The sequence below is a fragment of the Monodon monoceros genome, unplaced genomic scaffold, assembly GCF_005190385.1.
Source record: "Monodon monoceros isolate NGI ecotype Baffin Bay Population unplaced genomic scaffold, NGI_Narwhal_1 Super_Scaffold_12, whole genome shotgun sequence".
NCBI lineage: Eukaryota > Metazoa > Chordata > Mammalia > Artiodactyla > Monodontidae > Monodon > Monodon monoceros.
The window spans coordinates 101,428,684-101,542,952 of record NW_021703768.1 but is presented as its reverse complement, the minus strand read 5'-3'; the positions used below and the strand labels follow the sequence as shown (position 1 = coordinate 101,542,952).

The 114,269-nt window shown below is 37.1% G+C and overlaps 1 protein-coding gene across 1 annotated transcript; it reads right to left on the bottom strand.

Annotated features, from left to right (window-relative positions):
* Window positions 1–18,610: 18,610 nt before the first annotated feature.
* On the bottom strand, window positions 18,611–72,395 carry SNX2 (sorting nexin 2). Its single transcript, XM_029217615.1, has 15 exons — window positions 72,239–72,395; window positions 50,407–50,524; window positions 45,536–45,699; window positions 44,104–44,170; window positions 43,730–43,773; window positions 41,887–42,028; window positions 37,642–37,720; window positions 31,676–31,751; window positions 30,645–30,758; window positions 30,295–30,388; window positions 28,767–28,972; window positions 22,289–22,432; window positions 21,002–21,082; window positions 20,811–20,882; window positions 18,611–19,096 (listed from the first exon to the last, which is right to left on the bottom strand). The coding sequence occupies exons 1-15, from the start codon at window positions 72,344–72,346 to the stop codon at window positions 19,046–19,048; spliced, it is 1,560 nt and encodes a 519-aa protein (XP_029073448.1). The 5' UTR covers window positions 72,347–72,395; the 3' UTR covers window positions 18,611–19,045.
* Window positions 72,396–114,269: the final 41,874 nt, after the last annotated feature.

Below are 114,269 nucleotides of genomic sequence, written 5' to 3'. Positions count from 1 at the left end.
AAATAAATAAATAAATAAATAAATAAATAAATAAATAAATAAATAAAAATAAAAAAGTAAAGATAGTTTAAGAGACATCTTAGAAAATATCAAGAATACTAACATTCACATTATAGGCATCCCAGAAAGAGAAGCGAGAGAGAAAAGGGCAGAAATTTATTTAAAGAAATAATAGCTGAAGAATTCTCTAACCTGGGAAAGGAAACAGACATCCAAGTCCAAGAAACACAGAGTCTAAAACAAGATGAACCCTAACAGAACAACACAAACACACATTGTAATTAAAATGGCAAGATTAAAGATAAAGACAGAATCTTAGAAGCAGCAAGGGAAAAGCAACTAATTATATACAAGGGAACTCCCATAAGACTGTCACCTGACTTTTCAGCAGAAACTCTCCAGGCCAGAAGGGAATGGCATGATGTATTTGAAGTGGTGAGAGGAAAAAACCTACAACAAAGAATACTCTACCCAGCAAGGCTAACATTCAGATTTGAAAAAGAGATAAAGAGTTTTACAGGCAGGCAAAAGCTAAAAGAGTTCAGCACCACCAAACCAGCTTTACAGGAAATGATAAAGGGACTTCTCTAAGCAGAAAAGAAACACAACACGAAATATGAAAATTACAAAAGGAAAATCTCATTGGCAAAGGCAAACATAATAGTACAGTAAAGGTAAGATTATAAAGCTAGTAGGAAGTTTAAGACAAAAGTAGTAAATATCCATAATAAGTAATTAAGGAATACACAACACAAAAAGATGACAAAAACATTATTTGTGGTGGGGAGGGTAAAGACATAGGGTTGGTAGAATGTGTTGGAACTTAAGAGATCATCAACTTAAAATAATTATATATATGCTTATATATAAACCTCCTGGTAGCCACAAACCAAAAATGTATAATAGATAACACACACAAAAAGAGAAAGAAATCAAAACAAAACATGAAACACAGTCATCAAATCACAAAGGAAGAGAGCCAAAGAAGAAGAAAGGAACAAAAAACTACAAAAAGCAACCATAAAACAATTAACAAAATTGTAATAAGTAAATAGCTATCAATAATTATTTTAAATGTAAATGGACTAAATGCTCCAATGAAAAGACGTAGAGTGGCTGAATGGATATAAAAACAAGATCCATATATATGCTGCCTACAAGAGACTCATTTCAGATATAAAGACACATACAGACTGAAGGTGAGGGGATGGAAAAAAGCATTCCATGCAAATGAAAACCAAAAAAAAACTGGGGTAGCAATACTTAATCAGACAAAATAGACTTTAAAACAAAGACTGCAACAAGAAAAAAAAAGGGGAGAGACCTTGAAGATGGCAGAGGAGTAAGACATGGAGATCACCTTCCTCCCCACAAATACATCAGAAATACATCTACATGTGGAACAACTCCTACAGAACACCTACTGAACGCTGGCAGAAGACCTCAGACTTCCCAAAAGGCAAGAAACTCCCCACGTAGGGCAAAAAAAAAGAAAAAACAGAGACAAAAGATTAGAGATGAGACCCACGCTTATGGGAGGGAGCTGTGAAGAGGAAAAGTTTCCATACACTAGGAAGCGCCTTCACTGGTGGAGACAGGGGTGGTGGCGCGGAAGCTTCGGAGCCATGGAGGAAAGCGCAGCAACAGGGGTACAGAGGGCAAAGGGGAGGGATTCCCGCACAGAGGATCAGTGCTAACCAGCAGTCACCAGCCGGAGAGGCCTGTCTGCTCACCCACTGGAGTGGGTGGGGGCTGGGAGCTGAGGCTCCGGCTTGGAGGTCAGATCCCAGGGAGAGGACTGGGGTTGGCTGCGTGAACACAGCCTGAAGGGGGCTAGAGCACCACAGCTAGCCGGGAGGGAGTCCGGGAAAAAGTCTGGACCTGCCTAAGAGGCAAGAGACCATTGTTTCTGGGTGCACGAGAAGAGGGGATTCAGAGCACTGCCTAAACAAGTTCCAGAGATGGGCGTGAGCCACGGCTACCAGCACGGACATCAGAGATGGGCATGAGACACTAAGGCTGCTGCTGGAGCCATCAAGCACCCTCTGTGCAAGCACAAGTCACTATCCACACCTCCCCTCCCGAGAGCCTGTGCATCCTGCCACAGCCAGGGTCCCGTGATCCAGGGACAACTTCCCCGGGAGAATACACGGCACGCCTCAGGCTGTTGCAACGTCATGCTGGCCTCTGCCGCCGCAGGCTCGCCCCGCACACTGTACCCCTCCCTCCCCACGGCCTGAGTAGGCCAGAGACCCCTAATCACCTGCTACTTTAACCCTATCCCGTCTGAGTGAAGAACAGACACCCTCAGGTGACCTACATTCAGAGGCAGGGCCAAATCCAAAGCTGAAACCCAGGAGCTATGTGAACAAAAAAGAGAAAGCCATGTGGCTGACAGGGTGTTGGGGCTCCAGCCAGGTGTCAGGCCTGTGCCTCTGAGATGGGAGAGCCGAGTGCAGCATATTGGTCCACCAGAGAACCCCCAGCTCCAGGTAATATCAAACAGCGAAAGCTCTCCTAGAGATCGCCATCTCAATGCTAAGACCCAGCTCCATGCAATGACCAGCAAGCTACAGTGCTGGACACCCTATGCCAAACAATGAGCAAGACGGGAACACAACCCCACCCATTAGCAGAGGGGCTGCCCCAAATCATAATAAGTCCACAGACACCCCAAAACACACCACCGGATGCAGTTCTGCCCACCAGAAAGACAAGATCCAGCCTCATCCAACAGAACACAGGCACCAGTCCCCTCCACTAGGAAGCCTACACAACCCACTGAACCAACCTTAGCCACTGGGGGCAGACGCCAAAAACAATGGGAACTAAGAACCTGCAGCCTGTGAAAGAGACCCCAAACACAGTAAGTTAAGCAAAATGAGAAGACAGAGAAACACACAGCAGATGAATAAGGTAAAAACCCACCAGACCAAACAAATGAAGAGGAAATAGGCAGTCTACCTGAAAAAGAATTCAGAGTAATGACAGTAAAGATGATCCAAAATCTTGGAAATAGAATGGAGAAAATACAAGAAATGTTTAACAAGGATGTAGAAGAACTAAAGAGCACACAAACAATGATGAACATAGAATAAATGAAATTTTAAAATCTCTAGAAGGAATCAATAGCAGAATAACTGAGGCAGAAGAACAGATAGGTGACCTGGAAGATAAAATTGTGGAAATAACTATCACAGAGCAGAATAAAGAAAAAAGAATGAAAAGAAATGAGGACAGTCTCAGAGACCTCTGGGACAACATTAAATGCGCCAACATTTGAATTATAGGGGTCCCAGAAGAAGAAGAGAAAAAGAAAGGGACTGAGAAAATATTTGAAGAGATTATAGTTGAAAACTTCTCTAATATGGGAAAGGAAACAGTCAAGTCCAGGAAGCAGAGAGAGTCCCATGCAGGATAAATCAAAGGAGAAACACACCAAGACACATGTTAATTAAACTATCAAAAATTAAATACAAAGAAAAAATATTAAAAGCAGCAAGGGAAAAACAACAAATAACATACAAGGGAATCCCCAAAAGGTTAACAGCCGATCTTCCAGCAGAAACTCTGCAGGTCAGAAGGGAGTGGCATGACATATTTAAAGTGATGAAAGGGAAAAACCTACAACCAAGATTACTCTACCCGGCAAGGATCTCATTCAGATTTGACGGAGAAATTAAAACCTTTACAGACAAACTAAAGCTAAGAGAATTCAGCACCACCAAACCAGCTTTACAACAAATGCTAAAGGAACTTCTCAAGGCAGGAAAAACAGGGAAGGAAATGACCTACAATAACAAACCCAAAACAATTAAGAAAACAGTAATAGGAACATACATATCGATAACTACCTTAAATGTAAATGGATTAAATGCTCCAACCAAAAGACGTAGATTGGCTGAATGGATACAAAAACAAGACCCGTATATATGTTGTCTACAAGAGACCCACTTCAGACATAGGGACACATACAGACTGAAAGTGAAGGAATGGAAAAAGATATTCCATGCAAATGTAAACCAAAAGAAAGCTGGAGTAGCAATTCTCATATCAGACAAAATAGACTATTAAATAAAGCCTATTACAAGAGACAAAGAAGGACACTACATAATTATCAAGGGGTCAATCCAAGAAGCTATAACAACTGTAAATATATGTGCACCCAACATAGGAGCACCTCAATACATAAGGCAAATGCTAACAGCCATAAAAGGGGAAACTGACAGTAACACAATCATAGTAGGGGACTTTAACACCCCACTTTCACCAATGGACATATCAACCAATATGAAAATAAAAAAGGAAACATAAGAATTAAATGATACATTAAACAAGATGGACTTAATTGATATTTATAGGATATTCCATCCATAAACAACAGAATACACTTTCTTCTCAACTGCACATGGAACATTCTCCAGGATAGATCATATCTTGGTTCACAAATCAAGCCTTGGTAAATTTAAGAAAATTGAAATTATATCAAGTAGCTTTTACAACCACAACACTATGAGACTAGATATCAATTACTGTAAAAACTACAAACACATGAAGGCTAAACAATACACTACTAAATAACCAAGAGATCACTGAGGAAATCAAAGAGGAAATCGAAAAATACCTAGAAACAATTACAAAGAAAACACGAAGACCCAAAACCTATGGAATGCAGCAAAATCAGTTCTAAAAGGGAAGTTTATAGCAATACAATACTACCAGAAGAAACAAGAAATATCTCAAATAAACAACCTAACCTTACACCTAAAGCCATTAGAGAAAGAAGAACAGAAAATACCCAAAGTTAGCAGAAGGAAAGAAATCATAAAGGTCAGATCAGAAATAAATGAAAAAGAAATGAAGGAAACAATAGCAAAGATCAATAAAACTAAAAGCTGGTTATTTGAGAAGATAAACAAAATTGATAAACCATTAGCCAGACTCATCAAGAAAAAAAGGGAGAAAACTCAAATCAATAGAATTAGAAATGAAAAAGGAGAAGTAAAAACTGACACTGCAGAAATACAAAAGATCTTGAGAGATTACTACAAGCAACTGTATGCCAATAAAATGGACAACCTAGAAGAAATGGACAAATTCTTAGAAAAGCACAACCTTCTGAGACTGAACCAGGAAGAAATAGAAAATATAAACAGACCAATCAGAAGCACTGAAAATGAGACTGTGATTAAAAATCTTCCAAAAACAAAAGCCCAGGACCAGATGGCTTCACAGGCAAATTCTTTCAGACATTTAGAGAAGAGCTAACACCTATCCTTCTCAAAATCTTCCAAAATATAGCAGAGGGAGGAATACTCTCAAACTCATACTATGAGGCCACCATCACCCTGATACCACAACCAAAGATGTCACAAAAAAGGAAACTACAGGCCAATATCACTGATGACCATAGATGCAAAAATCCTCAACAAAATACTAGCAAACAGAATCCAACAGCACATTAAAAGGATCATACACCATGATCACGTGGGGTGTCTCCCAGGAATGCAAGGATTCTTCAATATATGCAAATCAATCAATGTGATACACCATATTAACAAACTGAAGGAGAAAAACCATATGATCATCTCAATAGATGCAGAAAAAGCTTTTGACAAAATTCAACACCCATTTATGATAAAAACCCTCCAGAAAGTAGGCATAGAGGGAACTTACCTCAACATAATAAAGGACATATATGACAAACCCACAACCAACATCGTTCTCAATGGTGAAAAACAAACCATTTCTTTAAAATCAGGAACAAGGTAAGGTTGTCCACTCTCACCACTATTATTCCACATAGTTTTGGAAGTTTTAGCCACAGCAATCAGAGCAGAAAAAGAAATAAAAGGAATCCAAATCGGAAAAGAAGAATTAAAGCTGTCACTGTTTGCAGATGACATGATACCATACATAGAGAGAATCTTAAAGACGCTACCAGAAAACTACTAGAGCTAATCAATGAATCTGGTAAAGTAGCAGGATACAAAATTAATGCACAGAAATGTCTTGCATTCCTATACACTAATGATGAAAAACCTGAAAAAGAAATTAAGGAAACACTCCTATTTACCATTGCAACAAAAAGAATAAAATACCTACCTAAGGAGACAAAAGACCTGTATCCAGAAAACTATAAAACACTGATGAAAGTAATTAAAGATGATACAAACAGATGGAGAGATATCCCATGTTCTTGGATTGGAAGAATCAACATTGTGAAAATGAGTACACTACCCACAGCAATCTACAGATTCAGTACAATCCCTATCAAACTATCAATGGCATTTTTCACAGAACTAGAACAAAAAATTTTACAATTTGTATGGAAACACAAATGACCCTGAATAGCCAAAGCATTTATGGAAACACAAATGACCCTGAATAGCCAAAGCAATCTTGAGAAAGAAAACGGAGCTGGAGGAATCAGGCTCCTGGACCTCAGACTCTACTACAAAGCTACAGTAATCAAGACAGTATGGTACTGGCACTAAAACAGAAATATAGATCAATGGAACAGGATAGAAAGCTGATATAAACCCATGTACCTATGGTCACCTTATCTTTGATAAAGGAGGCAAGAATATAGAATGGAGAACAGACAGCCTCTTCAATAAGTGGTGTTGGGAAAACTGGACAGCTACATGTAAAAGAATGAAATTAGAACACTCTCTAACACCATACACAAAAATAAAATCAAAATAAAGACCTAAATGTAAGATGAGACACTATAAAAGTCTCAGAGGAAAACAGGCAGAACTCTCTATGACATACATCACCGCAAGATCCTTTTTGACCCACCTCCTAGAGAAATGGAAATAAAAACAAACAAATGGGCCCCAATGAAACTTAAAAGCTTTTGCACAGCAAAGGAAACCATAAACAAGATGAAAAGACAACCCTCAGAATGGGAGAAAACATTTGCAAATGAAGCAACTGACAAAAGATTAATCTCCAAAATATACAAGCAGCTCATGCAGCTCAATATCAAAAAAACAAACACCCCAATCCAAAACTGGGCAGACGACCTAAATAGACATTTCTCCAGAGAAGATATACAGATTGCCAACAAACACATGAAAGGATGCTCACCATCACTAATCATTAGAGAAATGCAAATCAAAACTACAATGAGGTATCACCTCACATGGGTCAGAATGGCCATCATCAAAATATCTACAAACAATAAATGCTGGAGAGGGTGTGGAGAAAAGGGAACCCTCTTGCACTGTTGGTGGGAATGTAAATTGATACAGCCACTGTGGAGAACAGTATGGAGGTTCCTTAAAAAACTACAAATAGCACTACCATATGACCCAGCAATCCCACTACTGGGCATATACCCTGAAAAAACCATAATTCAAAAAGAGTCATGTACCAAAATGTTCATTGCAGCTCTATTTACAATAGCCCAGAGATGGAAACAACCTAAGTGTCCATCATCGGATGAATGGATAAAGAAGATGTGGCACATATATACAATGGAATATTACTGAGCCATAAAAAGAAACGAAATTGAGCTATTTGTAATGAGGTGGATAGACCTAGAGTCTGTCATACAGAGTGAAGTAAGTCAGAAAGAGAAAGACAAATACCGTATGCTAACACACATATATGGAATTTAAGAAAAAAAAATGTCATGAAGAACCTAGGGGTAAGACAGGAATAAAGACACAGACCTACTAGAGAATGGACTTGAGGATATGGGGAGGGGGAAGGGTAAGCTGTGACAAAGCAAGAGAGAGGCATGGACATATATACAGTACCAAACGTAAGGTATATAGCTAGTGGGAAGCAGCCGTATAGCACAGGGAGATCAGCTCGGTGCTTTGTGACTGCCTGGAGGGGTGGGATAGGGAGGGTGGGAGGGAGGGAGACGCAAGAGGGAAGAGATATGGAAACATATGTATATGTATAACTGATTCACTTTGTTATAAAGCAGAAACTAACACACCACTGTAAAGCAATTATATTCCAATAAAGATGTAAAAAAAAAAAAAAGAGAATGAAATCTTGTCAAGTGAGACAACATGGATGGACCTCGAGGGCATTATGAAATAAGTCAGACAGAGAAAGACAAATACCATATAATCTCACTTATATGTGGAATCTAAAGCAAACAAACAAACAAAAACCAAGCTCACAGATACAGAAGACAGATTAGCGGTTGCTGGACATGGGGGCAAAATGGGTTAGGAAAGTCAAAAGGTACAAACTTCCAGTTACAAAATAAATGTTATGCAGACGTATAATTGTTAACAATATAGTTAATAATACTGTATTGCAAATGTGAAAGTTGCTTAGAGAATAGATCTTAAAAGTTCTCATTGGAAGAAAAAAAAGTTTTGTAACTATATATGGTGACTGATGGTGATAATCATTTCACAATATATACAAATGTAGAATCATTATATTGTAGATGTGAAACTAATACAATCTTATATGTCAATTATACCTCAATAAAAAAAATTTTTTTAAAAATGAAAAATAGAACTGCCATATGACCCAGCAATCCCACATCTGGATATATATCTGAATAAAAATTTTAAAAAACCCATTAATTTGAAAAGATACATGCATTCCTATGTTCATTGTAGCATTATTACAATAGTCAAGATATGGAAGCAACCTAAGTGTCCATCAATAGATTAATGAATAAAGATGTCATATATGTATATATATGTGTGTGTATATATGTATACATATACATATACATACATACGATGCAATAATACTCAGCCATAAAAAGGAATGAAATCTTGACATTTGTGACAACATGTATGACCCTGGTGGGCATTATGCTAAGTGAAAATAAAGTAAGACAGAGAAAGACACTGTATGATATCACTTATATGTGGAATCTAAAAAAGAAAACAAATGAACAAATATAACAATACAATAAAAGACTCACAGGTACAGAGAACAAACTCATGGTTACCAGAGGGGATGGGGATGCGGAGATGAAAAAAAAAAGGTAACTATGTGAGGTAATAAATGCTAATTAGTTTGATTGTGGTGATCATTTCACAATGTATATTTATATGAAACCATCACATTCACCTTTAATGTATATAATTTTTGTCAATTAGACCTCAATAAAGCTGGACATTTTTTTTTAGTTTGACAGAGCTTCCAATCAGCTTTCAGTTCCCACTGCTAATCTTGAGAAGATATCCAAGGAGTAACAAATAGCTGAGCAAAGCATCTAACATGGGAGAGAAATAAAAATAGAAAAATAATTTTGAGAAAACAGAAACAAGGAGTAAAAAACTTTAAAAAAGTAAACTATCACTAATATCCTCAGAGAGATACAGGAAGACATTGCATCTATGAAACAAGAACAGAAAGCTACTTAATAATAGGATCAGAAAATAAGAGTACACTCAGAGAGTAGAACAAAGTTCAGAGAGTAGAACAAAATAACAGATGCAAAATAAGAAAGAACAATAACATCATCAGTCGAGGACATCCAATATTCAAATAATGAGTCTTCCAGAATGAGAAGAGAGAATATAGAAGGGAGGAAATCATGAGTGAAATAACTCAAGAAAACGTCCAGAGCTGAATATCGTGTTTGCAGACTGAAAGCACCCACACACGATGAAAACAGATATATACTATAGCAAATCCGTATGAGATTTAGAACACTGGAGATAAAAGAGATCCTATATTCTGGAAAGGGGTGGTGGTGAGGGGATAATTCATATACAAATATCAGAAAACAGAATGGCTTTGGAATTCTCAACAGCAACACTGGAAGGTACAAGACAATGGAGCAATGTCTTCAAAATTCTAGAGAAAATGATTTCAAACATATAATGAGTTAATTTTCCTTAATCCTTGATAATTTAAGTCTTGAGTATAGTTTCTATGCATCATTTTCAGGAACCTACTCTGTATATCTACCAAAATGAAAGAATAAATCAAGAAGGAGGAAACTGTGGGGTATGCAGAACAAGAAATACAACCCTGGGGAGAAGCAAAGGGAATCTTCAGGACTGTCTGTGCAACAGGCATAAAAAGGTAACCAGTCCAGACCGGAGCAAACTGACTCAAGAGGCAGACATTCTGAGGGCTACTTTCACAATGCTTTCTGCCATATCTTCTTTTCAACCTAAGAAACTACTGGAGAATATACTATTCCAACACAAGAGAATAAACCAAGAAGGAGGAAGGCATGAAACCCAGGATATAGGGAATGGATCCCAGGAGAAATGTAAGGTCAATTCCACAGCTGAGAGCAAGGCAAATCCAGAGACACAACAGACCCAGAGCACCAGTTCAGAGAAAGCAGAAGTCCTCAGTAGAGAGAGTCCTAAGGAAAGCAATTGGAATTGTTAAATTACCTGATCTGAGTGATCTTGTGGGAAATGTACTAAGAGACTGTAGGAAGACATGGAAAAAATTAGCAAGATTAAAAAAAAAAAAAAGCACCAACCAAATGAAAAAAATCAAGGCATGTTCTACCTCAGGGAAAAAAAATAGGAAAGTCATTGAAAAAAAGGAATCTCTGGGAAACTGTTACAACCAAGAGGAGCAGAAGGAGACATGACAACTAAATGTAACGTGGTCTTTTGGATGGAATCCTGGAAGAGAAAAAGGACATTAGGCAAAAACAAAGGAAATCTGAATTAACTATGGACTCTAGCTAATAATAATGTAACCGTATTGGTTCATTAATTATATAACAAATGTACTATACTAATATGTTAATAATAAGGGAAACCAGGTATGGAGTGTATGGTAACTCTGTATGTACTACCTTCACAATTTTTCTGTAAATTTAATATTGTTCTAAAAATAAAGTTTATTTTTCAAAAAGGAAGAAAATCACGATTAAATATACTATCACTCTCAGCAGTGAACAATATTTGTAAAGGCATAAAAATGCAAATATTGATTACTGATTTAACCAAAAATTTTGACTGCATTGGAAGTGGGAGATGAGTGTATGAAGCAGACAGATGGCAGACTAAGAGAAATAAACTCTCACTTCCCATAAAAAAGATAAGTGGATGATGTCTAAAATTGGTGATTCAAATGATAGCAGGATATGTATTTTACTTAGAAATGTGAAGTATTTAAATGGCAGAAGAAACAGCTAAGAGTAGAAAGAGGTTATCTTTGAGGAAAAGGACTGGAGAAATTGCAGTTTGTGGGGCACAGAAACACTGTATTTTGTTAATTAGCCTTTCCAATGCCAGTTTAGTTTTCAGACTATGTCCATGTAGTGATTTGATGAGATAAACATTAATCTAAAAATCAGAAGATTAAAGTCGAGTTTTATCTGCTGATATGCAAAAAGCTTTCAATGCTTTAGCAAATCAAAAAGTAAATTAAAGGAATCCACAGAAATTAGCTTCGTCGCACTACAAAAGAGCTCTACGCAGTTGTCATATTGATATTCTTTTAAAAAAGTGGCAATACACTAAATATTAATGTCATTTCTGAAACTTAGGTTTCCTCCTTTGACCATTTTCTTCATTCTTATTTCCTCATTACCAGAAAAACGATTCTTTCACCTCACCACATCTACATTCCCCAATTTGTGCCTGTCACCTCATTTGCCTTCATCTCTTTTTAGTCATTTAAATTATTTCAAAATCCCTTCCCCCTTGACTTTTCTCACACACAACAACAATCCCTAATCTTGAATGAATCCAACCATCTGTTTTAAGTCCTGCTTTTTCATGGCTGAAAAAAATTGATACTTTCTTTGGTTGGCTTCATTTTATTTATTTTAAAATATTTATTTATTTGGCTGTGCTGGGTCTTAGTTGTGGCACACGGGATTTTCATTGCCGCATGTGGGATCTTTTTTAGTTGTGGCATGTGGGATCTAGTTCCCTGATCAGGGATCGAACCCGGTCCCCTGCATTGGGAGTGTGGTGTCTTAACCACTGGACCACCACAGAAGTCCCTTGGTTGGCTTCATTCTATTATTTAAAATATTTATTTAATTTTGGAGGCACCAAGTCTTAGTTACAGCACATGGGATCTTTAGTTGTGGCATGCAGACTTCTTAGTTGTGGCATGCAGACTTCTTAGTTGTGGTATGTGGACTCTTAGTTGCAGCATGCGGGATCTAGTTCCCCAACCAGGGATCCAACCTGGACCCCCTGCATTGGGGGCGCAGAGTCTTACCCCCTGGACCACCAGGGAAGTCCCTTGGCTTCATTTTAAATTCCTGATTTCCACACTTATTTGAAAGTCAGTACTCATCCATAGCCCTCTTAGCCTTCTCGATTTGTTTTCTAACATCTACCATTTTTCTTTGTGTTTTCTAAACATCTACCATTTTTCTTTGGCCCCCAATCTCTTCTCTGGCTTTTTTGCTGATATCATTCCCTGATGATGGCTTAATTTCCTATTTCACTAAGAAAATAAAAGCATTCAGGCATTGTTTCCAAATATATCTTTCTTTCCCTTCCTTTTTGTTCGGAGGAAGAAACATCCATACTTTTTTCCTGAGGCTCCTTCCAGCTACTTGACTTCTTCACTTCCATTCTTCCCTTAGATGTTAGTTGTATGTGGAATTTTGTCCTCAGTAGGCTGATCACATTCTATTTGTTCTCTGAGAAGGCATTCATTAACAATCATGGTTTTAAGGGATCGAGCAAGTTCACATTTCTAAGTTGATGGTGCAATACCTAGCCCTGCCTAGGTTTTCATACATTTTCATCTTGAATGTCCAAAGGTACATCAAAAACAACATGGGGGGAGGCTGGGATTAGCAGATGCAAACTATTACGTACGGAATTGATAAACAACAAGGTCCTACTGTATAGCACAAGGAACTATATTCAATATCCTGGGATAAACCATAATGGAAAAGAATACAAAAGACTATATATAACTGAATCACTTTGCTGTACAGCAGAAACACAACATTGTAAATCAACTATACTTCAGTTAAAACTACAACATGCCTGTATAACTTTCTGCAAATCTGCACCTCCTATATTATCTCAGTTAATCAAAGCAGCAGTATCCTAAGTCACCAAAGCCAGAAATCGGGGCATTATCCTAGACAACTTTCTTGTTCTTTCCTGATACCCAATCCATTGCTTCAGTGCCTGACACAGTTGAGACTGAACAAATATCTCCTGAATGAGTGAATGAAGGAATGAGTGACGCTTGTCCATTCTTATTTCCATCTCCCTAAAGTATCTTTTCCTACTTCCACTGCAGTGTCAGGCCCTCACCATCAGTTGGCTGTATGACTGCTGTTCCCTCAATTGCTGTCATGATCTTTTTATTCTCCATGTTTTTTCTTCATTGATTACTACTTCCCCTAGTCTGCAGCATATTCAAGGTTCTTATATGTGTTTGTGTGTGGAAACAAACTTCTTTCCCTAAGCAATTGCTACATTTCTATCTCACCCTTCTTTCCTTTGTCCCCAAGCTTCTTTAAAGGTCTCTAGGTTTCTGACAAGGCTCATTTAACTAGAGTATCTTTGTATTGGGGGGTAGTTCTAAACTTTTGCTGGCTGAATAAAAACGGATTTTGACTGCAAGCATTCTTCCCCTCCACCTCCGATCCTCAGCCTCAGGGCTCTAAGAGCAGGTCTCAGGTGCAGACTGTTCTTAGAAGGAACCCTTCTGGTAAGCCCAACTAGACCCCAGTCAGATATACACCCATTGCTTTGAAGAAGCCATAAAGACTGGTAAAATAATCAAAATGCAGGTACTTTGTTCAGACTAAGTATTCAGTAAACACTTACTGGATGCATAATAGCTAATATTTATTAAGCACATGCTATTGCTGAGATATTCACATCAATTAGCTTAATCCCCTGAAGGAGCACCTGAACAGTACTATTATTACTTTCCATTTTACAAATAAGGAAACTAAGTTTTAGAGAAAAATAACTTGCTCAAAGTCAATGATGTAGATTCTTGAGCCAGGGTTCAAACTGTCAGGCAGATGCATAACTATTTTTAATCACCCCATTATGCTCTCTTGGCTGTACCATACTAGGTTTTACAAGAAGTAACAAGGGCAGAGTCATTCCTCAAGAAGCATACAGACTCCTCAAAGCCGAAAGACAGCTATAATGCAAGGTAGACATTGGTAAGCCCAATCGGAAAGGTGCAAAGTACTAGAGTCCAGCTGAGAAACCCAGAGGTTCCTTGCTTCCTTCTAGTTAGGAGACTAAAAAGGATATATGGAAGATGTGGACTTTAAAGACTGGATAGGATTTAACCAATTGCTGGTAAAGGGGAAAAAGATAACTCAGACAAGGTAACATCAACAGCATTGAGCCAGAAAAGGACAGAGCATGCTCACAAGACAGGGGCATCATCTGATTAGAGCCAAGGGTGGGTGAAGGCAAGGGGGTAGGATCAAGACAGGAAAAGTGGTTTGAAACCAGATTCTGGATAATTTGGACTTTATCACGATCACAAGATCTTGTGGAGAGAAAAAGTAGAAATGAAAAGGGAATAGATTTCAGAAACATAATCAACTCAAGTTGGTCTTGGCAAAAAAATGACACCTAAGCAATGTAACTGAAAACGTAAGCATTTTGCTTTGTCCCAGTTACAAGAGGCTGAGAAACATTTTTAACTGAAATTTAGAAACTAAGGTTGGTTAAAAAGCCTCCTGTCATGCATGCACATGCACGTTTATGTACATACATAAATCCACACACACTTATACACACATATAGTGAGAAGAGTTGAAATAAAGATCTAGGAAATAAATACAGGTTAAAATCAAGATAACTTGAGACTTGACTATGGAAGCAATAAGGTAGCAATTTATTGTTCAGTTTTGTTAAACTTTGTCTGATTTTAGTTTATTAAACAGTTACATATATATAAATTTAAAATAGAACTTTTTTTTTCTCAAAGTAGTCCCTTAAGGCAGTTTATCCCATTAACTGGTCTTAAAAAAAGTTTTCTGTTTATTAACATGGGGGCAGCTTCACCTTAATTGTCCTTAATTACAAAGTTTCCATTTGACCCAGTTAATTAAGAAAAAATACTTTAGAATATTCAGTTTTTTGAGAATTAAAAAAAGACTATGTGACAAGAGAAAGGAAGATGAGGATTTTTAATTTCTTCATGTGCATTAAAAGATTAGAGCAAGCCATAACTTTCCTGTTTTGTATAATCTTCTATTCTTAGCCACTTCTGAAGTAACAGTTTGAAGAAATAAATTCTCTGTATACCAAAGGACTTCCTAGAATTCTATGTTAATGATTAGAAGAGGAATCTCAAAAAGTTTATCATACATTTTCAAGGAAGAATGTTCACAGACGATTAACAGATTTAAGAGGAAAAATCAGATCATAATGACTTAAGCTCTGAATTTGCTTATCTGTAAAATAAGGAAGTTGTACTATAGTCTCTGTGTTTCCATCAGGCAATAAAGTGCTACCACTTGTTCACAGTAGATACTGAGTGATCACTGCTTGCAGAGCACTGTGCTATAAAGTCTTGCACCTGAATTGTACTTGCTTTTTTTTTTTTGTACTTGCTTCTGAGAGCAACACCTACTAGTCCCTTTTATTCAGTTTTGAGTTCTTCACAGGATTTGGGATGGTAAATAACAAACAGCTGTTGGATTCACTCACCATTTCCAGTTCCACGTATTGTCTACATCTGCACTGTCCAAAATTATAGCCAGTAGCCACATGTGACAACTGATCACTTAAAATGTGGCTAGTCCGAACACATATATGATGAAAGTGTAAAATACACACTGGATATTGAAGACTTAGTACAAAAAAGACTGTAGAATATCACAGTGATTTTTAATATATTGGATTACATGTTAAAATATTTTGGAGCTACTGGGTTAAAAATTAAAATTAATTTTACCTGTTTCTTTTACTCTTTAAAATCTGGCTATAGAAAAATTTTATATTATGTATGTGGCTCACGTTATATTTCTATTGGTCTAAACTCTAAGGACCACATCCACAGATCGCCATGACATCTCTTCATGGCCTTGATTACAAAGGCAGAGTAAGCAACAATTTTAATACTACTCTTTTAATTCCCCTCTTCTTGCTGTGTCTGGCCAACCATTTACCTTCATTATTACTTGAAACTATATCCTTCACTATGAGGATTAGAAATGAAACTTATTTGATTCCGGATTTTGGATAAGTGATGGTGATTCTATTCTTTTTTTCAATACTTTGAAAGAGACTCCATCACAAAGAGAGATAGTGTAACATATACATTTCCTGCTAGTGGATATGGAAATGCAACCAAAGATCTCAAGCTAGTGACTGCACTTCCTTTTTCGCATGTTATCTTCTCGCCTACCAGCGACCTTCGACCTTCCTTCCTTTAAAACAGGATGACTTTTGCTCATCCTATGTAGTTCTGACTCTTGTTAATCCCATGACTGTCCATGCAGGGAGCCATAACAAGAAAGTGAAGTAGACATTTAGCTTTATAACTAGTCACATCCTTTAGGGAAAAAAAAAAGAGTCTTTATAATTCCCTTAGACATCAAGAAATATTTTTTAAAGGGATATAATCATCTTCCTTCTTTACTCATCTGATTTCCTTCCTTTAAAGAAACCTGATTTATTAAGAGGCTTATTTATTTTATATTTAAAAACCACTTATGAAACAATTTGTACAAGGAATTTGTAAAACTTTGCTATATCTGAATAATAAAAAGGCTTAAAGAATAGCAACAATGAAACCAGGGTATTTTGACACTAGTATAAATATATATATGTATAAAACAAGATGGATAGTTGAACATACCTCATCAAAAAATACAATAAAAAAACTTACTTTACATTTTAGAAATCATATTTTTGCACACATTTATTTTGCTTTAGCCTTGTTTTACTTTATTAATAGAAGGTGGTTTTGATTAGGATTTGATCCTCTAATAGAATATTTATACTGAAGTTTGATATTTTAAACAACATATTTTAAAGTAGAAAGGCACTTCAGGAATCAGTTTTGTATTCTCGTTTTATACATGTGGCGCACAGCTACTGAGTGATAAGGGACCGAAAACAAGTGTGCTGACTCCAAGTTCAGCTTGTCCCACTGTACCACGCTGCCTTAGTCCTTCTTTAACTTTTATCCGGTTAAAGAAAACACAATTAAAATTCAGACCTTTATAACTAGAAGATTATGTTATCAGCACTATTAATGCTCTTGTTGTTCTATTGATTTAGAATGAAAGTATTCTAGTAAGACGAATAAGAGATGTGAAGGTTGATGGGTGGAGATAGGTGTAGTGTTGAAGAAAGTAAATCCTGTTAAAATGTACATAGGTATCAGAAGTTCATAGAATTTACTTGAAATTTCCAACAGCCTCTTTATCTTTTAGTAAAGGTTGTTAAGGGGAATGAAATCTGGAATGGATTCAGGTCTGTTACTCTCTTCAGCTTGATCAAGTCTGAAAATATTTATTATTTTATTTGGAGGTACTGACTGTTATTACACATGTACCACAGCAGAATGGACGATTTGGGCTTGAATAACTAAATTATCCTATGTGTAAACGTAACCTATGTACCTAATACTAGCTCATCTTCCCAGTAAGATAGGATCTGATACATATTAATAGGAATTACTCATTTCTTAAACATATCTAAGTTACCTCCAACAGAAGCAACAACAGAAGACTGTACTATTTCTGCTTCAATTTCTCCTTCTTCTCAAGACAGCAAACATCATTTTGCATCACCCAGGATTTTTTTTTTCCTGTTCAATTCATCAAGTCTTTATTATTCCCTATTATGTATCAAGCATTCTTCTGGGTACCAGGATCATAAATATGAATAACACCTACAGTAGGCCTAAAATTTCAACTAAAATAAGTGGAAGCAAACATATCCTGAGGATACTCTGATATATTAATTGTATCCAGTGCACTGCTAGAAAGGACTCAGTTACACATACAACATCCTACTCTTCTGGAAGGGAGATACAGTTGTTAAGCCTGAGAAGAGGGGCATCTTTAAGAATACTTTTTAAAAAACGGAAATAACTCTGATCCCAGTTACAACTAAACTTTCATCAACATTAAGGGTTATATAATTGCCATCTAAACAGGATACAGAAATAGGTGAGATGGCTGCCAAAGACAAATTTCATTTTACTTCAAATTTCCTTTGCACTATCCTTGATTATTCATCAAATCACAGGGTATTTTAGCATGGCACTATTCTTTGTCAATGATGACCACAGATGATCTACTTTTAGTTTAAAACGAAAAACAAAGGAAAGGCAAGGAATAAATTAAATATATGCAAAGTCTTGGACTTTGAAGATAATAGAAAATGAGCAAAATCCACAGGACCTGTAACAGAAACATCTACTTTTTCCTAATTCTTAAGTTGGGCACTTATAATAGGAATGGATAAAAACAAACAAACACAATTATTTACTCCCTTACTCAAGACAAGAGCACTCCCCAAAGTTGAACCAAGAGATAAAAAAACTTAATTAACCTTCATTGAGTCATTTAATAATGAAAGAGTTCAGTTTTTTGTGAATTAAAAAAATTAGTGATCATAGCATCACCTATATACATCTAAAAGAAAAAGTTTCTTCCTATTAAAATGCTTTCAAAAGATCCCTAATATGTTTACATACCCAAATAATCTGTTACTAATACTTCACAAGGAATATCATTTTATTACTGTAATCACAAAATCATCATTTCCGTACAGGAATGTATAAGTGAACATTAATCAATGCACTGATAATTCACTTCATAAAGAGGGCGAACACACTACAGAACATATTGTAAAGAAAAAAATATTGTAAAATTTTCTGGCCTTGCAGTGCACTTTTTAGTGCAAGTATTTAAGACACAATAGTGTTCAATTCAGCAAAGTATTGCAGAACGTCATGCCACAGTCCACTTAATTCAAAGAGGGTCAGGACATGCAGCTTGTAATAAAATGTCAGAATATATATTTATAAAAAACCACATGTAATTCATAAAATATATAGTGGTTTATTTAGATGGTTTTAGATGATTTCACTATGGAATTCTGCATAACTGGAACAAGCATCCAAGATCTTCTTAACAGGAATAACCTTCTTGCTAGGCAATGGCTTTGGCCTCAGGTAGAAATGCCTCCCAGTATTTTATCAGCTGTGGATGATAACAAAAAATCAAAGACATTCTCATAATCTTTTTGTCGTTTATATAATATATCCTGTGAAGCATTTAAAAAAAACTATACAAATAGCTAACAATGATTAACATTTACTAAAGTCTGGTTCTTAAAGGGATCATCTAAATTCCCTTATATTAAGTCTGTCAATATAATTCATATATAAATTATTTTAAAATATTAATTACTCCTGGGTAATTTTAGTTTTTGATGTAAGAAAAAAAATTTTTTAATACCGAAAAACTTAAGATTTCTTTATGAATTGTATATATAGAAACAGTTTGTTAGTATAAGTTAAATAAGATTACCTTAAATAATAAAACTGCAATGAGCTTTTCCAATATAAAGTGATAACATCTCCTAATTCAGAGGATATTCACATTTTATGTTATTGCTAGCCAAAAACAATGAGAAAAGGAGGAAGAAAAGAAAATATCCAAGCAAATATAAAAGAGACTGGAAGGAATTAGCAGCCAGTCTTTCCTGGATAGTCCAGAGTCCAGAGAACAGAATAGAACAGAATAGACTGACATTAAGTTTAAGTTTAAAACAATTCCTTTAAAAACAAGCTTATGTAACCTATTTTTTTTTTTTTTACAGATAGTTGCTTTATTTATTCATTAAAAAAAATTTTTTTATATTTATTTTTGGATGAGTTGGGTCTTTGCTCTGTGCGTGGGCCATCTCCAGTTGCAGCGAGTGGGGCCACTCTGTTGCGGTGCGTGGGCCTCTCATTGCCGTGGTTTCTCTTGTTGCGGAGCACGGGCTCTAGGTGCACAGGGTTCAGCAGCTGTGGCTCGCGGGCCCCAGAGTGCAGGTTCAGCAGCTGTGCTGCACAGGCCCAGTTGCTCCCGCAGCATGTGGGATCTTCCCGGACCAGGGCTCGAACCCATGCCCCCTGCACTGGCAGGCGGATTCTTAACCACTGCATCACCAGGGAAGCCTGATTTCTTTTTATATTTAAAGAATCTGACCTTATGAACTAAGTATTTAAAATAAAAAACAAATATAATTTGAAGATATAATATTATCACCTAATTTAAAAATTTAATCTATTGATATTATATAGTTTAAAAAGAATTGGAGGAAGAAATCCTTCTATTCAAGATAATAAATAATTTGATCTATTACTCAAATTTATATTAAAATACACAGGAACAAACCTCTGATATTATCTTGTTACAGACTTTTCTTTAATATAACATTAAAATCCATGGTTTTCTCTATTTAAGGAGACAAATGCCACTTGCGGTATACAATCAACACCAAACCCACACAAACTAAAGGAAAAATCAAGACAACATTTTTTAAAAAACCTTTAAAATTTAGTTTTTAGTTTAAGTTCTAGCTGGTATGGAAGAGAAGAACTTACTACAAGAATGTACTCAAACAGCTATGATCAATAGGGAAGTAAAACTGGGAAGACTGAAAAAGGGAAAAGTAGTCCAGAGTGTTTCTCATATTCTAAAACTGGGAAAAGTATATCTTTCCTAGAAGTTAGCAGTAGGGGTAAAAAGGACCCGAGAATTTCCAATTACTTTTACTACCATTCTTCCTTTGCTGTCTTTGGTTTTCTCTACTCCATTTATTACTTCTCAAGTAAAGCTCATTTCATTGATTATCATCTTTAAAATAAAAAAGCATATCAAAAACAAATTCTAGAAGTTTTTAAGTTATAAAAAATTACCTTACCTGTTGTTGTGTTTGTACTAATGATTCTAAGTACTTGATAATAACAGTTTTAAAATCTTTCACTCGTTGTTTCTGTTAAAGTACAATACATGGGGAAAAAAAGGTCCATTAGTACAAAACCAAACTTGATTTTACCATGATATTGTGGCAAAATGTGACCAAGTTGTTAAGTGTGAAATTAGTATACTTGCCTCAAATCTTCCCACTTCTTTTCGAATTGTTTTAGAGATCTGTTCAAAATCTCTTTCTCCTTGTTGCACTTTTGCCTCCCACTGACAAAAACAAAAAAAAAGGTACAAATTTTTCAATCTTGTCTGAGAAAAATTTATAGAACTAGCTGTCATGACCACTCATTTGATTTATAATGCAGTGCCTAAAAATCCTGAAAGCTCAATACTGGCAAAGCCCAGTTTGGCATCATTCAAACTTGTATGTAACTTTCCAGTAGTGGAAATGCACATCAGCTTAATTTCCATTAATATTTTACTGTCAGACTTACGATTAGGATATTCTAGTGCTTAATGAACTACAGTCTCCACACCTTAATACAGATGAAAAGATTTTGAGTATAAAATTCACCATCAAATAATTTAGCAGTGCTAGAGTGTAATTTTCTCATTTCTTTATATACCTTTAAATTATTTCAAAATATATCAATAATACTGGCTAATCTCAAGAATACATGTTCATCACAATTTATATGCCCATGGAAATAATTAATTAGAAAAATTATATGACAAACATTTAAAAAACATTTTTGTAATGGTGAAATATACAGATTAAAAAAAAATTGTGCAATTATGGTCTACTGAACACCTATCGGTAAACATTAAATTCACTACAGAAACAATGAACGTTGTGATTAGTGACCAATGGAACAGCTAAAATAAAATAAATGAAGACTTAAGCAATGAAATGATATTTTCCCACTATGTAACCAAAACACTGGTACATACTCTTCAAAGAGCAGGTACATTTACTTTAAGTAATATAAAGGTTGTCCTACCTCTTCAATTTCCTTATTGAAGCATGGCAAAAAAAGTGTATAAATTATAATAAACTTATACAAATTTACTAAAATACCATATATAATACATATATATGGGGGATAATGTCGCCTGGACAGCTACATGTGGGACAAGTCTATCTCTAAAACCAATTTTAGACACAAAATAAGTAATTATCTGAAATCAAATTAACCATCTCAAAAGAAATGTGTGATCATTAATTCAAAGTTAATTTAAATCTTTTCCTTGTATGTTTCTTTGTCCATTCCATAATTATGTGAAAGTAACAAAGGGATCTGGAGATTTTAATGATGATCAAAATGTTAAAGTAATTATAAAACAGTTCATAAGTTATGAAAAATAGCTAAGTGTTGAATGGTTCAGAAAAAAATTTATGAAAGATTATGCATATATGAATGAGTCATGGAAACTTTGGGTAAAGAGATAAATAAAGCATTTTGTATTAATCACCTCTCTTATTTCATTTTTAGCTTGCTGTATTTTATCTGGTTTGTTAGCAACCATCATTTTTGCTTCAGTTTCACGTTTTTTGAGCAAAGTAATTTGAGCGTCTTCCCATTTCTGCCAGCACTTCATTCGATGGTCAAATACACCCTATAAGTGAATGACATAATATTACTACTGGGAATTAACACTGAAATACTTTCAAAATACTAGAAGTGCTATAGTACTAAAAACAATAAAACCAAGTACTTATATACTACTCTAATATAATGAGATATTGAAAATAAACACGCCAATATCAAAGAAAACAGAGGTCCATATTCATTTGCTTAAAAACAAAAACCTGGTAATTGGATGAAATATAAGAGCTCAGAATAAAAAACCAAAAAACAAAACTACATGTAAAATCCATTTCACTAGCCTTTAGGGTTTTTTTCTTTTTCTTAGTTCCCATACCAGGGGCATCAAGGCATCAAACCCATGCCCCCTGCACTGAGAGTGCAGAGTCTTAACCAATGGACCACCAGGGAAGTCCCATCTTTAGGGTTTAAAATGTGGCTTATACTAAGATTTCTAATAGAGTTTTATGCTTTGAAGAAAGATTTAATAGGAAAATGCTGGTGTCATATTTACAACTGAAAGTTTTCCTACTAAAATATCAAAAGCAGATTTAAGTGTTGGAAATATGCCAAAAAATTAAAAATAGGAAATGTGAAAAGCCATAAGATAACAGAAAGTAAAGTAAAGATGTGGTGGAAGAGATTACCAATAGCAAATAAAAGAAAAGGCAAAACAATGTAAAGATATAACAAAATGCCGGGGGAGGAGGGAGAGATAGTCCTATACAAGGTAAAAAGCGCAAATGGATATATGTATCTAGTATGCAGAATTAAATGAACAGACAAAAAGACCGTAACAGAACAATTCAACCAACTCCATGACTTCTTTCAAGGGGTTTGGTAGAGCAAGAGCAAGTGAATGGAGGAAAGAAATGAAATATGAATGTAAGACAGTAATTAGAAATTTCATTTAAAAAAAACTGATGGACAGACTGGAATACAACAATAATCCCTTTTCTAGCTTGATGTTGGGGATATATTCACTTTTTTTAGTATTTATTAATTGAACAAATGAAGCAAGCATTAATAACATGGGTGAAACAGAGTTATTTTCATTTATTCCAAATAGAGAGCTTTTGGATCAAGAAACAGTAAATTAATACATGCTGTTATAGGAACCTGATGAAGAAGAAAGCACGTAGATAGTGTATTTTCAAGACGTAGGCTTTGGAACAAATCATATTTGGATTCAAATACTAGTTTTGCTTTGTCACTGTATGATCTTGGGAAAATTCATTTAATTTCTATAACCCACAGTTCTTCCAAATATACAAGAGTGAAATGAGATCTAGATTTATGGACTAGGAATAAAATGAAAAGTATATAGCACGCATGGTGACTTAACCTAGTGGATGTTTAATGATTAGTAAGTACTATTATGGATTACTTCTAGATAACATACACATATAAACGTAGTTGATTAACTCTTAGATTTCTACCAGAAGTGCAAATAATAATAACTTAATAGAAAAAAACCATAATTGGACTGTATTTACAGCATACAGCATATTTTGAAAATGTGGGCAAGAATATTAAAAACTCCAAATCCAGAGTTCTTAAAGACCGTACACATTTTAATTAGCCAGGACGAGACATCCCAGGCAAACTGGTAAGTTAAACGCACTCTATAGGCATTTAAATGCATTTTACTAGATTTGTCATCTCATATAATTTCTCTTCTCTCAGTAGTCTTACTGTTCTCTGTTTGCTTTTTTTATGTTTAAAAGACTACATTCTCCTTAAAACATTTCTCATTATGAATTGATTTTGCTTCAGCCAAATTAATTTGGGCCAAAATCACAAAAGTAATACATCTAACACAAGTACATTCAAAAAGTCACTATCATTTACAACAAATAAACAATCCCTGTGCCTCACCCCCTACACATACACAAATTTTAAAAGTAATTTAAGACTTTAGGCCTAGTTTTCCTTTAAAGGAACACGGCCATATCAGCTCTTCATTTATAAATTCCTCTGTTCAATAACAATTTGATTATTTAGAATATGTACCAATACAGTGCAACAGCGAACCAAAATGCCCTTTAATTTCAATATTTGCTTAAGTTCCTAGTGTATATCAACTGGCCTTTTCAGTGATACACCAACTTAAACTAATTTGGTCTCTGCCCAGTTTCTTATCTCATAATATTCCAAAAATCACGTGTTCACTGTGGTACAGACATAGGAGCTATGGTAAAGGCAAAGCTACTAAAGTCAGGTTATTTTAGATAAAAAAATTAATCTTAACTCCATAAGAATTAACTTTTTCTTCATTTGGTTTCTTACCCTTGTAACACCAGAATATAAAAGAAAAAAAGAATCAGAACCATACCTGATCTTCTAAAAATGCTATCTTTTTTTCTTTCCCATTGGGGTGTAGCTGTTTTACAATGTTGTGCTAGTTTCTACTGTACAGCGAAGTGGAGCTCCCTGAGCTATACAGCAGGTTCTCATTATTTATCTATTTTATACATATTACTGTATATATGTCAATCCCCAAATATCAAATCATAACTTAATGTATGCCTCTGCATGTCAAGATACTAATCCACTCTGGTACAACCAGCTTCTTCTACAAGAGGGATACATTTACACTGATGATTCACTTTAGACATCCCCCACCCCCTGCCAACTTATGGTACGCAATTGTATGCAAGCTCATCTAGGTTAGACAAGGTTGCAGTTGTGGAGTTTTCCTGGCCAATAAGGAAATTTGAGGCTGCAATTTTAATTAATACCATATTCTAATTCAGTGAATCTGAAAGTATGCTGCCTAGATTCCTGGAGTCCTGAAAGGATGCTGATTACTTACAGCCAAACGATGAATATGTTAAACTCCTTGGGGAATCCATCTACTGGTTTTTTAAAAAATTATTTTATGTATTTTATAGATCTGCATTCCCTGTAAGAATTCCTTATGAAGATTCTAGTGCTAAAAACATTCAAAGCTATTACCCTCAATCCCTGACCCTACTCTAGTGGCTCACAGAAGGCCAATACATGAAAATGCATCTAACGAGTTTACCACTTAATACACGTGAGCTAACTAACTGTATTATCCAAAATATAGAGTCCCAGATGTCAGAGCCTATACAAAAGAGGGAAACAGGAGTTCCCTGGCTACAAGGCCAGGCCTGGGCAGTATTCTGAGTGGATGAACTTCATCACTTTCTTTAAGGCCCCAATTTCTCATGTTCTCAGTACCCCTACTTTGGCCCTAAATTCTAATTCCCAAAGTACTCCTAGTTTCAAAATTACCATCATTTTAAAAAGTACTCTCAATACGGATAAAAGAAAGAGCTAAGTATTAAATAGTATTAAACAGGTATTAGAAATCAGTAAGACAAAAAATAAAACTGGGCATAAACATAAACAATTCGTAGAAGTACAAATGGCTTATCATTTGTACACATGCTTAAATTCACAATAACTAAAGAAATTAAAACTTACACACACACACTGGGTGGGAGAAGAAGCAACACATATATTGGTGTGAGAGTATAAAGAGATATAACCTCTTCAGACAGTAATATGGCAATGTTCATTGAAATTTAAACTTCATATACCCTTTGGCCAAGTAATTCTACTTCTAGGAATTTTATGCCCAAAGAATTATTATCAAAATACTTAATATTTAATATTGGACTCATCAAATAATTCAAGGTCCACCTATATACTAAATGATGGAATATGATACAACCATTTAAAAGAATGCAACACATATTTACGTAAGTTGATAAAGAGACCTTTTTAAAATAGAGTGGGTAAAAAAAAGCAGGCAAAGAATCATGATATAATATGTGCCTTTTTGAAGAAGGAAGGAAGAGATGAAGGGAGGGAGAAGGGGGCTGAGAAAAAGAAACAGAAAGAAAGAAGGAAAGAAAAACAAAGAGAAAATTAGCTTCATAAATGTGCACAGCTAATTCTGTAAAGACATCTAACAGAATTTCACCAAGGGAAGAGAAACTAGAGGTTTTAGTAAAAAGAAATTTTCCCTTTTAGGGCTGTTAGAATTATTCTGTGCATGAATTACTCTTTCAAATACAAATGAATTAGTTTAAAATAAAAAACAAACAAAAAATAAAGACCACAAAAAATGCCTTGTCATCTTACTCCATAATTTCTCAACTCCTTTATGAAGTTGACCTGGGCTAGGTTTCAGTAGACAATCAATCTGAAAGAGCTTAATTCATCTTAAGGTATAACTTGGCCATAGCTCTTTAACTCTTCCTTTAGTCAATGAATTACTAATTCAGTATTTCCCAAAGTGTGTTGCATATATGTAAAAATATATTAAGTGGAAAAGAATTCCTGTTCATATGAATTTGGAAGCCTCTGGATTAAATAAAGTTAAATGTCTTTTTTTACTGCTAGACAGTCCTGAGCTTTTTAAATGCACTCTGAATCTGCAAGATAGGGATACTGCATACATTATCTCCAAAACTCAGCTGACTGTGGCACATCTTTCGGTGTTAGTGTTATGTAGAAAACATTCCGGGAAACACTGATATAACTGTAATTTCATGGAATGTAAAAAAAACAGTAAGAAGGCAGAGGCAGTATGAGAAAAGCTGTTTTTGAGGGATGAGCATCCAACACACAGGGAGGCCAACCCTGTCAGGGAGTCTTGTCCCAGGTTAGCTCTTCTCAGCAGGTACTACTTCTCACAGACAGTGCCTAGTGTCCCTTTCTGAACCCACAGGTTTTTTGCAGGTGTTATACTTTTTAATAATAGCTCTCATGCTAGTGGGAGCTCTGGTATGAGGTGAGAGCAGGTGAGAAACAGGAACCATTATCTGTAAACTGAATTTCTGTATATCACAAGTTGCCTATATAAAATGAATTGATAACTATCTATATTAATATATTTAAATAGGTGAAAAGAAAAATTAACCGCCAGGAATATAAAGAGTAACATCTAACAACATAAATGTCCATCAACGGAGGAACAGATAAAGAAGATGTGGAATATTACTCAGCCATAAAATAATGCTATTTGCAGCAACATGGATGGACCTAGAGATTGTCATTCTGAGTGAAGTAAGCCAGACACAGAAAGACAAATATCATATGATATTGCTTATACGTGGAATCTAAAAAAAAAAAGGGTACAAATGAACTTATTTACAAAACAGCAGTAGAGTCATGGATGTAGCAAACAAACTTACGGTTACCAGGGGATAAGGGAGTGGAGGGATAATCTGGGAGATTGGGACTGACATATACACACTACTATATATAAAATAGATAAGTAGTAAGACCTGCTGTATAGTACAGGGAACTCTACTCAATACTCTGTAATGGCCTATATGGGAAAAGAATCTAAAAAAGAGAAGAGTGGATATAAGTATATGTATAACAGATTCACTTTGCTGTTCACCTGAAACTAACACAACACTGTAAATCAACTACACTCCAATAAAAACTGAAAGAGTAACACCTAAGAATAAATACAAACAAAACTGGTAATGCAGACAAACCTAAACCTAAGAAAGTACCACTCTGAAATGCTAAGAACCCTCTAGTAATAACTGTCATCGTTAGCCTGAGAACAGAATCGTCTATAATATGCAATGCATCAATGTTCTGATTATAAATACTAACTTAACTTTCTAGATGTTTGAATCCAATGTAAGCTTCCAGTTCCCCCCGACTCCATGAGAACTAATGTTCCTAACAGTAATTCAAAGACACCGTAAAAGTATATTCCAAAACATGTAACATAAGTCAGTTCAGTTTCATTATCTGAATATTGGAGTTATCTATAAAATACTAATTTTCATTAGTTAATGGAATTACTTTCTTAACTCTTCAGAAACTTAAGATTGTTCATCCTTAAACATTACCACTAGGTAACACAATTTTTTATCTAATCTAGTCCCATCTTGTCTATAATTAGATGGTGACATATACACAGAATGTTTGCTTATAGTCCAAATTCATGCCAAAGCCACCGTTAAACATATTCATGCAATAATCAGTTCTGGTTTTTTCCTGCTTCTTATTATAACTTTACTAATGATAACAGATCCACTGGGTAGTTTCAGCTTATGCTAGAAGGAGTAAACAAATGCTATCAGTTGGTTGCAAACTTCTATATATAAATATATAAGTAAGTGTGTAATGGTTTTATTTTATTTGGCATCCTTAGATCTCTTAAAAACATCAATTCTGTCTATTGTACTGTCTAAGTCATAGGGGAAGAGAATATTAAGCTATGAATAATCATCTTGAAGCCATTTTATACTTACTAGTATGTAATTTACACACTTAAATGCATGCCTAATAGGATACCATATTCTTGTTATAAGCAAAACACTGAAGTATGGAGAATTCAAGGAAGATTACAAAATAAGGCTTACTTTCACTGCAGCAATAAGACGAATGTAGTCACTAAGTAGTTCTGAAAACATATAAAAGTCAGCAAAAGCTTGTTCTTGATGTAACTGGTCTATCTTCTCCTCAACCTCTGCAAGCTGAGACAAAGCTCTAGACAGTGCAGTATGATCTTCAGAATTACCTAACATGGCAGCACTTTTAGCAAAGGCAGCTGTGTTGGCTGAAAGTTCTGAAATAAAAAAGTATGCACTTTTAGTGTTCACTAGTGAAATTTTTTAATATTGATTTTTTTACTGTCGTTCTAAGTTTTATCTATTCACAAACTGCTCAAATATTTTAAAATAATTAACATGCAACAATCAGTCATTAAAATGCCTTGGGCAGATAAATGTTAACTGCTCAGAGCTCTACTGAAAATTTAAAAGAACCACTGCCTATATTCCCAGGGGATGAACTATGTTTAATAATATAATAATCTCCCTTCCCTTTCTCCCCTAAAGTGCTCACTGTTTCTCTGTCTAGTCCTAAAAAAGACAAAAAATATATTTTTCATATGGAAAGCACTGGGAACACTCACAATTGATTCATACTACATTATTTGGCCTTTAAACATTTATAGAAAATAATGTCTATAATTTTTGATAAGAATATTTAGCTCACAGGAGGAAAGCAAAGTAAAATTGTACATGCAATTCACATAAATCTTATTCTTTTCTTCTTTGTGTGCAACAACAATGCGTAGTGAAATATTAAGAATTTTTGAAAAGATTTTTCAATGTGATTATTTCAGATACATCAAATAAAGAAAAACAGATGTCAAGGACTAACTATTATATTGCTTGGATTGCTCTGTTACTCTGCATTATGTAAAGTTCTCTTAAAGAACCATAAAATGTTTCCTAAGAGAAAGAATACAAATAGCAAAAACTGTTATAAGTTACTTTCAATAATAAATGTACCAGTAGATTTTCTGTAATTATTTTTTGCAATGTATTGCTGGGAATGGCACATACTAAATTACTGATTGTTTTAGAAAGATGATTGTAAAAGCCATGTATTCTTCAAAAATAAAACCAAAAACCTCACCATGGAATCAAAAAATTACAACTAAAATTTTCTATGAATTTTTAACACCCCCTCCAGGTTTTTAAATATGGTATTTGAAGAAAATACTCCAGAGTTCTCTATGGAATATAGGTACAAAACTAACATTTTAAAGAAAAATTTCATCATTCATTTTTGAATTTCATTCCGTAATTATATAAGAGTTACTAATAAGACATCTTCATTCATTCATTAAACATGTTTAACAAAGAGTTAATCAGTTTTAATCCAAAATTCAAAATATACCTTTTACAAGTTCAAGATTTTTCTCCTTCTAAACTAGAAATTACATAAAATGGAACAGAAAACATTAAATAACAAAGTTGAAACAGAAAACATCCTCTTTAAAATATTCATAACTTTAAAATGTTCATTTTTAATAAAATTTAAATAAAATATCTGAATTAACTTACAGCGTTAAACATATAAATAACAAGACAAACAAACCTTTTCTATGACAGACCAAGGCTTCAACACTGGCATGAAGTTTCCTAAGTTGCTGATCCAGATTTTCAAATTGCTGCTGCTTTTCTTCAAACCACTAAGAAAAAAATGAAAAATGGAGCTAATTTAGCCAGAACAAACCACTGTAAATTAGGTTACCAATAAATAGCAAGCTACATTCCTTGTTTTAAAGCAACAAATTAACCATGTATAACCATGGTGGTCAACTGATGTGCTGAGAACTAAACTCAATAAGCAAATTAATATCCTATTTTCTACTTGTACAGCTTTAAAATGCAATTGTTGGGCTCATTAATTCATCTCATTATTCAAGTCAAAAAATCAGCTCTTACGGCATCCGATTCATTCATCTTGATTGTCATTTTGTTGACAGCGTCGGCAGCCTTGTTCACCATCCTCAATATTCCTGCTCCACTCAGAGCCTGTGTATTAACTGCTCTAGGCAGCTGGAATTGAATGACAAATAAGGGCAAACAAACCGGTTAAAAGCCTGGAGGTTTAACTGGCCACAGAAGGGACTGCCCCCACACACAGCCCCGAAAAAGAAAAAAAAGAAAAAAAGGAGGTTGTATTTTCTTCACTCTCATATATTTCAATAGTGAGATGTAATTTCTCAAATACACTACTTCTCAAAGGAAAACTTAAAAAATAGACTTTCCATTTGTTTTTCTTCTGCACGTTTACATTTAGATGGAACAACACTCTGTCAAAATATATTAAGAAATTGCCAAGCACTTTAACACTGGCCACCTGTTTGCTAGCAGAAATAAACTGTTTATAAGGAAAAAAGAAGAAAGTCTTGAGAAAAATCTCCTTATGTTTAGTTAGAACTGTGTGATTTTGAATTTTTTAACAATTCTGGGGTTCAAGTAAATTTAAAAACAAATCTCAAACGGTAACAATTAGAGGATAAAATGTGCCAAATATAAAGAGCAGCATGGTTATAATTAAAGCTCTTTCAAATCATAAATTTGCACTTCAAAACCTTAATAAGACGATTAGAATGTAGACACACAAACACACATTATTCAACTATCTCTAAAATGAGGTCTGAATAAACTTATTTCAACACAATGCCTAAGCAACAACTTAGGGAATTCAGAATTAGACTATTTATAAGCCATTCTTTTAAATCTGGTTTTAATTTTTCAAGAAAGGGAATGATCATCCTACAACTATCGACGCAAAGAAGATATTTTGTTAGTAATTAAAGCTAATTAAAGCATTAAGCAAAAAAAAAATCTTTGCTTTATTCCATCTATTAATGCAACTGTTTACTGAACACCTATTCTTATACAAATTATTACACTGATAATCATAAATGAAAACATTTACATACAAAAATTTAAAGTAGAAATAATACCTCTGAACTTTCCAAGAACTGCCTTAAATCAGGATCCTGTAGTAAAGTCGGATGCTTTACTGTTCTTTGAAGATACCTAGATTTAAGAATAAAATGCTCCTTTATTTATCAGTACCATCTTATTTTAAATCTTATTTCAACAAAATAAAAATTAAAAAATAAAAAAAAAGATGTCCTGTTTGCCTCCTGTCATATCAGTTTGCCTTCACTCTAATTATGTAGAATCTTATAGCAATTTAATGATTAAAAAGCTTTTCGTTCATCTTTTGAAAATTCATAATTATGTAAAAAGAGACATGGTGGGGGTGGGGGTAGGAATGGGGAGAGGTTAAATAACTTACCAAACTTCTCACTGCGAAGTATTAGAGTTATAAAAGGGTATATAGGTAAATTTATCAAATAATGCTATCTTTCATTGGGTCATTATATTTCCAGTTACTACTATACATATTCTAGTAATATATATATTACTATATAGTCCAGTTAAACTTTTTTTTTTAAATTGTCATCATTACCAAAATGGAGAACAGCCTACCAATTTCTTTTTCCTTGGCAGCAGATTTTAATTATCAAGTAAGTTTTGGTCCTTATTTGACAAGGACTAAATTTTCTTCAATATTGTTATTTTTAAGGTTCTGCTATTTTTGATAAATGTCTTCCTTATATGACACCACATAAAATAAAAAGTAAAGAGAAACATCATTATTAAATCACTATTAGCCTAACTTTAGTAATTTTCCTTTACTAGAAAAGGTATAGCCCTGACATTCATAATAAATTACCAATCTTTCTTAAAAAAATGGTTCACTATTTGATGATCATTGATTACTTAACTAATCCCATTTTTTAAAAATTGCTCCTTCCCCAGATTAGTAACATGCAATAATATTTCAATTATAATATTTTGCCTAACAGTTAATATACCTTTATTTCTGCAGCATAAATGTAGTCAGTGATGACTTCCATCTCTTTACAAGATTATAAAGTATGCCTAAAATAGTTTCTAAAAAAAGTGATAATCTTTTCTAAAGTCAAACACTATATATAATGGTTCAAATGACTAATCGCTGCTTAAATGTTAACTTCTGTTTTTGTATATTTAAATAAAATACACACCATATTAAACTTCACTTTAAGTCAACAGCCCACACAAGAAGTCATTATAACAGAAACAGAGCATTTAATAGATATGTACAATGCAATCTACACTGTGGTTTTAAAAAGTATTTGAGGCTTACTTTATAAAGGTGTAAAAGAGATGCAGTAGGAACACTAATCCTGTAAGTTTAAGAAATGTTGGTATTTTCCCACTGGAATTTTACTTACAATTTTAACACTGAAGTTCTCCAGTGCTACTCTAGGTGAGTTATTTAGTTACTTAGACTGTGCACTGCTTAAAGCAGTCTGTGTAAGTTGTTCATCTGAGTGCACACAACAGCTGATAAATAGCAAGCACTCAGATGTTTGTAAAATGAACAAGCAGGAAGACAAAACATCTAGTACCCAAACCTTTAAGAAATATTCTAATATTTCTACCTAAATGGAAATACCTAATACTATTTATATTCTAAAATAGCTTTTTAAAGTGAGTTCTGCAGAATACTAGTCTCATACAATATTCCATGAAAACGACTCGTTCTACAATCAAGAAAGTTTGAAATATATTACATCCATATTCCTTTCTTTAAGACCTATAATGAACAGCAGCATATTAAATGCTGTGAGAAGTACTGCAGGAAAAAAACCTGGTTTAACTTTGCTACATCCTACATTTATAAACCTCAACTGACAACAGATTTCCTTTTTTCACCCTACCGCATACTAGCAATCTGAGGAATCCATTTTGGAAAATGATATTCTAGAAAAAGAGATGGTAAAACTTTTCTTCTTAAGGGTTACATGAAAATAAAGAGCAATTAACCATTAAAAAAAGGTATTTGTAAATAGTCATCAATTCAGAATTAAGGTCAGAGAGGGTTGTAGATATATAAAGGAAGGATACAGAACAAAAAGGAAAAGAATGTGAGAAAAGTACATGAAAAGAGGTATGGAGAGAAGCAGAGACACTGAGGAAGACAGAAGTGGAAGATGCAATGGAACTGATGAAAAATAAGTATCAGATTCAACAAGAGGTGGTCAGTAGTTGTTCTTGAGAATTGTGCTAAGGAAAAGTTATGGTACATTTAGAATCACTTAGGGCTTTCAAATTCCTACTTACTTACCAAAACAAAATAAAGCAGGTTATACAAAATGCTTGAGAGGAACAGAGTTAAAGCTATTTCTCTCGCTTAAGACTCAGACATGTGTGCTAAGAATGAGAGAATAGACAGGTAGAAAGAGCCTGGGTCTTTGATGACATTCATTTGTTCATTCAACATTTATTGAGCATTTACTACACATCAGTTACCGTTCTGAGTACTCAGAATGTACCAGTGAACAAAAGAGAACAGGATTCCTTCTCTAGCAGAGTTTTAATTTATTTATTTTTTAAGTGATTTATTTACTATTTATTTAATTTATTTTTGGCTGCATCGGGTCTTAGTTGCGGCACGCAGGTTCTTTGTTGAGGCATGCAGGATCCCTCCTTGCGGTGTGTGGGCTTCTCTCTAGTTGTGGTGCGCAGGCTGCAGGGCACGTGGGCTCGGTAGTTGTGGCTTGTGGGTTCCAGAGCGTGTGGGCTCTGTAGTTTGTGGCATGTGGGCTCTCTCTAGTTGAGGCGCATGAGCTCAGTAGTTGTGGCATGTGGGCTTAGTTGCCCTGTGGCGTGTGGGACCTCAGTTCCCTGACCAGGGATTGAACCCACAGCCCCTGCATTATAAGGTGGATTCTTTACCACTGGACCACCAGGGAAGTCCCTGGAGCTTTAATTTTAGTTAACAGAAGATGGACAATAAATCATAAACATAAAAATTATGTAGTATGTGATAAGGTGGCAAATGCTGTGGAAAAATGAAAGGACAAGTGGAGAAAGGACAAGTAAATGGGATCAAGGGTGTAAGGTGTGGTTGATGGCGATGTAAACAGAATAGGTCAGAATGAAACCAATAATCAAAATAGGCTTCACTGGCAAGGTGACATCTGAATGTTTGAATCTGAAAGAGGTAAGGGAATTCAGTACACAGATACCTGGGAACAAAAGCTTTCTAGGCAGTGAGGACAGGGTAGGGGGTAGAACCCTAAGGTGGGAAGATGCCTGGGATCTTTGCGGAGCAGCAAAAAGTTGAGTGCAGCCTAGAGCAAAGTGATCGAGGAGGATAGCAGTGCAAGTCATGTAAGAATTTATAGGTCATTATAAGGACTCTGGCTTTTATTGACTGAAACTGGGTGGGTGGACGAATACGAGTGGGAAGATGATCTGACTCATGTTTTAAAAGGATGACCCTGGCTGCTATATTAGAAAAAAGAGTAGAGGTACAAGGATGGAAACAAGGAGACCAATGAGGAGTCTACCGCAGTTAATTCAGACATTTGGACTAGTAGTGGATGGGTGAAAAAATGGCTGTCCAGATATCAGAAGGAAGCAATAGGATTTCCTGATGGATTTGATAATACTAAACATCTGCCTACCTCCAAACTTCCTGATCTGAACGAATGGATCAATCAACCGACACTAACTGTTTAGGCTTTGCCAGTTGGGTTTTCAGGTGCTTGTTATGATACACTTACACTTTAGAGAAAAGGAACAATGAATTTAAGTTAAATAACTTGTTCAAGGCCTCACAGATAGTGTGTAATGGAGTGCAGGCTTCAACAGAGAAAGGATTCTAAAACCCTACACACTGTATAATGCTACTTTACATTTTTTAGTTTATATTTACAGAAGTGTATCCTTACTATAAAATAAATTCAATATGCTTGTAGGTAAGATATGAAGCACTCTTAAGAAAATCAAGTGAGCGATCTTCGGGATACTTAGAAGTAATTTCTGCTTACTTTACTGAGTGTGGCACAGGGAAATTACTTGGGTTCTTAACCACTCCCTTTCTCTTCCCATATTTCAATACCAGATGTTTATCCTTTTGTTCAAGATAGTTATCTGGATTCTCTAAGTTGTACAAACAAATAAATATGTAAATGAATACCAGAGTGTAAACAAAGAAATACTTCCTTGACCCGCCAGATCCAACTAGGTTATATATCCACAAACATGCCTATTCTAATGTTTAAACTTTAAGAAATGCCACAGAAAAATCACTTGAGAAAAATCATTCCAGCTCCTTTGCTTCTGTATCTTTACACCTGTATTTTCTTTAGTTATCTTTTCTAATGCAAAATGAACTCACAGTACACTGTTTCCTTTTTTTTCCCCCCCCACTACTGCAAATTCCACTAAGGTAGTATTTAACAAGTAACATTTATCAGTAAGAAACTATCTTCACATATGCACTAGGTCAAGCTTCAATATTTCCTTAAAACTCTCCTCAGTGTTACACAGTGAATGAAGATATGGTTTAAGTACTATGCAATGCATTCAAGTTAAAAGAAAGGTGAATGTAGAATCAAATTATATGCCCTTGGTACAATAAATCTTCATTAACTTCCTTATCAAGAATGCCATCCAAAATATTTCAAATTTACTCACAGAAAAATAGGACTGGAAAGGCTTCTCAAAAGGTCATGGTTATACTTTCAGGAAGGACTAAGCAAAATCAAGGCAGCACATTATCTACCTTTACTCTTAAAAACACTCATTCTATGACCTCTTTCACAAGAGAATCAATTTTAATGCCTAAATTAAACTTCTTTCAATGCAATTTAAATCCCCTTCCTGAGTAACTGCTGAGTCTCATAGACATAATCTCATCTTTTAAGTGTTTAAGATTTTAAGCTGCACACTAGCTTTTCTTATTGCAAATTGTTCAAACCTGACTTTACTGTGGTATTTTCTTTTTTCTTTTTTTTTTTTTTTTTGCGGTATGCGGGCCTCTCACTGTTGTGGCCTCTCCCGTTGCGGAGCACAGGCTCCGGACGCGCAGGCTCAGCGGCCATGGCTCACGGGCCCAGCCACTCCGCGGCTTGTGGGATCTTCCCGGACCGGGGCACGAACCCATGTGCCCTGCATCGGCAGGCGGACTCTCAACCACTGCGCCACCAGGGAAGCCCACTGTGGTATTTTCTTAAAATTGAAACAATTTATTACTAAAACCCAGAAATTCACTGCCTCAAAAAGAGTTTTACAAAATAATTTGTACCCTATAGATATATATACTATTTCCTAAAATCTGTCCTATCTATGCCAACCACTAATTTTAAGCCAAGAGAGAAAATAAGACAGAGAACAAATAAGCACATTCAATTAAAATAACAAACAAAAACTATGAAATTAGAAAATGTATTAAGTGCAGGTAATTACCAACTTATGTACTACAAATTGGGCTTTAAGATAGTTTTGAACTTGTTTTCTCACATTTTCAGCATAGCAAGGAAGAAATGTTAAGATTCTGGGAGTGGGATTCCTCCCATCCATTTCCCGTTTAGTCGGCCACAATGAACACAAGTCTTCAAAGCCATAGGAAATGTGTCAGGTCAAGAAGTCTAAAGCAAGGCACAGCATATATATCTATCAGCCTTTAACTATACAGTCAACTCGAGCAATGACTAATACTTCTGTACACTCAAGTCAAAATCAATTATAAAGAATTGAAGGAGGGAGCACAAACCTTATTTTTCATTGTATTTAATAACATTTCAGTATCACCAAGTAATAATTCAAAGGAAATAATTCAGATGAAAATAGGTATTACTTTGTTAGACTATAATGAGAATAAAAATGGAACAAGTATACAGTACTGTGTTTCTGAATGAATCAATTTTCTTAATAAAAGCTTACAGCACTTAATAAGAGTAATCAAGTGGTACTTTGAGAATTTTAATACTTAAAATATACTTGTGCCATTTAATGGAATTAGACTTATACTACTGAAGTAAAAACATTACAGTAATAAAACACAGCTGATTAGAATTACCTTTCAAGAGCTGCTCTTCGTTTTTCTACAAATTCTGTGGATGATGAATCTTCTTTACCCACTTTGACCTTGGTCATGCCTTTGAAAAAATTGAAAGACTCATGATTTTCTATTACTGAGAAACATTCTTTTATAATCATTTCTGCATAATTTAAAATATATTTTAAATTTGAACTTGACAAAAAAGCTAAAATTATAACTAGTATCATAGTTTTGAGAAATTAACATCTGTACTTGGCAAGCACTTACAAGGTAAGTTTTAAAAGAGTACAGCTAAAGCAGAGGTTGAGCTGTGTCTAGTTTTCTAACCTATAACTATTTGGACTCTTTATCTGACATACATTAAACTCTTGATAAGTTAAAATGTGTTTGCATTTCAATATGCATAATGGAGTTCAAATTAGTAAATTTAAGCACATTTGATATTTTCATCTCATATGAGCAATAATTAACGTTCTTTACTTTGGGGACTAGAAAAATAAAAATACGTGTAATCCATTAATATGCTAAGTATTTCCTCTGTTGCAGATTCTAAGAACATGTTTATTTATCATAGCTGGTTTTATAACAGTTTGAAATAATGAGCTCTTTCATAGAGACATTTAGAACTCTTCAAATTTAGAGAATAAAAATCATGCTAATCATTTCTGTATTAGCAATTTCAATTTGAACACTACTATCAGATTGCAGATTTTTCTTCTTTCCCTGTTTTTACTCTCAAAATTCGATTCTGTAGAAATGAAGTAATGACATATGTACAACATGGATGAACCTTAAAAATATTATGCTACGTTGACAGAAGCTTGTCACGAAGGACCATGTATTATATGATTCCCTGTTTTTTGAAATGTCCAGAATTGGAAAATCTATAGAGAAAGAAAGTAAATTAGTGATTGCCTAGGACTGGGGGTTGATGAGGAAATTAGAGGATGATGGCTAAGGGGTAATAGAAATATTCTAAAATTGACTGTGGTGAGGTATGCACAAGTCTGAATATATGAAAAGCTAATAATGAATTATACAATTTAAATGGATGAATTGTATGGCATGTGAATTATATCTCAATAAAGCCATTTAAAAATAGGTCATGTAAAACCATGTAATTCTTATTCAGGTTGGTATACGCGGGCCTCTCACTGTTGTGGCCTCTTCCGTTGCAGAGCACAGGCTCCAGACGCACAGGCTCAGCGGCCATGGCTCACGGGCCCAGCCGCTCCGCGGCATGTGGGATCTTCCCAGACCGGGGCACGAACCCATGTCCCCTGCATCGGCAGGCGGACTCTCAACCACTGCGCCACCAGGGAAGCCCCACCTATGAATGTTTTAACATAATTCCTCTGAAATACAATAGTTTGAAAAGGAAAACTCATTCAAACACTTAAAATTACCTACTAGGTGTGGGATGTTATTTCACATATTCTGTTTTTGTGGAAAAAAGCCTTACCACTATATAATTTTTTGCTTTTTTAAATTCTGTGATCTGCTCATGCTACTTCCTAGAGGTAAGTAACCATTATTCGCCACTGCGGTAAATAAAAACTAACTGTAAGCAGTTACTCCTTAATACTTTTCAATTTCTTTGTTGCTCTTTTTTAAAACCTTCACAAAAATAGTGCTTTTTAGTCAACTAAGGTTCTATAAAAGCAGTAACAGTTATATGCTAATGAAAAGACCCCTCTTCCTTCAATGGCAGTTACAGCTTCCCAGGAAAGAGAAGTTACTATTCTTATTACACCACTGTGTTTGTTACTTGAAAACCACTGGGTATATAATTAAAAGGGCCTCTCATACTTAAAATTTTTCTTAGACAATATATTCATTTTTATTTTTAAAAATTGATGGACAATATGAAATTTTTTTTAATGACTGCTTCTCTACTTGATTTTCTGCCAGGAACTTCACAGAACAACTTGTTACCCGCCTTCAAAAACTGAAGTTCAGACTTTATGCACACGTTTAGAGGAAACTGTTTAACTTGGCTTCATCTTTTATTTAACTACAATTATTTTTCCTGCTAATTTCTTTATTTATATCTTTTTTTTAAACTGCATTTTATGTGGTTGCCTCAAATTCTTTCAATCTCCTTTTAATTCAATAATTTGTGGAAGGTTGAAGATTATTAGGGCAAAATATTAGTTTGAAACACAACAAATTTGGGCATAAAAATTTAGTTAAAAAAATTTTTTTTTTCTGGCTCAATGTTTAAGGACTAAACTAGTGCATCTAGCCATCAAAATGAAAAAAACTATTTTTTGTTTTTTTCTCTTTTGATATATAAAAATAAATAGCTGTACAACTTAAAGAAAAAAGGATATTAATAACAAATAATTTATGATAAATGAAACTCAAGCTCACTACATAGATAATGGGAGGCCAAAAGATACCACTGCAACAGTTTAGAGGACAGAGAAATAACATTATTAACTAGACTAGCAGTTCTCAGAGTATGGGTAGCATATTCGTAAGGTTTCTGAGACCCTTTGGGCTGATGGGGGATGTATACAAAAATCGACCTTCATAATACTAAGCTGCTATTTGTGTCCTTTTTCCTCCCATTCTTTCATGAGAGCTCAGTGGAGTTTTCCAAAAGTTATATGATGTGTTGTATCACAACAGGTAGAGTGTAGAAACAGATACGAAAATACAGCTATTTTCTATTAAACCACAATTTAAAGAGATTTTGCAAAAATGTAAAAAACAAAAAAGCAAAAGCAAGCCACTCTTAATAAATTTTTTTGTCTTATAAAAATTATTTTTCACAAAAATTTTTTAATTTGTTAACAGGTAATGAGTTTATTATTATTATTTATTTATTTATTTATTTATTTGCAGTACACGGGCCTCTCACTGTTATGGCCTCTCCCGTTGCAGAGCACAGGCTCCGGACACACAGGCTCAGTGGCCGTGGCTCACGGGCCCAGCCGCTCCGTGGCATGTGGGATCTTCCCGGACCGGGGCACGAACCCGTGTCCCCTGCATCAGCAGGCGGACTCTCAACCACTGTGCCACAAGGGAAGCCCCGAGTTTATTATTTTTAAGTGCATTAATAAATACAATTTTAAAATTCTCATATAATAGGGACTTCCCTGGTGGTGCAGTGGTTAAGAATCCACCTGCCAATGCAGGGGACACGGGTTCAAGCCCTGGTCTGGGAAGATCTCACATGCCGCGGAGCAACTAAGCCTGTGCGCCACAACTACTGAGGCTGCGCTCTAGAGCCCACAAGCCACAACTACTGAGCCCACATGTCACAACTACTGAAGCCCAAGTGCCTAGAGCCTGTGCTCTACAACTAGAAGCCACCGCAACGAGAAGCCAACGCACTGCAATTAAGAGTAACCCCTGCTCGCTGCAACTAGAGAAAGCCCACGCACAGCAACAGAGACCCAAAGCTGTCAGAAATAAATAAATAAAATAAATTTATAAAAAAAAAATTAAAAAAGAGAAAGAATATAATAAATACATTTAAATATATCAGGTTTCAAAAATCATAAAAGATATGGATAAAACTGCTTTTCAAATCAAATGTTTAAAAAAGTAAAAACAATAACTTAAAGATAAGTAAAATTCATTTTGAATACTTTTCAGAATAATAATCATGTATATAAAAAAACAGAGATAAATAAAAACCTATGATTGAAAAGCTTGGAAAATATACTACAAAATTTTAAGACATGACAGATGTTTTTTAATGGTGGGAAAATGGAGGTTCTCCTCCTCTTTTGTAATATTCTGCATATTCTTAACTAAGTAAGCCTTTATTACCTGTAAAAGTAGAAATGTTTTTAAATGTTAAATTGAAGTATGTAATAAACTAAGATGAGTTTAAATAGCTCCTGTGTGAGCAAGGCTAGATCAAATCTTTCTATACAATGTATATATAGCTAAGCACAAGACACCTCCAAACCCTTAGAAAGATGTTAATATACTAATAATATTGAATATTCTCTAAGTGTTACTCAATAATAAGATACTCTAATGACTCTAAAAGGGTTTTTAGTTGCTTTCACCTTGTGAAATATTTAACATCATATTATACAAATCGAATCCTCAAGTTTTAGAAAATAAAACTTAGCTATACACTCTTCAGTTGATGAATGACTATCAAAAACAGAATACTTAAATTCAGTATTTCTAGATATTGAGATGTCATGATAGTGAATGATCATGGAATATACACATCTATACAGTTAAAACTGAACTAGTAAGAGTAACAACAATAAATTTTTAAAAATTCATACTTACCTACTATACTTTTTTCTGGAGCTGGTGGCACAATATAACCGACATGTAAATACTTGCTTGCTAACTTGCTATGCAAACCGAGAAAGTCACTAAATCTTCTTTTAACTGAAAATTCACTCTTACTGAACATGGAAAGAGAAGTCTACAAGTGAAGAAGAGGTATTTCAAATTTTGAATACTAAACAATTTTTTAGAAGTTAATGTAATACATAATTGTGAACATGCATATATACATATCACACACACTGATCTACTCTGAAAAAAATGCAGAGTAGCTAACTAATGGGATGTAAAGATTTCTAACAACTGAAAAACACCCAAATCATAGAATTTTTTTTTTTTTTTACAGAAACTTAAGAGGACAGAAAATGTTTGCTTTATTCTACCCTTAACTCATCTCATTGACTCTACCTGTATTTATGCTAATGATTCTTAAATCTTTACCTCTGGCCCAGATCTCCTCTGAGCTTCAGTCCAATAACATAGCCCAAGGGAAACCTCCACTTAAATCTCACTGCCACCTCAATTTCACCATATTTTTCCCTGCTCCAACATAAGTTCCATGAGTGAAGGGCATTCTTTGTGTTGTTTACTACTATACTGTAGTCCTTGGAAAAGAGCCTGACCCCAAGGTATTTAATAAATAAGTATCTGTTCAATGAATTAACAAATCTGACTCCATACTGTGTTCCTCCCCTTGTGTTGCCTCTTCTCCAGGATCACTCCAACAACCACAAAGTTCCTCTAGACAAAAACTCAGGGGCTTCCCTGGTGGCACAGTGGTTGGGAGTCCGCCTGCCGATGCAGGGGACACGGGTTCATGCCCCGGTCCAGGAAGATCCCACATGCCGCGGAGCGGCTGGGCCCGTGAGCCATGGCTGCTGAGCCTGCGCGTCCGGAGCCTGTGCTCCGCAATGGGAGAGGCCACAACAGTGAGAGGCCCGCGTACCGCGGGAAAAAAAAAACAAAAAAAACCTCAGGCATGGGAGGGAGGCTCAAGAGGGAGGGAATATGGGGATATATGTATACTTACAGCTGATTCACTTTGTTGTACAACAGAAACTAACACAACATTGTAAAGCAATTATACTCCAATAAAGATTAAAAAAAAAACACACACACTTAGGCATCCCCCCCCCTTCCTCACTCCTTACATCCAAGCCGTACTGATTCTACCTCCTATACATCACAAGAAGCCATTTATTTCACTCATCCCTAGAACTAATTCCTTAGTATTAAGAATCGCTTCTCACAGCTAGGACTGTTTCAGATCCTCTCTCTTTAAGATTTGAAGGCCTACAATCCCTTTAAGGATTGCAACCGCCTCTTAACTCGAAATCCTGACCTTTACTTTGATCCTCCCAATCCATACTAAGTCAGAGAGAGCTTTCTAGAACAAAGATCAATTGTACCACATTCTTGTTTGAACCTCTTTAATGGCCCTCCATTATATATACTAAGGATGAAGGCTGAATTCCTAATGTGGCTGTTCATAATATAGGAAGGCTTACTGCCAAACAATTTAATCTGGCATCACTTCCTGCAGATCCTAGAAAGAACAATGCTTTCTTGATTTCTGGCTTTTACACAAGCAAATCCCTTTGTCCCTCTCCCACCCAAACCACTTCTCCTACCTTTGCCTAGATTAGATCCCTTCCCACATACTCTCCCGGAATACTTTACCTACCAAACCACTCAGAACTCGTTGTAGCTATTTATATGCAACTTTTACTGGATGATAACCTTTGTAAAGACAGTGATCACTTACACCTTAATCACTGTAGTATCCTCATACTACACATGGTGAGGGCTCAATATTTTTTTAAAGGAGCAAAAGACTTACCTTTGTTGTTACTCTATAAGCCATGTAAGCATTCATGCCATCACCTACAAGAAAAGTCAAACTATTAAAAATCATAAGCTTAACCACATGCACACACACAAGGTAACTATATGAGGTACATTAACTTGATTGTAGTAATCATTTTATAACATATATTAAGTCATCACACTGTACATCCTAAATACACACAATTTTTATTTGTCAATTAGACCTCAATAAAGCTGGGAAAAAACAAAACAAGCAGCCACGAGTTTAAAAATAAAAGCACCATTTTAATATTGTAACAATGCATTTAGTTAAGAAAAATAGCACATTAACAACCAAGCTAATTATCAAAAAGAAGCAAGTACAAAATATAATAAATATTAACTTACCAACTTTCTCTGGATCTGATACACCAATTTCTATATCAAAAACATCTCCATTTGCTTCTTCTTCAATCTAGAAAAATTTTTTTTGTTATTAAAGATTCCAGTTTATATTACTGTCATAATACTAATAACTATAATTTTTACCATCTATCTTTTATTAGGGTCACTGTCACATCAATTTGAAAAGTCACTCAGCACTCCATTTATGAAAAACAATAAAAGCTTTCACATTTCCTGACTATGTAAAAGATACACACACACAAAGACAACAGGAAAAGCATCACTGGGAGAAGGAACAGAAAATCTTGTTTTCCTCCAACTCCTCAGATACAGAGAAAACATTGTAGTCTTCTGTAGGAATATTGTGGAATGTTTTTGTTCTATATACTCAATCTTCAGATTCAGATTATGAAAATAATTAATTCCTTGATTTTTTTAATATTAGTATTTTTCAAGGTTGTATCTCTCCTCTTTAAAAACCAGGAGGTAGCCATTACTTTTGCCAGTAGAATCCTACATACTTGCAGGAATTATAAGCAACTTGAGCACCATGATTTCACCAATTACCTAGTAAACACATGTTCTTCTTGAAGCCAATGAAAGCACTATAAAGCTCACTGAAAAAAGAAGTAGGAAAAATGATAAACCTACGGGACTACAGAGAAGCACTTTTTATCCATTGTAAATAAGCAATCCTTATTAACAGCAGTTCTGAGGGAAAGTTTTGTTACTTTCAAGAAGAAAACACAGAAACTTAAATCTTGCAAATTTTAAAAGCAATATTAATAGTCTAAAGCTACCAAAAATAAAGGGATGTTTTTCTAATGATAATTTTTTTCAAAGTTGCCCTCCTGTACAGATTTTTTAAAAGTAAGGCTTATTTGAACTGTAACACACATAAAGTATATAAATCCTAGGTAAAGAGCCCAATGATTTTTACAAAGTAAACACATCTTCGTAACCAGAATGTAGATTAAGAAAAAACACCATCATTACACCTTAGAAGGTCCTCATGCTTCCTCTCCACTCACAACACATCTCTTACTCTGCCGACATAACCATTAACATTTATTATACTTTTATCAAATAAAATTACTCAAGATACCACTTTATTGTGATTAAGTTTTCAAAGCACTTTCAGACATTACCTTATTTGACCAAGAGAGGAACACTGAGAGGCACACATTACCATCATGAGATCACAAATGACAAACTGCTTGACTTGAGAAGGAAAGTGATGTGCCCAAGTTACTGGATGAAAAAGGGGTGGGATAAAATTAGAAGCCAAATCACCTGACCTCTTTAGTTCAGTGTTCTTTTCCAAACATTTCTAAAAGGCTTTGATTACAAATGACTAACAGTAAAGAAATGTTGGGTGGGGGACAAAAAATGTATTATTTACATATTAACTTAGAATATAAACATTTTTCCATACCTCCTCCCTGGATCTGTCAAAGATCACAGGAGCAGACATACTCTTTGATTCAATTCTGGGAGCAATGAGTGTCGTGGGGGTCACAGGTGTGACTGCAGGAGAAGGTTCTGAGGAGAGTATAGGTTCCCTTTCTGGACTGTCCAGAGAAACTTCTTCTGTAGCTTCTAGATAAAAATTAAACAAGTTAGTTGAGGACACTGGTAACAAACTCCCAATAGTCTACAGAGCAGTCAATAAATTATGAAAAATATTTTTATATGATCCACAATATCAAAATATTATTTTAAAATAACTGTTATAAATAATTTATGAATCCTTCCTTAATTGTTTATCAAAACTTTAAAACCAACAGTGACTTTGTTGATTTTAGGAAGAATCCCAGTAAGTCAGCATAACTGTCTATACTAGTGGTAGGGATAAAGCCAGTAGGAAAGCAATGACGTGGATAATCCCACATTCATTTGTGTTTGGATCTGTAATATATCTAATACTTGTGGTAACTTACCTTCCAAAATCTTGTATTCAGGCTAACATTACTATTCTTTTATACATATGAACACAAATTTCATGGCAGAAAACTGCCCAGAACTATCCCAACTGGGATTAAAACTTCGTTATGGAAAGTCCACAATGTTAGCAATCTAAAGCAATTAACCACTAAAGATTACTGGATATTAGCTGAATACACAAATACGACGCAAAACAAACAGGTGCTTAGGTTTTCATTTAAAGTGTTCGTTCATTTGAAAAATCTAAAATTAAATATATTTAAAAACAAATCAAATCGATAAACCGAATGTCTACAAGCTATGTAACATGTGCTAAATGCAATGGAGAACCATAAAGAAATGTAAAATATCACACCTGCCCTCAGGGAGTTTATAATCTAGTTGGGAAAACAAGACATAAGCATGTGGAATGTTAAATAATAATAAAAGAAAAATAACAGCCAAGAGAAAAAGAAAATTACAAGACATTTAATTGCTGTATGAACTAAAGAATAAACGCTATAATTTGAGTTAAGTGGGACAGAATAATTTAGGCTGGGGAAAATGAGGAATATTTTATGAAACTGAATTGAGAAGATCTGAATGAGTTTAGAGAAAAAATGAGGGAAGCATTCCACGAAAATGAAATACAGTTGACCCTTGAACAGCACGGGAGTTAGGGCTGCCGACCCTCCACACAGTCAAAAATCTGAGTATAACGTATAGTTGGGCCCTCCATATATGTGGCTCCTCTGTATTCGAGGTTCCACATCCTTGGATTCAATCAACCTCAGATCAAGTTGTACTGTAGTATCTGCTAATTTAAAAAAATGCACATTAGTGGACCCGAGCAGTTCAAACTCATACTGTTCAGGAGTCAACCATAACAGCATAAGCTAAAAGCAAAGCCAGAAAAGTGAAAATTACAACCAGTGGCCAAAATGATAATCTGTTGGTTTATAGAATGCTACCAGGAAAAGGCAGGCAGGAGTATAAAGGAAACAGGATCAGATCAGCCGTTTCTAACCTGAGTTTCCTACATTCCTTGAGGTTTGGGAAGGTAGTAATGATAGTGAGTCATTTTAATACCTCAAAAAGTATATCACTAGTAACATGTTATTTACCTGAAGTGGTATCTTACCTCTTGGATTAGGAGGTACAAACTACTATGCATAAAATAAATAAGCTACAAGGGTATATTGTACAGCACAAGGAATACAGCCAATATTTTATAACTATAAATGGAGTATAAACTTTAAAAAGTGTGAATCACTATGCTGTAACCTGAAACTTACACAATATTGTACATCAACCATACCTCAATTAAAAAAATAAGTAAAAATTTTTTAAAAAAGAAAATAAAATGGATAGAAATTTAGGTTCAGCAGACCAATGTACAATTTAAATTCTTCCCATGAAAAATTATTATTTTAGTAAAAGTGATCTAACATACTACAAATTAACAAAAATTAATTAAAACCAGACCTAAAGATTCCATAAAATGCCCCATATGTAAGTACAAAGATTAGCATTTCCTTGGAAGAGATACTTTGCAGATAAATATAAACTGATTATGTCAATGTCAGCTAAGTAATATTTCACTCATACCACAGACACCAGAGAATTTTTTAAACAAAGGAATACTCATTAAACTTAGATTTGGTATCATTTGCTGAAAAGTGTAAGTGAAATAAGCTAAATACCCTGGCAGAAACAATTCTAAAAGTCTAGGACAATTTCAATATTGGCAATTTGCTCACCCTCCCTTATTCTTCTAGGACAGTTTCCTAGTATGTTAGTGCAGGATGTAAGTAATGGTGGAAAAGGGCTCTGTAGTCACCCATATTTGGTGAACACTCTGTAAGTAAGCTAGTAACAGTAACAAAAGTCACACTTGAACTTTTTCTAATACCACTTCTGACATAATAGTATTTGAAATGCTACCCAAAATACATGAGCATACATACCAATTACAATCTAATCTTCTTATGGTTTTAAAACCAAATGGCTAAATCACTAGAGCAATACCTATAGCTTCTCCTCTGATACATGTCTTAGAACACCTAATGATGTCATTATGAAATGCAGCTGAGTTTAAGATAAAAGATAAAGCATAAAAAAGTGTCTGTAGGTAACAAAAGAAACAAATAACTATTTTTACTGCTTAGTCCATGTCTCTCCTTAAAAACAAAGACAAACAAAACAAACACTGACATTGACCATATTTGTATCATTATATTTAGTATAGGCTGCACTAGGTAGACTAAAACACAAAGATTTTTCTAATCAAGCTTAGTGGGCAAATATCACTGTATAATCCACATGTGGCAAACTGTTTGATCAGCTGGGCACACTGTAAACAAGAAAACCCTCTTTCCTTACACAAACACACACACACAGTTCTGTTTTTAGAGTTTCAGCACACTCATTAACAGAATTCTGAGACTTAAAGGTGAAAGATCCTTTAATAAAATGGATAATCTAAGTGTTCTATGTATGACCCTCTACTATTAGAGGAATAGGCACAATTTTAGATTAGCACCTACTTAGCAGAGAAAGAACTTGTGTCATCTTTCAGATTAAAACATAAATGCCATGAAAAAACTTTTAAGGACTGCCTGGAAAAAAGTCCATGAAAGGAAAGAAAAAGGAATATTACAACTTTGGTTAACTGTCATTATACTCTAAGTTGTAAGGCAGCTACAAAAAAAGGGGGGTGGGGGTAGGAAAATGATTGGAATTTGGTATCACATTTTTAACTTTCTGATGTGAATTCATAAAATACATGAATTTATCTGCAGTGAAAACTTTTCATATATCAAGCAGGAAATTATATGGACCTCTGTGATGGAGGATTGTATCTTTAAACATATTTGTAGGGGACTTCCCTGGTGGTGCAGTGCTTAAGAATCTGCCTGCCAGGACTTCCCTGGTGGCACAGTGTTTAAAAATCCGCCTGCCAAATCAGGGCACACGGGTTCGATCCCTGGTCCAGGAAGATCCCACATGCTGCGGAGCAACTAAGCCTGCTCACCACAACTACTGAGCCTGTGTGCTGCAACTACTGAAGCCCGTGCACTCTAGGGCCCGTGTGCCGCAACTACTGAAGCCCGTGCGCCTAGAGCCCATGCTCCACGAGAAGAGAAGCCACAGCACCACAACAAGGAGTAGCCCCCGCTCGCCACAACTAGAGAAAGCCCTCGTGCGGCAATGAAGGCCCAACGCAGCCAAAAAAAAAAAAAAAAAAAAAATACAGGATGGTTTGAATATTCAACCACTATAAAACCTGAGGATGTATTGTTAAGTTTTAACTCATGAAAGCCAGTTTACGTAAATTAAGCTCTTAAATACACAAAGATTTACTATTTTAATTATTTGTGTCACTAATTCTAAGGAAGATTTTGCTTTTTAATATCCAAACATTAATTTGTACCTAAATTTTAATCTTAAAACAGATAACTGTTTTAAAGAGTCCAATTTTTTAAAAAGTAGAATGGACTACACCAAATCCTGCCCCCACATCAAAAATAAATTCCTGAAATATCAATTTACTCACCTAAAATTCAATCAAAATGGAACATGTCGTAAATACTGAAGCATTTTATTAAAACAGATTTCAAATATATGTAGACTATAAATTAAGTGATTGGTTTAAATTATTTTTTTATTTAAAAAATTTTTATTTTATTTTTGGCTGCATTGGGTCTTCATTGCTGCACACAGGCTTTCTCTAGTTGTGGAGAGCGGGGGCTACTCTCTCTTGTGGTGCACGGGCTTCTCATTGCAGTGGCTTCTCTTTTTGGAGAGCATGGGCTCTAGGCATGCAGGTTTCAGTAGTTGTGGCTTGCGGGCTCTACAGCGCAGGCTCAGTAGTTGTGGTGCACGGGCTTAGATGCTCCACAGCATATGGGATCCTCCCGGACCAGGGATCGAACCCATGTCCCCTGCATTGGAAGGCGGATTCTTAACCGCTGCGCTACCAGGGAAGTCCCTAAATTAAGTGATTTTTAAGTCCAGAGTTTAATTTTGCTTTGTGACAACCTGTAAGTAATAAGAAAATATAATCACTTGCTATTTCTCAAAGTATGAATGCCACAACCATTAGTTTGAGTCCAAGTACTGATCAAAATAATCATATTATCAGTGTGACTTATTTTCACATGCTTAAAGCCAGAAAGGATCACATTTGTGCTTCTTTCAACAGTCTTTATTTTTCACAAAGCAAATTAACTGAAATTTCCTATCCTCCTCAGTTGGTAACAAGAAGAGCTACCATTAATACTTTACAGAAAATGTCAGTTCTGCTTTAGAGAATATTTTCTAACAGAATATATGCTATAATTGACAATTATTTTTTTAAAAAATAAAGGTACTTATAATTACCTGCAAAAAGGTCTTCTCTGTCATCATCCAGCACAACTTCTGCAGGTTTTGGACCATTGGAGTTCGTACTAATATCTTCTGTAATAAGACTAGCTGGATCTGGAGATGATGGACTTGACTGTTAAAAAAACAATAATTGACAATGGATTGCCATGTTTGTCTGTTATATCTCTATACACTACGGAAATAGAATATTCTCTTGATAAGAAAAGAAGACGAACAGCTATTTATAGTTCCTCCTTTGAGGGCAAGAATGAATCAAAAACATACTTTTATTCACTTTCTCTTTTCTTAACAATCTTAAGAAGTCACTTAAGATTTAAAAATAAAATCTTCTCTAGTCACCCAGTTAGATACACTAATTTGCCATGTTGACTTATAATTAACAAAAACAAATTTTAATGATTTACATAGTATATAGTATTATGACATAATAATAAATATCATATCTTGAAAACATGTTGCATGAGCAAGAAGTTCCAACTACTACTTTACTGTAAGAGGAAGCTTTAACAGTAGTTGAATTGAGACTACAATTATTCTAAAATTTCTATAGTTTCAAACTAAAAATATGCCCTCTCCCAAATATTTACATTTCAACTAAGCTAAGGGACTATTTTTGTACTTTTTAAAGTACAAAGGTCAGCAAAATGGAATGAAGATTGTAAAGCTTTTAGTTTTATCACAGTTTTCTTATAGTAATAGTTAAAACCAATATTATTTTTTTTTAAAAAAATAACAAAAAGGAAGTTGAATACGTCAAAAGTGCACAGCTAGATATTTTTACAAACCCAACATCCCTGTGTAGTCAGCACCCAGATCAAGAAAGAGAACATTATCGTCAACTCTAGAAGCTCCACTCATGCTCCCTCCCATTCTTTACCCTCTCTCCACCCAGGCTTCTACCAACATGGATTTGTTTTTCCTGTTTTCACTCTTCATGGAACTGGAATCATACAAAATATATTGCTGTGTATTTGGTTTTTTATCTTAATGTTATACATACGAGATTCTTCTATATTATTGTATGTAATAATAGGACACTCATTTTCGTTTCTGTAAATATTTCACTGTGTAAATACATCACAATTGATCCATTCTACTGTTGATAGGCATTTGGGTTTTCAAATTTCATTATCAGTTTTATACCACTACTAATAGCACTGTATAAACTTTCTAGTACATATATCTTTTAGCAAACAGTGAACAAATGTCTGTTTGGTATGTACCTAGGAGTGAAATACCTGGATCATAGGGTAGGTGAATGTTCTTTAGAAGATATCACTAAACATTCTTCTAAAGTGGTTATTTAATTTATACTCCCACCAGTAATATATGAAAATTTCAGTTGCTCCATACCCTTGTTAACACTTTACTATATTCCATCTTTTTCGTTTTAGCTATTATGGAGGGTGTAGAGTGTATCTTTTGTGGTTTGAATTTGCATTTCCCAGATGAATAATGATGCTGAGCAATTTTTCATATGATTAACGGACATTTGGATATCTTCTTTTGGGAAGGGTCTCTTCAAATATTTTCCCTATTTTTTTCTATTGTTCCTATTGATTTGTAATTCTTTACATGTTCTAGATACAAGTTCTTTGTGAGATATGTATCACAAATATTTTTCTCCCAGTCCGTACTTAATGCCTTTCCACTTACTTAATGGTAGGTATTGATGAATAGAAGTTCATAATTTTAGTAAGGGTAAATTATCAACTTTAAGATTAGTAAATTTTTTGTAGGATGAATAATTTTTCTTTTTTAAACACTGTCCAGGGAACACTGAGACATGTCTCTTCTTCTTCTTTTTTTTTAATATTTACTTATTTATTTGGTTGCACCAGGTCTTAGTTGCAGCATGCCTGTGGGATCTAGTTCCCTGACCAGGGATCAAATCTGGGGCCCCTGCACTGGGAGTGTGGAGTCTTATCCAATGCGCCGCCAGGGGAGTCCCCAAGGATGAATAATCTTTTAAGGCCACTCCTAATTCATAAGATTTTCTGATCAGCTTTTTGAGTAAACTATCCTCTACAGCATGAGGACATTTCTTAAGAGCTTTCAAAAACAGTTTAAATTCCTTATGGGAAAATTTTAAAAAGCGTTTTTTTTTCTCTCAGGAGCTCATGCTTATAGACCAAACTCTCACAAAGGTATGCCTCTATTTACCTTAGCATTTTTTCTTGAAGAAATTTGGAAATAAATAAGCTTTTATTATAAGCTTCGTCTAGAAGATGTTCCTGACAACCTCAATCTCATCTCTAGCTGAGTCTGGTTAGGTGAGTGATATATATGCTTCCACAGCATATCTATTTCTTTTGCCATAATTTCTCTTACCACACTATATTATAATTAGTATCTGTTTATAGACTACAAATTCTATAAGGAAAGAAGAACGTCTTATTTTGCTTATTACTTTTTATCAGGTTCCTGGCCGCAAACACTCAATGACTATCTGTTAACTGAATTCTAAGAAAATAATTACAAATATGTGTAAGAATTGGCCACAAGCCTGTCAACCAGATTGTCTACAATACTGAAAGGTTTGAAATACCCTAAAGCACAGCTACATAAAAATGTAGCAGAGTGGCTCCAACACCCATTCATGATAAAAGCTCTCAGTAAACAAGGAATACAGGGGAACCTCCTCAATTTGAGAAATAGCTACAAAAAACCTAGAGCTAACATCACACTTAATGAGAAACTCAGAGCTATCTCACTAAGATCAGGAACAAGGCAAGGATCCCCCCGTCACTACTGCTTTTCAACATCATATTGCAAGTCCAAGCTAATGCAGTAAGACAAAACAAGGAAATAAAAGGTATATAGATTGGGAAGAAATAAAACTGTGTTCACAGATGACATGATCCTCTAAGTAGAAAATCCAGAAGAACTGACAAAAAAGGCTCCCAGAACTAATAAGCAATTATAGCAAAGCTGTAGGATACAGGTTAACATACAAAAGTTAATCACTTCTATATACCAGCAACAAACAAACAGAATTTGAAATTAAAAAAAAAAAAATTTACATCAGCACCCAAAACAACTAAATACTTAGGAATAAATCTAACAAAATATGTATCAATACAATATCCATATGAGAAAAACTAAAAACCTCTAATGAACAAAATTAAAGAACTAAATAAATGAAGAGATATTCTATATTCATGAATAGGAAGATTCAATATTGTCAAGATGTCAGTTCTTCCTGACTTGATCCACAGATTCGATGCAATACCAATCAAAATCCTGGCAAGTTATTTTGTGACTATCGATAAAATGATGCTAAAGTTTACACGTTGAATCAAAAAACCCAGAAGAGACATTACTGAAGGAGAAGAACAAAATGGGAGGACTGAAGCTACCTGACTTCAAGACTTACCATAGGCTACAATAATCAACACAGTGTGGTACTGGTGAAAGAACAGATTAATGGGACAGAATAGAGAGCCCAGATATAGATCCACATAATATGGCCAGTTGATTTTTTGACAAATGAGCAAAGGCAATGGAGAAAAATTAGTCTCTTCAACAAATAGTGTTGGAACAACTGGAAATCTACATATGAAAAAAGAATCTAGACACAGACCTTACACCCTTCACAAAAATCAACTCAGAATGGATCACAGACCTAAACGTAAAGCACAAAAGTATAAAGTTTCTAGAAGATAACATAGGAGAAAATCCAGATGACCTTGGGTTTCATAATGAGTTTTTAGATACAACAGAGGCACAATCCATGAAAGAAAGACTTGATAAGACAGACTCCACTAAAATTAAAATGAAAACTTCTGCTCTGCAAAAGATAGTGTCAAGAAAATGGAAAAACAAGCTGCAGACTGGGAGAAAATATCTGCAAAACACACAGCTGATAAAGCACTGTGATCCAAAATATACAAAGAACTCTTAAAATTAAACAATTAGAAAATGAACAACTTGGTTTAAAAACAGGACAAAAACCTTCAAGATACTTCACCAAAGATAAACGCATGGCAAATAAGCATATGAAAACATGCCCCACATCATATATCATTAGAGAAATGCAAATTAAAACAACAGTGAGACACCGTTATACCTCATAGTGGTACATTCTATATACCTATTAAAGTAGTCAAAATTTGGAACACTGACAACACCAAATGCTGATGATGTGGGGCAACAGGAACTCTCGTTCACTGCTGGTGGGAATGCAAAGTGGTACAGCCACTATGGAAGACAATTTGGCAGTACTTTTATAAGATGAGCATACTCTTATCATACGTTCCAGCAACCGTGAACTTTAGTACTCATCCAGAGGAGCTGAAAACTTATGCCCATACAAAAACATGCACATAATGTTTACAACAGCTTTATTCATAATTGCAAAAACTTGGAAGCAATGAAGATGTTCTTCAGTAGGTGAATGGGTAAATAAACTACAGTACATCCAGACAATGGAATATTATTCAAACTAAAAGGAAATGAGCTTTCTAGCCATGAAAAAATACAGAAGAAACTTAAATATTACTAAGTGAAAGAAGCCAGTCTGAAAAAGCCACATATTGTATAATTACAACTATATGACACTGTGGAAAAGGCAAAACTATGGAGATAGTAAAAAGATCAGTGGGTTGGGGGAAGGAAGGGATGAACAGGCAGAGCAGAGAGCATTTTTAGGACAGTGAAACTACTCTGTATGATATTGTAACAGTGAACACATATCATTATACATTCGTCCAAACCCAGAGAATGTACAATACTAAGTGAACCTTAATGTAAACTATGGATCTTGGGTGATTATGATGTGTCAAAGTGGTTTCACCAATTGTAGCAAAAGTACCACTATGGTGGAGGATGTTGATAATGAAGGAAAATGCATGTGTAGGGGCATTATATGGGAAATCTCTATACCTTCCATTCAATTTTGCTGTGAACTTAAAACTGCTCTAAAAAGTAGTCTATTTTTCAAACAATGTAGTAGCAGAGTGGCATTTACTGACACAGAAAGATGCTTTTAATACGCCATTATATAAGAGAAATAGTTACACATGTGACCCGGTTTCATGACACTACTCATTAAAAATAAATGTTTTCAGCAGTTGGCCCTCTGTTTCTGGGGTTCCAACAGATTCAACCAACTGAAGATTGAAAATATTAAAAAAGTAAATTCCAGAAAGTTCCAAAAAGCAAAACTGGAATTTGCCACACACCAGCAACCACTTACACAGCATTTACCTTGTACTTACAACTATTTACAAACATTTACATTGACATAGGCATTATAAATAATCTAGAAATGATTTTAAATATATGGGAGAGATTGTATATAGATTATATGCAAATACTATGGCATTTTATATAAGAGACATCCATAAAAGGGATTTTTGGTATCTGTGGGATGTCCTGGAACCAATCCCCTGTGAATACTGAGGGAGAACTGTACTTGTTTTGAATAAGATACAGGCATTAAGGACCTACATATAATATACCTGTACCCTCAACTTCATTTTGAACAAAGATTTTATTTTTGAATACCAAAATTTCCTGGAGATCAAAGCTCTGGATTGTAGTTCTGCCTGCACACTGACTTGTCTATGGTTACATAAATTTCCTTGAGTACCATTTTTTTTGTCTATTTAATGAGAAGTATATCAGAATTGCTATAACAGTCTCTTTTTTTTACCTACACATTTTACTATTTCACAATTTCTAAATCTAAAATCACCTAATTCGATTTCTTTTTGCATTTCTTAACCTTGCTTGATAATAACTTTGAAAAAACAAAACACCAAAATTTGTAAAAACTAAACGCAACTTTAAAAATAGTCAGTCTCAACTCACTGCTATAATTTAATGCCTGTGTAATGAACCTGTGACCAAATCTCAAGAGAAAAGACAATCAACAGATCCCAACCCCAAAACAGCTCAGATGTTCGAAGTATTAATCAAACAAACTTTTAAAAGCTTTTCTAACTATGCTCCATGAGATAAAGGTAAATACATATGAAGTGAATGAAAAGAAAGATGTTCACAGCAAAGAAATAGAAACTACCAAAAAAAAAAAAAAGGAAAATTTCAGAACTGAAAAAAATTATCTAAAGTAAAAAGTTCAGTCTCCCTGGTGGCGCAGTGGTTGAGAGTCCGCCTGCCGATGCAGGGGACGTGGGTTTGTGCCCCAGTCTGGGAGGATCCCACATGCCGTGGAGTGGCTGGGCCCGTGAGCCATGGCCGCTGAGCCTGTGTGTCCGGAGCCTGTGCTCCGCAATGGGAGGGGCCACAGCGGTGAGAGGTCCGCGTACCACACACACACACACACACAAAAAAAAAGTTCGCATAATGGGTTCAATAAAAGACTGAAGATGACAGAAAAAAGTGTCAGTGAACTTGAAAATAAATCCATATAAAGTATCCAATCTGAATAACAGTGAAACAAAAGTTGAATAAAATGAACAAGGGGGACTTCCCTGGTGGTCCAGTGGTTAAGAATCCGCCTTCCAATGCAGGGACACAGGTTCGATCCCTGGTTGGGGAACTAAGACCCCACATGCTGCAGGGCAACTAAGCCCACGTGCTCTAGAGCCTGCGTGCCAAAAGTAGAGAGCCCTTGTGCCGCAACTACTGAGCCCGCGCACCACAACAAAATATCCTGCATGCCGCAATTAAGACCCAATGCAGCCAAATAAATAAAAAAGTAAATATTAAGAAAAAAATGAACAAGGCCTCAGGAGTCTGTAAGATAATATCAAAAAGTCTAACACTCATGTCACCAAAGTTCCTGGACAGATGAAAAATTTTTGCACAAATATTTACAGAAGAAATGGTTGAAAATTCCTGAAGTTGAAGGATATAAATTTATAGGAGCAAACCTCAAAGAGGATAAAACCAGAGAAAACTATGTTTACACACATCATCACACAGCTAAAAATAAAAGTATTAGAGAAACAAATGAAAGTAGTGAGAGAAAAAACCCATTTTTACAGGGGGACACCAATTAAAATGATCATAGATTTCTCATCAGAAATCACAAAGACTAAGAAAACAGTCTAAGAATACTTTCAAAGTGATGGAAGAAAGAACTGTCTACCCACAAATCTATAAACAGCAAAAATACCCTTCAGGAATAAAGGTAAAACAGTTTTCAGATGAAGCACAAATAATTCATCTTCAATAAACCAGGTCTAAAAAAAACAGTAAAGGAAATTCTTTACGCTTAAGAAAAATGATACAAGAGGAAACAATGAATGAAGGAAAAGCAACAGAAATGCTAAATATCTGAATAACAAAAAGAAACTACGTTTTCCCTCTTCAATTCTCTAAAATAGATACGTCTATTCAAAGTAAAAATTGTAATGCAGTCCATAGTTATAATACATGTAGACTATTAACAACCTATAACGTATTCTTATCATAACTGAATGTTTATACTACTCTAATATCTTGGGTATTCATTTTTGTCTGACATCAAAGTCAGAGAATGAAAAACTGGCATGTTGATGTAACAAAAAGGACTCTTTTATATCATAGTTCAGTGCCTGAGAGTGGAGAACAAGATGGGAATGGTGTGGACGGGTGAGCAACTCCAGTAATGGCTGTGGTGGCAGCAGTCACCCCACTGTGGGGAGACTATGAGGCATGCATTTTCTATTGGCGCCCATCCATCAGCAACATGGAGTGCCCTGCTCCACTGCTCACAGAGCAGTCATGGAGCAGTCACTCACTAAAGGCTCTCAGGACTCACTTATCTCTGCCCCTGCCTCTCCATGTCTACTTCAGTTTCCTAGTGAGTTCAGGAAGAGTTGTTCTCCACTGGATGGAAAGGAGTAAGGAGAGAGTGGTCCATCAAACAAGAAAGTGATGGTGGAAGGGTACAGTAACAGCTTCTGGGTGATCAGAATTATAGTTGTCCGAGACAGGCAATGAGGACACATCAGTGTTTTTAATAAATATATATTCTTTTCTTCCCCATATCATCATTTAGTACTTTTCTAGAGATTATTTTTATTAAAAGTTTCAAGGTTGCTAATATCTCTTCAAAAAAAAAAAAAACAAAAACAAAAAAACAAACCAAAACAATTAGTGCTTTGGATTGCAACGAAGACTAAAGAAGCCCACCTAAGCCTCTTTCTCCCACTGATTAACACTAAAAGCTCTGGATAGAATACAGAAACAATGATCTAAAAGTAAAAAATAGGCAGGGCTTCCCTGGTGGCGCAGTGGTTGAGAGTCTGCCTGCCGATGCAGGGCACATGGGTTCGTGCCCCGGTCTGGGAAGATCCCATATGCCATGGAGTGGCTGGGCCCATGAGCCATGGCCGCTGAGCCTGTGTGTCCGGAGCCTGTGCTCCGCAATGGGAGAGGCCACAACAGTGAGATGCCCGCGTACCACACAAAAAAAAAGCATGTAGAACAATTCTTTGCTCAAAAAGACAAAAAGTTTTGGGAAGATGGAATTATGAAGTTGCCTGGAAAATGGCAGAAGGTAGTGGAACAAAAGGGTGAATACATTGCTCAATAAAGTTCTTGGTGAAAATGAAAAGTGTGTCTTTTATTTTTACTTAAAAACCAAAGGCACTTTTTGGCTAACCCAATACTTGCTATGCTTTGAGTAAGAAAGTCCTTTACCATGTCAACTTCCAGCAACCATAAAACAAGTTAATCTGTTACCTTACCAGGAGGGTAAAGTTTACCCTTTACAGTTCTTGAAAGAAAAAATTAGTGACCTTGAAGATAAATCATTAGGAAATCTCCAATCTGAGTAATAGAGAGGAAAAAAGAAATGAAGAAAATGAACAGAACCCCAAGGATCTGTGAAACAGTATAAAAAGGTCTAACATTCATGTTACTGAAGTCCTAGAAAAAGAGCAATGCAAAACAATATTTAAAGAAATGATGCCTAAAAACTCTCCAAATTTGGTGCAAGACATTAATTTACAGATCCAAGAAAATGAAAACTCCAAACAGGACAACTTCAGAGAAAACTAGATGCAGCCTCATTATTAAAAATGGCTGCAATGTGGGACTTCCCTGGTGGTCCTGTGGTTAGGAATCCACCTTTCAATGCAGGGGACATGGGTTCAATCTCTGGTCAGAAAACTAAGATCCCACATGCTGTGGGGCAACTAAACCTGGGCACTCTAGACCCCGCATGCCACAACTAGAGAGCCTTTGTGCCCCCATGCCACAACTAGAGAGTCCATGTGCTGCAACTACTGAGCCCAGGCTCTGGAGCCCATGCACCACAACTAGAGAGCCAGCGTGCCACAACAACTGAGCCTGTGCTCTGGAGCCTGCGTACCACAACTACAGAGCCCATGTGCTACAATTACTGAGCCCACAGGCTCTGGAGCTCACACATTGCATCTAGAGAGAAGCTCACATGCCACAACAAAGAGTCCACATGACGCAACTAAGACCCTAGGCAGGCAAATAAATACATCAATAAAAATGTTTTAAAAAAAAAAGAACCAAAGAAATGGTAACTGTGGAAATAAAATAGACCATTTTTCTTTTCTTAAAAGTTATTTAAAATGTGTATAACTATGAGAGCAAAAATTATAACAATGGTAAAGTTTTCAATGAATGGAAATGTAATACACATGAGAAATACAACATGAAAGAAGGGAGATAAATGGACCTATATGGTTGTAAGGCTCTGAATTTTGTTTGTCAAAGTACAATATTAACTCTAACTGGACTGTAAATGTTTAGGTATATATTGCCCTCTGTTTTCAGAGGGAAAAACAGAAGAGAAAAACAGTAATCAAATAAAATGCTAGATCTAATGCAATCACACCAATAATCACATTAAATGTAAATATTCTAAACACACTAATTAAAAGACAGAAGTGACCATACTGTGTACAAAAATAACAATGCACAACAATATGCTGCCTATAAAACCCTACTTTAAAGACATAGGTAAGTTAAAAGTAAAAGAATGGAAAAAACATGTCATGCTACCAAAGAAGAGCTGGAGTGTTACATTAACATCAGATAAAATAAACTTAAGAATAAGGAGTATTATCAGCAATTAAGAGGGGTATCATGTGATAAAAGGATCAATTTACCAAGAAATTATAATAATACTAAATTACAGTAATTGATACAATAAATAGATAATAAGGGAAGATAGAGAAGACCTGGAAAATACTATCAATCAACTTGACTTAACATTTAGAGAACACGTCAACAATAACATTAGACTATATACATGTTTTTCAAGTGTACACAGACTGTTCACCATAACAGATCACATTCTGGGCCATCAGACAAACCTTAACAAATGTAAAAGAACTGGAGTCATAAAACATTCTCTGACACTAATAAAATAAACCTGTATCAGCAACAGAAAACTATCTGGAAAATCCTCAAATTTTGGAAATTAGCACACTTCTAAATAACCTACAAGTCAAACAGGAGATCACAAGGGAAACTTGTGACTAGAAAATAGTTTAAATTGAATAAAAACAAAAACACAGTATCAAAATTTGTGGGATGCAGCTAAAGCGGTGCTTACAGTGAAATACATAGCTAAATACTAGCACTCAAAAAAAAAAAAGTCTTAAACCAATGATCAAAGCTTGACAAAACAGAAGAGCAAACTAAACAGACAGCAAGCAGAAAGAAATTAATGAAACTAAAAAACAAAACAAAAAATAAACAAGAAACCAAGAGACTAAAACCTGATTCTTTGGAAAGATTCCAATAAAATGACAAACCTTTAGCATGATTAAAATGAATGAATAAATAAGCAAACAAAGAGATGACATAAATTACCAAAATAAGCAATGAAAAAGGAGGGGCATTACCCAGACTACACAGATACGGTAATAGGATAATGGAGTATTATGAAAAACCTATGCCCATGAATTTCACAGCTTACACTGAACAGACAAATTCCTTGAAAGTCACATACCACCAAAGTTCAACAAGAAGAAATACTTCTGTATCTATCAGATACACTGAATTTGAAGTTAAAAATCATCCAGCAAACAAAACATGTTCAGATGATTTTACTAGCAAGTTCTGTCAACACTTAAGGCAGACATATGACTAATTCCACACAACCTCTTCAAGAATATAGAAGAGGAGGAAACACTCTCCAACTCATTTAATGAGGTAAGCATTTCTGATACCAAAATCAGACATAACGAGTAAAAGAAAATGACACACAAATATCTCTCACAAACACAGGCACAATAACAGAAAAACACTAGCAAACTGGATGTAGCAATATATAAAAAGTATAAACACATTATGACTGTGTGGGGTTTATGCCAGGAATTCAAGGTTTAGTCAACATTTGAAAATCAATCAATATAATCCAGTTTATCAATAAACTAAAGAGAATTATATGAACATCTTATTAGATGCAGAAAACTCATTTACCAACATCAACATCATTCAGAGATACAAAAGTCAGAAAACTAGAAATAGAAGGAAACTTCATTAACCCAATAAAGGTCATCTACCAAAAAAAAATCATATTTAAGGGAGAAAAAAATGAATATTTTCCTCCTATTAGCACGAAAGGGGAAAAGATACCCACTCTCACCATTTCTGTTCAGTATTACAATATTGGTTCTAACTAGTGCATTAAGACAAGAAAAAGAAAGACATACAGATTGGAAAGAAATAAAACTCTAATCAGAGACATGACTGTTTACATAGAAAATCCCAAAGGTTCTAGAAAAAAACCTACTAGAACTAGAATGTTTAGCAACAGTTGCAGAAAACAGGGTAAATATGCCACCAATGAGCAAATGTAAAAGATATAAAGGCACCAAAAAACCATAAAATAGGTAAAACTAATAAAATATGTACTAGATCTGTATGCTGAGAACTATGAACACTGATGAAAAAGATCAAGACAGACCTAAAAGAAAAAAGAGAGAAATAGTATACTTATGGCTTAAAGGCTCAATATTGTTAATATGTTAATTCTCCCCCAAACTAATTAATGGATTCATTACAATCTCAATTAAAATCTCAGCAGGCATTTTTGATAGAAATCAATAGATTCTAAAATTATATGGATAGGCAAAAGAACTAGAATAGCCAAAACTATTTTGAAAAGAACAAAGTCACTGGATTCACACTACCTGATTTCAAGACTCAGTTAATCAAGGTAATCAAGACAGCATAGAACTGGCAAAAAGATAGTCAAAAGATCAATGAAACAGAGTCCAGAAATATATATGCTGTACTGATTTTTGACAAAGATGCAAAGACAACCCAATGAAGAAACTTTTAAAGTCTAGCTTCTCTAACTTAATATAAAACATCTGAAATTCACTGATGTTTGTTGCATGTACTGAAAAATACTATCAACTAACAATATTTATAGAACATTCCAACCAATATCAGACTAAATACATTCTTTTCAAGTGCACACATAATATTTACCACAGAAGACCATATTCTGAGCCATAAAACAAACTGTAAAATGATTATCTTTCAGTAAATGGTGGTTGAACAAGATATTTATATTCAAAAACATGAATCTCGGGCTTCCCTGGTGGCACAGTGATTGAGAGTCTGCCTGCCAATGCGGGGGACACGGGTTCGTGCCCCGGTCCAGGAAGAACCCACATGCTGTGGAGCGGCTAGATCCGTGAGCCATGGCCGCTGAGCCTGCGTGTCCAGAGCCTGTGCTCCGCAACGGGAAAGGACACAAAAAAAAAAGGCCCACACACAAAAAAAAAAAAAAAAAAAAAAAAAAAAATGAACCTCAACTCATAAGAAAATAAACTCAAAATCAATCTGAAGTCCAAATATAAAAGCTAAAACTTATAGAAAAAACATAAGCAAAACCTTTGTGACCTTGTGTTAATGTTAGCCCAGGATTTCATATGTAATATATGAAGTACTATCAATTAAAAAAGGATAAAACCAGGCAGAGATTGGGAAAAAATATCTTCAAAACACACATCTGGCAAAGGATGTGTATTCAGAACACATGAAGAATTCTCAAAACTCAATAAGGAAACCCATTTTAAAATGGCTAAAAGATACAAAAGAACACTTCACCAAAGAAGACAATTTTCAGATAGTGAACACGTATGTGAAAAGATACACACCATCATTAACCATTAAGGAATGTATATTAAAACCACAATTAGATAACACTACATACCTTTTAGACTGGCTAAAAATCACTGGTATGCTGGTATATGTTTAGCAATCAGGTCTTTGGGAGAGAAGACCCTGAATTTTAGCTTTTGCTTATTTCTGTGGCATAAACATACCCTCTGTGGCTGATTTCTCCCGACTGAATGTGGAGCTAGGAAGATATGTTACTTTCCACCATACGGATACAACAGACATAATACAGAAACTAGTAAAACATAGTAATTAGGAAGTGACAAGTTTTATATATTTATTACCTTTGTTTTTTTAATATAATTTATGTTTATATAATTTAATTTTTAACAATGGCTGTTTACTAAACAGTTTACAAAATTCCTGAAAATTTAAACATCAGTTCTTTCAAGCCAGTATAAGCCAGCCCCAAGCGTGCCACTGCCTGAAATAAAACTGACACTAACAAGTGCTGACAAGGATGTGGAACAACTGAATTCTCCATCATGGAAGAAAACAGTCTGGCAGTTATCTTTTTCTTCTTTCCCTTTCTTTCTTAGAATGTTTTACAATTTTTTTATATTTCAGAGATAAAATGAATGAAAACCTGACTAGAGACTAAAACAGGCAAATCCAGAGGCACTTAGTTTCCTTCAGACTAGCCTTCAGGATTCAAGCACTCAATAATACATACAAAGTGTGACTCTTTGAATAGGAATAAAGTGTCAATATATATACTTTTAAAGAAATTTATTTATTTATTTTTGGCTGCAATGGGTCTTTGTTGTCGCAGGCAGGCTTTCTCTAGTTATGGTGAGTGGGGGCTACCCTTCGTTGCAGTGCGTGGGCTTCCCATTGCGGTGGCTTCTCTTGTTGCAGAGCACAGGCTCTAGGCGTGCAGCTTCAGCAGTTGTGGCATGCCAGCTCAGCAGTTGTGTCTTGCAGGCTCTAGAGTGCAGGCTCAGTAGTTGTGGTGTGTGGGCTTAGTTGCTCCGTGGCATGTGGCATCTTCCTGGACCAGGGCTCGAACCTGTGTCCCCTGCATTGGTAGGCGGATTCTTAACCACTGCGCCACCAGGAAAGTCCCTAAAACTTCAATATTAAAATAACTTTTATGATGGGAGGAAATACCATAACATACTTTTGTCTTGAAACATCATGCTTTCATTTTAATGAAACCATATATTATCAATTCTCAGACTTGGAGAACACTGTCCTAATGGACATGGTCTTGGGTTATATTACTAGTTATTATTATAACTTGAGTTATATCATTACTAGAGCCATTAACTTGCAAAACTAAAAGTAATTAACTTCATCTCCCTATGCTTTATCTCCCTTGAACCTTTCTGGCTAAAAGTTTGGCAGTCTCTTAGAAAGTTAAACATGTATTTACCACACAACCAGCAATCCTACTTCTAAGTATTTTCCCAAAGGAAATGAAAATCGTTCATACAAAAATCTGTACATAGGGCCTCCCTGGTGGCGCAGTGGTTGAGAGTCCGCCTGCCGATGCAGGGGACACGGGTTCGTGCCCCGGTCCGGGAAGATCCCACATGCCGTGGAGCGGCTGGGCCCGTGAGCCATGGCCGCTGAGCCTGCGCGTCTGGAGCCTGTGCTCCGCAACGGGAGAGGCCACAACAGTGAGAGGCCCACGTATCACACACACAAAAAAAATCTGTACATAAGATGTTTATGTCGTTTCTAGTCATTAATGCCCCAAACTGTAAACAACATAAACATTCTTCAACAACAAACAACTGTGATACACAATGGAATACTAAATTCAGCAACAAAAAGGAATGAATTACTGATACATGCAACAACATCAATAAATATTAGATACTTTAGGTTAAGTTAAAGAAGCTACATTCAGGAAATTTCATACTGTTTTATTTATAAAAAATATAATTCCATTTATAGGAGTCCATTTATATGAAATTCTGGAAAAGACAAAACTATAGGCAAAAAACAGATCAGTGGGTGCCAGAGGCTGGGAGTGGGAGGCGTTAACTACATGAAAGAATTTTTAGGAGGTTATGGAAGTGTCCTATATCTTTGATTGAGGTGGTAGTGAACTTTACTGAGGTAAATTTTATCACAACTAAAAACTATCATCACAGGAAAAAAACACCAGAGTTCAATTTTATAGGAAAGTGGGCATTTGAAAAGTAACATTAAGGACAAATCTAGGGAGTTCCCTGGCAGTCCAGTGGTTAGGACTCTGAGCTTTCACTGCTGAGGGCCTGGGTTCAATCCCTGGTCAGGAAACTAAGACCCCACAAGCCGTGCAGCATGGCAAAAAAAAAAAAAAAAAAATTATTCTTTTTAAGAAAAAACTGAGCACCTCTGCCTCAAGCAACTACATAGAATAACATTTTTTACAGGTACTAAAAATAGTTCATTCCAAAACCCTTATATTTAATGGCTTCCAGGGAAAGTAGTCAATTAGAGTTATACCTCGTCATAAATCTCTTTCTAGTATTTTCCATGCTGTTGCCTTTAAATACCTGGTCACGAAATGTCTTTCCTCTTAAACATAGGTAATTCATAATGAAATTTTCAAAAAAATTAGAACATTTAAAGTTGGATGCCAACCCAAAGGAAACAGAATTAGGAAAACAAGATATATGCTGTTACTACCTGTTGTGTTAGAACAATAGATACTAACTTCAGTTCTTTATCAAAAGACTCTTTAGTCTTACTCTACTTGCTCTCTTGATAATGTCACCCACTTTTCAGGGTTTCAAAGATCATCTCTATGCAATTAAGTCACTCCAGTTTTCTATACTATTTCTGTACCATGTGCATATTTCAATCACACATATATCACCTGGTATTGCAGATGCTTGTTCACACAGGTGTGTTTATTATGTTGACTCCTGTTGGTTCATATACTCCGTAAGGGCAAGGACTAGATTTCTACTAAACTAGTTTGGTTTAGTGTCACCATTCAATAAATTGTATTGAATCTGTATCTCTAGCCACCCAGTATTTCTAGCTGTCTGATAGTATCTGCATTGGTGTAACTTATTCCCAAATGAAATAAACTTATAATTCCTTCCCCTAGACGTTGTAAGTCTTAAGATGTCTATCTTTTAATCTGCTATTGCATCAACTTCTTTCTCTCCTTTATTATTTGCACTTTTCTTCTTGAGGCTTTTAACCTCAGATTTAAAATAACCTCTGGCTCATCAACCTACCAATGATACCTCGCACTCAAATTTATCCCTCAGACCACTAGCACATTAAGCTTCCTAGGTGATCATGTTACTGCCCTGAAAATCTTCCAGAGCTCTCACGTGCCTACAAAACAAATTTCAAAGCTGTTCACAATCTCACCACATTAACCTGTAACATCCTATATTCAGCCACTCAGAATTATTTATGGTTCCCTAAAATATAGACTGAACCTTAAGTGACACGTGCCATTCTCCCACACTGAAATTTCATTCCACCCTTCGAAGTCTCTCTTAAATATTACCATCTCAATGGCTTTTCCTAGCCAACAGAAACACTTACTGTTCATCTACTATGTGTCAGGAACGCTGATAGGAGTTAGAATCGCTCCCATTTCACTGGTACTTTCAGTGTTTTCAGATCATATAGTCACAGTCTGTCTGTATCAGAGCTTTCTGTATATCTTTCTTCTCCACTGGAGATTTTCTGTCCTCAAAGATTTGCATTATCTTGCTAATATCTGCACTCCTGTTATCATCTAAAAAGTATGGTAGAGAGTAAATACTCAAGTATTCACTGAAGTCAACTAAGTACAGTATCTTCTGAGCAATTATGGCATAGGGTTACATGGTGGGAAAGGAATTCTAAGACCTGTGAACCTCCCATCTGGAAATTTCATTTGAAATGCACTATAAACTATCATGTGACAGTGTTGGGGAAACTGTGGTTCTCAACTTAACTTCAGCGGACCTTAAGATTTGAGGTTAGTACAAGAACCAGGTGTAAACATCTACAGTCAACCAATTTTCAGAAAGGATGCCAAGACCATTCAATGGAGAAACAGTCTTTTCATCAAATGGTGCTGTGACAACTGGATTGCCACATGCAAAACAATGAAGTTGGACTTTACCTCATACCATATACAAAAGTTAACTCAAAACGAATCAAACCCCTAAATGTAAGAGCCAAAACTATAAAACTCTTAGAAGAAAATAGATATTCATGGAATTCATGGAAAAGACTCTGACAAGTACAGGTTTCTGGTAACTGACTATACTGCTGAACTGAATGAATAAGCATTTTCAGAACTCTAATGGAAAACTGATGAATTCATAAAAGTGCTAACAAAAGATCAAGATAAAAAAAAATTACATGGGACTGAGTGAACTGATGAGGATGATTATAATTTTTGTGACTTTCTTTTTGAATAAAAAAAAATGTGACATAAATTTATGTAAAAAGAACTTAATGTAAAACAATGCCACTCCTCACATATTTTCTCTTGTTTTGGAAAATATATTTTCTGTTAAAAATGTGATTTATGCTGACACGTAATAGGTTGATTATTGTTAATATGAATGAATTAATAAATTTTAAAAAAACAGATATAAATCTTCATGACCTTGGATTGGGTAGGGGATTCTTATATATGATGTTGAAAGCATGACCAACAAAATAAAAAACAGATAAACTGGACTTCATCAAATTTTTAAAAAATGTGTGCTTCAGAGAACACTGTCAAGAACATGAAAAAACAATCTACAGAGTGGGAGAAAAATTTTTGCAAATCATGTATCTGGTAAAGAACTTGTATCTACGATATACAAAAAAATTCTTATAAATAAAAAGACAGGGCTTCCCTGGTGGCGCAGTGGTTAAGAATCCGCCTGCCTATGCAGGGGACACCGGTTCGAGCCCTGGTCTGGGAAGATCCCACATGCCACAGAGCAACTAAGCCCTTGCGCCACAACTACTGAGCCCGCACGCCACAACTACTGAAGCCTGTGCACCTAGAGCCCATGCTCCGCAACAAGAGAAGCCACCGGAATGAGAAGCCTGTGTCCCGCAACAAAGAGTAGCCCCTGCTCGCTGCAACTAGAGAAAGCCTGCACACAGCAATGAAGACCCAATGCAGCCAAAAGTAAAATGAATAAATAAATTTATAAAAATAAAAAATAAAAAGATAACCCAACTGAAAAATGAGCAAAGGCTCTGAACAGACATTTCTCCAAAGATGTACAAACGGCCAATAAGCATATGCAAAGATGTCTTCAAGAAAATATAATCAAAACCACACTTAGAAACCATTTCACATGCATTATGATGGATAGAATAAAAAAGTCGAATAATAACAAGTGTTGGTGAGGATGTGGAAAAACTGGTTCCCTCATACATGGCTGGTGGGAATGTAAAATGGTGTGGCCATTTTGGGAAACCACTCCAGCAATTCTTCAAATGATTAAATGTAGAGTCACCATATAACCCAGCAATTCTACTTGTACACAAATGTTTATTGCAGCATTATTTATAATAGTCAAAATGGGGAAACAATGTAAATGTCCAATGAATGACAAAATGGATAAACAAAATGTGGTATAGCCATACAATGGATTATTATTCAGGCATAAAAAAGAATTAAGTATAGACTTTGAAAACATTATGCCAACTGAAAGAAGTCAGTCACAAAAGACCACATGTTACATGATTTCATTCATATAAAGTCTAGAATAGGGACGTCTATAGAGACAGAAAGTGAATTAGTAGTTGCCTAAGGTTGAGAGCAAAGGAGTTTAGGGAATGGGGACGGGGGTGAGAGGGTACGAGGTTTCTTTCTGAGGTGATGAAAATGTTGTAGTATCTGTGAATATACTAAAACCCATAAAATTGTACATATTAAATGCGTGAGTTATATGGTACGTGAATTATAACTCAATAAAGCTGTTTAAAAAAAGAACAGGTGAAACTAACACAACACTGTAAATCAACTATAATCCAATAAAGAAAAAAAAAAGAACAGGCATATGATATAAATTTCCTGACCGTTTTAAGGTGTTGTCTTGCTACTTCATGCTGCCTTAGGGCAAGCACCTTTTAAGCTTAGGACTATATCATTAAAAAAAAAAAAAAAAAGGCAGTAAAAGTGGTATTCCTAAACAATGTAAAGCCTCTCAGGTACAAAAGAAGAACAAGCTTTTGCCATATATTTTCCCTTTTCAGTCCCTTCCCTGCCCCCATGCCAGCCCTTCTCCACTCTGTTTCATAGTCACAACAGAAACATACACTAGGGGTTTTAAATATGTTTTAGCTACTGAACATAGCTTTATGTGACTGTTCTTAATTTTGAAAGGAAAGTTTAATATTGGGATAAAAACATACTCATAGCATACATATACACTAAGTTGTATAGTCATTACAAGCTTAACAATTATGACATGGAAGCTGTGTATAATTTGATTTTCACTTATATGGATTTCAACTGATTTTTTTCCTCCAAATGCCCTCAAATGAAAAAGTTTCTACATGCATAATATTTTTAAAACTGACTTAATTTTTTTTTAAATAGAAAGACATTAATTTTTATGCCTTTCTTACAATTTACGGCTTAGGTAAGAACTATTCAAAGCAGATGACCTGTATCAGAATCACCTGGGGCTTTGCAACTCATTGTTGTCCTTGGGACTAGAAGCAATGTCATGAGGAGTTTGTTAAAAATGCAGAATTTGGCTTATCCCAGACCTACAGAATCAGAATTTGCTTTAACAAGATCTCTAGGTAACTTATATATAATGTTTGAAAAATAATGATCTAGAACACTTATAAAACATGCAGATTCTAGTGAGGCAAAGGCATCTGCATTTTAAACAAGAATCCTATGGTGTCCCCTACACACTGAAGTTTGAGAAGCACTATTCAAAAGAAAAGGGGCATACTGAAAAAACATTCCTTTAGAGCAGCTTTGGTATACTAATAAATGCTGCTATATATCCTTCCCCAGATAGTTTGAAAAGCAAAAAAAAATTTCTGAATTTTTAAGTCTCACAGTTATACTACCTTAAAATTAATACCCTGAATGAGTCTCATGAAATAAGGGGTTTAGATGAACAATCAAAACCAACTTTTTAAAAAGTTTTCATAATGCAGTAACCAAAAAAAATTTATTCATACTCAAAATTCTGTAGACTTCTACTGAAAAGTCAAATACCTTACTAAAAAGTCCCATCCAAATGGGAAATATAAGTTATAGTTCCTTTTACTCAACTTTAAAAGACTTCAATTAAACAGAATGCTTAGTGTTCACAATATTCTAGTTTAAACGATGTTAATTAAGTTTATTCTGATCCTTGCTGGTGGAAAACCTTTGTACCTCTCACAAGGAATACAGGTCTTAGGATCATGTATAGACACTAACTTTCAATACGTGTTAAGGTAGCTGTAGAGTATACATAAAGACTACAAGGATATTTGCCCCAAAATGTAATTTGCTGTGCAAGATAATTTTTACTAATTCTTAGGGGATGCTGGTTTTGACAATTAATTCAGCAAACATTTGCTAAATACAATCAATGGTCAAGATTTTGTGAGGAAACAAAGATGATCAAGGCACTATCCCTAGGCCCAAGAAGCATATAATCCTGAGGACAGGTGGGGTTTGGGCAGGAACCTGCATATACAATTAGCAGAATGTGGTCAGTACCGAAAACGGGTGCCGGAAGTTCCAGTTTCAGCTAAGTGAATGCCAAATAATGGATATTTTACAGTAATTTCCAACTGATTTGCTGCAGAGTTCAACAAGCTAGGAAAGCTTACTAAAAAGCAGTTTATAAAGAAGTACAGCCCAAGATAAACAATTCTCTGGGAAATTTGCTTATATTTTAATACACATACACACACTTAAAGTTGGGCTATGAGGTGTGTGCGCGCTCATCAAAGGCAAAGCAATTCAAATATGAACTGGATACAGGAGGCCCAATACAGTTAAGTTCACAGAGGGCGTTTCCTTTGACAAAAACAGGAAGACTTAGCTTCAGAGATCGCTGATCATGCGAGGAAAGAGGAAAAAGGAGTGAGGATCTGTTTTTATTTCTCCCCTGGTAACTTAAAAAAAAAAAACCTCCCCCACCGCCCAGCAGTTTCCTGAACTATTCCCTCCCTTCAACTTTATATTTTATCAACACTATGTTCCTTAAAAAGCTTAAGAACTAAAGAAGACAAGCAAGACCGGTCAAATGCATTTACCTATTTAACAGTCCAAAACAAGTACCTCCCTCAAGGGGAACTAGCAGTCCATAAAGGGCCAGGACCGGGAAAAGTGCATCCACACGCTCCCTCCAGCGCCTCGGCCACTGAGCACTCTCTTCACTGCTCTCCCCTTTCGGAGGCACACCCTTCCTTGGGAAGGGAAAAGCAAGCACCTCTTAAAAGGGGCTGCGGAGGTTGCCCGGCAGCGCGGTGAGGTTTGCGGGGACCCAGGGCAAAACCTTCTCTGCACTGGAAGAAGGGGTGCAAGTGACACTGACGAGGGCCAGCTGAACGGGGAAAGGGCACTGCGATGCTCTGTCCGGTCCCGGCCCCTCAGGGGTTCAGGTCGGGCCCCCGGCCCGCAGTTTGCTCTCTTAAGCAGGCCTAGCCGCCCAGGCCAACTCCAGCCCAATGACAGGTCCCCGAAGTGGGGTCCGCGTCACAGGTGTCGCCCCAACCAGGTCCTTGCAAATCCCGGGGGGTGGGGAGGGACAAGTCGGGGCACGGCAAAGGCACCGAAAGGTGAGACGCGCGGCAGCGACGGAGAGCAGCACCCACGGCGACGCGGTCTCACCTCTAAGGTGGAGACAGTGCTGGTGAACAGGTCCTCACCGTCCTCCAGTTCCTCAAAGTCGGTGGGTTTCCCGACCCCCAGCGGAGGAGGTTCTCTCTCAGCCGCCATCTTCGCTCGCCCAGACTACTGCGCGAGCGGGACCTCGCGGACCTGTCACGTGAGCACGCACGGCTAGGCTGGCGCGCGGGCCGCTGTGCTCCCCCTCCTCCCCGGCCCGCCGCGCGCGGCCCCGCCCCCGGCCACGAGCCTGCGCCCGCCCGGCGCGCGCCGCGTTCATCCCCGCCCATTTGCCTCTCCTTCCACCTCCACGTCTGGGTCGCGGCCACCTTTTCACCGCCCACTTGCTGTACTGACTTTTGTGGAAGAATCTTGGCTTTTATTGCCACGTCCCTTTCTTAGCAGGACTAGGCCAAACGATTTCTGTTGTCGTTACCAGTTTTAAAATCTCCTTTAGGAAGTGGGAGAGCTTGGGGACCAGTCTTTGGGCTTGGATTATGCACAGACTGAGGGCAAGATTGAGGATTGGCGGAAGAGAGACGTGTCTCTTAGATCTCTAGGCTGTCCCATAGAACTTTCTGACATGATGGAAATGTTCTATATCAGTAGCGTCAAGTAGAGTAGCCGGTGGCCAAGCACTTGAAATGAGACTAGTGTGACTGAGAACTGAGTTTTAAATTGTACTTAATTTTAATTAATTTAAACCTAAATAGTCCGCGTGTGGATAGAGGCTACCTATTGGACAATGCAGCTCCAAATAACAAAACCCACCCTGAATAACTTGTTGTCTGAGGTTTACTCCAATTTCATCACAAGGCAGCACACAATATTTTTCCTCAATAAAGTAAGAGTCAGAAAGGCTGGAAAAATGACAATTAGGAAAATTAGTGGATGGTTAGTAAGAGTATCAAACGCAACTCCCTTTGCCAATTAATAGATCTTCATTGTCGGAGGGTCTCTTGAAGACCTTCAGCTTCAATTACCTCACCTCACCGCATAGGATTATTGTCAGGATCAAATGAGAAAAAATGTGAAATTATTCTGAAAGCTAAAGATTGCTATGCCAATGCAAGGTTTGTTCATGGAAAAATAAAAAGGCATTGCAGGTAGCAACCTGAAGTTACAATTTTGCTGGAGAAGAAATCTTCACAGGGATTCTTTACAAATTAAGTATATAGAAGCCCTCAGCCCTCACTGACCTGGGAGTTAGAAGGCCTGGGTTCTACTGGCTATGTGCCAGACTTACTTAGCATCACTGTAATTATTATGTTTTTAAGGGTATTGGAGCAGAAGATTTTCTAGTCGCTAGGATTTCTTCCACCCCTAAATTTCTGAATTTCTATGATTATTGTCAAGAAGGATCAACCCAAACCAGAACTAATTTAAGTAAGTATACCAAGTCACTGCTTGGTATCAAATGTTGCCTGGGTGAGTTGGATGCATGGGCCAATTGTCACTGTCATGCTCCCATCACCATTGCCACTGCCGTCAGCTCGTCTGGAATCAGATGTTGAGGCACATTCCCTGGCCTGCATTCCACCACCTATGGACAGTCTGTGGCCTGTCACTGATCAGAAACTTTAATCTCTTTTGAAAGCTCACATTGTGGCTTGAGGTGATTCTTCTCTGTATCCTTTTTACCTGTGCCTCTGTTTATTGCTTACTACTTTCTGTCTTATGCTATGGTCATTTATATTCCCAGCATGTCTTTTTTATTGGACATTTGAATTAGTTGAAATATAGGTCCAGCTGCTTGTAACACAGAACCACATTCCAAGTGGCTTTAGAAAAATGTCGTGTAATTATCCCTCATGTGGGAAGATGAAGGCTCCATGAGCTTATCCAGGGATTGCAGGCTCCTTCTGTGGTCCTCTTCTCCCTAGGGTGTAATCTCTTCCTCATGGTCCACGTTGGCTAACCACCACAAACCACATTCCAACAGGCACAAAAGGAGTAAGGGAAATGCAATGACATCCCCTTTACTTTAAGGGCATAGTCCAGAAATTGCACGCACCACTTCTCTCCACATCCCTTTGATCAGGTCCTTACTTACATGGCCATCCTAGATACAGGAGACTAGAAAATGCCATCATTATGCCACCCCCTAAAAACTAGGGGTTCCCTTACTCTGGAAGAAATGAAGACTATTGTAGGAAACCAGCAGTCTCTGTTATAAAGCATCTGTTCACTCTTTTTATGGTAGCATATCTGAATTTCCTTCTGGGTAACCATTCTTTCCTACTCTAGCCTGGAAGTCTCCTCCAGCTCAGGAATGGAGTGTATGACCTAGGCTTAAGCCAAACCTAGCATTGACTCCCTTGGCCCTAGTGATTAGTGGGAGGTCAGATTCAGCCTCATTTCCCCAAACTCTTAGCAGCTTTGATTGTCTTTCTTTCCCTATTCAACCTAAATTCTACCAGGACTTTAAGAATTGTCTTGCTCTTTTTCTTGCCTCATTTTCTTCCTCGGTCCTTTGCTTTTCTGTTATATCTTTTCTGAAATCCCAAATTCAGTCATCAGCTTCTCTAATCTTATATCCATATTGCTAAGAGCATTTGAAAAGTAAACCCCAACCTCAACTGGAGAGCCTGTAAGTCCGTGATTTCTAACAGCAACTCCCCACTGCCTAGATACCACCATTTGTTTCTTTTCCAAATCCTTCAACTATTCTTTCCAGTAAAGGTTCTCTTTTATCATGAAGTATCCCATCACCTTTTCTCCTCATTTTCATCAAATGACTTAGCCTGCTCATTCAATGACAAAATAAAATCTGCCAGTTGAATCCTTCAGCCTTCAAGTAGGATGGAAATTCTCTTCTCTCTGTGCTCCCATCACTTACTGTGTATGTTTCTATAACACCTATTATATTGTACTGTGATCATGGCCACTTTTCTATCACCCCTGATAGCCTGCAGGATCGTTGCATTCCAGGGCTATTTCTTATTTGACTTTGGATCCTGGGTAGCCCTCAGCTAGTGATCTATAACTGTAAAACAAATTATAGCAAACTTAGCAGCTTAAAAACACAAATATTTATTTTCTCATGATTTCGGTGGGTCAGAAATCCAGGTGCAACTTAGCTGAGTGCCTCTGACTCAGAGTCTCTCACAAGGCTGCAGTAAAGGTATCTAGCAGAGCTGCAGTCAGTTCAAGCAAGACTCACCTGGGAGAGGATCTGCTTCCGTGCTTACTCACGTGACTGGTGGCAGGTCTTAGGTCCTTGCTGGCTGTTGCCTGGAGATTGAGTTCCTTGGCACACAGGCCTCTCCAGAAGGCTTTTCATAAAACATGCCACTTGCTTCCCCTAGAGTAAGAACTCTAAGAAAGACAGAGTGAGCCAAGAAAGGACAGAGAGGGTGAAGAAGACAGAAGACAGAGTCCTTCCATAACCTAATCTCAGAAGTGGCATCTCATCACTTTTACTGTATTCTGTTCATTAGAAGCTCACACTCAAGGAAAGGAATAAAACGGGGGTGCGGCTAATAGGAGGCAGGGATCTTGGGGGCCATTTTAGAGGTTGCCACAAACCAGAATAGTATTTATTGCTCAATAAAATAGTACGCGATTAACACCTTCAATGAATAGATGAGTGAATATGAAACTCAAAAGAGAGGGCTAAGTGGAAGATACAGATTTGGTAGTTTAAGCCACTAGTATATGATAGGGCCCAGGTAGTCTGGGAAGCACAACGCTTAGGATCATTAAAAAAGCAGGTAAAGGAAGAGGTGCCATAAAGAAAACTAAAAAGCAACAAAGAGATAGGAAGCAATGTAGGAGAGAGAGCAAAAGGAAGCAAAAGAACAAAGAAGAGAGTGTTTAGCAGTATCCATTGCCTTGGGTATGTTAACAAGGTGGTAACTGAAAAGGTGAATGATTAATGAGTACAAAAAATGAATACAACAAGTTGTGATGGTTAATTTTATGTGTTGCCTTGGCTGGACCATGGTGCCCAGATATTTGGTCAAGTATTATACTGGATGTTTCTGTGAAAGTGTTTTTGGGATGAGATCAACATGTAGATCAGTGGCATTTTAGTAACACAGATTACCCACCATAATGTGGGTGGGTCTCATACAATCAGTTGAAGGCCTTAATAGAACAAAGACTGACCTCCCCACAAGCAGGAAGGAATTTTAGCAGACTACTGCCTTTGGACTTGAACTGCAACCCTTTGCTGAGTCTCCAGCCTGCTGGCCTACCTCATCAGATTTTGGACTCACTAAGCCTCTACAGTTGCATGAGCCAATTCCTTAAAATAAATCTCTATATATATATGTAACACACCCTGTTGGTTCTGTCTCTATGGCAGATCCAGACAAATACACATATATAGACTATTCTTTTAAAATATATAAATGGAAGCAACGCAGAATAGGTCAGTAACTTGCTGAAGACACAGGTTTATTTTTTTGCATGTTTTAATTAGATTTAAACGTTTATATATTAGGGAAAGAGGTGAACAGAGAACAGTAGGTTGAGAATATAATATAGAGAAATAATCAGAATGGATGAGGTCTGAAAGCATACAGGCAGGAATGGGATAAAGAGCAAGCAGAGGAATGTGCCTTAAAAAAGAGAAGGTATACTTCTTCCTTTGTGAATAGAGAAAGGGCCATTTAGAGCTTGTTCTAGCTATTGTGCATAACAAACCATTCCCAAACTTAGTCATTGAAAATGACAACCATTTCTTATTTCTCATGAGTCTGCAGGTCGGCAGGGTAGTTCTGCTGGACCGGATTTGGCAAATCTTCTTGTAGGGTTTGTTCATGTATCTGTGGTTAGCTGAGGGGTTGGCTGGGGGCTGACTAGACAAGGCTGGTTTGGGGTAGGACAGTTTCGCTCTGCTCCATGTGCTTTCCTTCTCCTAGACTGGGCTTCCTTTCAAGTCTATGGCAGGGTTCCAAAAAAGAAGGTAGACACATACAAGTACGTTTTCAAGCTTTCACAAAAGAAAGTCACATAACCAAGCCCAGGATCAGAATGGGAAGGGGCTGTAAAATTGTAGGGCAAAGGGTGTATAAAAAGGAAGCCATTAATGTGGACCATTAGTGCAGTCAGTTTACCACAGGGGGATGCATTTACAGACTTGTTTATAAATATAGGCGCAGGAAACGCAAAAGTCCACACTCAAGATATCTATATATTTATATATACATATAGGTACATAGATATTTATACATATATTTAAATTCATAGTTTATTTATTTATTTATTGGGGCAGGAAAGGTTAATTTCTAAGAGAAAAGAAGTCAGTACCAGCACAGGTGGCAATTCGAAGTATTTTCAGTAGATCTTTGAAGATTTAGCGAGGACATTCACCAGGGACATGTAAGGAACTGGCAGACGGTACTGGAAGCCTATTGAGAGAGAAGCCATATGTTTCTGGCAGCAATAATCCCAACACTTGTGTGATTTTCTCCTGTAGTGTGGAATTGGAGGTGTAGGAGTGCAAGAGGATGATAGGATTGATTCAAGGCTAGATATTTTGAGGATGAGCTTGATGGAGGGAAAAGGCAGCTAAGAATTTTGGGGCCCCCTCAACAGGGAGGAGTGACCAAAAATAGATGCTTTCCAATGACAAGGAGGGATAGCAGGTGGCGTGTATTCCAAAGAAGACATTTTTTTCCGAGGGGATTAAAAAGTGATAGTATTAAAGTGATATTTAGAACCCAGTATGAGCTATATTTTTGGTGAAAAGTGACATATTAGTCAAGGCAAGGAGGTTGAAGGAACTTTCTGGGCAGAAATTCACAATGTAAGAACATTTGGATGGGAATTGGGCATCTAGGAGGCATAGTGAGAGTGAAGACAGCAGTCAGGCATAGATGGAAGGATGCGTGTGAGGTGAGGGGAACAAGTCGAGAAGACCCTGGAGAGACCTTGTCCTTGAACATAGCTTCTGGTGAGTGATGTGACATACAGGGTAGCAGCTATGATAAAATAAGATTCATTATGATCTTCTTTGCAATTATATTGGGAGAGTAATCATTTGGTTGCTTAACTTTAACAATAGTTAAGTGAAGATATTTAAGCTTCTTTTTGAAAGATAATGAAAGACTTCACATTTGATGAAGGAAGGAAGGAAGGAAGGAAGGAAGGAAGTCAAGCATAGTGTTTTCTTTCTCACAGGTCATACATGCCAACAAACTACCATTACTCTGAAAGTATCAGTGATTCCCTAAACAGTGACATTACTACTAGCTGTAAAATGATTATATAGTTACGACCCCTATGTCTCAGTCCTTGAATGTCACAGAGTCCTATGGAATAAAATATCCTTTCAAAATTGTTTCTTCACTTCTATTTCTTTTCAAAAATAATTAATTAATTTTTAATTTAAGTATAGTTGATTTACAATGTTTCATGTGCACAGCAAAGTTATACGTATATACATATATATGTATTCTTTTTCAGATTCTGTTCCATTATAGGTTATTACAAGATATTGAATATAGTTCCCTATGCTATACAGTTGGTCCTTGTTGTTTATCTATTTTGTATATAGTAGTGTATATATGTTAATCTCAAATTCCAAATTTATCCCTCCCCTCCTTTCCCCTTTGGTAACGATAAATTTTTCTATGTCTGTGAGTCTATTTCTAGCTTGTAAATAAGTTCATTTGTATCATTATTTTAGATTTCACGTATAAGTGATATCATGATATTTGTCTTTCTCTGTCTGACTTACTTTACTTAGTATGATAATCTCTAGGTCCATCCTCTTCACCTATATTTCTTCTTTTTTTTCAGTTCTATTTCTTGAACACCCTAAAGGAAGACATCCAAATCATAACACTCCAAACAAACAAAAAGCCTTTATCCTTTTCCCTCCCTCCCTTTTCTCATACTGTAAACGACCCTCTCTCACCCCAAAATGCCCCTGAAAAAACCCTCACCCTATGTTTCTGGGCTGTGTTTTCCTGCTACACACCTGCCACCCACTTCCCTGGCTCCAAGTGTCCACAGGTGCACTACCACAGTCATGGCCAGCTTCATGGCCATGAGAGCTATGTAGCCAACACGGCACCTTGCACTCAGAAGCACCTCATGTTTAGTTTAATGCTTTGCTGTCACTGGTCTTGAAATTCTTAACAAGTTCATTTTGCACTGGGCCCTGCAGATTATATAGCTGTTCCTGGCACCAGTCTGCCAGTTATGACAGCGCCAGAGGACAGCAGGAGGATTGGGTGTCCCAGGTCCCCCAGGGCAGGGGAAAACTCTCAAGTCAAGAGAATTGCCTGAGTGGCTTTTGTGGCTTCACCCAGGCCTCTCATCTCTCTACTGCTGGGAGGAGCAGTAGTGAATGTTGTAGACACTTACATATTAATAATTTTTGTCCCTTCACACGTTCTTCTGAGGATAAGAAGTCAAGTTCAGACATAAGTTATGTCATGTAGGTATATATGGTTAACTTTACAAGAACTAGAGCATATAAAGAAAGGCTTAAAGCAATTTTTCAGTACAATAAAACATTGGCAACAAAATAAGGAGGATAATATTTGATATTTCTAAGAGATGCATTTATGAATACAGACTTCGAGGGACAGAGTTATTTACCTGGTTGAGCTGAAATGGGGATGGAAACTATTAAACGTGGAGAAAAGATCTAAGGAAATAAGATACAGCATTGGGGGTCAGGTAGAGAAACTGGGCCAAAACCAAAACGAAATAAAACAAAACTAATAAAGAGTTACTGCAACCTCTTTTTTTTATTTTTCCAATTCTAGTCATGAACCTTGTCTCCTACATCAGACATTTTCTTGTGCCAATGAAAGATTATATTTTTTTGTCTTTCATCGTCCTTCACGTGGTACCTTACACATTGTACTCCTCAATCAATATTTGTTGTTTAATTGAAAACAAATCTACAAAAGACACAAAGCCAATTCTTTTAGATCAAAGGAAGCAGACTTTCAGCCTGCAGCCTTGACACAGATGGGTTTTATTTGGCCCACACCGTTTTTTATATTTTAATCAACTGGTAAGATTTAAAATTCAGGAGATTTCACATAAAAATCCAGATTTCTGGCTTCTCTTTAAAAAATCTGGCTACATATGGTCGAGACCTCTATAGGCATAAGCTATCCTGTTCTTCACAGTCCCCAGTTCACCCTGCTGTCCTCCGAACATGGATGAATCCCCCCACCCCTCTGTGGCAGAGACTGTGAGTTGATCCCCTAAATTCAAATCCAACCATACCCCATTCTTCCTTAATAATAAGCTTCAGGTTTCAGCAGGCATGGTAACTCAGAATAAAGAGAACTTTTCCTCCTCTTACAGCCAAGGGTGGCCATATAACTAAGTTCTGGCCATCCTATATAATGTAAACAGTTGTAATATATACAACTTCTTTAAAAAAAAAAATGTGCCCTTTCCCCCACTTCCTCCTTCTGCAGGCTGGAATTTAAATGTAATTGCTGGCATTCCAACAGCCATTTGGGACCATAAAGTAAACTTGGGACTGGTAGAGCAATCAATTAGAGGGGGCCTGAGTCCCTGGCTCTGAGAATCTGCTGTATCAACTCAGGGCGGCCTACCTCCAGGCTTTTATATCAGACAGAAACACACTTCTACTTGGTTTAAGCCATCATTGTTTGGGAATTTCTGTCACATACAGCCAAACCTAATCCCAAATAATACAACTACAGATCATCTCTGGTAAGCAGGATTTTTATTCTTTATCATGACTACTATTATTAAAAAGTAAACGCTATGAAAAATCATAGTCTTTGGAAAGAAGGATGATGCAGTAGATCCCATAATTTGGGAGGGATACTTGTACATTTCATGAATACAAATTGGTTGAGGCTCCTCTGTCTTTGCTAATATTGTGTGGTGGTGAAGCACGCAGGCTTTGGAGTTTCTGAATATCTCTATGCTTCGAGTCTCTCATCTATAAGAGGAGGATAATAAAAATAGGAACTTCCTTAATGGTTTTTTGGAAAGATTAGATGAGATAATGTACACAGCCAAACAGAAAAGTCTCATTCCTTAAATTCTAGGCAGATGAGACAGAATGATGGCCTGGAGATGGCAAAGGATATGGAGACACACATTTCACTTCCTGCGCACACTGCTCTTTTCACATTAAGAAGTATTAAAGACGGTGGGAGTGATAGTGAAAAGTTTTCATCAGACCACAGAAGAGCTCAGTGTGTTGTTATTTCAAGACAGTATACGATCTATATAAAGTTCAGACTAATGAGGAAATCTCAAATATTATTGTTTTTATATCACACTTAAATCATCCCTAAAAGCAGTGAATCTGATGACATTTGAATGGGAATTATATTTTCTTGATCAAAGCACCATTATTAGACAAGTAAATCCTCAAAAGAGCTCTGAGTTTACCAAGAAACTTAATTCCTGCTGTTGGAGTGAGCTCCTGGTCAGAAAAGTTCTCATGAACTAGAAAAATGTACGTACAAAAAGTAGATATTTCTCCTTCAATCAATAGAGCAATTTCCATATATTTCCATAATATCTCTGTATTTTTGGAAACCAGTGTGCCAGTAAACTAGAATCAGAAGAAATTCCATCCATTTGGTAGTTTTTATGAAATAAAAAAAATCTTCCTTAAGCCAATATCTAACCCTTTTCTAAAATACTCTCCAGTGAAGTCTGAAACTTTAAAAATATCTTTAGTTGAAAGTAAACATAGGGCTTAGAAGAAATAAAGGAGGTGGTGCCATTTTAAGGAAGTAATTGAAAAGTGGTTTTATCTCGGCAGAGTATAAGTGGAAAATATTTGCATAGATGGAAAAAAAATATTATACATAGAGTCAGTGTGTAATTTACACAGAGTTAGATTGGGACATTTTTGTTCATTACTCAGTGTCCACAGTGAAAATATCTTATTCTTCAGTGTGTTTTATATGAAAGTTGTCATTTTACCAGTGAAAGAGCAGAGTCTTTACATATCATTTCCTTGTCCTCTATGTTTAAAGGAATATTCTATTTAAATATAAACCTAAATCTTCTCTATATTTGTGATATAATGATTCATGAATAAGTTATATAAAATGGCCCTGAAAAGGATCTGAGAAACCATATTTTAACTGGTAGAGAGTATACTAATAATTTTTTTTCCAACAATTTTTTTAAACTCCCTGAAAATGCGATTGTGGGGACATTTTTAAAAATTATAGTTGTCAGTTTGTTTTTGTGAGAATTCCCTAGGATAATCTCTTGGTATGGGGCCAAGACCCTCCAGGTAAATACCATTTATAATGAGGCTTTCTATCTTTGAGGCCAGATTCTCAAAGTATTTGAAGCCATAGACTTTAGATATAAAATAGGCTGATGGTATGGGATTAAATACAGCTGTTTAAGTACCAAAGTTCTATCTAAATTTTAGTGTGTGATTGACTTTTGGATATATGTTTTCAAAGGCTTGGAGAGTCCCTTTTGCCTGGCAGCCCCTTCCCTGAATGCCTGGCTTCCCTTGATGTGATGGGCAGTCCTGTCCCTGTTTCCTGCCTCTGTCAATAAGAGGACTACAGCCAGCCAGCCCAGTGGGAGGCAGGGAACAATGACCATCTCTTGGGATAGCATAATGCAACAGAGCACACACCCAGTTCATTCTGCCAGTGTCACAGTTACTTGCTAATTTAAATTGACCTTGTTTGTTGGGGCAAAGTCAGACTCAATTCCCCTGAAGACTTGTTGGCTGTCTGAATGTCTCCACCCACCTACCTCCTCCACTTGCCTAAGTGGCTAGAGAAACTAACTCTTGGCTAAAGATCACTAAAGATCATTTTCTTTCTCCCTCATTTGGTCATGAGAGCATGGTGAGATAACAATCTGTTTACACTTTTTCCACACTCTGTGGGACTATGTCCTTGTGTAAAAGTTGACTTATGGAAAGCAGTTATTCTCAAGTTCCACTGAGTACCAGAATCCCCTGGAGGGCTTAACAAAACACAGATTTCTGGGCTTTACCCTCAGTATTTCTGATTCAAAGAATCTGAGGTGGGGACAAGAATTTGCTTTTCTAAACAGTTGTCCATAATATTGGTGCTATTGTTGGAGTATCAGACTTTGAGAACCACTGATCTAGAGGATAAAAGCCTTTGGGTCTGCCTCTGGAACTAGAAAGTTAGTTCTTTAACCAACTGATATGTAGTTTTATGTCTATCAGATCTTTCGGTATTTAAGTGTGTTGTCATAATATACATCTTAGGGATTCTTATTGTGTTAATCAAATAAGTGCTCTTTGATGATGTTCAAAACCTAAGGCTGTGGATAGAGACCTGAGTTTATGTGCAGGGGGAGCAAACAGCCTCCCTCATGATTTGCCTCCTTTTTCACTTGATTCTCATTTGGTTCTTCAGCCAGTGTGATCTAAAATTTCTACAGTCACTTTCCAGTTTAAATAACAAAGGCCAGGGACTTCCCTGGTGGCGCAGTGGTTGAGAATTCGCCTGCCAATGCAGGGGACATGGGAACCCTGGTCCAGGAAGATCCCACATGCCGTGGAGCAACTAAGCCTGTGGGCCACAACTACTGAGCCTGAGCTCTAGAGCCCACGAGCCACAACTACTTAGCCCGAGTGCTGCAACTACTGAAGCCCGTGCACCTATAGCCCATGCTCTGCAACAAGAGAGGCCACCGTGATGAGAAGCCCGCACACCACAATGAAGAGTAGCCCCTGCTCAATGTGACTAGAGAAAGTCCACGCGCAGCAACAAAGACCCAACGCAGCCAGAAATAAAGAAATTAATTAATCAAAATAAAGAAATAAAGTTAAAATGATACTTTAGTCATTTTTAAAAACATATTTTTAGACTTGCCTGAAAGTAATTTAAGGAGTGCCTCTTTAAGAAGGGCATTAAGAAGCTCCATGAGGCCAGCTGTCTGTGGGCCTAACATGGATGGAAGATGCAAAGAATATTAGGTTGGAGAGGCTGCTGTGGAGTCTCCTGAGAGCCGTGTGGCTGACAGGGTCTTGGTGCGTCAGCCAGGTGTCAGGCTTGTGCCTCTGAGGTGAGAGAGCTGAGTTCAGGACATTGGTTGACCAGAGACCTCCCGGTCCACGAAATATCAAACAGCGCAAGCTCTCCCAGAGAGCTCAGTCTCAACAATAAGACTCAGCTCCACTCAACAACCAGCAAGCTACAGTGCTGGACACCCTATGCCAAACAACCAGCAAGACAGGAACACAACCCCACCCATTACCAGAGAGGCTGCCTACAATCATAATAAGGTCACAGACACCCCAAAACACACCACCGGATGTGGTCCTGCCCACCAGAAAGACAAGACCCAGCCTGATCCACCAGAACACAGGCACCAGTCCCCTCCACCAGGAAGCCTACACAACCCACTGAACCAATCTTAGCCACTGGGGGCAGATGCCCAACACGATGGGAACTAGGACCCTGCAGCCTGTGAAAAGGAGACCCCAAACACAGTAAGTTAAGCAAAATGAGAAGACAGAGAAACACACAGCAGATGAAGGAGCAAGGTAAAAACCCACCAGACCTAACAAATGAAGAGGAAATAGGCAGTCTACCTGAAAAAGAATTCAGAGTAATGATAGTAAAGATGATCCAAAGTCTTGGAAATAGAATGGAGAAAACACAAGAAATGTTTAACAAGGACCTAGAAGAACTAAAGGGCAAACAAACAATGAGGAACAATGCGATAAATAAAATTAAGAATACTCGAGAAGGAATCAAAAGCAGAATAACTGAGGCAGAAAAACGGATAAGTAACCTGGAAGATAAAATAGTGGAAATAACTACCACAGAGTAGAATAAAAAAAAAGAATGAAAAGAATTGAGGACAATCTTAGAGACCTCTGGGACAACATTAAACGCACCAACATTCGAATTATAGGGGTCCCAGAAGAAGAATAGAAAAAGAAAGGGACTGAGAAAATATTTGAAGAGATTATAGTTGAAAACTTCCCTAATATGGGAAAGGAAATAGTCAGTCAAGTCCAGGAAGCACAGAGAGTCCCATACAGGATAAATCCAAGGAGAAACATGCCAAGACACATATTAATCAAACTATCAAAAATTAAATACAAAGAAAATATATTAAAAGCAGCAAGGGAAAAACAACAAATGACATACAAGGGAATCCCCATAAGGTTAACAGCTGATCTTTCAGCAGAAACTCTGCAAGCCAGAAGGGAGTGGTGGGACATAATTAAAGTGATGAAAGATAATATCCAGCATATCAAAGTGATGAAAGATTATATATGAAATATCCACCATATTAAAGTGATGAAAGATAATATCCACCATATTAAAAAACTGAAGGATAAAAATCATATGATCATCTCAGTAGATGCAGAAAAAGCTTTCAACAAAATTCAACACGCATTTCTGATAAAAACCCTCCAGAAAGTACGCATAGAGGGAACTTACCTCAACATAATAAAGGCCATATATGACAAACCCACAGCCAACATCATTCTCAATGGTGAAAAACTGAAACCATTTCCTCTAAGATCAGGAACAAGACAAGGTTGTCCATTCTCACCCTATTATTCAACATAGGTTTGGAAGTTTTAGCCAAAGCAATCAGAGAAGCAAAAGAAATAAAAGGAATCCAAATCGGAAAACAAGAGGTAAAGCTGTCACTGTTTGCAGATGACATGACACTATACATAGAGAATCCTAAAGAATCTACCAGAAAACTACTAGAGCTAATCAATGAATTTGGTAAAGTAGCAGGATACAAAATTAATGCACAGATATCTCTTGCATTCCTATACACTAATGATGAAAAATCTGAAAGAGAAATTAAGGAAACACTCCCATTTACGATTGCTACAAAAAGAATAAAATACCTAGGAATAAACCTATCTAAGGAGACAGAAGACCTGTATGCAGAAAAGTATAAGACACTGATGAAAGAAATTAAAGTTGATACAAACAGATGGAGAGATATACCATGTTCTTGGATTGGAAGACTCAACATTGTGAAAATGACTACACCAACCAAAGCAATCTGCAGATTAAATGCAATCTCTATCAAACTATCAATGGCATTTTTCACAGAACTAGAACAAAAAATTGCACAGTTTGTATGGAAAGACAAAAGACCCCGAATAGCCAAAGCAATCTTGAGAAAGAAAAACAGAGCTGGAGGAATCAGGCTCTCGGACTTCAGACTTTACTACAAAGCTACAGTAATCAAGACAGTATGGTACTGGCACTAAAACAGGAATATAGATCAATGGAACAGGCGAGAAAGCCCAGAGATAAACCCACGTGCCTATGGTCACCTTATTTTTGATAAAGGAGGCAAGAACATACAATGGAGAAAAGACAGCCTCTTCAATAAGTGGTGCTGGGAAAACTGGACAGCTACATGTAAAAGAATGAAATTAGAACACTCCCTAACAGCATACACAAAAATAAACTCAAAATGGATTAAAGACCTAAATGTAAGGCCAGACACTATCAAACTGTTAGAGTAAAATATAGGCAGAACACTGTATGACATAAATCACAGAAAGATCCTTTTTGACCCACCTCCTAGAGAAATGGAAATAAAAACAAAAATAAACAAATGGAATCTAATGAAACTTAAAAGCTTTTGCACAGCAAAGGAAACCATAAGCAAGACGAAAAGACAACCCTCAGAATGGGAGAAAATATTTGCAAATGAAGCAACTGACAAAGGATTAATATCCAAAATTTACAAGCAGCTCATTCAGCTCAATATCAAAAAAATAAACAACCCAATCTAAAAATGGGCAGAAGACCTAAATAGACATTTCTCCAAAGAAGATATACAGATTGCCAACAAACATGTGAAAGGATGCTCAACATCACTAATCATTAGAGAAATGCAAATCAAAACTACAATGAGGTATCACCTCACACAGGTCAGAATGGCCATCTTCAAAAAATCTACAAACAATAAATGCTGGAGAGGGTGTGGAGGAAAGGGAACCCTCTTGCACTGTTGGTGGGAACGTAAGTTGATACAGCCACTATGGAGAACAGTATGGAGGTTCCTTAAAAAACTAAAAATAGAACCTACCATATGACCCAGCAATCCCATTACTGGGCATATACCCTGAGAAAACCATAATTCAAAAAGAGACATGTACCACAATGTTCATTGCAGCTCTATTTATAATAGCCATGACATGGAAGCAACCTAAGTGTCCATCGACAGATGAATGGGTAAAGAAGATGTGGCATATATGTACAATGGAATATTACTCAGCCATAAAGAGAAACAAAATTGAGTTATTTGTAGTGAGGTGGATGGACCTAGAGTCTGTCATACAGAGTGAAGTCAGAAAGAGAAAAACAAATACCATATGTTAACATATATATATATATGGAATCTAAAAAAAAACCAAATGGCTCTGAAGAACCTAGGGGCAGGACAGGAATAAAGACGCAGATGTAGAGAATGGACTTGAGGACACGGGGAGGGGGAAGAGTAAGCTGGGATGAAGTGAGAGAGTGGGATGGACTAATATATACTACCAATTGTAAAATAGATAGCTAGTGGGAAGCAGCCACATAGCACAGGGAGAGCAGCTCAGTGCTTTGTGACCACTTAGAGGGGAGGGGTAGGGAGCCTGGGAGAGAGATACAAGAGGGAGGAGATATAGGGATATATGTATATGTATAGCTTATTCACTTTGTTATAAAGCAGAAACTAACACACCGTTGTAAAGCAATTATACTCCAATAAAGGTGTTAAAAAAAAAGAAAATGAAAAAACAAACAAACATGTTTTTAAGATGATGCATTTAGAGAATGCCTGGAAGGATCTATATTGACTTAATAATAATTAAAATAATAATAACCACTAAAATTTTTATTGAGTGCTTACTCATGCTAAATATTTCATATGTTATATCAAGTAAATGCTAAATATTTTACATCATTTCATCTTCACAAAATTCCTATGAAGACTGCTATTTGCATTGAAAATGTTTTTATTGATGTTGAATCACATTCGGAACCAGATTTTAATAAAAAAAATTTAATATATTAAATCACAGGGTAAGGAAGGTTTACATTTCACATAAGCTGGATACCCAGAACCATAACTCTAAACAAATAGCCTCTTGTTTCCTGATCTTGCTTTTCTACTGCTGCATTTTCACTCCTGCTTCAAACGTCTTTTCTATTCCTTTCCCCCATAGTTGAAATTCTGCTCCTGGTCAAATTCAAATGACACCTCCTCCATGTTTTCTGTTCTCACTTCATCTTCTTTTTAACAGTCATATATAATGAAGAGGTGAATGTGTTTGGATATGGAATAGCAGGTGTTCATTCTGATTTTTGCCACATATTGGCTATGGAACTTTGAGCAATTAGTATCTCTGTTTCTGTGCTTGAAAAATGGGACTAATAACATACTAGTATACTGACCTGTTTTTATCTTATGAATTTATGAATCAGTAACTAACTGAATGTCCTCTGTGTTGTCTTCTAGAAAGCTCAGAGATTAACTGGCTGGCCCTCTCTAGGAAATGTACCGGATCTCATGGCATTTCACCTCTGTACTACTTCCTTGTAACATTTTCCTCTAGACTTACCTGAAGTCTAATTAATTTACAGGGCTTCCCTGGTGGTGCAGTCATTGAGAATCTGCCTGCTAATGCAGGGGACACGGGTTCAAGCCCTGGTCTGGGAGGATCCCACATGCCGCGGAGCAACTAGGCCTGTGAGCCACAACTTCTGAGCCTGCGCGTCTGGAGCCTGTGCTCCGCAACAAGAGAGGCCGCGATAGCGAGAGGCCCATGCACCGCGATAAAGAGTGGCCCCCTGCTTGCCACAACTAGAGAAAGCCCTTGCACAGAAACGAAGACCCAACACAGCAAAAATAAATAAATTAATTAACTCCTACCCCAACATCTTCCTTAAAAACCCCATTAATTTACAAACATAATTCAACTCTGTGCATACATATTAGAAAATACAAAGCCCCTACCTCCAGCCCCACTCACCCACTGAAGAATAATCACTTCTAATATACACATTTTCTCATTCATTTCTATCACCTACCTATCAATCTACCAATTTAAAATGCTGTTCTACTATTTGTATTGTTGTGTAACCTGATTTTTTTTCATTTAGGAATATATTGTGAACATTTTCCCATGTCAATAGTTTTCTAGAAATGAATATTTATCACCTGTGGAGTTTTCCACTCTAAGGCTCCACCATGATTACTTAAAATCTGAGCAGGTGGAAGTGGATGGAACTCAGCACAGAGGGGAAGGTCTGATTTTAGGTAGGGGGAGAAATGTTCCTTCTACTTTAACAGGAAGAAATGGTATCTGCAGATAAAGGTAGACTGTAAATATATATTATATATAAATATATAATATATGTATATACACACATATATGTGTGTATATATATATATTTTCCCCCCCTTAGACCATAAAGTAAGATAAGAAGAAGCATGGGGTTGGTGACCTGAAAGCAGAAAGCAGTCGAATCTCCACTGCCAGAGTTAAGTTCAAAGGAAAAAATGGCAGCAGCAGCTTGAATGTAACTTTGTGAATAAACGTAAACAGTTGCCTGGGAATCATTGTTTAAAAATAAAAAAGTGTGTCTTACTCAAACCTGGAAGTTAAACTGGATTTAAAGTAAGCAGTTATTTAGGACAGTTACAGTGAGTGAAGCATTTGATGGTGTGTAGGACTTTTATTGCTGTATTCATGTATAGTATTTAAAAATATTACTTCATACTTTCAATGAATTTTTGTTAAAGTCTTACTGAGTGGAAAGGTATGCTATGCATTTTTACTCAGGTAAGCACTAGCATGAGAAGTACCAGTTCTCTTTCCTACTTCTAACTTTATCCTAGCTGTTTGCTCTAAGTACTCTGTGTTAAAGAGAAAAACCACAGGCATCAAATGGCGTCACTGGTGCCAAACCATGATACCAAACCTATTTAATACCTAACCTATTGCAGTTTTGAATTTCACCAGAAAGCTAATCTTAATCAACCAGTCTGGAATTTTCTGGTCAGCACCTATAAGGTAATCTGCTCTGTGGGTCCTCTTTATCCCCTAGAGGAAGAAGAGGAAATATGCACGATAAAACCCGGTCCACCATATTCTTCCCCCCCCCCCAAAAAAATATGTCCTGGCCCAAAATAATCCTTTCTTTTCTTTTGCTAATAACTTCTTTGCCCCACACTCCTTTTGCCTTTATAATAACCTTCCATTTTGTATAACTCCTTGGAGCACCCTTCTGGTTGCTAGATGGGATGCTACCTGATTCATAAATAGTTGAATAAAGTCAATTAGATCTTCAAATGTACTCAGTTGAATTTTGTTTTTTTTAACACCTGTCATTTGCAGATTGCTCTGTTCCTCTGCAGTAAACAAGGGTGATTAGACACTAGATTTTTCCTTGCTAATAAGGAATGAAAAATTGCTCTAGCTTTTACTGAAGTTTTGAAGCCCTGAGTACTATGGCTGTGCTATTCTTGGCTATCAGTCCTGTTGTCAGGTCCCCTTAATTACTTCTGGAGAGATGGCAGAAGGATTGCTTGGCGTCCTTATGCCCAGGTCTCCAGGGCTCATGTTTGTCCCTTACTTTTCCACAAAGGGGAAACTCACCTCGAACCTCTGCTAGCCAGGTTTCTGTGTAATTCTTTTCAGCCATTTCCTGGTAACTGGGCCCTGACCTACCTCTTTCACGGGGTGTATTTTTCCACTGACTTCCCCGGCTCTCTATGACCTTCCAGCACCCTGACTGCAACCCCTGAAGGTGTGCCTCTTATTTGATCCTAGATCAGACCCTTTGCTCCTACCCTTCCATTAGCTTCCCAATTATCTGCCTACCTTGAGGTCTCTACAGCCACTCCCAAACCACTGCAGGACATTTTGCTAAAAGAATTATGAGTCTGTGCCTAACTTGCTGGCAAAAATACCCATTAGGAAATAATCCCTGGAGCATAAGTCTAGAAACTCAAAAGTACAAAGAACAAAAACATGATACACATTAGATCAGTGAAGTTCACACAACAAACAGAAGCCCTATGATCAGTTTTTCACCAGGGAATCTATTCAGAAGTATTGAGAATAGTGCAGTGATGTATGAAAAACTATGTCCTTGAGTTGATTCAGAGATGAAGATGAACATGTTTACATTTATGCAAAATGCAGTCTGTTCAAGTTAACCTTTAAATGACCAAAAAAAATATTTCTGGCTGAGTGACTGAAGTCTACAACAATAAAAATGTACTCACCTTCTGCTTCTATAACAGCCTGTGTTCTTCTGTTATAGAAGAAAGGTGAATTCTTTCTGTAGATAACATCTACCTTACTTGCTTATTTGACTTTACAATTACTAGCTCTCAAGTGTAAACATGTGAGATAATCAGTCACATGGTTAAAAGACCTGAACAATATAATCCTCTAATGCCATTAGGTTTGTTAAATGTTACAATAAAAAAATCAAAATCAACTACCAGATATTGACACAAAAGGTCAATGTTTCTATGTGTGTATATGCCAGTCCTTAACTAAATGAGTTTATTTCCTTACAAAAGGTTTATTTTTGACATGTAGAAATGTGGAAAGTATCATGGTAAGCATGATACTGGGATACTCAGCTTAATGAGATAAAGGCTTGTCCAGGGAGGCTTGGGGAGAAGAAATGATGGGAGGGGGGATGGAGGGAGTAGTCAGCAAAAGCCTTAAGGGTGACAGAAGGAGAAATGATAGTCATAAACTCACATTAGCAGTAAAGGCTACTAGATAAGTAGGCAAAAGCAAGTTAATATATATTCATCTGAGTCACAAGACCCAGGGGTTTACAACTAAGTGAGAATGAGAATTTTGAAAGAGCCCAAAGTTCAAGTTGCAAGACCAAAGAATGTCACTACTTCATTAAATTCAGTAACCAAGTAGATGTTGGAAGTATAACTATGACTGATAAGATTATTCAATCAAAGTTTTATAATGATTATGTTGATGGTATAATTTTGGAGTAAAAAAGGGAAGTACAAATTTCACTTAGTAGCCATTATCCCATACCATTTCTAGTGAGAAAGAGGAGTGGGCAAAAGACAAATGGACAATTTAGCCATCAGTATATGTACTGTGTGGTTCTGAGCAGACCTCTTATAGGGAATGAATGAAGAAAGGGTAGCAAATTCTTCCTAGCAGTTCTCAGGTAAGGAACAATTTCTACCTACCACCCATTACTTACTGTGTGCCGTTCACAGATGAAGTTGGGAATTTGACCCTATGTCATGTTTTTCCTGTTCCTCCAGATTGTGGAGAGGAGGTTGGAACTGTGCATCCTGATTATCTTAATGCAAGGCAACTTTCTCTCCCTGTCTCTTTTCTCATTCTTTTCTATGGTCAGGGTCAGGGAGAAGTATCCTATATGTGAATAGCTTGTAATTTTCTTCATACTCCAGGTCCTTACCCTTGTCAAATTAAATCTGATCTCTTAAAATGGCAAGGTCGGGCTTCCCTGGTGGCGCAGTGGTTGAGGGTCAACCTGCCGATGCAGAGGACACGGGTTTGTGCCCCGGTCCGGGAAGATCCCACATGCCGCGGAGCGGCTGGGCCCGTGAGCCATGGCCGCTGAGCCTGCGCGTCCGGAGCCTGTGCTCCGCAACGGGAGAGGCCACAACAGTGAGAGGCCCGCATACCGCAAAAAAAAAAAAAAAAAAAAGGCAAGGTCAGTCAGTCTGTACCACCAAAGTTGTTCTGGAAGGGGATGCATCCCAGATATTTGCCAATCTCGACATTGAGACAGGCTAGGACCTGGGACCTGGGACCCTTTACTGGAGTACTTGCACCTGGACTAATATCTCCTCAAGCAACAGAATACAAAGAAACTGCAAGGGACTAAAAATAACTGCACGCATGCTCAGTCAGTGCAATTATGAACAATGAGATACAAAAAGGCCACAAACCAACTGCCATTCCTGAGGTACCTGGAGGGTACTGCACATGATCCTGCATACAGCACCACCAAGGGGGTGGACAGACCCCCTAAGCCACCCCCCTAACCTCACCCCATGTAAGGAACCAGTCGCCCTCCTCAGAGAGCGAGCAAGAGCACCTGTTTCTTATTTTTGCTCCCTTGTACTGTAGCAATAAAGTCCCAATAAAGACTTGCTTGAATTTTTCTTCTGGCCTCTTATCAATTTCTATTGATTAAAGAGTCCAAGGACCCAAGTTGGCAACAGCATAGCAGTGACATTTCCATTGGTCAGAACTTGTTACACGGCCCCAGTTACACGCACAGAGGCTTTGAAATGGGGTCCTTGGCTGAAATGAAGTCTCTGACTCTTTCCTCTCAGACTCTGGCAGCATCCTGTGTAATCTCTCCTTAAAATTCCATTAGGTTCTTGGCTGAAGTGGTCCTCACACAAATTTTATGTGGCCCATAGATTGTTGGTCAGGACAATATAGAAATCTTTTCAGTTAGTTGTCAATATTTAAAAATATGGAGAATTCAACATTTAAAAAGTCTACATTTTGGGTTTCTCTTAAAAAAAGTCAGATTCTCTGGCAAAGCTAGGCCTATATTTATGCATGGTAACAAATGACTATAGCTGGATCCTGTGTAATTTCCAGTCTGCTTCAATCCCCTTTAGCAATCCCAGTTAGTCCATCCAGCTAGTTTCGCTGTTTTGGATTATTTGCTTTGGCACTGCTGGCATTTGAGCTTGTGTTTCTGGAGCAGAAAGCCAAATTATGGTGTGGCGTGGCTGGAGGTGGAGGAGAGCTTCTTGCTTTGCCCAATATATTAGTTTGTCAGCACTACTGTAACAAAGTACCACAAACTGGATGATTTAAACAACAAACATTTAATGTCTCAGTTCTAGAGGCTAGAAGTTTCATATCAAGGTGGTGGCAGTGTTGGTTCTTTCTGAGGGCTATGAGGGAAAGTTCTGTTCCAGGCCTCTCTCCCTGGCTTGTAGATGGCCATCTTCATGTTCACATGGCATTTTCTCTGTATGTGTATCTCTGTGTCCAAATTTCCTCTTTTTATAAGGACATCAGTCATATTGAATTACGGCCTGCCTACCTTAATGAGCTCACTTTAACTTGAATACCTCTGCAAGGATCCTATCTCCACACAAGGCCACATTCTGAGGAGATGGGAGTTAGGACTTCAACATATGGATTTGGATGGCACACAGTTCAACTCGTAATACCCTATTTACTCACTTGGTTTCATGTGCATTTCACGATTACATAGAGGAAAAAAAAAAACCTCAAAATAATCTCAACTAGAAAATGGATCATCCTATACCACTGTGTTGAAAAAAATATCCTGGCATATTTTACAGGAGAGTTGAGATGCAATATTGAAATTAATCTCTTTTCTTTGCAAGGAATGCCACATTTTTGGTTTTCACTGTGCCGCTCACATGGTCTATTCTGAGGCCCAGAAGAATCTCTCCATTGCATGGGGAAAGGCTTTTTCATATGGGAAGGGGCAGTGCAAAGGATGCTGTTGTGGATGAAGAAGGTCGCCTGTCACATCAGTAAACAAAAGATGTTGGGGCCGTCATGCCGGCAGCCACTGCAGCTATCCCCAACTGTGCACCCTGAGGGATTCAGGGTGGAGAAAAGCAGGACACTGGCCCCTGATAGTTAAGGTGCCTATTAAAGGAATGATTTCAATGAGCCCAGACTCTTGCATCTCCCCATAGATAGAAAAGCACTAAATTCATTAACTCGAGATGTCTGGTTTTCTTTAACGAACAGTAATCTTTTGATGTTCCAACTACCTGGTTTCTGTTGCAAAAACTCCTCTATATCCTGGTTCCTCCCTTACCTCTTTGGAGCAGTCCCTCAGAGCTAGCTGAGAGGCTGCCTTCCAGGCTTCAGTCCTCAGAAAGTCTGCCAAATAAAACGTAATTCTCAACTTTTATGTTGTGCATTTTTTTTTCAGTTGACACTGTGTTCCTTGACAAAAGAAAGAAGCAAACTTATTACTATAGCTCTGCTCAATCTTGCATGAACTTTTCTTCTTTCCCAGGTAGAAAAATATGTTCCTTTTCATGTAATCGTCTACCCACACCTCCTATCCCCAGCAGTTGTGAAGCTACCACACATATCCAGTGGGCTGTCAAGTCTTTCAGTAACAGGACTTCCCCCACAAAGCAAGCTATAAAATGTCGCCAAAGTTCAGTTGTGGTAAATTGAACTGTTTACTGACGTTAAGTGGAAGCGTTCCTTAACTGCCGTTCTCATTTTTTCAACTTCTCTCACCAAATCATTCACTGACTTCTCTGAGGGGGCATGGGGGCCTTTCTGGGTGGAGACATGGGCCTGGGACAGCCAGGACAGGCCACAGTGGCTTGAATGAAAGAGCTCACAGCAGCCGGGCATGATGGCACAAACCAAGGCACACCCTTCCTCTCTTGCATCCCTTCGCTAATAAAACACAGTGAAAGGAGGTACAGTAACACCGAGCTCTCAAAACTCTGCTGATAATACGCTTGGGAGCTCAAAGAGCCAAACCCCGGTGGACTGATTTAGATACAAAGGGCTATTGAATTGTTATTAGGAGTGGGAAAAAAGGCCCAGTGTTTGAGTGTTCATGAAGGCAAGTTGTCAGTTTAACTGTTGTGTGTTTTCTATCAGCCCATGGTTTGACTCGCTTCAAACAGATCAGTTGTTTGGAGACACATAAGCATAGTCCCACATAAAAGACTATTTAAAAATCTTTAAAGTCAAATCAGAGGGTTATGAAGATAGACAAACAACCCGAACGAAAATATTACAAAACATTCTGCTTACTTAGAAAGATCAAAATTCAAACTTCTTGGAGGTATTGAGACAATTCAAGAGCACTTGGTGCCACAGAAGTCACATGATTCATTTCCTTCCTCATGATATGAGAATATGAGAGGCTGACACCTTCTTCCATTAGCGCTGGTTGAAAAAGAGGATCTGGGAAGTACTCTCTGGCTGCAGAGGTGCTGAGTAGCTGAATGTAACTGTAGAATTCTGGAACTCTGCACAAATGAGATAGTCTGTGATTTGGTCTTAGAACAATGATAGGAAATAACCCATCATCTCTTCTCCAGAGAAGAGTTTTCCTTAGAAAACCATGTGACTATATGTCCATGCCACTCTCTCACTTTGTCACAGCTTACCCTTCCCCCTCCCCATATCCTAAGTCCATTCTCTAGTAGGTCTGTGTCTTTATTCCCATCTTACCCCTAGGTTCTTCTGAACAATTTTTTTTTTAGATTCCATATATATGTGTTAGCATACGGTATTTGTTTTTCTCTTTCTGACTTACTTCACTCTGTATGACAGACTCTAGGTCCATCCACCTCACTACAATTAACTCAATTTCTTTTCTTTTCATGGCTGAGTAATATTCCATTGTATATATGTGCCACATCTTCTTTATCCATTCATCTGTTGATGGACACTTAGGTTGCTTCCATGTCCTGGCTATTGTAAATACGTAAAATAGATAGCGAGTGGGAAGCAGCCGCATAGCACAGGGAGATCAGCTCGGTGTTTTGTGACCACCTAGAGGGGTGGGATAGGGAGGGTTGGAGGGATACAAGAGGGAAGAGATATGGGAACATATGTATATGTATAACTGATTCACTCTGTTATAAAGCAGAAAGTAACACACCATTATAAAGCAATTATACTCCAATAAAGATGTTAAAAAAAACAAAAAACAAAAAACATGTGACTACATCCTCCTTTAACCCAAGCCTCTGCTGCCTGGTAATTCCCTAACCTTCTGTCCTTCTGGAATCACCCTTTTCTTTCATAACCAAAGAACACTCCCAAGCTCCCATCCCATTCGCTGCAGTCTGGAGATGCCTTAATAAATCCTCCTGAAGAGAGGAATGCCCAGGTCACTTCTGCATCCACTCCCACTGCTGTCTGTTCCTACAGACTACTGGTTCCTTACATTACTCTTAGCTCGTTGTTCTCCTACCTCTATGTTTCAAATATAGGACTATCAGACGTCTACTGAAGGCTGGGAGACAACAGAGGATAATTGCAGTTCAGGGTATTAGACATTCTTGTCCTAAAACTTCTCGGCTGTCTTCAACATATAACAATCTCTTCTCAAACAACTTTCTTTCCAGCCTCTGCCTGCCATCGTATTGCTTGGGTCCCTCTCTCTTTTAGGTTATCCCGAACTCCCCTCCTTCAGCTGCCACTAAGGCAACAATACCCAAGTCTCTTGATATAGTGTCTATGACAGTAGGCTTAGCTTGTCTGCTAGGTTATGAGAAAAGTTGCTTTGAGTGTGTCTTGTTCTAGCTCTCAAACCCTGGCCAAAATCTCTTATTGATATGCAACTTCATCTAGCTGAGAAAATGTTTCCCCAAACTTGCTCTAAGGAGCAAATCGCAAATTATGTTTATACTACAATTTTTCTGTAGTGGGCAGGAGTATTTTTATCTCGGGGAAAATTTGGAATTAAATATGGAAGTGATGAAGTAGATAATCCATATTGTTAATATATATATATATGTATATACATATATATATATATTGTGGTACGCGGGCCTCTCACTGTTGTGGCCTCTCCCGTCGCGGAGCACAGGCTCCGGAGCGCAGGCTCAGCGGCCGTGGCTCACGGGGCTAGCCGCTCCGCGGCATGTGGGATCTTCCCGGACCGGGGCACGGACCCGTGTCCCCTGCATTGGCAGGCGGACTCCCAACCACTGCATCACCAGGGAAGCCCTTGTTAATATATTTTTGTTAAGGAATAATCTATATTTAGATATTTAAAACATTTTAGATAATTTGGCCTGTTAGAAGGACCCTATCATTCCAATTTAAAGTGAGTAATTGAATAACAGTTTTACATTTGTGATGTTAAGTTAAAATTTAAGTTTAGAAAGAGTACAATTAGAACACTTAAGAGAATTTAAGATTCATCTTACTTATAAATGTAACTTATTTGATTCTTTTATAAGAATCACTTAAGGAGTGTGGGGTTTCTTTATGGGGTGATACAAATGTTCTAAGGTTGACTGTGATGATGGTTGCACAGCTCTGTGAATACCCTGAGTTATACACTTTAAATTGCACACTTTAATTGTACTCTTTAAATGGGTGAACTGTGTGGTATGACTCATATCTAATAAAGCTGTGAAGAAAAGAATCACTTGACTTCTTGAGAAGGTTTGTTTGTGAGTCCATTGTAATACTGAAAAATAAAATATAATACGTTTATAAATTCAGTGTCAGAATATTTTTTTCCCGTTTCTGTGTCAGAATATTTAAAAGCATTAGAGTAACTAAGTTATAAAAGGTTCCTTAAAACTGATTGTTAAAATTTGCCTAATAGGATTTATAAATTATAATTAAAGTTTAAGGCAAAAGTAGGTTTTTAAAATTTAATGGTAATAAATTGAATAATAATAAAAAACAGAATATCTTATGCATGCTTAGAACTTCCCTATGGAGTGAAGAGGATGAAATTTATAGGATCCTTTAGTCATTACAACATAAATTAGCAGTACTGAGATCTCTGTATGATGGATTAACAAAAATTCCAGCAAAATTGGGGTTGAAAATCTAGTAATTCTGAAATTAGAGTCAGCAACTTTAACTGGTACCAACTCAGGCCGGTTATATTTCACAGAATCGAAGCTGACAAAATGCTAACTTTATCTGTTTTCTTCACTGTAAAACAGAAAGAAAATGACCTACCTCCTATGACTGCTGTGATGATTAAGTAAGGCAGTACATGTAAATGGCTTTGTTATTGGCACAGAGAAGGTGCTGCATAAATATTATCTATTATTATTAGCCGGTCAATGTCAGAACATCCTAGGTATATGCACAGCGTGGACAACAGATGTCTTCGTTATTTTTGGGGGGCATTTAGTGTCCATTCTCCCTTCCCAAGTCTTGATTTCCTTTTTGAGAAGTTAACCATTTCCCAATGTGCAGTACCCCTGGTGGAACTATATAGGTGCTTGTCTTCATGGGCAGGCAGGTAATCCAAGCTAGACTGACTGGATCCCCAACCTTTACCTCTGGGGAATGTGATTCTTAAGTGAGGTGGTGCAAGAAAGGAAAATGTGGGGCTTTCCTGGTGGTGCAGTGGTTGAGAGTCTGCCAGCCGATGCAGGGAACACGGGTTCGTGCCCCGGTACAGGAAGATCCCACATGCCGCGGAGCAGCTTTGTCCGTGAGCCATGGCCGCTGAGCCTGCGCATCTGGAGCCTGTGCTCCGCAACGGGAGAGGCCACAACAGGGAGAGGCCAATGTACCGCAAAAAAAAAAAAAAGAAAGGAAAATGTTTTCTCATCCAAGGTATGCGTAGTACTAGTCCACAGTCACGCATTTTGTGGTGAGCCTGGGTCCATAGGTGGTCAGCAGGGCCAACGGTCAGACAGCTGAGCAGGACGCGGCACAGAGGACAGCGAGGACAAGCTGGGACCCGCCAGGCGCCTCTGCATCTGTCTGTTACTGTATCTGACAACCTCCCAAGAGGTTCTTCTTTGCTCAGCTTTAACTTGGAACAATACAGAGAAGGGGATTCTGAGAAAGAAAGCTCCTAAATAAATCAAGTTGACAACTACATATTCCAGTATAGTTTTTAAGAAAATAAATGGAGATGATATACATGAACATGTCAGTGCAAGACCCGGCCCACAGTTAGTGCTTACTAAAATCTCATTTATTTATCACTGTGTTTGTAAATCAAGTGATCTGCGCTAATAGTATTGAGACTTGAAGTCATTGTTTATGATCATTTTAAACATGTGAATAGCTGACACACATTTTTTTAGAGTGAATAGAATTGCTGGTCCCCTGTACCTCCTCCTATGAACATATTTGGAAACTGTTTATATGGATAAGCTAACTTAATTTGGTTAAATATCAAAAACAATAAATACAAGTTGTGCATTTCTTGTATTTAGATTTATTTTCACTAGCCTTGTAATTGTATCTTTAGTTTTACAAATAAGAATGGTCTTTTTCTCATTTTCCTATCAAACTTGTGGTTTGTATTTGTTAGAGCAAGACCTTTTCCTTCTGCTATGCTTTCTTCATCCTGATTTCCTTCTTTCAGCTTTCCAGCATAGACTTCATTATTTATTAAATTACGCCAATTTACTGTCCGTGTTCTTCTTGCCTGTACTTTTCTTACAAAAGAGGTAGCTAATTAGCTCTTAGATAAGACTCTCAGTAAGCATAATTTTATCAGAAGGGTTCTAGCAGGAAACAGAAGGCACCCCCAGCTGGGATTTTGAAGATAATTTATTGAAGGGGCCATTTACAGAGGTGAAGATAGGGCAACGGGAACCAACAAGAAATGCTGAAGCACTCAGGGACCAGCCACAATTCAAAGTAATTACTGTCCTAGGCTTGAAGGGAACAGGGGAGGAAATGGCCTGGTAGGTGCTGGAACCAAGCAAGAGGCGTCGCCCAACAGGAGCTGTAGCTGTAAAGGGACGAAGCCTCCTCCAGAACTTTCTACTGAAGCAGGGCAGGAGTGAAGGAAGAAAAGTCCACCTTTTTCTCCTGCTCACTGATCTCCTGCCAATGCCGCCTCATTGGCTAAGCCCCATTAGCAGTGAGAGGACAATGGGGTGTAGGTGATGCAGTCTACAGAGGGCGGCTCTGCTGGGGGGCAGAGGACTCACTCATGTGCAATTGTGTATGTGTGAGCACTAAGCGGGTTCTGTGGGCGCCCCTGGGACAGTGTCCGAGAAGCCCCAGAATAGGGAGCAAGAGATACTTGGAACAGACTGAGGTGAGGTGCTGTTCCTAACAGGCTGAACGGGAAGCTGGTGGAACTGTCACTGGTCACCACAGCTGCGCCAGGATTAAGAGGTGGGGCTAAGAGGCTGAGCAGTGGTGCACAGGAGGTGTCTGGTACAATTCTGTAACAGCACTGAGCATAAGCTCTGGTCTTTCTTCCCAACTAGACTATGGTAGATGGTGTGAGTGGAAGGGTCACGTCTGCTTTACTTATCAGTGTATATACCCCATTTGTCTTTTCATGATTTCTTGCATTGAGTGAAAACCACAAGTAATCTCAAAAAAACAGTTTTCTCTATTAGGATAGTTTTAACCTTCGCCTCATAAAACCATTACAGTAGAACAGAAGTTAATTAGCAGAACACATAAATAAATTCATTGTGCTTCATCTTCAGTTATTAAAGAGTTAACCTCAGCAGTAGACAGGAAGAAGAAAAGCAGCAATGGATAGGATTTCTCTACAGGGGGATAATACGCTGAAAAATTGGTTATCTTTTTTATAATTTTTAGACACACCAGTTCTGTTTCAGGTATTAATTAATCCAATAAATTTTTGTGGAACAGCTTTTAGGTGTTTTGTTTGTCATTGTTCTTCTTCTTATTATTATTATTTTGAAGCAGCTTTTAGGTTGGAGGTAATGTACTAGCTATTGGGGGGATAAAAGAATAAAAAGAACCAGACATATTTGTGTTTTGTTTGGCAGAAAAAAAAGTCTTATTGTTTTAATTTGTTATCTTTAATTACTAGTGGGTTAAAATTTTCCCATATACATGTATTTGGTATGAGTTGTGTATTTATGTCACTAGCTCATATTCTCCATGTTTGTTTGTAAAGTCTCTTTATATATTAAGAATACAAATCCCCTGTCTGTCATATTTCTTTTTGCAAACTTTTAATTCTGGTTTGTTTCAGTTTAATTTTGATATAGCATAGGGAGTTTAATTTTTACAAAAGGTTTTTCTCCTTTTTTTCCCCTTTTTTATTGTAGTATAATTGATTTACAATGTTGTGTCAGTTTCTGCTGTACGGCAAAATGATTCAGTTAAATATATATATATATATATATATACATTTTTTCAATATATTCTTTTCCATTATGGTTTATCATAGGATATTGAAGAAATACAAATGGTCAATAGGCACGTGAAAAGATGCTCAACATCTCTAATTATTAGAGAAAGGCAAATCAAAACTACAATGAGGTACTACCTCACACTGATCAGAATGGCCATCATTAAAAACTCTACAAATAACAAATGCTGGAGAGGATGTGGTGAAAAGGGAACACTTCTACACTATTGGTGGGAATGTAAGTTGGTACAGCCCCTGTGGAAAGCAGTATGGAGGTTCTTCAGAAAACTAAAAATAGAATTGCCATATGATCTAGCAATCCCACTCCTGGGCATATATCCAGAAAAAACTCTCATTCAAAAAGATACATACGGGGCTTCCCTGGTGGCGCAGTGGTTGAGAGTCCGCCTGCCAATGCAGGGGAGATGGGTTCATGCCCCGGTCTGGGAAGATCCCACGTGCCGTGGAGCAGCTGGGCTCGTGAGCCATGGCCGCTGAGCCTGTGCTCTGCAACGGGAGAGGCCACAACAGTGAGAGGCCTGTGTACCGAAAAAAAAAAAAAAAGAAAAAAAAAAAAGATACATGCACCCCTATGTTCATACCAGCGCAATTCACAATAGCCACAACATGGAAGCAAATTAAGTGTCCATCAACACATGAATGGATAAAGAAGATGTGGTACATATATACAATGGAATATTACTCAGCTACAAAAAAGAACAAAATAATGTCATTTTCAGCAACATGGATGCAACTAGAGATTATCATACTAAGTGAAGTAATTCAGAAAGAGAAAGACAAATACCATATCATATCACTTACATGTGGAATCTAAAATATGACATAAATGAAACTATCTACAAAAAAGGAACAGACTCACATAGATAACAGACTTGTGGTTGCTAAGGGGGAGGGGGTTGGGGGAGGGGTGGGGTGGGAGGTTAGGGCTCCCAGACGAAAACTATTCTATAGAGAATGGATAAACAATAAGGCCTTACTGTATAGCACAGAGAACTATATTCAGTATCCTGTGATAAACCAGACTTGGTTCTTTACTGAAGCTGTGTATAGTTTTGTAAGAGAATTAGCTAGCAGGACCTCATGAATGACCAGTGAAGGGTGATAAATGAGAGGGATCCCAGTCTTGCAAACATCCCTGCTTGGGCACCAGACATGTGACTGAATCATCTTGCATGTTCCAGCCCCAGCTACCATCTGACTGCAGATTCCAAACAAGATCATCAGGAGAACCGCCTGACTGAGCCCAGTCAAACCAAAGAATCATGATTAAGCTGTTAAATTTTGGGGTGGTTTGTTAGAGAGTGTTAGGAAATGGAAACATTCAGGTGCAACAGCAGTTGTCTTCTGGATGAGGGGTCCTCCTGGGTATCCCCAGGGGCCCAGGGCCCTGCATCTGAGTATCTGCTACTCTGGAATGGGGGGAAATACCTCAAAGTATTTTGAAGAATGCTGGTCTCCAGCCACTTACTCTGGTGGTTATCTAGTAGCTAACGCTTCTCCTTTAATTTTATATTCTTTGCCTATGGGGTTAGTGTGATTGAGATCCACACCCACTCTTCTGAGTAGTCCTCTTTGGTACATATTTCAGGATGGACATACTTTGAATTGTATACTGTCTGCTCTCCTTTTTACAGGGAATCATAAATATTTCGCTGCTAGCAATTAATTTTGTTTTCCAGTTTTCCGAAAGATATACTACTACTTCTTGTGTATACAATTCTGTTCTTATTCTGTTCTTTTCCAAGATATTCTTTTGGAGAAGGAAATCGTTTCTTGCAGTTAATCTGCCTTCTTGATACAGTTCTGTTTATCCTTTTTTATTTCCCCCTAAGTTTTGTGATCTAATTCATTGATTTTCTGCCATATTCAACTTGATTTTTTAAATTAATTAAAATATTTTGGCTGTGTTGGGTCTTCGCTGCTGCATGCGGGCTTTCTCTAGTTGCAGCGACCGGGGGCTACTCTCTGTTGCCGTGTGTGGGCTTCTCACTGTGGTGGCTTCTCCTGTTGTGGAGCACAGGCTGTAGGCACAAAGGCTTCAGTAGTGTGGCTTGCCGCCTCTAGAGTGCAGGCTCAGTAGTTGTGGTGCACGGGCTTAGTTGCTCCATGGCATGTTAGAGTTTCTTCCCAGACCAGGGCTCATACCTGTGTCTCCTGCATTGGCAGGTGGGTTCTTAACCACTGTGCCACCGGGGAAGTCCCTTAACTTGCTTTTAACTGCCTATATTCGTAGACAGAAGAACACCAATGGTTAAAAGACTGGACTCTGAGTTAGACTACTTTGAATTGAATTCAGGGTGAACCACTTACTAGTGTATGTCTCAGCCAAGATATTTAACTTCCTTCAAACCCTTTTACAGCCTGAGGAGAAAATGGAGAAAGTAGCAATGCCTAACTTACAGAGTTGTTGAAAGCACTAAGTGAGAGCACACATGTAGAGTTCTGAGTGCATTGGCTAGCACATGGGAGGCACTTGATAAATGGTTGATGCTATTACAGGAGACTTTAAAATCAGCACTGATAACTAATTTCTCCCTTTTTATTTATCAAGTCAGAGCACATTCAAAAATGAAAACCTCCCTCTAAATCATATCACCCAGAGAAAATTACTGTTAACACTTTGGTGTTATTCATATTCATATGTAACAAAACATTATTATAGTTTCCATACTGCTATGTGGCTCACTTTTTCATTTCGTGTTCTATCATGAACAATTTTACAGATAAATATTATTCCACACAATTATGTTTACTGGCTACCTACTATTCTAAATAATAAACAGCATAATTATTTTTAATGATTACCTCTATAGACGCACAATAATTCCTTCCTAACAAGTTCTCTGCTTTTGGACATTTAGGCTATCTCCAATTTTCTTGTTTTGTAGACTATTGTGAACTCAGTAGTTCACTTAATAAACGTGTTTGTACCCATGTTTGACTTTTTTCAGGATAAATTTTGAGAAACTGGGTTGTTCTGTAAAAGAGTATCAAAAACTAATGTTAATTATTTTAAAATAGTTACCTAATGTTAAAATGCCTCTCATATGAGGTGTATCTCACTAGTAACGGCATGTAAGCTCCGGAGGACAGGAATTTTGGTCTGTATTGTTCACAATTGTATCCTAGGTCTATAGAGCAGTGTGAACAAAAACACCCTGCTTTTCAGTGAAGGAAACAAAATAATATTGTGAATACATATTAGTATGAACCAAGAGCAGTGAGATGATTTTGAAGACCTCTGCTAACAATACAGAAATTTATTGAGAAAAAAAGGAACAAGTGTTGTTTGTTTTTAAGGTATTGTTTTACAATATCTTAACTACTTCAGAAAAGGACATCTGGACAAAATGAGGATTTTTATAAAAATGGAGAAAAGGGAATGGCTGTTGGGTAGGCAGTCAACAATGTCTGCTGCACAAGTAAAATCATAGTTTTCTTAAATTTTGAATTATAATAAACATGCTATTTACAATTAAGTTTTAGCTATATTCTTGATTGCTCTATTAATCTGTAGGAGGAAAATTATTTTTGAAAGAATTAAGATGTTGTAGTCTCCTTAAACACGCACACACACACACACACACACACTTCTGGCCCATGAGATTTGAGGAGAAGCTTGCTAGGTGTGTAAGGGGTGGATTCTGGGAAACTTTTTCTTGATCTTAAAAAGAGACTCAGGGAAGAAGAAGGTCTTTTCTTTTCTCTTTCCTCTTCTTTTCTGTCTCTGAATACTGTATTCATTTCTAGAATGATCCGTGGAGGGACTTAGTGTAAGGATGAGGCTGATGTGCTGAGAAGGCAAAACAGAAAGATGGAAAGAATAAGGGTCCTTGGAAATGTATTTGGGCTGATAACTTTACCAATCCTGAGCCCATCCTATCTCATGACTTCCTATCACGTGAGAATAAGTTTTCCAATTTTACTATTGTTCAGACCATTAAGACAAGGCCTTCTGTTCCCAGAAGTGGAAAGTGTTCTAATTAATTCCAAATAGTTTGGAGTAAGTCGTGTGTGGTACAATTATAGCCATTTGATAATTCTTAGAGCATGAGTTTTAATGACAATAGATGTATACAGCTATATATTTAGCAGATATGGTTTACAGTTGGTTAAAACGTTTATAAAACACTTATAATATGGTAGGCATTAGCCTCAGCTTTGGGAACGCAAAGGAAAGTAAAACAGGGCCCTTTCCCTCTGGGAGAAAAACATGATTGTTTCCCAGTATTTTTTATTTTTAGCATATGTCTCCAGGAATGAAAAAATGAGCTTTGCTTAATACTTGTTAATGCAGTTTATTTCTTTTTTAAAGATATTTAATGTGATCATAAAGAAATTATGCTATTTTAAAACCCTAGAAAGAGAACTAAGAACATATGTGAAAGGCTCAAAGACAAATTCTTATTTATGAAAATTGCTATATATATATATATATATATGTATTTTCTGAAGTTCTGTACAAGAATGTTACCTTTAAAAAGACCAACGGAAGCATATTATTTTGGATTCATAGCACATCCCACTCAAGAGGTAAATTTGTATATTAATGTCCAAATAAATTTTTTAGCACATATTTTATGAGAAAGGTGAAATATTATACTATTTTTGACAGCTAATCAATAAGGTAGGCATTTAGTTTTACTACTTTCTGGGTTATTAGGCTGCTGAGTGAAAGCAATATAGCTAGTTAAAAGAGGTATCCATTTAATAAAAGGCATGTAGAATATTAATTGGTCGTTAAGATATATACCATGTTCCTAGTTGCCTTCTCTGATTTCCTTAGCTTGACATTTAAAAAATTAAGTTCCAATGTTCTAAGGCACCTTTCTCCTTCCCTTATTGATCTTCCTTTATATCTGTCACTGACCAAGATTTAAACACGACACATAAATCATACATATAAAGTTACAAGGCTAAAAGAGTAATAGAACAAGTAATAAGATAAACCTGCTAGACTCTGGTTAAAAACCTCTTTGTGTGAGGGAGTTGCTTTCCAGTGACTGATGTTGTATTGTGAGCCCAGTCCATGAATTCATACCCTCTTGAATTAGACCATAAGGCATGCTATGGAAGGAACTGAGTTTTTTATTGCTCTTAGAGTTCATTGCATCATTTCCATGACTCCCACCTAGAGAGCAGTGTTGGCACCTCCAGGTCACCATACCAACTAACTTAACCAATAATATTTTTGAAGGTGTTTCAGGGCCTTACCCTTCAATCCTTCTTCTGATCATGTCACAAATGCCTCTTAGTGGAAGATTCTTGCTTTTCAGGCTGTTTCTGATCCTTCAGAGGTAATGTCAGGACTCACTGGAGTCTTTAAAATAAAACTATGATCCCTTCTACAGATATGGAAGTTCTGCCCAACTGTTCTGAGATAGGTTAGTGGACCCCACCGGTATCTGTTGTGCATATACAATGTACAGACCAAGTGATTTGTGAAAGGTGCTCTGGGGGATAAAAAGAGAAGCAGGAGACCCAGTCCCCGCTTTCACTGGGTGAAAGCTGAATAGCTTCCACGTGACATTCTAGGTTCGTTCCACACTCTTCTCCAACATGCTGTCTGTCCCAAGAAGCTGACTGGTAGGGCTTCCGTCAGTGAGTTCCTGTGGTTCCTGGTTCCTGGTTGGGGTTAGCCAATGGGTTGTCCCGACAAGAAATTAGAGGAAGGGAGGAGAAGAGGTCAGGGTATGACCCTGGTGACCTCCCTGTGAAGTCACCTTAGGTTGGCTGTAACAGAAAGTCTCAGCTCCTCCCAAAGAGGCTCCCTGTTTATAACTCTCTCTCCTTCTGGTAACCATTTCTCCCTGTGAGCCTATGGTGTGACAGCACCCTTTAGCTAGCCCAGGTTTCTAGGCTATCTCTTGTGGTTCCTCTATATGGTGCCCAGACCCACGTAACAAGTTCATTGTGAATTATCCCAGCGTGTGTGTGTGCCATCAGTGTAGTATTGGGGTCCTGACTGTTATAGTGGGCTTGTGAGACATACAGACAGAGATTCATAAAGAGATAAAAGGTGCAGGTGAACCAATATAATAGGATTCTATAAAAAGGAGCAATTCATGCTACCATTGGGTGATGGAGGAGTTTTCCTTGAGGAGAGGCGTTTGTAAAATGTGCAGGGGAAAATGAAGCACTGATCTCTGTTTCTCATGATCATGTTTGAGCACGGGTCTCCATCTACTGTGCACATTTTGAAAAAAGGGTGGAAGACAAGGCAAGATGTTAAAGAAAGTTGTCAGTAGCAGCCAAGTACATTTATCAAGTGCCTAATTTAATGTGAGAAATCTGGTGATAAGCATTCTTTTTTACATTAACAAACTCTTATCTTCACTATTCCTCATATTACCTGAAAGATGTTAAAAAGCATCTTTTTGCTCCTTCACTATTTTCTATAAATTTGTTCCTTGTTCCTAAGGGGTAGAGAATGGAAATAAGTTATAGCCCACAGGTTGTGAATTTATCATCTGTACCTCTAATTCTCATTTGCTCAGTTAGAAAATCTGTCTGTGACTGTCCGATAGACAATCATAATTACAGCTCTATTAAAAATGTTCATCAGAATGCTTACATAATTCATTTAGTCAGCAAATATTTACAGAGGGCCTATTACGTGCCAGCCACTCTTCTGGGCTGTAGGCAGAGAATAGTGAACAAACAAACAAAATCCCCGTCCTCACGAAGCTCACATTTAAGTGGGGCAAGACTGACAGTAAACCAAACATAAAGTAAGATATATAGAATGTTAGTGCCATAGAGAAAAATATTGCAGAGGAGAAGGACTGTAAGTGCTGAAGGTTAGATTGTGATTTTGTACTAAGGGGAGGCAGCTTTGTAATGTGACTCAGCTAGGCTGAATTTTCCCCTTCCTTGTATGTTTCTTGTGTAATATTCAGAGGGAAGACGTGAAACAGCTACCATACTGTTTTTTATGCTTGAAAGGTCTGTACAGGTGTTATTGTAGCTCACGTGTGTTGCAGCTTATCTGGGGGCTCACTTCATTAATAGGGGGCAGTGGCCAGGACTGCATTCTGCTTCAGCTTCTCTGTCTCCTGGGCCAGGTGTGTGTTTAGTTCTGTGATGAAGGGGACCAGTTTCTCATGTAGGACACCCACATCAACAGGTTGGAGGCAGTGAGAACTGATATGGGTTGCAATGCGTCCTGTTGGATTCCAGTTGATCCTTGCTCTCCCCAGTTTTATATCTATCTTTCCTTCCCACTCTCTGATCTGTGGACATCAAGCCCCAACACCAGATGTAAAGAAAACAATCTTAGAGAGACTCCTTAACAAGCTCCCACAATTGTATAAAGTCAAATCCCTATAAGAAATCAATCTCTCTCTCTCCCCCCTCCTACATGTGTCTATCTATCTATCATCTATCTATCTAGTTTCAAGTGATTATGCTCATTTAATTGAACCCTGTCTGAAACAGATGGCCTAACTGAAAAGCTGGTATCTTAGCAAAGATCTAAAAGAGGTGAGAGAGCAAGCTGTGCATACTGGTATTTGGCATAAGAGCATTTCCATGCAGAGAGAGGAGCAAAGCAAAGGCCCTAAAGCAGGAGCAGCTGTGACTGGTGTGACTGAGAAACAGCAAGGAAGCCAGCGAGACAGGATCACAATAAGGGTAGGGAGAGGAGCTGGGATGAGTTCAGAGAGGTAAAGGGGAGGGAGAGGGGCAACACTTGGTTGTGTAGAGCCTTGTAGGCCACTGAATGCATTAGCTTTTACTTTGAGGGAGATGGGGAGCTATTGGAGGTCTTTGGAGCAGAAGAGTGACCTGATTTGCCTGAAATTTTAGCAGGATGCCTCTGGCAGCTGTGGGGAGAATTAACTGTAAGGGAGAAAGAGTGGGAAGCGGCGAGACCAGTTAAGAGGCTATTGCAGGATTCTGGCAAGAGATAATGATGATTTGGAGCAGGGTGAGCATTAGTGGTGATGAGAAACATTGGATTTTGGATATTATTTGCAGGTGGAGTCAACGGGATTTGTTGGTGATTTTTTTTTTTTTTTTTGCGGTACGCGGGCCTCTCACTGTTGTGGCCCCTCCCGTTGCGGAGCACAGGCTCCGGACGCGCAGGCTCAGCGGCCATGGCTCACGGGCCCAGCCGCTCCGCGGCATGTGGGATCTTCCCGGACCGGGTCACGAACCCGTGTCCCCTGCATCGGCAGGCGGACTCTCAACCACTGCGCCACCAGGGAAGCCCTTGTTGGTGATTTTTTAATGAAGAATGTAAGGTAAAGAGAAGAATTAAGGATAATTCTAGGGTTTTGGGCCTGAGCACCTAGGTAAATAGGAAGATGGGGGAATGGTCAGGGAAGAGGGTTTGCGGGAGAAAATTGAGGATTTGGTTTTAGATATGATAATTTTGAAACATCTATTTCACATTCAAGTGGATGGTCTAGAGTTCAGATGAGGAGAGATCCAGGCTGGAGAAATAAATCTGTGAGGTGTTATAGTGGAATTTAAACCATGGGGCAGACTGAGATTACCTAGGGAGCTGGTGACCTTGATAAGGATTATTTCAGTGGAGTAGTGGGGATCAAAGCTTAGTTAGCATGTATATAAGAGAAAATAGGAGCCAAGGAATTGAACACAGAAAACTTAGGGAACCCTTCTACATTGCTGGTGGCAGTGTTAACTGGTGCAGTGTTAACTGGTGCAGCCACTATGGAAAACAGTATGGAGGTTCCTTAAAAAATGTAAAATAGAACTACCATATGATCCAGCCATCCCACTCCTGGGCATATACCCAGAAAAGATGAAAATTCAAAAAGATACATTCACCCCAGTGTTCACAACAGCACTATTTATAATAGCCAAGACATGGAAGCAACTTAAGTGTCCATCAACAGATGAATGGATAAAGAAAATGTGGTATGTATATACAATGGAATATTACTCAGCCATAAAAAGAATGAGATGTTGACATTTGCAGCAACATGGATGGACCTAGAGATTACCATACTAAATGAAGTAAGTCAGACACAGAAAGATGAATATCATATGATACCACCTATATGTGGAATCTAAAAAATAATACAAATGAACTTATTTATAAAACAGAAACAGACATAGAAAACAAACTTATGGTTACCAAACAGGAAATGAGGGGAGGGATAAATTAGAAATTTGGCATTAGCAGATACATATTACCATATATAAAATAGATGACAAGGACCTACTGTATAGTCCAGGGAACTCTATTCAATATCTTGTAATAACCTATATGGGAAAAGAATCTGGAAAATAATGTATATATATTTATGTATATACATATTTATGTGTATATATATTTATGTATATAGGTATATGTATAGCTGAATCACTTTGCTGTACACCTGAAAGTAACACAGTATTGTAAATCAGCTATACTTCAATTTAAAAAAAAAGGAAGTCTACCTTCTCTAGGAAAGCTTCCCTTAGAGACGAATTCAGGTAAGCTCTCTTCCCCTACACATTCTTTTTCAGACCATCATTGTGGCAGGTAACCCACAGTGCCTTGGGTTGTGAATATTTGGACACACTTTTTTATCTCCTTGTCCTTCAGAGATAAGACTGCTGTTACTCACCATTGTACATCCCATAATCAGCACACACTGCTTTGCTTCAAGTATTGAATAACTGTGTGGTAAAATAGGAAAAAAAAGATAGCAAACCTTGACAATGCTCTTGAGGAGTTTTCCTTTCATTAATATTGATTTATAACCACAGTCAATGTATACTTAAAACACCACGAATCATTTGTATCTTATAGACATTTTCATTAAAGAATCAAGGATGACATTTTATTTAATTTTTGTTTATATGTATGCCTTTCCTACTAGCCAACCAGCTCCCAGAGAGAAGAACCTGTTTTTCTTATCTTTCTTTTCTTGCCAAGCACAATGCATGAAATAGAGGTTTACTGAATAATAACCATCTTTCATTAAGTGTTTCTCTTGAGTTTTATCTATTTCTATGCAGTTCTTGGGAATATTTAAGAGTTCAACTGGGAATGGTTTTCATATGATCACAGCAGTTATAGAACACATCAGTATTTAGAGATTAGGTGAAAAGCTTGTCCATTTGAAAAATAAATGTTGCCAGTTACAGATGGATAGTACCTCTTTTTAAAGAATTTTATGATTTTTTAGATCAGAATAGGGAGCAGAAGAATAGTCAGAGATGAATTCAAAAATTAAAGGAGGAATTTTAGTTTGTATATTCTTTATGAAAGTAAAATTTTAGAATGTCTTAATTATATATTTAAACTTTTTATCTTGATGTAGGATAGGAAAATGTGCATAACATTACTTGCACTTCTGACATCATATTACTTAATCCAAGATTTAAAGTTTTAAGAAGCATAAATAGCTGAATTGTGTTATTAGAACTCTGAGGAACCTAGCAGAAAGAGTAATTATTAGAGAAGAGATCCAAATAACACTAAGTAAACACAAAAATTAGAATGAGGGAAACATTAAGACATTATAGAGCCAAAGAAACAGAAATCATGTTGCCATAATCAATGTAGATATACCTAACATGGAAAATATTTCTTATGAATACTGCAATGCCATGTATTGGGGATGCTATGGACTGAACTATGTCCCTCCAGAATTTGTATGTTGAAACCCTAAACCTCAATGTGACTGTATTTGGAGATGGGAGCCTTTTAGAGGTAATTAAGGTTAAATGAGGTCAGAAGTGTGCATTCCTTACCTGATGGGATTCTTATTCTCATAAAAGGAGGAAGAGATACCAGAGAGCTCTCTCTCTACCATGTGAGGACACAGTGAGAAGGTGGCTGTCCCCAAGTCAGGAAAGGAGTCTTCACCAGAAACCAAACCCTGCTGGAATGTTGATCTTGGACTTCTGGCCTCCAGAACTGTGAGAAAATAAGTTTCTGTTGTTTAAGTCACCTAGCCTACAGCATTTTCTATGGTAGCCCACGCTGACTAAGACAGAGGACAATACTTAAAAATGGAAAAGATACAGTACTATTTTTATTAATACATTAAAAAGCCCCAGAGCCCTTATAATGGAATGCATACATAATGCCAGGTACATTTAATTTCATTTAATCTTCAAAATAATTCTTTGAGATAGGGATTGTGATTCCTTTTTAGTGCAGCTAGTAAGTGGAGGAGTCAAGCTTCATACTTCCTTCATTTGATATCAAAAGACAGATTTTTAGCCATCCATTTTATTCATTTTCCAAAAAGTACTAGAGTCCTTACTATGTGGCAAGAATTAAAGTAGATATAGACATGATTTTGGACCTGTTTCCTGCCCTTGAGGGACTTACAGTTTTGAGGTGCTAGGGTCTGTGCCAGGATGCTATATCTGACATCCTGAAAGCCTAGGTCAGATATGGAGAGGAAAACATCCAGTGGTAAGATTTGACGTGAAAGATGAGAATAGGAATCTGAAGCATTCTCATGAATTCTAGAGCAGTGGTTCTCAAAATATACTGTTCAGGGATTTCCCTGGCAGTCCTGTGGTTAAGACTCTGTGCTTCCACTGCAGGGGGCACAGGTTTGACCCCTGGTCAGGGAACTAAGATCCCACATGCTGCGGAGTGTGACACACACACACACACACACACACACACACTGTTCATATCAATCACCTGGGAATCCTGTTAAAATATAGTTTCTGATTCAGTAGGTATTGGGTAGGGCCTGAAAGTCTGCATATGTGACAAGCTGCCAGTCAGTACAGAAGGTGCTGGGGACCACATTGGGAGTATCAAGAGACAGATGCAATCCTTGTTGCAGCCTAGAAAGAAGCCAGCCATTGGTCTTACATGAACACACATATTTGAGCTCACTAATGGGTTAGGAAACAGGGCCCATTTGGTAAGAAAACGTGTTCTTTTACTTAATTATTCCTTATTGAACACCACATTTTAATTAAATCAGGTTATATGGTTCTACATAACCCCAAGTGATCAATTTGACAGAATTTTAAGTTTCACAATTAATGTATTTTTTTTTTATTAGAGGTGCAGGTTTTGACTTCTTCATTTGAAATCACTGTGACATCCCTATGTAGAGGGTATAGAAAGAAATTAAAGAAATTCCCCAAACAAAAGCATTATATACATAATGAAGTGTTTTTCTATGTTCTGAATAGTTGGCTATGTGATTAACTTTATTTCAGTTATGGAGACTGAAGCTTGCTACCTTTTTCCTCCTTCCTTCCTTCCTTCCTTCCTTCCTCCCTCCCTCCCTCCCTCCCTCCCTCCCTCCCTCCCT

Excerpts from the sequence above, each read along its gene's own strand:
- SNX2 (XM_029217615.1), bottom strand. The coding sequence starts at position 72,346 with ATGGCGGCTGAGAGAGAACCTCCTCCGCTGGGGGTCGGGAAACCCACC. Across the intron at positions 37,721-41,886 it reads TCCAGAAAAAAGTATAGTAG|GCATGACCAAGGTCAAAGTG; the intron begins GTAAGTATGAAT and ends ATTTTTTCAAAG. Across the intron at positions 31,752-37,641 it reads CGAAGAGCAGCTCTTGAAAG|GTATCTTCAAAGAACAGTAA; the intron begins GTAATTCTAATC and ends TCTTAAATCTAG.